At 42.7% G+C, this 138,140-nt stretch overlaps 1 protein-coding gene and 1 pseudogene across 7 annotated transcripts; both read left to right on the top strand.

Annotated features, from left to right (window-relative positions):
- Positions 1 to 44,343: 44,343 nt before the first annotated feature.
- KBTBD12 (kelch repeat and BTB domain containing 12) lies at positions 44,344 to 120,224 on the top strand. Of its 7 annotated transcripts, XM_045992221.1 has the most exons (8): positions 44,344 to 44,624; positions 46,768 to 46,822; positions 52,988 to 54,169; positions 59,073 to 59,343; positions 61,468 to 61,618; positions 93,213 to 93,410; positions 117,534 to 117,716; positions 119,886 to 120,224. In XM_045992221.1, exons 3-7 carry the CDS (start codon positions 53,100 to 53,102, stop codon positions 117,713 to 117,715), a joined length of 1,872 nt encoding a protein of 623 aa, XP_045848177.1. In that variant the 5' UTR covers positions 44,344 to 44,624; positions 46,768 to 46,822; positions 52,988 to 53,099; the 3' UTR covers position 117,716; positions 119,886 to 120,224. The 7 variants fall into 7 exon arrangements, with proteins under 7 accessions (XP_045848177.1, XP_045848178.1, XP_045848176.1 ...); XM_045992222.1 differs by having other exon boundaries at positions 46,774 to 46,822; positions 117,534 to 120,224; XM_045992220.1 differs by having other exon boundaries at positions 117,534 to 120,224.
- LOC123932756 lies at positions 108,020 to 108,693 on the top strand (annotated as a pseudogene).
- Positions 120,225 to 138,140: the final 17,916 nt, after the last annotated feature.

Genomic DNA, 138,140 nt, shown 5'->3' with positions numbered 1-138,140 from the left:
CCCTCTCTGCTGCCAATTCAGGTATAACTGACATGCAACATTATATTAGTTTCAGGCGTACAACGTAACGATTCCTACTTGTTTACATTGTGAACCGGTCACCACAGTAAATCTAGGTAACGTTCATCATCATACGTGGTTACAAAAAAAATTTTTTTTCATATGATGAGAACTTTTGAGATGTACTTCTTCTGCTGCTTTTAAGGGCCCACGTGCTTCCATTGGACCCACCCAGATAATCCATGAAAACTGACAGTTCACCTTAATTACATCTGCAAAACACCTTTCTTTGCCAAGCAAAGTAACATCTATGGGAGTCGTGCCAGGTGGTGAAGGTCACATTGTCAATGTTTGTCTCACCTACTCAATTCCACAGCTCTAGGACAAAAACAGCCCTCAGCAAAATGTAAATGAACATGTTCATAGGTGCACAAATGCTTAGGGAAAGAAACGGAAAGACACATTCCAAATGCTTAACTGTTATCACTCCTAAGGAAGGAAGTGAGGGCGGAGGGTGGGCGTGCCCGTCCACGTCTTATTCCACACGCTCACTGCTCCGATTACTTCACAGTGTACTGATTAAGTAAAACAAATTTTTAAACTGTACCGGTATATAAGTGTATGGATGTTAATATATGTATATTAAATCTCAGCCCATGAAGGTGATTATATCTGAGGAGAGGAAGTATAAGGAATTTACTCTTTCCAAATTACATTTTCCTGTCATCTTTGATGTTTTTTTGTTACAATGAGCTTCTATTGCTGTGGTGAGCAGGAAAAGATATATTTTTTCCCTGTTCTTTTTAGAGAGAGACAGAGAGAGAGAATGTGAGAGAATGAGTTGGGGAGGGGCAGAAGGTGAGAGAATCCCAAGCAGACTCCCTGCTGAGCACTGAGCCTGACCTGGGACTCCATCCCATGACCCCGAGATTGTGACCCGAGCTGAAATCAAGAGCTGGACGCTTAACTGACTGAGCCACCCAGGCTCCCCAAAAGGTAAATATACTTTGAATTTTACTGATGTTTCTGGAGAGTTTGAGCAAAAATCTAAAAAAAGAAAAGAAAGGTAAGAAGTGAGATAGTAAATATCTACAAACAGTCATCCATCACAGACACATGTTCGTGTTATAACTTCAAGTTAAAAGTGCAAGAAAAAGAGTGTCCCGGAAAATAAATCCAACTATATAAATATTCATAGAAAATGACTGGAAGGAAATCCACTAAAATGTTAACCGTGGGTGTTCTAGGCAGTGAAATCATGAATAATTATTTCTTCCTTTCTAGTTTTTAATACTTCCCCATTTTCTATTATAAGCATGTATTATTTTTATAATTGAAAAAATGAGCACTTTTTTTTTTTTTTTTTAACTAAATGTAATTGCCAAGTATACGGCAGTATTCATGTCGGCGGGCTGGCTGGTTTTCCTCCCAGGGCAGAAACTTGCTTGAAAAACAGTAGAAATCAGAGAGGGATCTGGGCGAGTGTGGGAAAAGGAGAAGGAAGAAACTTATCCAAGGAAAAGGAACCCGAGGCTTCAGGGGTGAGAAATCATGTCATTTGACAATTGGGTGGGGCGTCTCCTGCCCGGTGACCCGAGCACTCAGGGGTGTTGAGCAAGCCGCCCCTGGTCCAGGTCCACATCAGACACATGCTGATGAGTGCTTTCCACATAGATCAGATTTCCAATTCTCATATTCTTAACAACACCTGCTCTTTCAACACCCCCATCTGGTGTGATATTCTCAGCAGGTGGCTTTCTGGGTATTCCTGAGGCGGCTGCCTCTGCAGGGCCATGATAGGCTTTGTCTGTGGTTATTTTTACCCCTCAGGGGAGCAGGCAGGTGCCGAAATGCAGCTCTTACCAGCTCCTACCGAACAGACCCATTCCCAGAAACACCGATGGGTGACAGTTCAGTCCCCACCGCACAGATTTTCAGTCCTCGCGAGAGTAACGTGGAGCCCCTGCTTCCCGCCAGGTGCCATGGGAGAACAGAGGACACAAAGGGTAGGACGCCTGCCCTCACAGGAGCTCACAGCCTATGAGACATAAAACGTATCCAGAAAAGGAGCGCATGCATGGAGAATGGTGAGTGCCCTGAGTTAGGTCAAGGGGAGTGCCTCTAGAAGGGAGGGAGAAATTCAATCAGTCTTAATGGACAGGGTGTGCATTGAAGGGTGCCTTAAAATATTTGGAGGATTGTTCCTAGTGGGGTGGAGAGAAAAAGCAAAAGTATTCCAGCCCACTCCCAAAAAGTCAGCACGAACAAAACTGGGATTTCCTGACTCTCCGGGATCCGAAATGTTAAAATACTTATCACTGCACTCTGAACAGCGCAGCCTCCCTACATGCCATTGCGTTGGGCAGAGACGCCCCCAGGTTGGAGCAAATAAAACGGCCAATCTGCCTCCAAAGCACTCTAAAAAGTCCCCAATAAACAGGCTGTGAAAACTCCACTTTGCTCTGATTTAAGCAGTGCAGATAAAAACCACACTTGGGGGGAGAGGGTGCCTGGGTGGCTCAGTGGGCTGGGCCTCTGCCTTCAGCTCAGGTCATGATCTCAGGGTCCTGGGATCGGGCCCTCATCGGGCTCTCTGCTCAGCGGGGAGCCTGCTTCCCCCTCTCTCTCTGCCTGCCTCTCTACCTACTTGTGATCTCTGTCTGTCTGTCAAATACATAAACTTTTTTAAAAGATTAAAAAAAAAAAAAAAAAAACACCGGGAACCCAATGAGCCTTATCAGTGTGTATATATTAAATTTAAAAATGATGGGAACCTTGGAAATCATCTGCTTCAATCTCATGTCAGAAGGGACGACTGGGATTCAATGGCAGGAAAGTCTCAAGGTCACACCCCAAGCTCGTGGCAGAGCAAGGGTGAACTCCATGGTTCCTCGACTCCAGAGGGAGCTGGTCTTCAGCTGGGACGGGACCCACTTCTGACTTAATTAGTAAATAGCTATTTCTCTGAGCCCTCCAAGGGCCATGGCCCTTCCCAGCTGCCCTGTCTTCTACCCTAGAATCTGCCAGACACGTTCACAGTCTGCAACCTACAGGCCTAGCCACCAGAATGGCTGAAAAGTAAAAGACTGATGGCACCTCACGCCAGTCCGGGGATAGCATTCCTGGAAGTCTCACACGTCATTGGTCAGAGTGTAAAATGACATGACTACTTTAGAAAGAAGTCTGAGTTTCTTATAAAACAAAACACACACCTCAGCCATGCCCGGGCAAAATCACGCCTGGTATTTGCCAAAAGAAATGAAAGCATATGTCCACACAAACATTAGTGCAAGAATATTCACAGGAACACTGTTCATAATAGCCCCAGACTGGAAGCAACCCGTGTGTAGTCAACTGATGACTGGGTACATAACCTGTGGGGCATCCTTTAGTGGGTGAACGGCCTTGGACAAAACAGTATGCGTGCAGTGATTCCATTTGTTCTAGAACAGGCAAAACTCATCCATGGTGAAGTCAGATAGTGCTTGCCTCTGGAGGGCGGGGATGGGTAACTTGCAACCAGCAAGAACAAATTCCTGGGGTGATGGTATCTCTCTCTTTTTTTAATTGAATTATAATTGACATGAAACATATTAGTTTCAGATGACAACATAACGATTCAATATTTATATGTATTGCAAAATGATCACGGTGGGCTGAGTTACCATCCATCACCACATATAGTTACAGAATTTTTTTCTTGTGATAAGTTTCAAGAACTACTCTCTTAGCAACTTTCATATATGCAATGCTGTATTATTAACTATAGTCACTATGTAGTACATTACATCCCCATGACCTATTTATTTTGTAAGTGGAAGTTTGTACCTTTGGATCCCTTGGGTGATGGTATCTTGATGAGGATCTAGGTTACATAGGTATGCACATTGGTCAGAACTCATGCTTAAAATTGGGGCATTTCCCTGGATGTTAATTTCTCCTCCAAGGAAAAAAAGGAAACAAACATGGAACCCTGCTTAATGATATTCATGCCCAAGTGTTTCTGGGTAAAGTCCTGATGCCTGCAACCTACTTTGAAATGCACCATGATACGCTGGACATGTTTAGAGGTACAGATGGACAGAGTGGTCATGAGGCAAGTGTATAGTAAATGTTTAAAAATCTAGGTGATAGATATACGGGAGTTCCCTATACAAGTCTTTCAACTGTTCTTTATGTTGAAGCATTTTCATAATAAAATCATGGGGGGAAATTTGTAGGTCAGCTAACAAAGGAGGCATTGGACAGCAGCTTCCAGGATCCTACTCAAGTGCCCTACTCAAGCTTTCCTGCTGTACCAGTTACTGACCAGATATTAAACACTTGTGTAATCAAAACTGTCCCAGTTCAACATGCTTCCCTCTGCCCCCCGGATCATGCTGCCTCCCTCCTCGGTCTACCCCCAGGGCACCTGAGGGATAACAAATATATTATTCACTGAAATAATCTTCTCATTAAGGTTACCTGGCTGCCCTTGGTAATAACACTAGTCTCCCTGAACCCTCTAGTTTGTGAATTCATCTCTACCTCTCTCTCTTTGGAAAGTCTATTTATCTTTTGGATGTAGATCAAAGCAAAATTGAGATGTCCATTTAACTGACATTTGTCGAGTGTCTAGACAGTGGGGCTGCAGGAGACATTAAGAAAGGGCTAGGAGTTGCTTTAGTGGCCAGAACGGGAAGTTTTGGGGGTGGGAAAGGAGTGGGTAAGCAGAAGGAAGGGAGAACCGACACCAGACCATGATCTCATCTTTCATGTCATGCTGAGAGGTTCGACTTCTAGTCGCAAAGTCACAGAGTTCTCCAAGCCCTCCTGAAAAGCTGTGTGTAAATCCTTTTGTGTTTCAAACATTTTATGGAAATGCCCAGGAGATTTTGAAATTTCAAAAACAATATGGGAGATATTTTTGGAAATAAAGAAATTATTTCATATTGAAAATCATTCAGTTTTACTTTTTTTTTAAATCTCAGATTTGAACCTATATCCCTTGCCATAAAGTGAGGTGTCCTAATTATTAGACCCCCTACCCTCACATAGTCTTTATGACATCAGTGGGCAATCTGATTAAACATGCACGAGGCCATAGCTCTTGGTTGACTCGATTCAATCTCAACACATAGTAGTTTAACATAGGATTGCATCCTAACAAGGTTAAGAGGGCTGGAGGAAGCACCTGGTCCAATGCCTCCTCACTCTTTGGAGAAAGAAGATAAAACAAAGCAATATAAATGTGACTCAGAGCTACAGGGCTGGTGAGAGGCAAGACTGAGACTCAGATCCAAATGCCAAATTCCATGTTCACATAGTCAGTCAGCTATCATTAAACCACTATTGTCTGTTCCTTCCCCCTCCCTTAATCCATATTTTTCACATTTCTTGAGGCACAGATATAAGTAAAAATCAATTCTAACTATTTTAAGATTTTCTATTATTTTAAAACTTCTTGTAAGAAAAAAATGCTTGAGGAGGAATAATTACTCAAAATGGTTAAACCTCTTAAATTCCACATATGAGTGAAATCATAAGGGCACTTGACATAATGAGCACTGGGTGTTCTATGCAACTGATGAATCACTAAATTCTACCTCTGAAACTAGTAATACACTGGATGTCAATTAAGTTGAATTTAAATTAAAAATTTTTAAATAAATACCAAAAATTAAAGCTCACGATCCATGATACAATTCAGTCATATACATTTCACATCACATGGCTCTGCTTTCAGAAACTTCCCAGTGATTTATGGATTCTGAAAACACGAACTACCTCACTAAATGTTATTAAAATGGCCTTCCATAAAGTCAAGGTTCCACCAAATGAGAAAAGTTTTTAAAACAGGGTGACTTCCCTGAGTGCCTTATTGCTCCTGAGACACCCAAAAGGATGAATGTTCCAGGCACGACTTTGAGGATCAGGTATGCGTTAATTCACTTATCCTTAAGACAACCCTGTGAGGTGTTGCTCATAGTTTGACTTCAGTGGGGAAACTGAGGCACAGCAATCTCTGCCCTGCTACGAGGCAAAGATTGAACCGGGTGGTCTGACCACTGAGCTATTTCTGAAATTCCCATGCAAGCCACTCAATAAGATCTGATTACCAGTTTCCCTGCAACTTCCTTGCTTCAGGGGAGTTGGTCCTTTGGGATGTTTCAAACTTATCCTTTCTTTTCCCCCCTTATGCCGTAGGGGATGGAAGCAAGAAAGACCTTGCCCAGGTGCCGCTAACAGCTGGCGTCCAGCTGGGCTCTTCCAGTGGGAGGCACTTAGGCCACCCAGATGCCAAAGGCAGATTCCAGCAATTTGCAGCAGCAAAGGGAGCCTCGGCGTCTGCAGCGATAAGCAACAGGCAGGCTCCATAGTGACAGCATGGTGGACACCAACAGGGGCACCGGCACATTCATTTACGCCCTGGTCTCTGGGCGCCAACACCTTCCCCGTTTCATGTACCTCCAACCCTTCCTTAGTAGAAAACCAATTTCCTTCATATAATCCCTCTCTGCTTGAAATATGTAGGTCAATGGTTTTGTGTGTGTGTGTGTGTGTGTGTGTGTGTGTGTGTGTGTGTTCTGGAATACTGATTGATTCTGACACCTTACTTAAATGTATTACAGTTCCCTGTCTTCTGAAATGAATATAATGAACCCGTGCACCCTCGACTTGACAAATCACAATCCGGTACCAGAGAGGTCCCTGGGACCTATTTCAGGAGCATGGTCACCTGCCGCCCCTGCTTCCCAACATCCCGTTGTAATGATGGGAGAAAAAATTATTTTTCCACTTATGAGCTATCACAACATTGGAAGGCAAGAAAGGGTGCCCCCTGCAGACCAGAGCGTTAGAGGAATTTTGGGAAGGGAGAAAGCCACTGGAGCCTGATGGGTGGAGAAATCAGGGCAAAGGGTGAAGCTGTTTTGTTCTTCCCCAGGGAGCCTTGGAAAAGCCCTCTGATGTGCATCCGTAGGTACAGAGAGCAGGAGAGAGCCACTCTTGGGCATCTGAGCCACATCCAGAACCGCCGGGGAAATCTGAGTCCTGTTCTCTCTGCACATACATTTCCTGGCAGTGAAGACGCTCCAGAGAAAGGGCAGGACCCAGCTGAGGTCCTTGATGAGAGAAGCCGAGCAGAGCACAGGCAGACACAGGGAAGATGCAGGAGGGAAAGCAAGTAGCTCAGCCAAGGACTGGGATACAGCAGAACACAGCCCTTCTTGCCGTGGTGCCCGGCCACAGCTCCATGACCTGCACCGTGCAGGGAACCCCCCCCCCCCACATGGGCTTCCACTTCCGGTTCACACAGAAGCTGCCATCAAAAGATCCAGTCCTGGGGGAGAAACGCCCACACCAAGGGGACCAGCACTGCCCAGGATCGTCCTTCCTTAAGAAATACACATGGCGGGGCGCGTGGGTGGCTCAGTGGGTTAAGCCTCTGCCTTCGGCTCAGGTCGTGATCTGGGGTCCTGGGATCGAGCCCCAAGTTGGGCTCTCTGCTCAGCAGGGAGGCTTTTTCCACCTCTCTCTCTCTGCCTGCCTCTCTGCCTACTTGTGGTCTCTGTCTGTTAAATAAATAAATAAAATCTTAAAAAAAAAAAAGAAAGAAATACATGTAGGGGCCTGGTTGGCCAGAGGGAGTCATTCTGTTGTGGGCTTGGGTTGACCCTGCCCTTCCCAGAGGAACTTGCTTGCAGGCCCCAATATAGGGGCGGGCCAGGCCGGATGGAGACATCTAATCAGTGGGGCGCGCCTATATTTACTATGGTAAGTTGAAATTCAACTGGCCACCCATATTGCTGACCGAGCATGACTGCAGTTTTCCCTGTGTGTTGCAGTCTCATTGGCCACCTGTGTGTGGGCCAGGTTCAACCACCTCTATAAAGGTTAGTCTGTGAGGCAGGGGGGTAGTGCAGGAGCTTCGGGATTGTGGGGAGCGGCGTCATAGGGGAAGCGGGATCGGCCTCCCCGGGAGCGTCATGAGCGAGCAGCCTCGCCCGCCCCGGAGCGGCCTCACCAGCCAGGGAGCGGTGCTGCCGGAGCATCATCATCGGGAAGCGGCTTCTTCGGGAGCGGTGGCGCCAGGAGTGTCCTCCGGTAGAGGAGCCATGGGGTAGGGGGAGTCGTTGGGTAGGGGGAGTCGTCAGGTAGGGGGAGTCGTCAGGTAGGGGGAATCGTGGGGGAACCCTCGGGTAAGGGAAGTCGTCGGGGTCGGTGTCCTGGTCGTCGTCGCCTCTTTGTAAGAGACGCCCCGACTGGTTGGTTTGATTTTCGATGCTTGGCGCGAAATAAAACTTTGCTTGACTTTCGCTTTGTGTCGGTCTCGTTCCTTTGATCATGGACCCTAACAATACACACGGCAACAAATAGTCACGAGACGTTTCGAGACGTTTCGTGAGAGCTACCATCAAATGAGAGGAAGATGGACAGAAACTTGAAGGACAACTGATCCTGACAGAATCAGAGATGGTTCAGAACATTCAAGAAAAACAGAATTAATCCTAAATTCATTTTAATGTTTAACTTTAAAAATCTGTGCTATCGTCACATGATTCAAAAACCAAAGAAAAAGAAGAAGGGATACACTGGGAAGTTTCTCTCCCACCCTCACCCTTCAGCCCTACTGTATGTGCAAATGCAAACAAGTATGAAAAACATATACTTCTTTTCCTTCCTGTCTACCTGCATGAACAAAGCGGGTGGCTTCAACAACAGAAATCTACTATCTCTGTTCGAGTCTAGAAGTCCAAAATCAAGGTGGGCCAGAAGGGAAGGGTCTACTCCATCCTTCTCTCCTTGGCTTGTAGATGGCCATTTTCTTGTTCATCTTCTTGTTCTTGTTGTGCTCTTCCTATATGCATGTCTGTCTCCAGATTTCCCCTTTTTATAAAGATACCAGTCATACTGGGTTAGGGCTCATCCTAACGACTATCTGCACTTGGTCACCTCTTTAAAGACCCTATCCCCATATAAGGTGCCATTGTGGTGTACTGAGGGTTAGGACATCAACATACAAATTTTGAAGGGACACAATTCAATCTCCGTTCTTACAATACCATTCTAGTTTTTTTTTTCCACTTACTAATATGCTCCTCCCTAGAGACTTTCCCACATCAATACATACAGAGTTTTTTTCATTTTTTTGTGGCTATACATTACTTCGTTCAGAGGATTACTGTGGTATATCTGATCACTCCTTCATCCATGAATACCTGAGTTGCTTTTTCAGTCTGTCACTATTATAAACCAAGCTTCACTTCCTAAGCGTGTTGGACACATCTGTATGATGTGATCATAGCCATGAGATTGCCTGCCAAAGGATCAAAGCATCTGTAATCCTGATAGATATTGCCAAAAGGCTCTCCTTGGGGGGCTAGGCCATTTTGCACTTCCCCCAACATTGTAGGAGAGGGCTTGTTTCCCTCAGAGCCTCGCCAATAGACTACGTTGGAAATCTTTGGGATTTCAGTCCATCCCATAGTTAAGAGATGCTTTCTTCATATAATTTCATTCTCATTTCTCTTCCGAGTGAGGTTAAGCGTATTTCATATACTTTAGAGCCATTTAGATTTCTTTTTCTGCCAACTGGAATTTTTTTTATTGGGTTACTTCATTTTGCTCAAGATTCCTAACCATTCCGCCCATTAACTAGATTAACCCTGTGTCTGTGATGTATGATGAAAGTATTTCCACAGATTTTTCATTTGTCTTTTCACTTTGCTTTTTAAGCTTTTTATTTGAAAAATTTCAAACACTGGCATAGGTAGAGAGATTATATAGTGAACCCATATACCCATCACACAAATACACCTGTTACTAATGTATGGCCAATTTTCCTCTGTCTGTAATCTCACTGACTCCATCCTAGATTATTTTATTTTCTTTAAAGATTTACTTATTTATTTTAGAGAAACAGAGAAAGCATGAGTGGGAGGGGCAGAGGTAGAGAGAGAATCTCAAGCAGGCTCCCTGCTGAGCACAGAGCTTGGCACAGGGCTTGATCTCACAACCCTGAGATTATGAACTGAGACAAAAATCAAGAGTCAGATGCTTAACCGACTACACAACCCAGGCACCCCCCTTCCAAGATTATTTTAAAGTACATCCCACTCATCATAGCCTTCATTTGTAGATAGCCCAATCTCCAAAAGATTCTGTTTGTATCTCTTTAAAAAAAAAAAAAGCATAATCACAATACCATTATCACATATGCAAATTTAATGTTTCTTTAATATCATTGGATTACCAAATGGTGTTCAAATTTCCCAAATATGCATAATGACAAGTTAATATGTCTCTTAAGTCCCTTTTAATCTATAGCTTCAGCCTCTGTCACTGTTTCTTCTTTCCTTCGAAATAAATTTTTAAAGAATCCATTGGGTTGTCGATCTGGCAGAAACTGCCCCCCACACAGTCTGGATTTTGTGTAATGTGTCTCCATGGTGTCTCTGAATGTGTTCCTCTGTTGCCTGTATCTTCTGTAGACTGGTAGCTAGATCTAGAGGCACTGTTAGATTTTGATTTGATTTTGGCTGGGGGCTGGGGTGAAAAGACAACTTCACAGGAAGTGTCGTGAACTTCCTTCCTTCAAGAGGCACTTCATGTCTGGCTGTCCCTATTTCTGTGACACTGGCAGCTGTTGGCGATCATTGCCAAAATCCACTGGTACTTTTGATGTTGTAAAACAATGCCTTTCAGATCCTAGCATCCCTTCTCCTTTTATTTGCTGGAATACACCTATAATGGGAAACACACCATCTCTTCACTTAACTAGAGGAAGAGTTTATGTTCCTTTAAGTAAAGTAAGTAAGTAAACTAAGTTCCTCTAAGTTCTAGAAGCAAAGTAAGTGTCTGTCTCTTTTCCTCTACTGCCACTTTAAAAAATAATGACTATTTCCCTAGGACACTCCAGAGAAGGCTACTGTATGCTTGCCATTATGAACTCATTTCTTCTAACATATATTATGTTTCCATTCATCACAGTTATTATCCCTCTTGACGCTCCATTTGTCCCATCTCTGGTCAGTGGGAACCTCTCCAGGTTGGCTCCCGGGTGCTCCAGACACAATCTCAGTCCTCATCGTGACTTTCCCTGCTGTTCAGTCTAATGAGTTGCTGTGGTTCATCTTGCATATTTCTTGCTCCAGACCTGTAATCAGCTTTTCCTCCAAGAAACTGGCTTTCTTTTTTGTGAGAATGGTATTGAGAGACCACAGTATGGACGAACTTATGATATCATCCATTCCAAGTACTGCACATGGCATTATTTCCTTCTGTGTAAAAGGAATCATCTGAACCCTAAAGTTCTCAGAAATCAGAACACGCTTCCTGAAATAAGACATTAAGTGGAATAGAGAACATCATGGGCATAGAGAAATACCAACTTAGTGATCTGGAAAATGAAACCAAATAAATCTTAGAGCAAAAAGACAGTGATGAAAAGGATGAGAGAAGAAAATTCAGAGACATAGAAGATAGATACAAGGTTTAGTACTCAATTCTTAGGAATTCTAGACAAAATGGAAAGAAACAATGGCATAAAGATTTTATTTATTAGAGAGAGAGAGAGAGACCATGAGCAAAGGGAGCAGCAGGCAGAGGGAGAACAGACTCCCCACTGAGCAGGGAACCCCATGTGGGGATTGATCCCAGGAATCTGGTATCAAACCTGAGCCTAAGGCAGGTGCTTAACTGACTGAGCCACTCAGGCACACAAGAAAATAATTTTTAAAATGATAATTGTAAATGCTGTTCAGCCTACAGACACCATCTTGGACACGGAACAGTACCCGAATCAGCTTTGTTGTGAAAATGTAAAAAAAAAAAAAAAAGCAAACTGTGGAGATGTGTTTCTGATGTACTAATTTATTACCTGGGATCAGCATTCAGTTACATCTTTCTCTTCTTTTGTTATAATCACTTATATAACTGTAAAATTAGAGAACCCAGGTCTACCTGAGTTGAATCCATCCCATATAAGGTCCTTCACTTGGAGCGACCAAAATATCCCCAACAGCAAGCTGGCTTACCCTTTGAAAGACATCTATTTTTTGGGAATCAAAGAGCTTTCTGTTAGGAAAGGGGATGTTAGTGGCAGAAAAAAAAATCATACAGAGCAAACAAAATAAATACACCGAAGAGTGCCTCTCAAACTGGGAAAAATACCATATCATGCTTTCTCTGTTGGCCTAGAGCAGGGGTGGCCAAAGTCATGTCTGCAAACCAAAACCAAGTCTGCCTGTTTCTGTAAATCCTGCAAGCTCCAAATGCCTCTTCCACAGCTGGGGGAGAAAGTCTAAATGAGAGTAATATTTTGTGACATGTGAAAATATATGCAATTCAAATCTCAGCATGCGTCCATAAAGGTTCACTGGGACACAGCCACAGACGTCGGTTGCCATTTTGTGATGGAGGAGTGGAGTAGTATTGCCAGAGGCCCCCTAGTGGGCAGCATGGCCCTGGGAGCCTCCCATATATCTAAAATTCTCACTTTCCCAGAAAAAGTTTGCCCCCCTCTGGCCTAGATGGTGTGGTAGCTTCCCAACCTCCCCCTTCAGCCCAGTGCTCTATGGAAGACCATCTTCAAGCTAAAAGAGCATTGAAGGCCAAGCAGGATTTCATTTTACATGAAACTCACAGGCAGACACATTCGGGTGAAAATTCAGCGCGAAGGTCAAGAAGCCCTCAGAGATAAAGCAGGCCTTGAGAAAGGTAAGGGAATTAGGCTTTTCCACCATACTTATCACTAGCAATCCTAGCCACAAGATGACTGTGGAGGCACGTTTCAAAATTCTGGGGTGAAGACTTTGGAACCTGGAGTCCTAAACCCACCCAGACCTTAGATCAATGTGAAGGTAAGAGAAAGATGTGTAAAAAGACAAGAACTCATAATTTATTGGCCATAGTCTCCACACTTAAAGAAAATCTATCCCAGGGATGCCTGGGTGGCTCAGTAGAGTTAAGTGTCTGCCTTTGGCTAGGGTCATGGTCCCGGGGTCCTGAGATCAAGTCCCATATCAAGCCCCTTGCTCAGCAGGGAGCCTGATTCTCCCTCTGCCCCTTCCCCTGCTCATGCACTCTCTCTGTCTCTCTGAAATAAACAAATAAAATCTTTAAAAAAATCTATCCTAGGTATTCTAGCAAAACAAACAAGGCTCGAATAAAAAGACCTCATAGGATATAGCAAATTGTGGCATCTGTATGTGGCCCAGAAAGAATGAGCGAGCCAGAATGAAAATAAAAGGATCCAGCAGGGTGAGGAGTGTCCATCTTTACTGCGTGGAGAATCACACTGAGTGCCTATGAGAGATGCAGATTCCCAGCAGCTCTTTCAGAAATCCCGGTGTGGTAGTCTGGGGTAAGACGATGGATTTTAAGCAAGTTCCCCAGTCACTTCCTTAGCTCTCTTGGAGGAACTGCACTGCATTCTGGCCTCTCGCCAGCCACAGTATTAATGGCAAAGAACGACATTTTCTTCTCTATGGGTCCAATCATAGCACTGAGTATTTTCACTTATTCAGCAAATACTTATTCAAATATTTATTCAGTGCTTCCTTCTAGGCTTTTGTGCTATATTCATGTTAAGCAGATGAAAACCCCTGCCTCTGGTGTTTTTTCCAAATTCCAGAAGGAATGTTTACATGATCGTCATGTGGTAAGTGAAGTTTATTGGCTTTCCATTTTTAGAATCAGAGCACAGAAGACTTGTTCACCATGATAAAACAGATGTAAATAATATAAACCATGGCAACCTAAAAATAATAGGACTTACACAAAATTGTCTGATCAGGGATAAGTGGAGGGGGGAAGTGAGCATAAATTTCATCATCTCTCCTGGTGGTAATCAGAAGGGTGAGGATGAGAAAAATGTATGGAACAGCTGGGGAAGAGAAGTTCTCAATTATCATGAACAATGCTGTTAAATTATTTTTTTTTGCACAGTATTCAGCCTATTTCTTTAGAAATAGTGTTGGGTGAAAGGTTTTAATAGAATGAACTGCTACGTGGTCCTAAAAAAGTGTACAATTTCATCCATCCTAGGTACAAACTTCCAGTTATAAAATAAATAAGCCACGGAGTTAAAAACTACAGCATAGGAAATATAGTCAATAATATTAAAATAAGGTTTATGGTGACAGTGACTATATTATCATGATGAATATTTCAAAATGAACAGGATTGTCGAATCATCCTGGTGTACAACTGAAACTGATATAATATTGTATGTCAACTATATTTCAATTAAGAGAAAAGAATAATATGGCCAGATCCACACAAAATATTAAGCTTCAACCATAAAAAATATTGTACTACATTATAGTTCTGCTAAGAGTGCAGGAGAGTACACATTACCTGAAACGTCACCTACCTTGAGTTTTATCCAATTTTAAAAATTTCTTACTTTGTGATATATATAATATATATGATATATATAATACTTACTTTGTTTTATATATGTATCATATATATTATATATCTCAAAGTAAGAAATTTGTATATACATATACAAAAAATTATATATAGTCATATATATTATATATATATCAAAGTAAGAAATTTGTATATTTATATATATACCAAAAAAAATCTTGACATCCCATAGTTTGAGAATTACATTTATTTGTCTACAAGAAAAAGGAAATATTTGCTTCATTTTCACTTTTTTAATGTTTTCTGTCTTTGTGACTAGTCTGTTTATGCCATTCATTTCTTATTCATTTTTGCAAGTGCTTTTATGTTAAAGATATTAATTAGATACATGTTATCTATTAACAGATAATATATATCTATTAGGTAGATACATACATACATAGATTTCCCCAGTTCACATTTGATTTTAATCATTTCTGTGGTGGTTTGTCACAAACAAACATTTAAAATTTCAAGTAGTCAATCTTATCATCATTTTCATTTGTCTTTCTTCTAGAGACATCAGAATGACAAAGTCCTTCCTTACCCGGAAATCACCTACAATTTCCCCATCTTGTGTTGCATCCTCTTATTCTTCCTTTTTTAAAATCTTAGATTCCTAAAGTATTAAAGACCTATTGTGTTACATGTTATGAGATAGTGTTTCAACCTATTCTTCAAATACCTAACATATTTATTAAATAACACCACCAATTTAAGGCATTACATCTAATAGACACCAATTCCTGTAAAAGCATGAGTCAGGATATAGACTCCATTCTGGTCCAGCGAAATAGCTACCTGTTCTTCCCCCCGCCACACCACATTGCTTTATTTCCTGCAATTGCATCATAATATTTCAGTATTTGATAGGGCAAGTCACCTCTCTTTGCTGTTGTCTTCTTCTTTTTTTATTTTTTTAAAGTAAGCCCCATGCCCACCGTGGAGCCCAACACGGGGGCTGGAACTCAAGACCTTGAGATCAAGACCTGAGCTGAGATCAAGAGCCGGATGCTTAACCAACTGAGCCACCCAGTGGCCCCTGGTATTGTCTCTTCTAAATTGTATTGGCCATCCTCATATTTATTTCAAAAACTTACTAAGTTTCAGTTAAATGAAAAATAAAAATCAAAAATTAGATAATTTTTTTAAAAATTAAATAATTTTAAAAGCATAGAAAATATTTTAAAAGGAAACAAAAACACAAAACAAAACAAAAAACTGCCCCAAACTCCACCACCAGAAAAAGAAAACAGCATTAAGCATGGCATAAATATCATTCCAGACCTGCATCAGAAGATATATACAAATCAAAGGATTTTTATTTAATATTTGACTTCACCAAAAGAATAAAAACGTGTGAAATTTAAGAAATTGCTGAACTTCAGAAAGATGTCCCTAAAAGATTTCTCTAAGTTTGTAAAACAACTGAAAAGTTGAATTTATTGTATGTTTTTCTACATGCCTCAATTTTGAATAAAAAGTATTGATTCCTTACTATGATATATGAGATTTTTATTCTTACACCTCCATCACCCACCGACATCTTGTTAGCTCTATTTTCATTTTGTGAAGTGTTCTAACATTTACATTTAGTTCAATAAACATTTCCCCAGTTGCTCAGTTTTAGCTTGTTTTTATATGAATTTAACACATAACATTGACCTTTTTTAAACTGAATAAAAGTAGAAAAAATAAATCTCATCATTGGTTCCATTTATTGTCAAGTCATTTTTTTTTTCTTTACAAGAAGTGCCATATGCAATATTTCTTGGACTCCTTCATGGTTGAGTGTGACTTCCTGTTTCCTTTCTACTAAAAGAACTGTGTGGCTGGTTGTCATCATCTTGGGTCACACCTTCTTCCCCTCAGAATGCTCTCAGTATTACTCCACGGCAAGGTGTACTGGAAATGAATGCTACTGTAGAGAAATCAGAAGTGATGTCTTCCCTCGTAAGTGACATCTTTATCCATCTGGATGTCTGAAAAATTATGTCTTGAGTCTCAAAGTCTAATAACTCCAATGTGATAATTGATTGTTCTGTATAAATTTTCCCCTAGATAATATGTGCCCCTATGAACCAAAGATGTTACTGTTCTTTCATTACATGGGATGGGGATGTTTTCTTCTATCATATTTATGAAAATTCTTTCTGGTCAATATCTTGAGTTCCATATTTTACTAACTCTAGTTATCCTTACTTTGTTCATTTCAAATGAATCAAATCCATTACCTTTTTTTTCAAGATTTACTTACTTATTTTAAGAGGAAGAGAGAGCATGAGAGAAGAGTGAGTGGGGGAGGGGCGAAGGGAGAGAAATCTCAGGCCGTCTCCCAGCCAAGCACAGCACCTGTGACTCTATCCCACAACCCTGAGATCATGACCTGAGCCAAAACCAAGGGTCAGATGCTTAACCGACTAAGCGACCCAGCGGCTTCTCCATCATCTTCTTAATTGCTTTAGTCCTTTCATACTCTTCCTTTGAAGTTACTGTGATTATCTCAAACTTCTTTTTTTCCCTCTGTTAGGAATTTTATTTTTGGCTCTTTCTAAATTATGTATCAGATCTGTAATTGTGTTTGGAGTCTCACTGTTCTTCCACATCTCTTTCCTTTGCATCCCTATTATTTTATTCCCCCAGTATTGAGCTAGTTATATTGAGTTCATACCCTCTTGTAGTTCTTCCATATCATGAAAACACCTGGAGGTTTCCTTCTGTTCCTTAGATTATGTTTGTTTCCAGACTGGTTTCTTTGTTATTTCCGTGCAACATTTTGTGCATTTTTGTTGTTATCAACTTGCATAGCTACATGCCATTTCTTTTCCTCTTGCACATGCTAATGATGGTACCCATCTGTCCAGATCTTCTGTTTGTTCCACTTTCATGTGGATAAGCTCCCCTTGATATTTTTCCACCTGATCTGACACTCCTTTGTCTTCCCCTCTGAGCCACAATCTATAGCCCAAGAATTGTTCTATGTTAAATTATATATGACTGGAAGGCCTGTGCCATGTGGGTGGAGGGCAAGGTTGAGCCAGCTGGAGGTTCCTAAAGCCCTTACCAGGGCACTGACCATCACTCTCTTTTGAACATTCATTTAGTGTCCTGTATGTGGGACCACCATCCTCACAGAGATATGTCCCATTCTCATAGGCACTGAGTCATTTTCTTCATGTTTTGGGCAAAATACCAAAGAATCCTAGAAAATGGCCCTTTCTGGCCTCCTCCATTATCTGTGCCGACGTGGGAGATGTCTCACTTTCAACGATTCTCCTTTTTCTCTTCTCCGGGGTTGCACAGCTACATATTCCATCCACTTTTCTTCCAGTTGGAGGATATTTATATGAACTTTCCGTATTTCTTTGTGTGGAAGGAGGTGAAAAGGAGCATATTCATGGGTTTGAAATCCCTTTCAAGGATCTCTGTAGATTATGTTAGGGGACCATCTAACATGTTGAAAGTTAGACCTCAGAGCCCAGCCTGGATTGGTGAGCAGGGTACTACAAATAACTATAAAGTGAAAAGGAGCTCTGGGGATTGCAGCAAGCCAAGGAGGGGAAGAGGAGAAGCGGAAAGGAGAGAGCTCAGCTATATGACCAGATGCTTGATAGCAAATGTAAAAAATGACCAACGAAAGATCCACAGAAACATATCCATCATTTGATGTGTTATGTTCAATGTTAAACTGTTCTGTGGCTTCAAAAGTTCAGCCAAATGGACTTCATACACAACCTTGAGTGAAAATACTGTGCTAGTTTTGTGGATGTTATCCCAGGAAAAAGAGTATGAAAAGAGCAAAGATAGCAACAATCTAGGACACAAAATCAGTACAAGCAGAGATTTCAAGTCAGCAGTGATCACAAAAATCATAATTCCTCCCCCCTTATTAAGCCCCAGAAATATTGCCAGGGGAAAGTAGGTTTTAAGATCTCTTACCACCCAAAGGGAGAATGGGGTGACACCCAAGGTTTTGACACAGTTACAGAGGTTTAATAATAAGAGTTACAAACTGCTCTTGAAACAGGTGTGATCACATTCATGTTTCCTGAGTTCTGATAACGTGGAATTGTAGTTTCTAGTGCTTCCTGCATTACTAATGTGGGATGACATCAGAAGACTCTGAAGACCTCTCATATGTAAATATTAGATGAAACTACTATTTCTTGGGAATTTGGCACTTTTCTTATTGAAGTAAAATTTACATACAGTGAAATGCACAGATCAAAGTATGCAATTCAATACATTTTGAAAAATATCTACACCCATGAAACTAACAGTCAAGATACAGAACATCTCCATCACCCCCCAAAATTCCCTTGTACCCACTTCTAGTCAACTCTCCCCATTCAAAGCAACCACTATTCTGATTTCTGTCACTGTAGATCATTTTACCTACTCTAGAATTCCATATAAATGGAATCATGCAGATATACTGTTTTGTGCCTAGCTTCTTTTACTCACATTTTGAGATTTTTGCTCATATTATTTTTGAGATTCATTATTTCGAGATTTGGTAGCTTGTTCCCCTCTATTACTGATTTTTTTCCATTCTATGCATATGCTACAAATTGTGTGTCTATTCTCCTACTCTTGGGCATTTGTGTTGTTTTCAGTTTTTACTATTTTTTCTGTGTATCTTCAGGTGAACGTACATTTTTGTTTCACTTTGGTACAACCTGTAAGTTACATTTCCAAAGTTGTCGTACCATTTTATACTCCCACAAGTCATATATGAGACTTTTGTTGTTCCATATCCTTGTCAACACTTGATATCGTCTGTCATTTTATTTTTTTTAAAGATTTTATTTATTTGACAGAAAGAGATCACAAGTAGATAGAGAGGTAGGCAGAGAGATAGAGAGGGAAGCAGGCTCCCCGCTGAGCAGAGAGCCCGATGCGGGACTCGATCCCAGGACCCTGAGATCACGACCTGAGCCGAAGGCAGCAGCTTAACCCACTGAGCCACCCAGGTGCCCCTTGTCTGTCATCTTAATGTTAACCACTTGGTTGGACATACAACAGGACCTCATTTTGGGTTTCAAATTGCATTTCTCTGGTGCCTAAGAGGTGAGCATCTCTTCAGGTGCTCACGGACTATTTCTGTTGTTTTTTGTTTTCTTTTTGAAGGACCTGTTCAGGTCTTTCACCCATTTTGAAAATTTGGGTTCCAGTGCCATTTACTAAAGAATCAATTGACTATGTGTAAGTCTGTTCCTGGAATCTCTTCTCTTCCAGTAATCCATTTGTCCATTGTTATACCAAATACCATGCTGGGTGTTGTTATGTTAGCTTTAAAGTAAGTCCTGAAATTAGACTGTGAGGTCTTTAGCTTTGCTGTAGTTTTTAAAGGTTGTTTTGGTTACTCCATGTTCTTTGCACTTTGGATAAGTTTTAGAATTAACTTGTCAATTTTTTCTGGGCTTTTGATTGAGATCGGATTAAATCTAAAGACCAATTTGGGAAGATTTGACATTTTAACTAAATTGAGCCTTCCAATTTATAAGCATGGTATATTTTTCCCACTTACTTAGATCTTTAATTTCTCTGTTTTATATGCAAGTGACTTTGAGATACACACACACACACACAATTTATATGCAAATAGTCAACAAAACTATGTTTTTTTTTAAATTCTGGAGTTCTATTTTCTTTTTTAAAAAGATTTTATTTATTTACTTGAGAGAGAGAGAGAGAGAAAGCGCACAAGCTAGGGGAGGGGCAGAGAAGCAGACTCCCCACTGAGCAGGGAGCCCGATGCAGGACTCAATGCCAGGACTCTGGGATCATGACCTGAGCCGAAGGCAAACACTTAACTGCCTGAACCACCCAGGTGCCCTAAATTCTGGAGTTCTAAATGAACGGATAAAAGACTCGGCACAGAAGGAGAAAGCAGTCAGTGAACACTACATAGAATTTTTAAGTGCAACTATAATAATGATAATTTGATTTTTAAACATGGTAGAAGATTTTAGTGAAGAAAATGATATTGAAGAGAAGACATTAGTCTCATAGTAGCCTTGTATGAAACATCCTTTCCATCCTTACCTCCCATGACTTGTCACTCCGCTCATCATCTGGTCCTCTCAAAGGTCTCTCCTCATTGCCACCAAGGCTGTCTCCTTGCTTCCAAATGAGCACAACTGCCTGGGGTTGGGTGCTCCTCGCCTCCTTCTCAAACCATTGAAATAATGTCCTACTGGTCTCTGTGCCTGTGGTCTTTAAGCTGCCAATTCACCCCACATGCTGACCTCAACATTACTTTTATAAAAATATACACCTGCACATTTAATGTATGTTTGCTACTTCTGTTAAATAAAGTGGCTCAGACACATTTTGTTGTTGTTGTTATTGTTTTTAATATGGCATGCCAAAAATATTCCCCACATATCTGTGGTTATTTGGTTAAATTGGAAATGATCAAGGCACCTGGGTGGCTCAGTTGGTTAAGTGACCGATTCTTGATGTCAGCTCAGGTCATGATCTCAGGGTTGTGAAGTTGAGCCCTGCATCGGGGACAGGGCGGGTGCATGAAGCTGTCTTGAGATTTTCTCTCTCCCTCTTCCCCATCCCCCCCCCCACCTCTAATTTCTCAATCTCTAAAAATAAGGAAAAGAAAGAAAGAGGAAAGGAAAGGATAGAAATGATTAATCCCCCAGTAAATAAAAGGATATGCTATGAATACTTTGGTGTTTTTTTTTTTTTATTTTATTTATTTGACAGAGAGAAATCACAACTAGGCAGAGAGGCAGGCAGAGAGAGAGAGGAGGAAGCAGGCTCCCTGCAGAGCAGAGAGCCCGATGCGGGGCTCGATGCGGGGCTCGATCCCAGGACCCTGAGATCATGACCTGAGCCGAAGGCAGAGGCTTTAACCCACTGAGCCACCCAGGCGCCCCAATACTTTGGTTTTTAAAATACCTGAATCATCGCTCTGATTTCTTATTTAGTTACAAAAACATGTGAAAATTAAATACTACATTAAAACAGAACGCACCTTCACTCTCTGCAGAACACCTGTTAACTTACCAGCAACCAAACCACTAGAATGCACCCTCTGCGGAAGAACAAATAGGAACCGAGTCTCCCTGATTGATGATTTGAGTCTTCCTGATTGTGACATAAATCATCATTTAAAATGTGATTAGCGCAGATCAGATGTGAATAAAACCCACACTACTCGGAAGCCACGTATTCAAAGATGGACGGTTTGCCATCATGTAAATTACCCTCAGAGAAGACCCCCCGTGGAATTTTCAAAATATAGATAAGGAACAGGAAATGCCTAGTCAATAGAATTACAGCTCTGTGCCTTAAAAGAGTGTATCTGCTTTATTTTCATTATCGATGACTCTACGATCCATTCTACAAAACTTGACATAATCTCGTTGAGAAAAAGAAACACAAAATAAAACGATGTGGTCTGCTGCTTCGTTTCTGCTTGCCAAGTTGGGGAAGAAGAAAACAGAGTTATTATGCCACCCAGCTCTACCGCAACGTTCCAGCAGTTCCGATCGACAAAACAGCATCCGTCATGCTCTGCATCGCAATTTTTCCTTGCCATTTTCTCCCAGCTCATCATGACATAATTACGTTCCATTTCTTTCCAGCCAGGGGCCTGTGTTTTCTTTCACCCAGGACAGCAGCTGGGAGGCTCAACCTTGATGCTTCCTCAAATGGTGACAAGCGCTTGCTTTTTGTTGCAGTCTTGACAATTCCAATTTTTACACTCCTGCTCGACGAATTTTCTTGCTGCCAAAAAAAAAAAAAAAAATGCAATCAGCCCTGAAACTTTCACAGGGCTGTGCAAAGGAGTTTCCAGGGGGACCTTAGTACTTGTCTGTACTGTAATCGATCCTTGAGCCAACTTGTTTGGAAATGCGTTGAGAACACTAGCTGCCCTCATTCTTTTTATAGCTTCGTAATTGCTAAAGGAGAATTGTCTTTGTGTCAAGCCCATCTGAACATTTTTATTCTTCTTTCTATTTATGTCTACTCATGTATACTCACACCAACATTTTCTGAGAGATGGGGGACATCAGGCCAAAGCCTTGTCAATAAAAATCCAATGCTTCATGGCAAAAACTCTAAGACCTTGTGTGAATGGTAAGAAAAGCTAACAGTTTTTTGAGTGTTATTGTGTGATAGACAGATAGATGTTCTAAATGCTTTCGGTAAAACACCTAATCTATGCTTCACAAAAACCATGAGATAGGTGCTTCTAGGATTCTCATTTTCTCAGAGGAGGATGAACAGGCCAAGAGGGACTGGGGAAACCACATCCCCTAAGAGCCCACAGTGGATGTCGTTGTGCTGGGAGTTAAATCCAGGCAGCCAGAGCCCCAATCATGTGCCTTGCCCTCCCACCTTCCGCAGTGCTCATCACCAGCTCCCAAAACACAGGAGGCCCAGACTTACCCCCTCCTGGGCTTGTTCCTCAGGAAGCAGTACAACGATATTGAAAACCTGATAGCCCATCAAAGACTGGTTACCTTTTGTATACTAGATGCCTTCTTGAAATTTCTCTTCCTGATCATATAGAATTTAAATGGCTGTGTCCCGGTTGCACACTATTTATGTGAGTATTAAACAGTTTCCTTTCATCCCCACGTGGTGATACTGAACAGGAAAGGCAGAGATTCACAAGCCACCAGTGAATGGAGGCTTTGGTTGCTGTGTAAGGAAGCTCCATACTGGTGAGACCACTTGTGGGAAAATCAGAGATGCCTGCGGGATGCCCGCCATTCTTCCCAGCCCGGGTGCCAGACATGGGACTCAAGAGGCTTTAGATGATCCAGCCCCAGACACCAACTATCTACAACCTCATAAGAGACCCCACGCAAGGACCACCCAGCTGGCACAGTCAACCCCCCGATTCATGGACTTCTACTCCTTTTAATACCTGTGTTTGGGGATGCTTTGTTACTCAGCCATAAGTAAAACACTGGGTAAAACAGCAGCAGAGAACATGGGGGAGAGAAAAACCCCAGCAGGCTCACATTTTAACCAAATGTTTGGAGAAGGATCCACAACTGTGATGTACTCATAACATCTATTCCATTGGGGCTGGGGTTGGTACGTGGGTAGGCAACGTTACCTGTTGGACTTATATCCCATGGAGTGGGGCAGACTTGAAGAGTGATATAATCTATTATGTCAGTTACCAAAATTCGACCTATCATCCGGGGACCGGGAGGAGTCTATCAATCCAGAGACAAGAACAAAGAGGAAGGGCTTTATAAAGGCAGATAAAGTAGAATCACCCTCTTGACCAGGCAGTGAGAAATTTACTATGTCTGAGAGGCTGAGTCTGTGAGCTGTTGGTGATGCCTTCTGCATTGGACACAGGCAGGAGCAGGGAGTTAAGAGCCCATGTCAAGAGCCTGTCTAGACGTACCAGTCCCTAGGCTGGAGAAGGAAGAAGTGAGTGGCACATGGCCTATGTTCCAATCAAGTCTGTTAAACTAAGATGTTTTGTAAGTTGAACTCTTTTTATGCTTCTTGTGTACTCCCGGTTTTCACTTTTATTCTCCTTGATATTTAACAAGGTCTTTTTGAAAACTCCATCCTGCTTTGGTTATGTTATGGGAAATCACATTTGGGCCACAGTTTTATTGGGCTTCCTCTTAAGATTTTATTCCAAAGTAATCTCTATACCCAATGTGGGGTTCAAACCCATAACCCCAAGATCGAGTGGCATGCTCCACTGACTGAGCCAGCCAGGCGCCACTGGGCAACAGTTTTAAAAAAGGAAGTAATACAATACCAACACAACAACAACAAATAATCCAATTAAAAATAAGCAAAACACCCGGATAAACATTTTTTCAAAGAAGATATACAAAAGGCCAACAAGTACATAAAAGGGATGGTCAACATCAGGGACATATAAATCAAAACCAGAATGAGATAGCACCTCACACTTGTTAGAATCGCCATCATCAGAAAGACAAAAGGTAACACATGCTGGCAAGGATGTGGAGAAAAGAGAACCCTCGTGCACTGTGGGTGGGAATGTAAACAGGTGCACCCACTAGGGAAAACAGTATGGAGGTTCCTTACAAAATTAAAAATAGAACTACCATATGATCCAGCAATCCCACTTCTGGGAATATATCCAAAGGAAATGAAATCACTAACCTGAAAAGATATCACTGTAGCATTATTCACAATAGGCAAGACATGGAAACAACCCAAGTGTCCATTCGTGGTTGAATGGATAAAGAAGTTGTGATATGTGTATACACACACACACACACACACACACACCAAACAATGTATACACACAATATATATGTACACACAATTTTATATAAATGTGTATTATATACATATACACATACAAATGGAATATTATTCAGCCATAGAAAACAAGAAAATCCTGCCATTTGCAACAACATGGTGGAACCTAAGGGTATGATGGTGGATGAAATAAATCAGACAGAGAAAGACAAATACTGTATGATTTCACTTCTATGTCTAAAAAATTCGAATCTAAAAATGTCAGAAACAGAGAGTAGAGTGACAGTCACGGGAGACTGAGGTCCGGGGAAAGTTGGGAGATGTCGGTCGAAGGCTGTAAACTTCCAGCTACGAGACGAACAGCTCCCGGAGTGCTAACGTGCAGCACGGCGACCCCAGCTAGTAACACCGTATTATGTACCTGACGTTTGCTAAGAGAGCAGAGCCTAAGGGTTCTCACCACAAAAAGGGAACGGTAATTATGTGATTAGAGTATTATTTTCCTGCATTGTGGTTTGCAAATCACGCCCAAGTGGAAGGCCAGGGTAAACATAGAAGTCAGCTCAAGTGTTTCCCTTGGCTCAAAGATTATGGCTCTAGGCTACTCACTGTCCAATGCCTGAAAAGTATTGCTTACATTTTGCCCATTTTTAAAATAGTTATTAGGGGTAGAAGGTTACACCTAATACCAGCTACTCCATCATGACCAGACTGGAAGTCTGTTGAGAAGGTAAATACCAAAATAGGGCAGCTCAAAGTCACCTAACATAACTGAACACAGAAAAATAACTTACAGGCTGCCTCCCTTTGGGCCCATCGCATAGCTGACCTGCTATCTTGAGCACAGGTCCCAGTCTCCTCTTTCTCACCAGCATGTCCTACAACTGGTCCCATCCCAGCTGACACTCTATCCTTTTCCCTGTCTCCTTCCCTGAGACACAGGAATTATAAAACGGCCATTGTTTGGAGGAAAGTGAAATTCAAGAAAAAAAGCTCAAGAGGGTCTCAAAATACAAAGAGCATATAACATAATACGAAGCAAGACAATGGCTTCTAAACATAGGAATGTATTCTATTGAAGGCCAAATACAACATGAGAGATGAGAAACCCCTGAGTAGCTGTTGGCGTGTACTGTATTTTAACAAGGCAGAAAATCCTCTGGATGATACGCCCTAATAGAGGAACAGCAAGGACAATTCAAAACTCAAAACAACTCTTCAATGCAAAACAGGAAAACAGATACATAGTATATATATATATACACACACACAAACACACATATATATACACATATACATATATATACACATATATATATATCGATTATAAGTTTATATATAGATCTTACACTTGAAGTGGTACTAAATGACCTCCCATTCCCAATCTCCAGCTGAGGTTAAATAGACCAAAAAAAAACATGTTCAGGGGGTTGCCTGGGGGGTGCACTGAGTTAAACATCTGCCTTCAGCTCAGGTCATGTTCCCAGGGTCCTGGATTGAGCCCCGCATCAAGCTTCCTCCTCAGCACTGAGTCTGCCCCTCCCTTTGCCCTTCCCCTCCACTCCTGCGCAGAATATTCTGGGCACCTGCTGTAGCTGGCCAATACTGGGATTGAAGTTCTGACACAAAGAATCTATAAAATGGAAATAAACATATAGATAATTGACATTAACAACACATTCTATGCAAAACCGGGCACACTACAGGTGCTTTAAAGTATTTCTGAATAAACATCTATATGCCGAATCTTTAAGCATTCATCCCAAAGACTTCCTTCACAGGCCACAGTTAGATTCTTCCCTGGTTCCCTCTGTTGACCCGAGATCTTATCTACTCACCCTGTTTACTGTTTTTGAAAATTTGTTTAACTTGGAAACCACTGTTGCATCTCTCCCCAGCATTCTAGCTTCACATCTGGCATCGGGGACCATCAGCTTTCTGAGTGCATTCACGCCTGCTAATGTTTCTACAAGCTTTATTTTGGGGAAATTTGGTGCACTTTGGCTTTGAAATATGTGTACAGAAGATTTTTAACATAAGAAGCCCCGCATGCATTGTTATTTTTAAATGAATGTATGCAACTGTTAAATTTTGTGCATCTTGGGTTTTGTTTTCCACAGCTGACTGGCACATTCCAAGTCAGGAAATGAGGTCGATGAGACAGCTGCCATGAACAAGGGGACCCATGACCACGAGAGAACCAATGACAAAGTGTGCTACTGTATTGACACCATGCTGTGGGAAGATATGAAATACTAAGGCATGAGACTTCCATACCAGACTTCTTAAAGGTTCAGAAAATCAAAAATGTATGGATTCTAACACATATATAGTCTGACACATGAAATGTAACATTTATCTTAACTATGGTTGGTTCTAAGTCTCATGAATATCCAGGTGGCGGAGCTGGAAGAAATTTAACATTTTTCTCTCTGGAAAGCAGGAATTTTGGTCTAATCTCAATCCTGCTTCTACCTAGCTGAGTGACCACAGGGGAGTCATTTAAACAATCTGAGTTTCCTTGTTTGATACAAATGATTCCTCAGAATTTCCTTATTGTACCCTTCCTTCCTCCCCATCCCCTGTCCCTGGAAATCTGTAATTTTCTGGGAATTTAGTATTATTTGTCTTAGACACTTCCATTCTTTTAGCTAAGTGTTACAGATTGCAGTGAAAGAATAGCTGGTGGGAAATATTTTTCACGTGTCAAGGCTCATGGTTAGAGCACACAAAACAAACAGCAAATGTCCCACTCAGTGTCCTGATTACACTACCTTTGCTAATCTAACCTTTTCAATTCGGTTTTAAGTCAGATGCTCTGGGGTTAGTCCTATGACGGATGAATTCATAAATGACTGTATTTCATGTTTGGACGTCTTTACATGTACCCTCAATGGGCCAGTGTTGCCGTCGGAGTTCTCTACCAGGAATATCCAGATTTATGCTAAATAACTAATTAGCATTTTCCTTAAAATACTGAAATCATCAAAACTATTGGCTAAAATCTACAGACTCTCAATTCTTTTTGCTCAAACAATGAATTACGTTTCCCTGTGGCTCTTCCAATCTTTGTGCACCTCTAATCACCCAATTTGCAGGTTATAATGAGCTAACACAGTTACACGTGTGTGACGTATTTTTTCTCATATGTTGCACACTTTTCCTCCAGAACTGTATAATCTTCATTTGCAATGGCTACAACATATTTAATGAAGTGGACATAACAATGTTTCATCAGCTTTATCTGTCTTCCATTGAAATAAATGAGTAAAGGTCTAGGATTGGTGCATTTTGCCTACTTCTCCTTATGTCTCCTTTGTTTATGCTTAATAAAAGACGCTACCATTTGATGCATAGATTGTGTAACTGCTGTATTTCCATGGTAGTCTGGGGCATGACCAAGTGCCAGCTTTTGTCTTACTTAATACTTTGGGGCCTGAATTTTACCTTGTTTTATACTAGGATTATGACACCCCCCCAACACACATACCCACTTCATTTTTTTGCTGGTGTATCTTTGTGTATGTTTTTTATTTTATTTTTTTAATTGAGACACAATTAACACACAGTGTTATATTAGCTCCAGGTGCACAATATAGTGATTCGACAATTCTGTACATTACTCAGTCTCATCACCATAAGTGTACTCTGGATCCCTCCACCTGCTTCACCTACGTCACCCCTCCCCCCACTCACCTCCCCTCTGGCGGCCATCCGTTTGCTCTCTGTGTTTGAGAGTCTGTTTGTTTTTTTGTTTGCTTGTTTCTTTTTTCTTTTGTTTGTTCGTTTGTTTTGTCTCTTAAATTCCACATGGAGTGAAATCATGGGTCACTTGTCTTTCTCTGTCTGACTTATTTCACTTAGCATAATACCCTCTAGGTCCATGTTGTTACAAATGGCTGTTAGTTTGAGTTTTTTCTATTTTGCTTTGTGATTCAGGCTGAAGATCTTTTTCTTCTAATGGGAGAATTTTATTTACATTTGTTAGTATGACATGTGTTTGGACTCCGTTTTGTCATATTTTATACAATGTTTTCTGTTTTTAAGTGCTGCATTGTAGCAGTTCCTGTTCACTTCCCCACCCCCGCCCCCATGCTAACATCCTTGAAATTGAGATGTGTATGATCTCACAATTGATACAATCTTAAGATCGGGGGTGCCTGGGTGGCTCAGTGGATTAAGCCTCTGCCTTCAGCTCAGGTCATGATCTCAGGGTCCTGGGATTGAGCCCCGCATCGGGCTCTCTGCTCAGCGGGGAGCCTGCTTCCTCCTCTCTCTCTGCCTGCCTCTCTGCCTACTTGTGATCTCTCTCTCTGTCAAATAAATGTATAAAATCTTTTTTAAAAATCTAATGAAATTTGGTATATCTTTTGATATACATGTGATGTCTTTTCTCTACGTTTTATTGCAGTGCTTCATCTCTTAACGAAGATTCGTTTATAGAACACCTGTAATGTCTTCTTCACCTTGTCTAAAGAGCGAACAATAGAATCAGCTTCTGTCTCTTCTTCCTTGACCTCTTCCTATCTTTCCTACCTAATTTATTCAATAATACCATTTTTCTTTAAGTTTATCTTTTTATTCTTAAATATTCTTCAATTTGGACAACACAATGTTTCAGCATTAAAGGCAAGGTGATCCACGAGCTTATTCTATCTTACTTATACATCGCCAGGGCACATGACAATGACATTATGTATCATTTGGCTCTCTCCGGTTAACAAAATACCTCAGAAGGGAGAGGCTTACACAGTGAACATTCACTATTTGTCACAGTCCTGTGGGTTGGCTGAGCAGCTAGCTCCTCGAGGCCGGCTTGGTCACATGGTCTAGTTAAGGGGTTGACAGCAAGAGGGGTCCTGAGAGGCCTCCCTCAGGGGTCTGGCAGTGGCCGGATGTCAACTGAGACAACAGCCATCCACCTCTAATCATCCAGCAGGCTAGCCTGGGCTTGTTCCCATGGCCAGATGGCCGCCGACAGGCTTCCGGCAGCAAGCGAGGCAAGCGTTAACCCCCGAGTGCTTTTCAAGTCTCTGCTTGGACAACACCTACTATGATGCCATTGACCAAACAAGTCATGTGGCCAAGCCCAGAGTCGGTGTGGGAGAAAGGCCATTTTGCGTGGTCTACCCCACACTCCGTTCCATTCATCTCATCCCCTTCCTTGCTTGTGCTTTGTGTCTCTTGTAAAATATTTCCAATGTTCAATCCTTTTGTGAGGTCTCCTCTGCCATCTCTTGGTTGTTGAAGTTCATCTTCCTGTGGTTCCCCGAAAAGGATGGGCTACCTTCCTCTAAGCGGTGTGAAGGCGCTGTATGTGCTGGCTGAAGCCAGGGCCTGAGTCTGAGAAGTGGGTGGATGTGGCTAGAATATACAGGCAGGAGGGCAGCCCACTCATCTGGCCAAACTTCCATTTCCGGGCTGCTTCATGTTACTCAAAGTCAACTGCCAGCCCTCAGGTCTCAACTGGATGCAGAGACTTTTTCATACCCAGGAGCCAGAACTGCGGTCTCGGGCCCTAAGTGGAATCTACATTCCTGCACGGGAGTTGGCATCATCACCCCGGGGTCCTAGAGGGGGCCCTTCCCACGATGTGTCAGACTAGACTATGGTTCTAGCTCTTTACCGGCTCCCCAGTTACAAGAGTAGACAGACACGCCCATTGTTAGGTAACTTCCACCCACAAGGACCCAGGTAGAGTTTCCCATCCTTTGACATGATTTGGCTGAGGGGATGTTAGCAGATGAGACGCAAGCACAGGCTTGCAAGCTGCCATTTTTGCCTCTGTCATATCCATAAGAAGAACATTCTTGGGGAGTCTGCTGGCCCAGAGAAGAGGAGTGACATGTAAGCAGAGATGCTCCAGCTCACAGTTGGGAGGTAGGAGGCAGAGCTGCCCTGGCAGCCATGACCTGAGGCAGGGCCGCCTGCTGAGCCTGGATCAGATCACCCCAGGCCAGCCTGAGGTACAAAATGAATACTGCTTTAAGCAACTGAGTTTTGAGGTGCTTTGTTAGGCAGCAATGTTATTGTTGCGAACTAACTGATACATGTCAGAATTTCGTCTGTGAGTGTCAGCGTCCCAGGCAAAACCCTCAAGGGCCCCACTGAAAAAAGGTGACCTACTTTCCCGCTGGAGCCACCTCCCCTCTCAGGCTCAAGCTGACACTTGTCCCACAGCCACTGACAGCTGATGACAGAATTCTGCCCAAGGATTAGCCAGGAGCCGCCAATGATAAAAGTTTCCTGTCTTCTCCAAATTCTCTTATCCCTTATCACTCCCATTCTGTAGAGTACCTCCGGCTCTTCACGCTCAGCACGGGGCTAACGATTCAGAAGTCCTTTATACCTATTATTTGAATAATCAACAAATACCCTTGAAAGTCGTTTTCTGAAAATGTCACTTAAAAGCTCCACCATTCATTGTATTGTATCTAAGTCACTTATGTATCTAACTACTGATGTTATGAATAAATAAGCCAAGTTATATTTCAACGGAATTTGACTTAGACTGCATTTCATTTAAAATCTAGCTCTAGTATTCAGACCCTGACCACACTTGAGCGGACGGCTGGAACCCTGTGACAAAAGAGGGGGTAAAATTCCATTAAATCTGCTCCAGTCCCTCCAAAGTTGGTGTTAAGAGAAACCTGTTTGGCCTAAAAGGAAACTATCCCCTGCACTAATATACTTGCTTAATCACTCAGCAGAATTAAAACTGGATCCCTTCCTGCTGTACTTCTCAGTACTTTTAATATGCTAATGCACATTGTAGAGCTCTGAGAGGGGAATTAGCAGGCAGCATTTCCTAAGCCAACTTGGCCCCGGAACCCTGAGAACTTTCTGTGCTTAGGGCCTTTGTATGATTAATATCAGCCCATGGAACACAGTTTGAGAAATTCTGCTCTTTTCCAATGACCTACAAAGTAATAAATCATTTTGTCAGCTACACAGTTATATTTAAATCCCACCTTCCTGGACCTAAATTGACTACCCACCCCCACTCCTTGGTAACCTTTCTATGGCTCTAGCACACTTGAAGGGAATAAAGGATCAAGGCAGGGGGCGGGTAGAAAACCACTAAACAGGTCAGAAATAATTACAGTGAAAACACTTTTTTCAGTTGAACAAAGTCTCACAGGTTTATAAAAGAATCCACGGTTATCTCGCTATTCACCCTACAACACTGGGTCTTTGAGGGAAGCTTGTGACTGGATCTGCACTAATAAGGAAAAGGTTTGAAGCGTTCCAAGGAATGCTGGGTTTTCTTGGCACCGGCCAAGGTTACAGGATGCCATTTAACTCTTATTGGTAAAAAGTGGTATATTGCATCCTACAACCTGATCCATTGCCAAAGCTGCATATGGGCCCACTTGGAGTGTAACACATTTGCACAAGTTCAACATTTAACAGACACCTGCCTTCAGAAGTTACAGTACTTCAGCAGCGAGCTCCCGGAAACCAAAGGGGAACCCCTGAGCCGATCATGGCAAATTACATAGCACCAAAAACTACATAAGTGCTTTGGATTAAATGGTATCCTGATAGAGCACTATTTTCCTCAATGGTACTCGGTTTAATTTCGTTATTTCAGTATAAGCAAACACAAAAATAAAGACGAGAATGAAAATACCTCTAGCCCCCTTGGCCCTCCAAAGGTCACTGGAACAGCTCACGTGATTTTGTACCCACATGGGTTAGGTACTAAAGTCTGCATGTATGGAAAAAGTAGTGATAGTCCAAATTGCCCTTAAAAGTCTTAAATTTTTTCTAAGATGCATGATGCATGGTGTGTGTCCCCTCAGTGAGATCTACCCAGGCCAAGAACTAGAGGCACTTTTCATGGGAAGAAAAAAAAAAAAAAAATGATGCTATCAAGGACTATCACGGAAGTCTCCAACAAATGGAGTGGCATGTCTGAATCTTGGACAAAGTACCCAATCTGGTAAAATTATTTTGTTTCCCCAAATAATATATTCCACAAACAATATATAAAGAAATTATTTTGTTTCCCAAAAAATATTTTTTTTTGCAATTCTAAATAAAATTATAAAGTGCTTTTTCTTGGACACTGGACAAAATGATGCTAAAACTGAAGTTGAAAAAGTTATATAAGGAGAGTCAAGAAAATATTGAAAATAAAGAGAAACTTATCCTAGCATGAGTTAAAGAATATTTTAAAGCGAGGGGAGGTAAAGTATTATGTTACTGTGATAGGACAAACAGACAGACCTGTAGGAAAAAAGAGAGTACAGAAATGGACAGGATAAGGAAATCCAATATAGGAGAAAGTTAGAATTTCAAATCAGAACACTCCAGATGGACTGATCAATAAATAGAATTGGAATAACTAACTCAACACTTGGGGAAAAATAATAATAAATCTGGATCCCCATGTCATTCTTGGGGATGACATAAAATAAATCCCAAATTTATTCTTGGAGATGACAAAATAAATCCCAAATGGGTCAAAAATTTAAAGATTTTAAGTAGACAAAGCCACAAACACACTGGAAGAAATAATAATGCATTTTTAAAAAAATAATCTTGGGATTGGGGAAAAACATTTCTAACCATATTGCAAAACCCAGAAAACAACAGAACATTAAAAAATTCCATAAAGTTGATAGACAAAGAGGAGGGGGAGAATATTTGTAATGCATTAGAGGAAAAAAACTTAGTGTTTGACATCATTCTATCTCAAATAAGCCAATAATAAAACAAAGCAAACCCATAAAAGGAAACTAGGCAAAGAAATTGGGCAAGAAAAGTTAGAAAAAGAATAGTCACAAAAGAACACAAATGAACAGTAATCATATGCAAAGATGTTCAACTTTGTTAACAACACAAAGCAAAAATAAAAACAGGATAATAATTCTTGCCTAACAGAACAGTACAGATGAAAGACCACAGAGGCTAGCACTGGCCAAGATGGAGGCCGTCAGTGCTCTGACAGCCTCTGCGCGCAGGCTGCTGGCGGAAACCCTGAAGGTAAAGTATGCACGCTTTAACAATATCCACTGGGAAAAGGACAGTGTCTTCAATAAATGCTGCTGGGAAAATTGGATAACAAGGTGCTAAAGAAACTAGACCAGGTTCTTATACCACATATAAAAATAAATTCAAAATGGATTAAAGATCTAAATGTGAGATCTGAAACCATGAAAATCCTAGAAGAGGGCACAGGCAGTAACTTCTTTGACATTGGCCATAGCACCTTTTTTCTAGATGTATCTCCCTGAGGCAAGAGAAATAAATAAATTTAAAAAATACACTATTGGGACTATCAAAATCAAACGCTTCTGCACAGTGAAGGAAACAATCAACGCATCTAAAAGGAAACTTATAGAATGGGATAAGATATTTGCAAATGACATAAAAGTTTAGTATCCAAAACATATAAAGAAATTCTATAACTCTACACCCCAATCTAAAAATCGTCAGAAGACAGGAGCAGACATTTCTTCAAAGAGGACATGCAGTTGGCCAAGAGACACATGAAGAGGGCTCATCATTACTTATCATCAGGGAAAGTCAGCTCAAAACTACAATGAGATGCCTCATACCTATCCAATGGCTAAAATGGCTAAAATCAGCAACACAAGAAACAACGGGTGTTGGTGAGGATGTGGAGAAAAAGGAACACTCATGCACGGTTGGTGGGAATGCAAACTGGGAAAGCAATATGGAGTTTCCTTAAAAAGTTAAAAATACAACTACCCTACAGTCCAGTAATTGCACTACTGTGTATTTACCCAAAGAATACAAAAACACCAATTCAGAGGGATACATGCACCTCTATGTTTATATATACATATATAGAGAACAGAATATTACTTAGCCATAAAAAAGAACAAAATCTTGCCATTTGCCATGACATGGTTGGACCTAGAGAGTATAATGCTAAGTGAAATCCGTCAGTCAGAGAAAGAAAAATACCGTATGATTTCACTCATATGTGGAATTCAAGAAACAAAGCAAACAAGCAAAGGGGAAAGAAAGAGAAAAAGAAACGAAGAAACAGACTCTTAACTATAGAGAACAAACGGATGGTCAACGGAGGAAAGGTGGGTGGGAGGGATGGGTGAAATAGGTGACGGTAATTGAGGAAGGCACTTGTGATGAGTACCTGGTGTTGTATGGAAGTGATGAATCACTATATTGTATACCTGAAACTGACATTACACTGCATGTGAACTAATTGGAATTAAAATAAAAACTTTAAACAAACTACTAAAAATTATAAAACCAAAAAAAAGAGGTATGTACACCTTTTGCCCAAGAAATCCCACTTCTAAGAATCTATCAGAAGAAGAAAATTATTAGAAGCACAAAAATCTGCATGTACAAGTAAATTCATCACCATATTTACAATTGCTAGGAAAAAAACGAAATTGAATGAGATCAGCGAGAAACAGTTATGGAGATTCTGGTCCGCTCCGTGCACCATAACATGCAGATGCCAGAAACAATGGTCTATGTCACTGACATGTCTATTAACTGTCAAAGCATCAAACCAATTTACAGAAAAGGAAGGGTGATTCCTTTTGTCAAATAGTGTGTACATTTATCAAAACAAGTACACGGCATTGTTGTCTAGAGCAATGCTTGTCAAAAGGCTTTTGTTGTTGTTATTCTTTTGGATACAGTTTCAATTAAGTTACTGTGCTCGCATAACGTTTTCCATAACCAATGTTTTCAAAAGAAAAAAAAGTCATGTCTAGATGGGCAAGGAAAGCCCGTGCTGCAAGTGTGGGTGAAAGTCTGAAATGCAGAAAGCTAATAGAATGTTGAGAAAGTGATCCAGTTACATAGGGGAGTTTATGTACGTAGTTTATGACTAAGGTAGCATTGCAACTTAGTAAGAAAGAGACAAGTTCTGGCATGCCTGGGTGACTCAGTCATTAAGCATCTGCCTTTGGCTCAGGTCAAGATCCCAGGGTTCTACGATGGAGTCCCACATCAGGCTCCCTGCTCTGCGGGAAGCCTATTCTCCCTCTCCCACTCCCCCTGCTTGTGTTTACTCTTTCACTGTCTCTCTCTGCCAAAAAAATAAATAAAATCTTAGAGAGAGAGAGAGAGAGAAGTTCTGAATAAATGGTGGTGGAGAAACTATCACATCATTGAGGGCAAAGAGGAGCACTTTTTTCACCATGACTGATCCCAGATGCATTAAAATTTAAGCGTAAAAAACAAAGACAAAAGACAACTAGAAAACACAAGAGAATGTTTTTACAGTCTTTAGGTGGGCAGGTCAGGAAGGAGTCTTCTACGTATGTGAATCCTAGAGGCCCAAAAGAAAGAAGATGGATAAATTCAATCACATAAATTAATAAATAAAAGAGGAGCACCTGGTGGATCAGTCAGTTAAGCGCCTGACTCTTGTTTTCTGCTCAGGTCATGATCTCGGGGTTGTGGGATCAAGCCCCTCATCAGGCTCCCTGCTCAGCGGGGAGTCTGCGTCTCCCTCTCTCTCTGCCCCCTCCCCACCCCTGTTCATGCTGTCTCTTTCTCACTCAAATAAATAAATAAAATCTTTTAAAATAAATAAATAAATGCAACATGTGTTCTTGCATTGGGGGAAATGGTATAAAGGCTAACATGAGGGCTTAGGCATAAAGTCAGTATGGATTGTAGCTATGGTAACAGTTTTGTTATTGATGCTAAATTTCCTGATTTTAATAGTCACACCATGGACATGTAAAATAATATTCCTGTTCTTAAAATTACATATGTAAGTGTTAAGGGGTGAGTGTCCTGATATCTGGAGTTTATTCTCAAATATTCAGAAAACAATTATATGTAAAATAAAAAATAAAAATATCTATGATATACACATTGAGAGAAAGTAAATACAGCAAAAAGTTAATAACTGGTGAACCTAGGTGGAAAATATATGAGAATTTATTATAATATTCTTGAAACCATTTTGTATGTTTGAAACTCTTTCAAAATGAAAGGAGAAGGAGAAAGACCCCAAAACAGGAGAGCCAATAGCATGAGAGAGTCTCCAGGCATCCTAAAGGAACTCAAATCTAGTAAGTCTCCTGATGGGCAAGTGTTGCAATTGATAAAAAGTAGATTATGATCCTTAGGATTGACAAACTTGAAGTTGATCCTTGGGAAAATTCTGGGATATATTTCAAATGGATAGGCTATGAACGTTTAGAAAAGACTGTGATCTCTAGCAGTCAATATGAACTCTCCCACAAAAACAAATTAATGTATGCAAATTAGGTCAAACTAAACTCATTTTCTTTTGTAAAGTAAATTAAAGACATGCTCATCTGCACAGTGTGTCCTGATTTGGGCCAAGCTATTGACTAAGTTGTCCATAACATGTTCATGGATCAGAAGACAATACAACCCTTGCAGGGATTTTTATAGTAACCTGAACACCAGCACTCACAATGAAGACTGACTCTGCTTGGGGCTAGGGGTGGGGTGGTAGGTTAGTTTCTAGGGCTGCTCTAAGAAAGCATCACACAGTGGTACCACCACAGCATGAAATTTATCTTCTGGCAGAGCTGGAGGCTGGAAGTCTGAAATTAAGATGATGGCAGGGGCAGCAGTTTCCTTCTGAGGACTGGAAAGGGTCTATTTCAGCCCTCTTTCCTTGCCCTGTAGAAGCCAACTTCACTTGTATGGGCGACCACACTGTGTGCCTGTCTGTCTTCAAGTCTCCCCCCTCCTTTTTTTTTTTTTTTTTTTAGATTAGTTATTTGACAGACAGAGAGAGACAGAGAGAGAGAGAGAGTAAGCACAAGCAGGGGGAGGAGCAGAAGGAGAAGCAGCCGCAGGCTCCCCACTGAGCAGGGAGCCCAATGCGGGGCTCGATCCCAGGACCCTGAGATCATGACCTGAGACGAAGGCAGAGGCTTAACTGACTGAGCCACGCAGGCGCCTCCAAGTCTCCCCTTTCAATAAGGACACCAGTCATTTGGATTAAGACCCACACTTAATGACCTCATTTTAACTGAATTACCTCCGTACAGACTCTATGTCAAATAAGGTCACATGCTGAGTTGCCAGGGAGTTAGGACTCCTCCGTATGAATTGCGCAGGACACAGTTCAACCCATAACAGTAGAGGTGGTGGGAGTTATTTAGCAAAGTGCCACAAAGCCTTGCTCTGTTAAGCTCTAGCAAGGAAAGACCACAGGAGACCGTCTCTTCACGCTCGGGGACTATCAAAAAGATGCAAAGGGAAAATAATCAGTAGGATGATGGAGCAGCTGGTATAACAGCTATGGAATGAGAGGGCGGGGTTCCGTGGCCCGATCCCTCTCTGGCCAGTGGCACAGCCCTAGTACTCCCCACACATGCTCTTGGGAGGCACGAGGATTAAATGAGAACTGGGCAGGCAGGAGGCATAAAGCAAACAGCAAGGCTCACATGACCTACTAATGACTGGTACCACCACCTGCTGGAGATGGAGTCCGCCCCAGCAGGAGCGCCAGGCTGAAGACAGCATTGACATGCATGAGTGCAAGCATCCTGTCATTTCCTTTCCAGCTGTCTTTAGTAGGGTTGGGAGATGGGAGGGGCGGGGTGGTGGTTGTGCCACTTTAGCTTCTGGTTCCTTCCCACCTCCCTGCCTTGATCCCACAATCTTCCACCTCTCTGACACTTGGGATCTCCCCCTTTCCTAGGATGTCTCTCGGCTCTTGCCTTTCTAGAGATCTAAGGCTTCTATATGAACATATTCTAAACTTACCCTGAGGTCCCAGGCATGCCCCGGAGGGTCTTAGCGCACATCATACCCAGACCATACTCACATCATTGATCTAGAGTCAAGAATGTTAAGGAAATCCTTTGCATCTTCACTGCAGGATTCATCAGAACCTTTAATTCGGCATTCCGATTCTCCAGTAAGGGATATGGAACACAGCCCCTCTCAAACTGTTCAGACTCCGAATTCCGTTTTCTAAACATCTCAAGGAACTAGTGTCCTCCGCTCTTGCACTCAGTGTCTCTGCTTCCGGTTGGTCCACAGCAGACAGCTACCCACCCAAATCCTTTCTGTCTTTTCTTTCTTTCTTTTTTTGGACATGGATCTAGACTCCACTTCCCACCCTTCCTCAAAGGTAGGCGTGACCATACACCCTCATCCTGTCCAATGGGATGTGAGCAGGTGTGAGATTTGCCCCTTCTGGGCCTGATCCACAAAACTGCTACGCATCTTTTTCTGCATCCTTTTCTTCCTGGCTGGCCAGGAAATGAAGACCTGGGAGCCCCCAGCGGGACCACTGACAGCCAGAGTCCCTGAACCACTAGATGAAGGACAGCTACCTTGATCTGAATACCTATCTCAGGCTTTGCATAAGCAAAAGATCACTTCTATCACGTAAAGTCATGAAACACTGAGGCCTGTTATTATTGTAGCCTAACTCACACTGCCCCATTTGCTTCTTCGATCCCTGTAGTTCTGCATGAAAGAGAAACAAACTTCCTTTTGCACTAGGCAACTATCAGTCAGATTCATTGTTAGAGCAGCAAAACCTATATACCTTAACTTATATTGTATATAAATATTGGTCACTGTATAATAATGCAACAGACAGCAAAATCAGTTATACCTGCTTGCTAAAAAAGCAAGGTTTGATGATTCATATGCTCAGGATCTGAGGATTTCATTGCTAGGAAAATGAAATAATCTTGGGGTATAGAGAGAAATTTGGTTTCCAGAAAGTTCACAATCTTTGAAAACCCCTCAGATCTATTGGATTTAGGGTGCAGCCTTGAAGAGCCACAGGCTGAAGCCTGGAATGTCTGAGCATGGTTTATCATGACAGAAGGGGGAAAGCCCGGCTTAGCAGCTAGATAACTCCCTTCCCCATGCTTCCCTGTGACGGATTCTGGAAGCGGAAGAACCTCCAAAGGAAATATGGTCCATATCTCTGCCTTAAGACAGGATCCGATCAATATCATGGGGAAGAAAATGGCTTTCTGTCCCATTTTCAAGATCTTCGGGGAAAGGAGTTTCCAGTGAATATCACATGCCACATCAGGGAAAATGATGGTGAGTTATTCTATAGTTTATCAAAGCCATTTTCCACATCTGTTTGCTCTCCTCGCTCATATGCTTCTAATAGCTGGCTGTGAGGCAGACACATTATCCCTTTGCCTTCCTCCTCCAGAAGTCTGAGTGTCCAGAGGCCATGAGGCCTTCCAGAACAGTGTCAGGTGAGGACACCGGGTGTCCCATCCCCAGCGCTGCTTTCCTGTCGCTTACCAGCCTTGCCTCTGTCATCCAAATCTGTGAACGTTCCCTGACCCCGTTTTCTGGAGGGCCTGAGGCAGGCGTGTGAATGTGTCACAAAGGCAAACAGGACAGAGCCCTTGGCCTCTGGGAGTTTTCGGGCTTGATGGGAAACTATGACATGTGTGGGTACATGCTGCAGACTGGAGCTCTGGAGGGAGAGTGCCATGTGACAGCCACAGGCCACAATGCTCGGAGCCCTTTGGACCCAAACAGCCGATGAGGATAGCAAAATGAAGGTGTTGCAATTTCTACAACCTCCACCCTCCCACACCCACGGGTGCTGAGCCGAAGTTGCAGGTGTGAATATCACCCCCCACCCCACTTCTCCCCCCACACAACGCCTCTGGCCCCATCAGGTCCTGGTGGCCTCATTCCTCACAGCCCACAAACCTCAGGGGGAGGAGGTGTGGCAACACGCATCCCAAACTTAGAACTATAAGAGCTGGAAAGTACAAAAATACTTGTTTCTCCAGGTTCCATTTCTCAACCTCTCTCAAAGCCAGGGTGTGGAGAGGGAACCTGGCTTCCATGGTCAGAGGCACACCCACAGATCACCTGGCGGTGAGTCAGTGCCTCCGACAAGCTCTGTGGGAGGGTGGGAAGCAGCTGTGGAAGTTTCTGAAGTCCCTGCGCTCTCGGGGCAGAGGAGCAGGCGATGGGGGCCTATCTGCTGACTGTGGCCCCGGGACACATGGTCCCCAGCGCTCTAACATCCAACCCTGCTTCCTGAACTGAATTCCATACCCACACCAAGCAGCTCTGACCCGCTTACTGGTTCATTCCCTAATAATTATTGAGCACGCCTTTGGGCCAAGCACTTTTCCAGGTGCTGAGGATCTAGCAAGGAAGAAGAGAGACAAACTACACTCCCTTCAGGGGGCTAGCATTCAGCATGAAAAAAGAACCAGCTCCAGACAAAAGGCAAAATCAATGGTGTGATAACTTGGGTTCCTGTTTCTTACCTCTCCCTTTCAAGTTGCTCATTGTTGCTTGCTGAAACTAAAGCTGAAAGAAGAATCTCGGGGTTCCCTGCATCCCTTCCCCCCCAGGGTGACAAGCCACTTCAGCTGATGCTCATGCTTCCGCACCAGACTCCACGGTGGGGGAGGGGGTCAAGCCCTCCATTTCCACAGTCCACAAACTACAGTATGGGTGAAATACTACTTTCTTAGTGCCAACACGTTCTAGTGGAAGTTCCCATGCCACCCGGATGGACAAACCTTCCCTTTCCCCAGAGTTGCATCTAAATTTCAGTGGGGGGGGGGGGGACAGGAGTGTCTGACCAACACAATGGGGTCAGGCCAAGGGGCATGCATTTGTATGCTCAAAGTCTGCCATTTGTCTGCACTGACCCACCAGAGGTCCATTGCCCCGAGGTCCTTGGTCTTGCACAAGTTTCAGCCTACCAGTCTGCACCAGCCTCTCTGGTTCCGTGGCTCTTTCCACCACTGGGGCCCCAGCAGGATATGCCAGCCTCTGGAATGGTTACCTGAAGCCCTCTCTGGCCAAGATGCTATGGAGTCTTTTCCTCCCTTTAGGTTCTGGCTGCCAAATTGCCCCACACCTAGTCTGGCTCAACAGGGCGTGATCTTTGTTACTTTTCCTCCAGAGACCTCCCTGTTTCTCATTTGGGGAAAGGAGTACTATGGGAAGAAGATCCATTACTGTAAGTTAGGTTTCCTCCCAAATGTATTACACGTGCCAATAATTCATTTCTTTCTTGAAAGAGGCCAGGCTCCTGGAATCAGAAGAGATCTTTTCTTCCATTCCCCACCTGCCAGGTTTTCTGAGTCCTGATTCCCCCATGCACACCCTCCCCACCACAGATGAAATGAGCCTAGAATACTTCCAACCTTGAAATGGTATAGAGAAGCAAAGCATCATAAGGAAATACATGTTGAAGGAAGGAGGGTGGGAAGAAACAGATAATATTTCAAAAATGTCACTCCACAGACAAGAAGATAGAGCAGAAGAACTACAGCAGGAGCCTGAGAATGAAGACCAAGAAAAGAAAGCTGATACCGCTGGTGTGTATCCATTTGTCATTCTGTGGCCAGCTGGGTTTTTTTTTGTTTTGTTTTGTTTTGTTTTTGGTGGTTGGTGGGGGAGATGAATTAAGTTTAAAATAATCAAGTTGGTTGTTCATTTTTTCACTTCGATGCCTGGTTTTCCCTAGTCAAGGAACTGCTCAACCGAAGTGATAGATAATAGTTCAAGATAAGAACCAGTGTCAGGAATAGTAGTTCAGATGTGTGTACTTTTCCTTTAAAAGGTGGAGGTGTCATGGGACAGGATTGGACATGTGAGGAGAAAAGTGACTTCTCTATCCAGGAATAGCTGCCCAGAGGCAACCACCATCAAAGGGAGCCAGGCAGAGGTAGATTAGCTTCAAGGCGCAAGAAGGAGGAATAAATTAAACTGAAATGGCAAAATATACCCAAAGGAATACAGGAGAAGCAACTCAACATGGGAAGAAAGTAAAGGCTAAAAATGAAGCACTAAGTCACTCCCGAGTAAAGTACATATTCACATATAATCTGTTCAAAAAGCACATTCCCTAAAACGAGTTTTTGGTACATCAGTCTATTTGATAATATTAATCCCTCATTAATCATCTGGCAAATCATCTGAGAATCAGCTAACATCCCAGAGAGCCCAGCAGTTTCCAGCTTAGCCTCTCCACCCACAGGAAGCCCTAGCTCTTAACACCAAGTTTTACTTCCTCTAGAAACAAATGAATGAGGGGAAATAAAGTAGCCACACGGGAAATCAAACAGTCTTCAGAGCAAACTAAGAAGAGTCATTAACTTAGCACAATCATCTGGTAAGCAAAACCAGAAGCAGGAATAGAATCAGGTGTAGAAGGACCTAAACGGGGCTCACAGATCAGGAGTTTGTGGGAAAGGGAGACAAAGGTTTTACCAAACAACTGTAATATGCACGTGGAAATATAAATGCATGCAAGGATTGACATGAGCTTCTAAAATGCTTTAAGGAATTTCACTTACCAACACGAAATGTGTTTTGTTTTAAATATGACATGTGCACACACACAATGGAATATTATTCAACTTTTAAAAGAAATGAAATACCGGAATCTACTATGACATGGATAAATCTTGGGGATGCTATGCTAGCTAAAAGAAGCCAGACACCTATGGACAAATACCGTATGATTCTACTTGTGTGAAGCACCTGAAATAGGCAAATTCATAGAGAAAGAAAGTGGAATAAAGGTCTCCAGGTGTTGGGGTGGGAGGGGAAACACTGGAGCAAAGGTGGGGGGGTGGGGGGACTTAATGGGTATACAGTTGCTATTTGGGAAACTTTTTTTCTTTCTGATGATGAAATTTTGGAAATGGTTAGAGATGGCTGCACAACATTGAGACTGTATTTAATGTCACTGATTGTATACTTAAAAATGGTTAAAATTTTATGTATATGGTAAACGGTCACCTTTATGTATATTTATCCACAATTTAAATAAAAAAAAGAAAGAGGGAAGCAGAAAAATCAGTAGCAAGGGCAGTCTGGGAAAGGCTCAGCTGTGTTTCCAAAGGCTTTGAATATGGAGGAAAGGCCAAGAGCTGCAGAGAGAATGAGGACAGTTAACAGAAGCTGGAAAGGCAAGGAAACAGATTCTCCCCTAGGGCCTCCAAAAAAAAAAAAAAAAAAGCGCAGCCCTGCAGGCACTTTGCTTTTACCCCAGGGAGACCCATTTTGGACATCTGTCAGCATATAAGAAATAAAATTTGTGTTAAAAGAACAATTCTGTATTACCACAAATTTGTTTTATTTTAAACCGGCTGACCTAATACTACTCCCTTATCCACACAGTAGATATTGTTACACTTCCCTCCAGGGAACATTCCTCTTCCCTGCACCACCCCAAACCGGGGCATAACTAATCAGTCGTTTCTCAGGCTCCCAGGGGACCTCCCACTTGAGACCAAAGGTCATGGGGCTGCTGGTTTTTCCAGGTACACTTGCCAGACGTAGCTAATAAAAGTACAGATCCCAAAAGAAGCAACAACAAGCACCAATATTCCGTTAAATGTGAATCGATCATGCAGTATTTAGGATCTATACTTAAAAAACTGTTGGTTGTTTATCTGAAATTTATATTTAATTGGACATTTCATCTGGCAACCCTATTTCCTGGCCACATTCAGTGAGCCCACACGTAGTGGGTTTGGGTCGCTTTGCATTTTTTTAAATGAAGCGTATAGATGTGTTATTAAAAAAAATCTGATTTCCAGGTTCTCTTGAAACCACATCCTCGCCCACTTCCGGCGGACGTTCCGCGGTCCCTGCACGCGGGCCCGAGCGGGAAGAGTGGCGCAGGCGCAGAGCGGTGCGCGGGCCGCTGCTTGTGGATTGCCGTTGCGGACCGCAAGGATGACCCGCGCAGGCGCAGAGTGGCAGGAGCCGGGGCTCCCGGGCGCCGAGGGCGAGCACCTGTCGCTTTGGAGGAGCTGCCAGCGCTCTCCTTCCCCCTCCGCAGGGCGCTGGCCCTCGGTGCCCTGCGCTCCCAGCGCGGTCTATTTATATCGCCGGGCCCTCACAGGCCCATATTGGGCAGTGCCCGCCGGTCCAGCCCGCTAGCTGCCCCGCCCCGGCCAGCCCGGCCCCGTCTGTGCGGCCACAGGGCCAGGTCGCGGCGCCATCGCTGCAGCCTCTGCGGAGCCAGTGGGGCCGTGCCTCAAGCCGGGCGTCAGCAGCTTGTAAGTAATGGTGACAGAGGAGACGCGGGCTCCTGCCGAGGGCCTTATCTTAGCTCTAGGGTCAGGCCAACGGAGAAAGGTCGAGGGCCGGAGTTGGGGGGCAGCCTCCCCGGCCCTTGGCACTTGCGGGGCCCACTGCGCTTCCCTCCCGTCATCATGTGGCTGGCTCCTGCCTTTCCAGATCAGCCCAGCAGTCACTTCCTTCTCCAGACCAGTTTTGCTCAGCCGGGAGTCGCTTCCCTGCCCTCTTTATTATTTTTTTTTTAAGGTTTTATTTATTTATTTGAAAGAGACACAGAGAGGGAGCACAAGCAGGGTGAGTGGGAGAGGGAGAAGCAGGCTCCCCACCCAGCAGGGAGCCCCATGCGGGGCTCAATCCCAGGACCCCAGGATCATGACCTAGGCCTAAGGGAGACGCCCAATGACTGAGCCACCCAGGCGCCCCTCTTCCCTCTTTAAAGTGGCTGCAGTCACTGTCCTAGCATTGTCCACCTTAAGGTTTGCCTCCCTCGCTAGACTGTAAGCTCCATAAAGGTAGGAAGCGCCTTCTGTCTTTCCCTTCCTGGCTGTCTGCCCACGGCCTTCAATAGTGCCTGGCACTTTAAAATGCCTCAATAAGCATCGAAAGTATCCCCAGGCAACTCTCTCAACTTTAAAGCCAGGAATATCATTGCCCTGCATTCCCCCCCCCCCACGTGATTCTTAAGAGGAACTAATGAGCTAATGCATAATGCACAGTAAAGCACTTTGAAAAGTATAAAGCGCCCGAGAATGCAAAACAGTGTGAACTCCTCAAAGGAAAGCAAAAAGGAAACTTGTCTTATTTAGCTTTATCGCTTATAGGCCTGGTGGTTATTAAGCACCTAGTGTGTGGGATGGATTATTGCTATTAAGTGAATAGGTGTTTTTCCGTACCAAGTGGGAGACTCAAAGTGCATTTAGGGTAGTGTGGGTATTCTGAGCCATTTCTTACCAGTGTCTGTGCAAAGTTGTGATACTGAAGCAAAATAAGGTGTGAGGATGGAATGGTGAAAACCAGAGGTCACAAATAAGTGGCTGTTGGTGAACTAAAAGGGCAGGGGTGGGGTGGGGGGGGAGCGGCAGTGTGAGAAGGATTAGAAATGAGGACTAACATTCACGAAAATGGGGGCTGGGGAAAGGAGAGCAGATGTGCCATCTGAGAGGTGGCAACTGTCTGCTCAAGCCCCGCACACCGTCGTCACCAGGGAATTAAGGCTCCACTGTTGCCACACCTTCCATTTTTTTCAGTAGATGTTACAGTGTGGCAGTTTTGTGTGTTAACAACTTTGCCACCCTCCCCACCAAAAAGTCTGTGACCAGCCAATTTGTGATCCCTGGCTTCGGTTCTCTAAAAACTGGGGCCAAATTCCTGAGAGCACGTGGTAACTGGGAATTAATTTTGAAAGTAGACGTGAGAAGTGGATGTCACACTGCATCAAGGAAATCAAGTGAAGGATTCTGGGTGATTAACTTGACTTGGACAAAACATTAGCAGCTTAAAGAATCAAGCACAATTTTTGAGGGTAGAAAAGAATCTTTAAGATAATCATTTACTAGCAGGTCTAAAACACGAATTAAAAAAAGGTTATCATCAACTTGTAATTTAGGACGAAGGAAAACCTTTAATTGACAGACCTTACTGAACAACTGTAATGTAGCAGGCTCCCTCACAGACAGATGTCAAGAGTACGGAAATGACTAAAACATGAGCCCTCTGCTCTCAGTGTGCTCGTCATTGGAAGGGGAGGCAGGGAGATGCAGCAGTCACTATGTTCAAGGTGCAAGCAAGGACGGGCAGAGGAGGCTTCGGGGGGGAGTGATGTCTGAGCTGAATTAGGAAGGGCCACTTGTATATCTTCAGGTGGAAGGGGGAGAAGGATACTCCAGACAGACCAACATGTGTAAAGGTAACGTATGCATTAGAATTGTTAGTGGTTCGGTGCTATTAAAAGACGGAAAAGTATAAGGAAGAGAAGCCGGAGATGAGGCAGGAAAGGTGGGGAGATGCTGGACTGTGAAGGGCCTTGTGATGTTTGAGGGGCGGTGTTGGTGAAAATAGGCTTCAGATATATTTTTTAAATCTTTATTATTGAAGTACGTTTGACATAGCATGTCATGTCAGTTTCAGGTGTACAAAGTAGTGACTGGACAAATTCAGACATGCAGTGCTCACCACGGTAAGTGCAGTTCTCCAACTGTAACCCCTCCTTCCACACTTCCTCAAGGCAACCCTTTCCTGAGTTTGATATTTTTTATAATTAGCCTTCATTTCTTTATATTCCACCACCTTTGCATGTATCCTCAAAAAATATATAATGTTTTTAACTTTTTATTTTTTGGTTTTTGAAAGATTTCTTTATGAGGGGGGAGCTTGAATGGGAGGAAAACAGAGGGAGAGAGAGAGAATCTCAAGCAGACTCCCCACTGAAGGGGAGCCCCACTCAGGGCTCTTACCTCATGACCCTGAGATCATGACCTGAGCCGAAATCAAGAGCCAGACGCTTAACCGACTTGAGCCACCCAGGCGCCCCTCATTTTTTATTTTGATGTAATTCCAAATTCACTGAACAATTCTAAGAATGGTATTTTAAAAAACCTCTCATATACCTTTCCCTGGATTTACCATATACCAATTGTTTATATTTATTTTTTCAGAATATATTGTCTATAGTTACCCTATTTAGAACATAACTATTTTGCATATTTTAAACATGAGATCAGTGGTATGTAGCATCTATTCTTCTAAGTCTATGATGTTTTTGAAATTCCTGTTGATACAAGCTCTACTTCATTCTTTGTTTATGCTGTGCAATATTCTCTTAAGTGAATATCCTCCAGTTTTTCTCCTCTCATGTTAATCAGTATTTAGGTTATTTCCAAATTTCTGCTATTGCAAACAGTGCTACTGTGAATTTAAACTAGTTTCGACTTCCACAAAACATGGAAGCAAGCTCATGCATCAGCCGTTATGTAGAAAAAGTAGCAACTTGAAAGATAATGTAAAGATTATAATATTAAGCATTATAAAAGCAAATCCTTGGCAGCTTATATTAACATTTTTATGCCACATTAAAATTTGTAGCAGTCCGTCTCTGAAAACTAAATATACTGGACATGGGTATAACTGCATTTTGGATTTGCAAAGTAATTAGGCTTTATTCTTGTGATTTGTATTTATCTTTGCTACTCATTTTTTCTCTATTATTATGGGTACTATTAATATGAATGCACCAGTTCAGTCTTCTATAAATTGGAGCAGAGAATAACTTCCCATTGATATCATTGAGAACATTTATACAGTTTTGTTTTGCTGATGAGAGTAGAATGCCCTCCCTGCCCTCATTACAAGAAAAAGTTGCTGTCAGCTCTCTCTTATTTATGAGCTGTGTCTGTACCCATAAGCAATTTGTATATGGACCCAAACATTGTTATTATTAGAAAGGTATTTATACAGGTGTATCCCGCTTCAGCTGTACCAAGCAGATTTTACCAGGCAAATGGTGTATTGTGCATACATGGCCTTATTTCATTCTCCCAACTCTTCTTAAATAATTCTCAAAGCTAATCTCAAGTGAGGAAACTGAACAAGGCTAAGAAACTTGCTCGTGTTACTTGATAGCAGAGCGTGGATTCAAAGCCAGGCCTCAGTAACCAGCTAAAGCCTATGTTTCTAGCGTCTGATCTGCACTCTGTTACACTACTGTAAAATAACAATAACTTCCATTTATGGAGCACTTGGATGCCAAGAACTGACCTAACTGCTTTTATATATACATTCTTCCCATTTTACAGATGAACAAACCAAGGTTTAGAAAGGTGAAATCATTTTAGGATTATAGCAAGTAAATGGCTAAACTGAGATTCAAACCCAGGACTGTCTCCCTTCAAAACCCCCATCTGCAATGCTAGTACCTTCTCTGTACCTTATAGATACAGGACCCAATACTGAGAATGTCTTGGAAATGTGGTGGTGCATTTAAGTGCGTGGGTGTTTTTCAGGGTTTCCACCAGTAAATTCATTTGGTCCATAAATCCAAAGAAATTTTAAGTGGCTTTCAGGAGGTGTATAAAAGGCAAGTAGAAGGAGGAGATACTTAATAAATATATGCGCCCATCTAAAAATGTATAAATGTTCCTTCAGAATGTCGGGAACAATTATTTCTGTTTTAAAAGTGTTGTTTTTGTTGAAGCCAATGTTTGGGGCAGACAGGCTGTGTCTAAATAAAGTATTTATTCAAGAAATTGATTTCTATTTGGGAACCTTGAGAACCAGATGATCTTTTTGAATCAAAACTCTTTAACTGGCCTTAAGCAGAGAAGTGGAGGTTAGGCACCCAGATGAGATATTATCCTACTCAGGATCTAGAGAGTGGATTTATTTGTAACAGTAGAGCAAGAGTCGTTTTCTGTGTGGCCCAAAAGCTAAGAATGGATTTTATCATTCCAAATAGCTTTTAAAAATCAAAAGAATACTGTTTCATGACACATGAAAATATATGAAATTCAAGTTTCAATAGCCCTAAAACATTAGATTGGCACACAGCCATGCTCATTTGTTTATGTATTGTTTATGCCTGCTTTTTCATTACAAAAGCAGAGTTGAGTTGTTAGGACACAGACCCTAGCACCGACAGAGCCTGAAATATTTACTCCCTGGCCCTACTTTGCCCACACTTGCATGAGAGTGAGTGGTTAAGGGTGTAGACTTTGGAGTCAGATAGAACTGGGTTCAAAACTCAGTTCCTGCACCTGTAAGGTGTTGTGGCTATTTCATGAGAAGGGGTAAACCTAGAAGAGTGTCTTAACGTCTACTGTCTTCTATCGAGAAGGAATGAAGGGGCGCCTGGGTGGCTCAGCCGGCTCAGCATCTGACTCTTGGTTTCCGCTCAGGTCGTGATCTCAGGGTTGTGAGATCTGCGCTCTGCGCTCAGTGAAGCGTCTTCCTGAGATTCTTTCCCCCTACTCTTCCCTCCCTCTTCCCTGCCACACACACTCTCTCTTTCAAATAAATAAATAAATAAAATCTTTTTAAAGAATGAAGATAATTAGAAGTTTCTATGTTTGTTTGTTTTTTTACTTGACAGTATACTAATAGAAAACATAAGAATATACCAGAAGTGGGGGTGCCTGGGTGGCTCCGTGGTTAAGCCTCTGCCTTCAGCTCTGGTCATGATCTCAGGGTCCTGGGATCAAGCCCCGCATCAGGCTCTCTGCTCAATGGGGAGCCTGCTTCCCCCTCTCTTGCCTGCTGCTCTGCCTACTTGTGATATCTCTCTCTCTGTCAGATAAATAAATACAGTCTTTAAAAAAATATATATATATATATCAGAAGTGGAATTTTACAAAATATATCATTGCAATTACCGTAAGCAACCTTTTCTCAACCTGTTCTCATATGCCACTCATACCAGTAAGGACTCTTGAGTGTCAGTTACAGCAATCCCAATTCAAGCCAGCTTCAACAATAAAAGAATCAGATCGCTAGATCAGATAAAAGATCAGTTTGTCACTGAAAACTGAAAAATACAGATCTAAAGCATGTTCCAGACACATTGCTCTGGATTCTCTGCCTTCTTCTCTGTATTTGCTTTGTCCTTGTGCTACCTTATGGGGACATGGCTGCAGCAGACCTTTCATCTGCGTAACACCTGGACAGGCCCGCTATTGAACCAGAGACCTGAGCTTCACTCTGATTAAGCCCATCTCCGATCTCACACTCATCCCTGAACCAGTCACAGTGGACCTACCCCATCCATTCCAACAGAAGGCAGATTGGATCCTGGGGGAAATCCAGTATTGTCCACTGTAAAGTAGTTTATAAGGCACTACTGTATTTATAGAGAAGAGAAACACATACTGTACTAGTTATTCCACTTTTAACTTCTCTTTGAAACTAATGCTGCCTGTGTTTTTATTAAGGTAGTCCCGTTCCACAAAGTTCAACAAGGAGGTTTGGTTCTTGTCTTTAAGATACAAAATCTTGAGGCATCTGGGTGGCTGAGTCAGTTAAGCATATGTCTTTGGCTCAGGTCATGGTCCAGGGGTCTGTGATCCAGCCCCGTGTCAGGCTCCTTGCTCAGCAGAGAATCTGCTTCTCCCCACCCCTTCTGCTCCAAAACTCGCTGGTGCTCTCTCTCACACTCTCTCTCAAATAAATAAATAAATCTTAAAAAAAAAAAAAAAAGATACAAAACCCTAGGGTTGCGGTCATAACATTTGAGCCCCCAGCATTTCATTTCTTCCTAGCAACATCAAGGTCAACACTTCAGGAACTAAGGAGTCTGGACCGCCTGCATTGTACCAGATCTAGTGATCCTACCTGGAAACTGCTCTTGGCTTTCTAGCACTGGTATTGGTACCCTCTGAGTGAGTCTTGGGTATCAGTACAAATGGAATAGGAGAAACTTGTTAATATTTATCTCCTTATAAGGAAACTTTTCTGGTTTTCAGCTCAAAGTAACAGCTGCCATCTATAAAGTTGATTGATGTGTTTATGTACAAAGAGGCCCACATAATATGATTTGGGCTACTCATAATGTGTTGTAGGAGAGCTCAGAAATATAATGACCTCTTAATTACCCATAATTGGATTCTCTTGGTAAAAATCTAAACAGATGAAAGTAAAAAACAAGTGTTCACTTCTAACCTACAAGGCCTCACAAAGAAAGTCTTAAGCTTTTACTGAAATCCAGCTGAGGCCTTAATGCTGGAAAATCTAGGAAGGAGGATTTTATTCCTATTTCAGTTATACAGATACTTAGATCAGCTCGTTGTTAGCATTTCACACACTCCCACCCAGTGATTTTTAGGTCTTATAGTTGCCATTGTGTTCTTAAACATTCCTCTCATGCTTAACACTTTGATTCAATGAACTTTAATTCAACACTGAAAAAAGTGTCATTTCTCATTGAGATACAGTGAGAATTGAGATGGAGAAATCTCACTGAGATTTCTAAATTTGATAGGATTATAGAAATGTAGAACTTTGACAGCTGACAAGTTATGCTTTCCAATGATTAAAATCATCACCTCTCTTCCTCTCTTAATTCCTAGGAGTGGCTTTTCTACCATTCTTAACCACATTCTTAACCACATACAACTTCTAGCCAAGTAAGAACTAGAAAGGGTGTCAGGATCTGAAGACCTGCTCCTCAACATGAAGGTTGCTGACTCTCGGAACTCCTTCTTTAAATCCAAACAGCTAATTAGCTTCCTTGAAACACTGCTTCTATTCCCCTGAGCAAGGGGAAGACAGACAACTAGCTTAAAGAGACTTCTGATTAGACCAGGGCTTTTTTTTTTAAATTTTTTAATTTATTTTTAATTTTTTTATAAACATATAATGTATTTTTATCCCCCGGGGTAGGGGTCTGTGAATCGCCAGGTTTACACACTTCACAGCACTCACCATAGCACACACCCTCCCCAATGTCCATAGCCCCCTCCCCCTCTCCCAACCCCCCCTCCCCCAGCAACCCTCAGTTTGTTTTGTGAGATTAAGAGTCACTTATGGTTTGTCTCCCTCCCAATCCCATCTTGTTTCATTTATTCTTCTCCTATCCCCCTAACCGCCCATGTTGCATCTCCACGTCCTCATATCAGGGAGATCATATGATATAGACCAGGGCTTTTTAGGGGGAGAAGTGAGTCCATCTCTGCCACTGTGAAGTAAGGAACAAGGAGAAGCTGAGCAAGGAGTGGGGATAGAGAAATGGGATGGCTTTTGTGCACTCTCTAAGTTTCGGATGATTTAGCTCAAGTTTCAAGTCTTGTGAATTCTCAGATCAGCAGACATTTGGTTATGTTTTCCAAAGCACTGTTTTGAATTATTTGCCCCATAGGAAAAGTTTGAACATAATTTTAACGGACTTTTTTTTCCTCAGCCATCCTGCGTGGTTCTGGGGCCATTATAACATTTGAGGGTGTTTCGGGCTTTTTGTTTGTTTGTTTCGGCAGGTGTACATGACATTTGCAGTGATGCAGCTCCTCCGAGAGCAGGTCACCGGATCTGCCTGCCCCCTCGGCCTGCGGGCAGCTGGTAGCCGCATGTGGAGTCGCAGACAGGCTCTCTTACCACTTCTCTCTTCATTCACCTCGGGAGGGAGGACTTTCCAGCCCTCCTAGGAAGATCTCTGCTGCTGATTAGGTGAAATGTTGTTAGTAGTTGATAATTTACTGTTTATACAATTACTGACATTATTCCTAGACACAAAAGTTGTCTTAAACACTGCATTTGGGGTGAATAACATTTATTTATAAACACTTCTTAGCACGAACACTGCATATTTAAATCACCAAGAATTGTGTTCTTACAGGAAACCCAATTCTTTTCTTTCCCTCAGGAGTGTTCCAGCACATCTCTGTTGCTCTGTGAGTAATCAGACATGCAAATAGCCCCACAAGAATCCAGCTACATTTGAAGAAGACGTACTCAGAAACACTGAAAAGTGTATCATGGAGTGCAAAGCTGAGGGAAAAGAAAAATACCAACATAGTTTGAATTTACTGAATCAAGTTAAGAACATGAAAGAATTAGCAGAAATGATCGATGTCATACTCATAGCAGAAGGGGAGAAATTTCCTTGCCACAGGCTGGTCCTGGCTGCATTTAGTCCTTATTTCAAAGCTATGTTCACCTGTGGACTACTCGAATGTACTCAAAGGGAAGTCATACTTTATGACATCACAGCAGAAAGCGTGTCCGTGATACTGAATTACATGTACAATGCGGCTTTAGAGATCAATAACACCAATGTGCAGACCGTAGCTATGGCTGCCTATTTTATGCAGATGGAAGAAATCTTCAACGTGTGTCAAAAATATATGATGGACCATATGGACGCCTCAAACTGTGTGGGTATCTATTATTTTGCAAAGCAGATTGGAGCTGAAGATTTATCTGATCAGTCGAAGAAATATTTGTATCAGCACTTTGCTGAGGTGAGCTTACATGAAGAAATATTAGAGACCGAAGCACACCAATTTCTGACACTTATTAAATCAGATGACCTTAACATATCCAGGGAGGAGAGCATTCTGGACTTAGTCCTGAGATGGGTAAATCATAACCAAGAATTGCGCACGGAGCATCTGGTTGAACTTTTGAAGCAAGTCCGGTTGGAACTTATAAACCCTTCTTTTTTAAGACAAGCCCTAAAAAGGAACACAATGCTTCTGTGTGACGCGGATTGCATTGACATAATTCAGAATGCATTCAAAGCCATCAAGACACCCCAGCAGCACTCTCTGAATCTTCGTTACGGCATGGAGACTACTAGTCTTTTGCTTTGCATTGGCAACAATTCTTCAGGCATCAGGTCAAGACACAGGAACTATGGGGATGCCAGTTTTTGTTACGATCCCGCTTCACGAAAGACCTATTTTGTCTCGTCTCCCAAGTATGGAGAGGGCTTGGGAACCGTGTGTGCCGGTGTGGTCATGGAAAACAACACCATAATTGTGTCTGGAGAAGCAAGTGCCTCTAAACTCTCTAGACAAAAGAACAAGAATGTTGAAATCTATAGGTTTGTATGTCTCCAATATTTGTAAATTGTTCTGACATTAGCAAGGGTAGAAGAAAGTACTCCTGAAAGAGGATCATCTTTTCAATGACGTGTAGTCAGAATTACCCTGTAATTAACATATTTACATGTATAGAAAATTCATAATGAAATCACCCACATTTTAAAATTATTCTTTCTCCTTTTATTTGTGATGCACATACAGCTGGATTTCCATAAGTTAAATGTATGTATGTTATGATCCCACTGTACAGTTTCACGCTCAGCTTTCATTATTGGTCCATATGAAAGGGTACAATTGCTTAGTTACAAGTTTGGAGAGTGTAAGATGACTTTTAACAAGAAGAAAAGTTGGTTCATATGGATTTCTTTGAAAAGATTTTTCAGTTCATAATTCAGAGTAATAAATAATTACTAATTTTGTTCACCCCAAAATTGCTAATTATCTGTCAGTTTTTCACTCTGTATCCCTAATTTGTAGATCTTTCCTGAACCTCCAAGAGCATAAAATGTTCATGGCCTAAGAATTCTAGGCTTTGAGGCCCAGAACACAGGAGAAAGGAGTGTCTGCTAAGAAGTGGCATGTCCTCTAGGTCTCCTGTGTGAGGACTGTACATTCGTTTACTGTTCTTCAAGTATTCAGTGAGCATTCGGGGCTTCTGTCTAACTGGGTAAATAAGAAATAGGTCCATAGGATAAGCACTAGGTAGTAAAGCTGTCCTTCAGTGTCCTCCCCCTCTCAGTTCCCTCTTACGAGGATTTGTTCAGACGTTTCAGTGAGAAAGGAATTCTTCTTGCTGGCAAAGTTGGGACAAAGAATTAAGAAGTCTACTGTTTTCCTGTCATCTTTTAACATTCCATTATCTGCTTTAAGTGATAGGCCTGTCCCCTTTTCACCTTTGTCTCCCCTGGTAGTGATGGGGGAGGGACGGCAGAGCCCTGGGTGAGTGACCAGGCCCCATGCCCTTAAGGGCCAAGCATGTCCCTGGGCAGTAAGCACAGCCTTCTTCAGAATAACCAGATCCCAATAATCAGAATAATCAGATGTCAGATCCCAGGGGCCCTTCTTTTCATCAGAGAGTCACTTGTACAAGTATCTCAGGTTCTTTGCAAAGCTCTTTTTCTTCCTCATCAAGGCGGTCCACAGTTCTGCCACTGTTTTAATTTTTTATTAAATTCAATTAATTAATATATAGTATATTTCAGAGGTAGAGTTTAGTGATTCATCAGAAGCATATAACACCCAGTGCTCACTATATCATGTGCCTCCTTAATTCTCTTCACCCAGCTACCCTATCCCCTCTCCCACCTCCCCTCCAGCAACCCTCAGTTTGTTTCCTAGACTTAAGAGTCTCTTATGGTTTGTCTCCCTCTCTGATTGTGTCCTATTTTATTTTTCCCTGCCTTCCCCTATGATCCTCTGTTTTGTTTCTTAAATTCTACTGTGAGTGAAATTGTATAATTGTCTTTTCTGATTGACTTATTTCACTTGGCATAATACCCTCTAGTTCCATCCACATTGTTGCAAATGGTAAGATTTCATTTTGGGGTGACTCAGTAATATATAAATATAAATTTTATATATGTAAAATTTTAATATATATATAATTTACATATATATCACATCTTTACCCATTCATCTGTCACACACATACACACACACACACACTCTCACATCTCACATCTTCTTTATCCATTCATCTGTTGATGGACCTCCAAGCTCTTTCCATACTTGTAGAGGTTGCTGCTATAAACATCGGGGTACAGGAGCCCCTTCAAATCACTATGTTTGTATCCTTTGGATACCTAGTAATGCAATTGCTGGGTCATAGAGTAGCTCTATTTTTAACTTTTTGAGGAACTTCCATACTGTTTTCCAGAGTGGCTGTACCAGCTTCCATTCCCACCAACACTGTAAGAGGGTTTCCCTCTCTCTGCATCCTCACCAACATTTGCTGTTTCCTGACTTGTAAATTTTAGCCATTCTAACCGGTGTGAGGTGGTATTTCACTGTGGTTTTGATTTGTATTTCCTTGATGCTGAGTAATGTGGAGCATTTTTTCATGTGTCTGTTGACCATTTATGTGTCTTTGGAGAAATGTCTGTTCCTGTCTTCTGCCAATTTCTTGACTGCCATTATTTTTAATAAACATCCGTCCCTGTCCAAGTGTCTTTTTCTTATGATCCTCAGCATCTTTCCTCTTAACTTTTTTTTAAAAGATTTTATTTATTTATTTGACAGAGAGAGATCACAAGTAGGCAGAGAGGCAGGCAGAGAGAGAGAGAGGGAAGCAGGCTCCCTGCCAAGCAGAGATCCCAATGCGGGGCTCAATCCCAGGACCCTGAGATCATGATCTGAGCCGAAGGCAGCAGCTTAACCCACTGAGCCACCCAGGCTCCCCTCCTCTTGACTTTTTTTGAAAGCCTACTTCCCTTTCTGATGACACGTATCTAACTGCATACTGTGTGTTTTCCTTCTTACCTGTCTTCAACTCAGCCATGTTCCTATCACCTACCAGCTCCTCCTCAGGGCTCAGAGTTAGGGCCAAAGTATCAGTTACCCTGCTCACCTCCTCCAATAATGAAATGGTCAGCATGGCAAATAATGAAATTTTCAGATGCATTGCTTTGGGCTTCAATGAGCCAGACTTCCAGCAGATATCTGGATAATTAAAACCTTAGCGCACTCCTGAAGGTCATGTTAGTGCCAGTTTTGTGATATGTGTGAGAAATGGTCATCTTGTGGTACATTCCTACTCTATCATTTCTGTTCTTATCCCTTTATCTTTGCCTGAATATTCTTCAACTTGCCTGTACTCTATATAGTTCATAGATTACTATGCAGATCTATTTCTTCTTGACTTAGGAAGGATACCTGTACTCTCTAGTAGGCCATTTCTTTTCAGAAAAGATACACCTTTCTGTGTTCTTTAACTCTCTCTCTTACTTAGGTGTACCCACCGTTGAGGATGTAAGTGTTGTCTTAACACTATCAACCTCTGTGAGTGTTGAGCCACTTTTGTCACTATTTCCTTTTCATGTCATACCCATTTTTCTTAATAAGATGTTTTATAGTTTTATCTGGGTGTTTTCTCTCCCCACTTTCAGTTCAAGGTGTTAAAAGTCAGATTAGCAAGCTTGCCCAACAAACACATCTTTCCCAACCTTCACGGGATATATTTCATACTTGGCCTGTTTTCTTTTCTTTTCTTTTTTTTTTTTTTTTTAGATTTTATGTATTTATTTACGGACAGAGATCACAAGTAGGGAGGCAGGCGGGGGGCAGGGGGAGCAGGCTCTGCACTGAGCAGAGAGCCCGATGCGGGCTCGATCCCAGGACCCTGGGATCATGACCTGAGCCGAAGGCAGCGGCTTAATCCACTGAGCCACCCAGGCGCCGCATACTTGGCCTGTTTTCTTAACCCATGTCTCAGAAAGCCAAAATCCCATTTTTTAGTTCTGTTATATATTTATCCACTGGCTTTACTTCAGTATCCCTGCCGCTTGCCACCTAATCCTCCTTCCTCTTCTAAAATCCAGTACAATTCAAAGTTGTGGTAAAAATATCAACTGTGATTCTAGGGACTGGTTTCCTACCTAGATTACGCAGAAGACAATGATGACTGAGTTTGTTGAGTTTCCGCACTTAGACTGTGACAAGCCAGACATGCCCTCCGGGAAGGGAATATCTTCCAGCTTCCCTGTCAAGCCTAAAGTAAGGAGTTCTGTCTAGGGAAGAATGTAGGAGTTGACTCAGAACAACTGAGCAAAATCAATAATCCAATTTACTGTCAAGTGTTTGATAAAAGTAAGTAGCATACTTTAAACTGTACGGTACTCTGTACTTCAAAACTGTACTCTGTAGAGAACATTCATCATTTCTCCATTTATTTCCAAACACAACAGCTTTTTTTTCTTATTTTCCCGGTTTTGTTTTAGTTTTGAATTCCAGAATATATTCTGGATTTTCTGGGACAGATCTAATTTCACATCCCACTGTCCCCATAAGTACTTTCATTCTTCTTAGACTACGCGTCCCAAATCATGATTGGAGAAAACAGACTTACCATTATCAAGAGGTGAGACAAAGGATACCCACAAAATCATACGTTTAATGACTCCATATACCACACACACACACACACACACACACACACACACATCAGTTAATGTGTTGGACTCTCGGAGGTATTGAAAGACCGGATACCCTGATGTCCCTACCTCCCAAAACCCTTTTCAGACTGAGATATTTTTTCATGGAAGAAATTACTGGTAATTTCAGTAATATTATACCCAGACCATGAAAATACATGTTAAATGCAGCAGACACTTACATGTGCTCTTGACTCTGTTCTAAGCCAGTTACAACTACAAGAACAAACCTTCAAATTCTACATCCCCTACCTTGTCCCATCAGAAATCTCTGAATTGAGATATTTTCAGATTCTCTACTGGAAAGCTGATTGCTTTAATGTAGTATTAAAGTGAGACTTCTAGTCCACAGAATAAGACATTTTAGTATTTTTCTTCATTTTTGCTTATTCCTCTTTTTTAGTAAAATTACAAATGACTTGTTGCAAGTGTTCCTATTTGTTCCAGATTTTCTTTCCCAGAATTAGGTAATGAAAGCTAGTCCTGGATAATCTATACTTTGTCAATATATTTTCTAAAATTCTGCAGGGAGATCTGATTAATTATTTCCATGGATATTACAGTTTGTTCTTCAACCTTGCCAAAAAAAAAAAAAAAAGCAGAAACCTACATTACTACCTTATATTAATGTTTCTTCCTCTCCAGTTAGATGAACAAAATCGTGGTGTTTCTAGCTGGAAAAGAAACTTAGGTGTGTTTCTTGGGTAAGTTTTCCAGTTAACACTAATCCTGGGTTCTCTCTCTTAATTTGCAGGTATCACGACAGAGGAAACCAGTTTTGGGAAAAGTTATGCACTGCTGAATTTCGAGAGCTCTATGCTCTGGGCAGTGTCCACAATGACCTCTATGTTATAGGAGGACAGATGAAAGTCAAAAACCAGTATCTCATCACAAACTGTGTGGATAAGTACTCAGTAGAACGGGACAGTTGGAGAAGGGTGTGTCCCCTTCCACTGCAGTTGGCATGCCATGCCGTAGTAACCGTGAATAATAAACTTTACGTGATCGGAGGCTGGACCCCTCAGGTTAAGAAATTTCCTGTATACTTAATTGGCATGGCTGTGCTATGTCTGGCCGCTGGGTTGAAAAATATTGTAGTTGCTGAACACTAAAAGAGCATGACTTACATCTTGGTAAAATGCCTTTTATTTTATAGAGTATTAAACTTAAGATTGTAAAGTGTTAAAGCAGTTTAGGGGAATGAATTTTAAAGTGTGTTATTCATAGACATGACTGCATTCAGTATTCATGCTATGCTCTTTATAATCCTTCCCATTCTTGCTAATTATGAAAGACGCTTATGCTGAGAAATTATCTGTAGGGAGCATCTAAGTAAGAGACGGAGACACCGACTCCTCATCCCACTTCTTTCTGCTTAATGGTTGCGTGAGCTGGGACAAGGAATGCTCAGGTCTTTCCCAAATTTAAGGTTCTTACTCTACATGGGAAACCAGAATATTCAACCCGTGATGGCTCAACCATTTGCACAAAAGTAGATTGTGATTTTAAATGTTTTATAGCTTTGTTGGGCACCAGCAGATAGAGAAACCAGGATACCATTTGCATGGAAGCCCAGCGAAGAGATGGCCAGCCGAGACTGCAAAGTCAGCAGGGGGCAACCACAGTGGCCCTTCCTCTTCTCTCTGGGTGTCCCCCCAGTGCCTTCAGTTCTCACCGTAGTAGGCCAGCTGCCTTCTGCCCTGGCCTGCCAGTCGCTCTCATGAGATGAATCTTACTAGCTCATTGTCCATCCCCATGACAAAAAGCAAACTTACTTTTGCCTTATGCTTTCCTGTTTTGGCAATTTGCTTCATGATAATAACTGATAAAACGGATGCTTTTGGCATTCATTTCATAAGCTTGAATTTTGCCACTTAGAGCATATCGTACCTGTTTTTAAACCTTAAACTTCACATTTAATACATTTTGGAAGGTGTCCTGTGTACCAAAAAGTAGTACAGATTTAATCACAGCAAGTAGCTGAAACCTGACCAATTATTTGTAATTAAGCATTTTCAGAGCTATCTATTACGTAGTTAATTTTGCATGAATAAGCTCCAAAGACAATGTAGAAGCTTTTCTTTGGTTTTTCTTGCCACTAAAATAAAGATCAAATACTTAAAACTTAGAAGGAAAATTAAAACAATAAAGTCAATACATGTTACTGTATAATGTCTTAGAACAAATGACATGTGGGTATTTATTGCATAACCAAAGCTTTTGCTGCTCCCTACCTAATACACTACATTAAGTTGCAAGATAACCTGGGGTTGTGATTGCATCACAGTGATCATAATTCCCGATGTATTTAAAGTAATTAAATTAATTACAACTTTCATAAGTATGGCAATTATTTCTGTGTCAAACACCTGCATCCAAAACAAAAGACACTTGAAAAGCATTCTTAGACTGAAGTCATAGAAGTTCCTGACACATTGAAGACAAAAAAAAAACAGAAACACTACTTCGCCTGAAGTTTATGATAGGGGAAACCATATTCATGTGTGTAAGAATAAGTAGTTCAATTTTTACTGTCTCTAGTCATTAAAAATGTATATAAAAATACATACATAATAATAACAGCAAATAATGTATATTAATCCATCAATCTTGAAGATATGGTTCAGACCATTCCCATATAGGTCATAATTTTGGTATAAAAATACTCTAATTACTAAAACACTAAAATGTTTTCTTAATTTTGTTCCATTTGGATCAGAAAAATATAAAGAAGATGCCTTATGAATTATTAAACTTAGTTTCTCAAAATAATCATCAAACTCCAGCACTATAAAGTTTGTTGAAACAAAATTGCACTTTAAATACTGTTCAAGAAAGTTGGGTTTCATTTTTAAGGCTCTGCAGTTGCTTCATTTTTGTAAAAAGTGCTGTCTTGTCTCCTTGCTCAGATCCCAGGCTGTTTGCTATGAGCCAATCCCCTAGCCGCATTATTACAGGATAAAAATTCCTCTGACATTGGCAGTAGACTTCTCACCCCAAGTCAGGGGATCTGGTGTGTTTGTGAGGATGAGGCTCAGCAGCTAAGTCCCCTTCATCTCCTTCGTGGCCTGCGCGGATCAATTGCACTCACGTACTCACAGACATTCCCCAGTGGTATGTTATTACATCAGCTGTCATATTTCACACAGATGGATCTCCCTGATGAAGAACCAGATCGACTAAGCAACAGACTGTTGCAGTATGACCCCGGCCAAGACCAATGGACAGAGCGGGCGCCCATGAAGTTCTCTAAATACCGATTCAGTACAGCAGTAGTCAACAGTGAGATTTATGTTTTGGGTAAGAAGCAGCAGACCGCTAAAAGAGTATGACTATTATTTTTCTCCGTACTTTGCCTCAGTAAAAATGACCTAGTCTGCCTTCCTCTTGCATCCCAGTTCTGGTGTATCTAACTAGCCAAAAATGTTCCTTTGTTTCTTGTTTTCCTAGAGCACAGTCAGGTAAGATTAAATGACATTCCATTGACTGAAGGAAAGTAAAATTATTTGTATGGAATTTTCAAGTCCCTTGGAATTCAAGATCATTAGTGATACATCTTTATATGTAGTATCAAGTAAAATATTTTGAAATGGGAATAAGTCTTTGGCCACCTTTAGTTGATGAAGTGTGGGTGTTTGCAACGAGCTATGATTTTCTGTGCTCATAAAGTAAGCCATCATAGGTAAGACACACGTTATACCAGCTCTCTTCATTTTGCTTCACCTACCAAACTTCTGTAGAGGTGTTATCAAATCATTCTCATCTGAATGTGTTTTTCTTGTTTCTTAAATACGTGTGGTCTTGTACTAACCAGTAGGAACTGGTGAAAGACTGGTTCATTTCCACTAAAGTGGGTAAAAGTTCTAGAACATCTCCCATGTTTCCCTTATCCTTCTTCACTTCTTATTTTTTCCTCTTTTATTAAGTCCATTGCTCTTCTAAGCACATTTTATTGCCTCTCCTCCCTCTCTGGCTGACCCTGTCCTGTGTGGGAAAGGGTGGGACTGAGACAAGGAGGCTGACCAGCTGGTAAACTGATTAGTATTCTGGTGTTCTTACTTCATCCCATGCACATTGGTGACTAACTGGCAAAAACATGGGGAAGGTGATGGGCACCAAAAAGATGGCAAAGAAAAACATGAGATATGGGCCGAGAACAAACCAAGTGTTTGAATAGCATTTGGAGTTTTTGGGTTTTGTTTTTGGTTTTGTTGGGTTTTTTTTTTTTGGTTTTTGGGGTTTTTTTTTGCTAAAGGGAAGCCATTATCTCTTGGCTGCCTGCACAGCATCAAGCAAAATAATGCACTCAAATATTAATAGTTTTATAATTTTAAGAACATTATGCAACATAATTTATGACTACCTCAGTTATGAGACACATGATTATAATTAAGTTTTCCCTCTGGTAATATATTTGTTACTTGGTTATAACCGTATGCTGTGTCATGGGCCCAGAAGAGACAATACATAAACCAGGATAAATTGCCTAGAATAGATGTATAACTCTGGGGAGACAAGGGCAGATCTCCTAATTATATTAAAGTTGGAGGTAGTCAAAAGTGGGATAAAAGTGATTTATCAACTGAACAAAAATGAGATTTCTGCCTAATGTGGAGCCACAACTAGGCTAGATGTGGGATAAAAATGTAGGGTTTTGTTTGTTCTGATATGTTACATGGGGAAACGCACCTTAGAGACAACCTTTGGCGCTCACCCTTGTTGGCATGAACAAGTGTCCACTACATGAATGAAAGGAGGCAGATGTTGCAGGACCCGTAAGGTCTGGGTAGGTGACAGAGAGAGAAGCGTTCACCCAGGAAGGGAGATGGGGCAGAGCAGTAGGGGAGAAGATGAGAAGGAGAAAGCTCAAACAAAAGCTTGGAGGAACCCCGCAGGCACAGGCAGCTGCAGGAGGGAGTTTACAGGTAAACTGGGAGCCAGGTTACAAAGGACTATAGTAGAGAATCAAGAGAATCATAGTACTGAAAAACTATGCAGAAGCAACATGATGAAAGAATGTTTGGGGAGTGTTGGTGAGGTGAGGGTTAAAGAACAGATCAAATGTGCGGAGAGACTGGAAATGGAGAGACCAGTCAGGAAGGCTTTTGTAGTAGCTTAGAATCTGGTTTCTGGATATTCAGAACTGAGGACCGGATTCACAATCACTCAAATAAATGTCACCATCTTGTAAGATTCGATTCAAAAGAGGCCACATTCCCAACATTTGCTACTTAATTCCCCAATATACTTGGAAGTTTTGAAATGGAATGAAGTTCAGTTGTTCAGGTGTTTCTGTGGCAGCGTCAGTTCAGATTTCATTGTTCATTGTATGTATAATTGGAATTTGGGCAAATACCATATAGAACCCTAAAACCTTATCTGTTTCAATGGTCCGTACAGGCGTGTTACAGTCATTTGTTAGTTAGTTAGTCCTGTCTGCTTTTGGGAACCGATGGATGCCCCACTGTGATGGGGGTCACTGCCAATTATTATTATAGCCCCTCTCCCTCATATTGTAATAGGTTTAATTTCTTACTATCTCCTAATTACTCAAGAGGCTGCCCCAAAATAACAGCCTCTGAAATCTCCTTCCCCATGGAAGCAGTGTGGTAAAGTGGGGAAGGTCCCAGCTTTGGAGTTAAGTGGATTTGGATTGAGATTCTGGCTCCACCATTTACTACCTGCATGTCCTGGGTCTAGTAAATCATTTTTTGGCTCATATTAAAGTTGGGATGCCTACCTATTAGAGCCATGATTAAATAAAAGTTGAAAATCCCTACAATTTAAGTGTTCAGACTTCGTTATAATTACTGTTTTTTTTTTAGCCCCTTTGTGTTCTAGACACTTTGCTGAATTTTTTGCATAAAGAAATTCATTTAATGGTCATAAAAAACTGATAAAGTAGTAACTCTTCGGTATAGCAGACTAGATATCTAGACTAATCCTTCCACTGAAAATACTGAAAAACAAATGTTGGGAAAACATTTTTTTTTAATTTTCTGAAGAGCTTCTAAGACCTGTTATGGCAGTAGGAATTTAGCAGACCAAAAGGCAAGTGAAAAGCAGGAGGCTCCCAGTTATGAAGACGTGAATGAGTCGACATCCTCTCCCCCAAAAGCTACTGTAAAACCAGAGAGATTTTTCAGAAACAACCATTTCAGGTCTCTAGGAACCAGCCAAAAGCAACAAATTGAGGAGAGCTTAGCTTCTCAAAAGAGCTGAACTTGAGGTAAATCTTCAGACAGTCCTTGGCATTCTTTCCTGAGCTTTCCCAGTTCCCTATCTCACTTGGTCCAGCATGGGAATTCCAGCAGAGTGGGCTAGCTGTAAAAACCAGTAACTTTGTTTGCCATAGGGGCTGACGTGTTCGGGAGTGAAGGGTGGGAAACCCACACTCATAGTGACAAATGGGAAAAACCAGCATCTCTCCTAACCTGAGATTTTAGTCCTGCTTGGGACAGCAGTGGACAGGAGAATTGGCCAGAAACTGAATAGCGACTTTCCAGGAAAACCCTGGTTATGAGAGTCCTAGACAGTTTTGATAAATTCTTCACACATCCCTGGAGACTAGGGAAGCTGTGCAGACATGGAACCCATAAGAGGATATAAGCTCTTCACACATCCCTGGGTGACTGGGAGTCTGAGCTCATGTACAGAGATGTGAGAAGGCCAGGCAGAAAGTAAAAGTCATGGTAGACTTGAAAACTACCTGAGCTTTGAATGTGCTCCCAACCTACACACAGATCAACAAGCGAGGTTGGAAGCCTTACTAATGTTGGGAGTATAAACAATTAGTCTTGACTAGACCTGAGCCATGAAGAAATAAGAGTAACCCATATGCTTTTAAAGAGAGAGAGAGAATTTTTTTAAATGGAGAAGAGACCAAAGCAAACCACAGGAGAGGCATATTAAATCTAAGCAAATTAGTTAAAAACAACAGTAACAATAACAAAAGAGAAAAATAACCTAGCAGGAAAAATAAAATTAAAAGTTGCTACAGTATATTATTTTAAATGTCTAGTTACCAACAGAAGTTTACATACAAAGGAAAATAAACAAGGAAGTGGAACCCATTCTGGGAAGGAGGCAGGGAAACATTCAATAAACCTATCTCTGAGGGACCCCCAATGCTGGATTTAGCAGGCATAGACTTCAGAGTAGCTATTAAATATATGTTCATTGAATGAACAAAAACTATTTTTAAAGAATTTTAAAGAATTAAAATAAAATGACATTGGTTCCCCAATGCGATCAATAAAGAAGTAGAAATTATCTAAAAGAACCAAATGGCAATTCTGAAGTTGTAAAGTATAAAAACCAAACGAAAAATGTGTTAAGTGGGCTCAAAAATATATTTGAGCTGACAGAAGAAAGAATCTGTGCATTTTAAATAGATCAATGGAAATTATTAATCTGAAAAGGAGAGGGGGGTAATTGGAGGAAAATTAGGAAAGCCTCAGAGACAATATGAAATATCATCAAGTCTACCAACATAAGTATGATTCCCAAAAGAAGACAGAGGAACACAATTTTTTTTTTCAAATAATAATGGCCAAAAGCTTCTTGGGGCGCCTGGGTGGCTCAGTTGGTTAAGCCTCTGCCTTCGGCTCAGGTCATGATCTCGGGGTCCTGGGATCGAGCCCCGCATCGGGCTCTCTGCTCAGCGGGGAGACTGCTTCCTCCTCTCTCTCTGCCTACCTCTCTGACTACTTGTGATCTCTCTCTCTCTCTCTCTCAAATAAATAAATAAAATATTTTTAAAAAAAGCTTCTTAAACTTAATGGAAAAACTTTATACATATAAGAGGTTCATCAAACTACAAGTAAGATAAATTCACAGAGATCCTTACCTAAACACAATGTAGACTAATCATTAAAACTCATCATAGACAAAAAAATTCTTATAAGCAGTAAGAAAAGAGGGACATAGAGGGGAACAATAATACACTCAACAGGTGACTTATCAGCAGAAATAGTGGAGGCAAGATGGTACTGGAATAATATATTCAAAATACTGCAAAGAAAATAATGAAGAATGTTTCTGTGTCCATCTTTTATGTTCAGCAAAATTATTCTTTAAAATGAAAGTGCAGGGGTGCCTGGGTGGCTCAGAGGGTTGGGCCTCTGCCTTCAGCTCAGGTCATGATCTCAGGGTCCTGGGATCGAGCCCCACATTGGGCTCTCTGCTCAGCGGGGAGCCTGTCCCCCCCACCCCGTCTGCCTCTCTGCCTACTTGGGATCTCTGTCAAATAAATAAAATCTTTAAAAACAAAATAAAATGAAAGTGCAGCAAAGACATTCTCTGATAAATAAAGGCTGAGATAATTTGTGGCTACCAGACTTACAAGAAATACTAAAGGATTACTAAAGAAGTACTGAAATCCTTCACATTTAAAAGAAATACACCAGAATAACTCTAATCCACACACAAAAAAAGAAAAGCACTGGAAATGACAAATATGTAGGTAAATATAGAAGACTTTACACATATTCTATTTTTTCATCTCTTAATTTCTTTAAATGATATAAAAGCAGATAAAAAATAATCATGGAACTATACTGTTGGATTTATTACATATATAGATATAGTACATATAACAATATCAGAATTGGAGAGGAACAGATAAATTGGAACAGTGTTGCTATATTTTAATAAAATTAAAACCATATTAATCTGAAGTAGATTGTGATAAAGTAACACACATATTAGAATTTCTAGAGCAACTAAAAAAATTTCAAAAAGTTTAAAAATCAAAAGATTTACCATGGTACACTTAGAAAATGAAAAACAAAAGAAGGCAGTGAAGAAGGAACAGAGGAACAAAAGCGACATGAGACAGAAAACAAATACCAATATAGCAGTTGTAAATCTAACTGTATAAAAAATTACATTAAATGGGAATGGACCAAATACTTCTATCAAAAGGCAGAGATTTCAGACTGAATAAGAAAATAAGACCAAGTATATACTGTCTATAAGAGACACACTTTATGTTCAAATACATAAGTAAGTTGAAAGTTTTATTATTTTATAGAGAAAGATGTACTATGCGCAGAGTAACTTTCAGAGGATTGAAGATGGTATGTCATTATCATCCAAAATTGACTTTAAGAAAATAACTATTATTACAAAGAGAAATTTTATACTAAAATGATCAATATATCAGGAATATATCACACTGAACAACAGAGTTCTAAAATACATGAGGCAAAATTTAGAACTAGAAAGTCACCATTAGGAGATTTGTATCCCACCTTCAATAACTGATTGAACAACTGGACAGAAAATCAGCAAAATTATAAAGACTTGAACAACACTATCGACCAACTTAAACTACCTGATGTTTATAGTACACATAATAGCAAAATACATGTTCTTTTCAAGTGTATGAGGAACATTCTCCAGGCTTTATCATACACCAGGTCATAAAATAAGTCTCTAGATTTTTAAAAAATTTTTAAAGATTTTATTTGTTTATTGGGGGGGGGGAGCACAAGCAGGGGGAGGGGCAGAGGGAGAGATAGAATCAGAAGCCTGATGTGGGGCTTGATCCCAGGACCTGGGGATCATGACCTGAGCTGAAGGCAGATACCCAAATGACTGAGCCACCCAGGTGCCCCTCAATAGATTTTTTAAAAATTGATGTTATTCAAAGTAAATAACTAACTATAAAATAATTAAGTTATAAATAAAAGACAGAAAAAGGAAATCCTCAAATATATGGAAATTAAACAGCATAATTCTAAAATATTGGGTAAAAAAATCACAGAGGAAATAAAATATTTTAAGTTGAATGAAAACCATAGGTGTACATCCCTTATGACCACAGATTCAAAAATCTTTAAGAAACACTTAGTAAATTGAATCTAACAACATAAAAAATAATTATGTGTCATAAAAAACCCTTAAGAAACAGTAAGCAAACTGAATCCAGCAACATAAAAAATGATTATATGGGGCACCTGGGTGGCTCAGTGGGTTAAGCCGCTGCCTTCGGCTCAGGTCATGATCTCAGGGTCCTGGGATCGAGTCCCGCATCGGGCTCTCTGCTCGGCAGGGAGCCTGCTTCCCTCTCTCTCTCTGCCTGCCTCTCTATCTACTTGTGATCTCTCTCTATCAAATAAATACATAAAATCTTTTAAAAAATGATTATATGCCATGGACAAGTGGGATTTATCCCAGAAATGCAGGAATGCAAGGTTGGTTCAATATCTAAAACTCAATGTAATACACCATATTAATAAAGGATAAAAACCAAATGATCATCTCAATAGATGTAGAAAAAGCATTTGACAAAATTCAACCCCCATTATTGATAAAATTCTCAACAAATTAGGAATAGAAGGGAATTTCCTCAACTTGTTAAAAAGTGTCTGTGAATTTCCTCTACTTGTTAGAAGGTGTCTATGAAAAACCTACAGCTAACATGATACTTAGTGGTGATCTTTCTACCTACAATCAGGAACAGGGAAAGATACCTGCTCTTGCTCCTCCTAGTTAACATTGAACCAGAGGTTCCAACTCATGCAATAAGGCAAGAGAAAGAAGTTAAAGGTATACAAAGTAGAAAGGAAGAATTAAAAAGTCTTTATTCACAGATTATATATTCTTGTGTGTAAAAAAATCCTAATGAAGCTACAAAAAATAAATTAAGAAAAGAAAGACTACTAAAGCTAATAATTAATTTTAGCCAAGGTCATAGGTTAAAGAGATCACAGGATATGAGGTCAGTATACAAAAATTAATTGTATTTCTATGTGCTAGAAATGAACATTCCAAAAACAAAATTGAGAAAATAATTATATTTCCAACAGTATCAAAAAGAAGAAGAGGGGCACCTGGGTAACACAGTTAAGCATCCAACTCTTGATCTTAGCTCAGGTCTTTATCTCAGGGTCATGAGTTCAAGTCCTGCATTGGACTCCACTCTGCATGGAGCCTACTTAAAAGAAGAAGGAGAAATATGAATACATTTAACCCCAAACTGTAAGAATCATATGCAGAGAACTATAAAACACTCCTGAGAGTTTAAGAAGATCCAAATAAATGGAGATATATTCCTTGATTATGTATTCAAAGATTTGATACTGTTAAGATAGGAAATTCCCCCAAATTGAGCTATATGTTCAGTACAACCCCTATAATATCCCAGAACTGTTTTTATTTCTATTTTTGTCTTAAATCTTTTTTAAATTTCTTTAATTCCAGTATAGTTAACATACAATGTTAGTTTCAAGTGTACAAAATAGTGATTCACCAATTCTGTATATTAGTCAGTGCTGAACAAGATGAATGTACTCTTCATCCCCTTCACCTATTTCACCCATCCCCCACCCACCTCCCCTCTGGTAACCATGTTCTTTATTTTTTTTTCTTATTTGTTATTTATAATTAAAAGTCTGGTTTTTTTTGTTTATCTCTTTTTTTTCTTTGCTAATATTCTTAAATTCCATGTATGAGTGAAATCATATGGTATTTGTCTTTCTCTGACTAACTTATTTCACTTAACATTATACTCTGTAGCTTGTTGCCAATGGCAAGATTTCTCTTTTATGGCTGAATAAGATTTAATTGCATTATATATATGTCATACCTTCTTTATCCATTCATCTACCAGTGGACATGGGCTGTTTCCATAATTTGGCTATTGTAAATAACCAACATATTTTTAATTTAATTTTTTTTCAGTGTTATGCACCGCACTCAGGGCTCCATGCAATATGTGCTCCCCACAATACCCACCAACATTTTTTTTAGTTGACAAGCTAATTCTAAAATTATGTGAAAACATAAGGGATGTAGAATAACCAAAATGACTTGAAAAAGAAGAAAGTTTGAGGACATAACTCATTTTAAAAACCTATTACATAGTAATTATAATATAGTGGCATTGGCCTAAAGACAGGAAGCTAAATCAATAGAACATAAAGAGAGTCTAGTAATAAATTTTCATATTTATAATCAATTGGTCTTTGACAAAGTTGTCAAAGCAATTCAGTGGAGAAAGATGAACTTCTCAACAAATATGCCAAGATAATTTGATATCTATATACAAACCAATGAGCTTAACCCAATACCTCACACCACAGGGTGGTGCGGGGGAGAAAAAAAAAACAAAACACAAAACCTCTGTATGGATTCCAGACTTAAGAAAACGTAGGACAAAATGTGGTGACTTTGGATAAGCAAAGATATGAAACTAAAAGCATGATCCATAAGAGGAAGAGTGTTGAGTTGGACTTTCTTAAAATTAAATTTTTTGTTCTTCAAAGGGCAACATTAAAAAAAAGGAAAACACAAGCCAGAGACTGGGGGAAAATAATTATAAATCATATATCTGATAAAGGATTTGTATTCAGGGGGTGCCTGGGTGGCCAGTCAGTTGAGCATCTAACTCTTGGTCTCCCCTCAGATCGTGGCCTCCTGGTTGTGGGATCAAGCCCTGTTTTGGGCTCTGTGCTCAATGCTCAGTGTGGACTCTGCTTCAGATTCTTTCTCCCTCCCCCTCCGCCTCTCCCTGCTTTCTATCTCTCAAAGAAATAAATAAATCTTTTTAAAACATTGTATTCAGAATACAAATAGCTTGTAAATAATCTTGCAACTCAATTATAAGAAAACAATCCAGTTTAAGATGGATAAAAGGTGTGAATAGACATTTCACATAAGAAGATAAATGCCTATCTGGTAAGCACATGAAAAGATGATGATTTCTCATCAAAAACCACAAGAGCAAGTCGGCAGTGGAAAAACACTACATCAAAAACTAATGATGACTAACATAACATAATAAAATTAAATAAATAATAATTAATAATAAAATAATAAAAATAATAAAAATTAAAAAAAGAAAAAACATTTTTAAAGTGCTAGAAAACTGTCAACATAGAATTGTATATTTCATGAACTATCTTTCAGAAGTAGAAATGAAATACTTTTAAGGAAAGAAAACTAAAATGCATGGAAATAGATATACTCTTAAAACAATTTAGCAAGTAGCAAGTAGATTTGCTCCAAAAGAATTGTTTAAGGAAGTTCTTCAGACAGAGGGACATGATGACAAAAGGAAACTGGAAATATCAGGAATGAAAATAGAAGAATAGAAAATTCTCCTCCTTTTGAGTGCTTTAGAATGCCTTTAATGATTGAAAGTTAAAAAATGACATTTTCTGATGGGGTTTTCAATGCATGTAATAGATGAGACATCTATTTATACAGCGTAAAGAGGGAAGGTTAACAGGACTTAGAGGGGGGCAAGTTTTCTAGATTCTAATTACAATGACAAAATACTGATTCGAAGTAGATTATGAAATGTTAAGTAATTTATTAATCCCCAAATCAACGACTGGAAGAACTATAGTTAAAGAACTAGTCAAATCACAATAAATTCATTAAGATCGAAAACTAAAAAATGTTCAAGTAATCTGAGAGTAGAAAAGGAAAAAAAGGGAACAGCAACAACTGAGAGCAGAAGGCATAGACAGAACACAAACAATAAAATGGTAGACCTTATTCCAGCCATAAAAATACTTACCTTAAATGCAAATAGAATAATGATACCCATCAGAAGACAGAAACTGTCAGGATGGATTAAAATTAGAATGATCTAATAATATGCTGTCTACAAGAAATCCACTGCAACTATAATGATGTAGATAACTTCAGAGTGAAAGGATGGAAAAAATAAATGATGCAAAACTAATTAAGTGAAAGCTGGAGTGGCTCTATTAATGTCAAAGTTAACTTCAGTGCAAAGAAAATTACCAGGGATGAAGGAAGACATTACATAATGATAAAATGATTGATTTACCAAGAAGACATAACACCAGTAAAGGTGTATGCACCTAACCAATAGAATTTCCAATTACGTGAAGGAAAAACTGACTGAACCAAAAGGCAAAAGAGACAAATCAACAAAGATTTATTTAACATTCCTCTCTCAGTAATAAACAGACCCTTTACTATAGAGAACAAACTGATGATTAGCAGAAGAGAGGTAGGGGGTGGGTTAAGTAGGTGATGGGGATTAAGGAGTGCACTTGTGATGTGCGCAGGTGTTGTACGGAAGTGTTAAATCACTATTTTATACACCTAAAACTAATGATGTACATTAACTAGAATTTAGATAAATACTTTAAAAAAGAAAAGAAAATATGTTGTGCTGAATGAAAATACACTGTATCTAAAATTACGGAGTGCTGTGAAAGTATTTTGTAGCATTTAGTGCTTACATTAGAAAAAAGGAAAGGTCTTAAATATCTAAGCACTCACCTTAGGAAACTATAAAAAGAAGAGCAACATAAATCCAAATTAAGAAGAAGAAAGGAGAGGCACCTGGGTGGCTCAGTGGGTTAAGCCTCTGCCTTCGGCTCAGATCAGGATCTCAGGGTCCTTGGACCAAGCCCTGCATCTGGCTCTCTGCTCAGTGGGGAGCCTTCTCCCCCCCCCCCCCCCACAGAGACAGTGATCTGTCTCTCAGTCATATAAATAAATAAAATCTTTTTAAAAAAGAAGAAGAAGAAGAAGAAGAAAGGAAAACAATGAAATTGAAAGCTAAAAATAAAAAACAAAAAATTGAGATGATCAATGAAACTAAAGCTGTTTCTTTGAAAAGACTGATACAGTTGATAAACTTCTAGCAAGAGTGACAAATAGAAAGAGAAATAAGGTGCAAACTACCAGTATCAGAAATGAGAAAGGGCATATTATTACAGTCTTCACAGACATTAAAAGGATAATAGAGCAGTGTTACAAACAACTCTAGACATATATTCAACAACTTAAATGAAATGGACCAATTCCTTGAAAACCACAAACTACATAAAGCCACTCAAGATGAAATCAGTAACTCAAAACTATTAAACATGTTGAATTCTTAGTTTATAACATTCCAAAAAATAAATTGGTAGGCTTAGAAGTTTTCACTGATAAATTTAGCCAAACACTTAAGAAAGAAATAACACCAATTCTGTAACCTCTTTCAGAACATACAGGAAGGGGAAACACTCCACAACTCATTTTATGAGGCAGCACTGCCTGTTATGAAACCAAAGATGGCACAGAAAGAGGAAAGTACAGACAAATATCCCTCATGAACATAGACACAAAAATACTCAAGAAAACATTGGGTGGAGATTCCTTAAGAAATTAAAAATAGAGCTTCCCTATGACCCTGCAATTGCACTGCTGGGTATTTACCTCAAAGATACAGATGCAGTGAAAAGAAGGGCCATCTGTACCCCAATGTTTATTGCAGCAATGGCCATGGTCGCCAAACTGTGGAAAGAACCAAGATGCCCTTCAACGGACGAATGGATAAGTAAGATGTGGTACATATACACTATGGAGTATTATGTCTCCATCAGAAAGGATGAATACCCAACGTTTGTAGCAACATGGACGGGACTGGAAGAGATTATGCTGAGTGAAATAAGTCAAGCAGAGAGAGTCAATTATCATATGGTCTCACTGATTTGTGGAGCATAACAAATAACATGGAGAACATAGGGAGATGGAGAGGAGAAGGCAGTTGAGGGAAATTGGAAGGGGAGATGAACCATGAGAGACTATAGACTCTGAAAATCAATCTGAGGTTTTGAAGGGGCAGGAGTGGGAGGTCGGGGGGAGCCAGGTGGTGGATATTATGGAGGGCACATATGGCATGGAGCACTGGGTGTGGTGCATAAACAATGAATTCTGTTATGCTGAAAAGAAATGAATAAAAAAAAAGAAAAAGAAAACATTGGCAAGTTCAACCCCACAATATATAAAAGAATAACGCACCATGACCAAAAATGAGTTTTATCCTGGGAATGCAAGATTGGTTCAATTTTCGGAAATTAATCAATGTACTCTACTATATTAAGTCTATAGAAGAAACACATGATCACGTCAAATTGACACCGAAAAATCCCTTTAACACCCATCCACAATTAGAAATTCTCAGCAAGTGAGGTGTGTAAACCTGGAGATTCACAGACCTGTACCCCTGGGGCTAATAATACATTATGTTTATTTAAAAATTTAAAAATAGGGGCACCTGGGTAGCTCAGTGGGTTAAGCCTCTGCCTTCAGCTCAGGTCATGATCTCAGGGTCCTGGGATTGAGCCCTACATAGGGCTCTCTGCTCAGCGGGGAGCCTGCTTCCCTCCCTCTCTGTCTACTTGTGATCTCTCTCTCTCTCTTTGTCAAATAAAAAAAAAAAGAAAAGAAAGAAAAAGGCTCCTGACTCCTATCCTCCTATCTCAGGGATTTTTCTATTTAAAAAAATTTTAAAATATAAAAAAAAAGAAAGAAACTCTCAGCAAACTTGGAAGAGAAGGGAACTTCCTCAACCTGTTAAAGGGGACCTATGAAAAAGTTACAGTTAACGTTACTCTTAATGGGAAAATTGAATGCTTTCCCTCTAACTTCACGCAGAAGGCAAGAATGTCTACAGTCACTATTCAACATCATACTAGGAATCTTAATGGAATAAGGAAAGAAAAAGAAATAAAAAGCAAAGAAAAAGAAGAACTAAAATTCTGTTTTAAATGACATCTACATAGAATCATCTGTGTAGAAAATCTCAAAGAATCTATTTCTTAAATTCTTAGAATTAACGGATTTAGTGTTGCCAAAGAATACAAAAGATCAATCTTATTTCCATACTTTGGCAAAGTACAAAAAAATTTTTCAAAAAATCAATTTACGATTGGGAGAGGGGGAGCGGGCTATGGACATTGGGGAGGCGAGGCAAACCATAAGAGACTCTGGACTCTGAAAAACAACCTGAGGGTTTTGAAGGTGGGAGGTTGGGGCAACCTGAGGGTTTTGAAGGGTCAGGGGTGGGAGGTTGGGGGAACAGGTGGTGGGTAATGGGGAGGGCACGTTTTGCATGGAGCACTGGGTGTTGTGCAAAAAGAATGAATACTGTTACGCTGAAAAAAATAAATAAAATGGAAAAAAAATCAATTTACAATTGCTCCCCCAAAATGGAATATTTATATATAAATCTAACAAAACACGTATAGGACCTATATGCTAAACTTACAAAATGCTGATGAAATCAAGGAGGATTGGAAGATGCAAGTAAAAATGTCAATTCTCCCCCAAATTGTTCTATAATCTTAATGCCATGTCAATCAAAATGCCAGAAATTCTTTTGCAGCTGTAGACAATGTCATCTAAAATTTATATGGGAAGACAAAGAAACTAGAGTAGTTAAAACAATTTTGAAAAAGAATGAAGTTGGAAGAATCACACTATCTGGTTGTAAGGTCTTTCTATAAAGCTAAAATGAAGACAGTGTGGCATTCGCACAAAGTTAGGTAGATAATCCATGGAACAGAATACAGAGCACAAAAAATAGGTCCACACAAATATGGTCAGTTGGGTTTTGACAAAGATGCAAAAGAAATTCAATGAAGAAAGGATAGTCTTTCAACAGAGAGCATTGGTGTTCTAATGAACTTTCATAGTTTCTGTCATTTAAGATTTGGCTTCCATTGATCACAGGACCAAACCAACTGCCAAACCTAACAACTTCCTGCCCTATAGTAAAAAAAGCTTGTATACATGCTTTCCCTCTGCCCTTTCTGCCTCCTGACTGACCTTGTTTCTTCTCCCTGTGGCCCCTAGTGGCATGGCATGCCCACTTCTCTTAGGAATTGTAACTAATTATTCTTATTTCGATGTCATTGATCTCTCCTCACTCAGCCACCTCTATAAATTAAAATCCTATACAATCAAGATAATTGGAACAATCAGTCATATGTAAGAGAATAAAAGAACTTCAGCCTAAACTTCACACTTACACAAAAATTAACTGAAAATAGATCATGTATATAAATGTAAAACAATGGGGTATCTCAGTGGCTCAGTTGGTTAAGCTCTTGGTTTTGGTTCAGGTCATGAGCTCTTGGTTTTGGTTCAGGTCATGAGCCCCGGGTTGTGAGATCGAGCCCTGCATTGGGCTCTAGGCTGAGCATGGAGCCTGCATAAGATTCTCTCTCTCTCATTTCCTCTACTACACCTCCCAACTTATACATGTTGTCTCTCTCTCAAAAAAAAAAAAAAAATGTACAACACAAGAATTTAAAACTTCCAGAGTAATAAAGAAGAAAATCTTCATGACCTTGAGATATGCAATAAATTATTATATATGGCACTAAAACCTTAATCTAGAAAGAAAATATTGATATATTAGACTTTATCATACTTTAAAACTTTCATTCTCTGAAAGACATTGTTAAGAAATTGAAGATACACTGTAGACTGGGGGAAATATTTCCTTTTTTTAATTAATTAATTAATTTTTTTTTTATTTGACAGAGAGAGAGATCACAAGTAGACAGAGAGGCAGGCAGAGAGAGAGGAGGAAGCAGGCTCCCTGCGGAGCAGAGAGCCCAACGCGGGGCTCGATCCCAGGACCCTGAGATCATGACCTGAGCTGAAGGCAGCGGCTTAATCCACTGAGCCACCCAGGCGCCCCGAAATATTTCCTTTAATACTTTGTCTTTACCTTTGTTTTCTGCAATTTCACTGAGATCTGCCTAAGTGTGATGTCTTTGTTTTCCTTCTGTTTGGGATTCACTGAGCTTTTGGAATTTACAGATTGATGTTTCTATCAGTCTGGGGGTAATCTTCAGCTGTTATCTTGCTGAATATTGCTTCTACTTTATTCTCTCCCTTCTTTCCTTTTGTGAGACTCTAATTAGCTGTATCTTTGACTTTAGATGTGGGCCATGATCTTATCCGGACTCTCCATTCATACTCTTCTCTTCCTATACTTCAGATTGAATATTTTTTATTGAGCTGTCTTCAGATTCACTTATCCCATCTTCCACGGTGTTCAGACTGCTGTTAACTATCTTATGAGTTCTTATTTTCAGATATGATTTTTGTGTTTCCAGAATGTCCACCTTATTCTTTTTCATGGATTCCAACTCTTGCATGAATTTCTTCAATTTTTTCATTCCCCTTTGTCCATTTTTCCTCTATTTTATATTATTAATGAGTAATTTTATTGGTCTACTAATTCAAATATTTGAATAATTCAGGAGTCTGCTCCTATTATTTTTTTTCTTTTTATTGGCCCTTGCCTACTCACATGCCTGATAATTTTTCATTGTATGCTCAATGGGAAGGCACCAAAAAGGTTTCCAGTGCTGTCCTTCCACCAGAGAAGACTCTGCCCTTCACTGGTAAGACAGAGCAAGGAACTAGTCACCTAAATCCAATCAGGGGTTGAGCTGGCCAGGGCTGGGTCAGCTTTAGTAACACTCAGTTCGCCTGTTGTGTGTCCCTGTTCCCTGGTCTTCCAGGCTTTGGACTGAGCACTTCATGGATCTCTGTCCTCTCCCCTAAGACTGTGGGGATTCAGTTCTTCCCTTCAGAGTTTTTTTAGCTTTGCCCTTTAGCTTTCATGAACAGCTTTAAGACCTGACAATATCTCAAGGGGAGACCTCTCCTTTACAGCAGGGCCCCTCACTTTAGTTGGGTTTGGTCTTCTACATACCATGTGATTCTGAGATATTCCTTTGACCATTAAAAGTATTTGGCCCAGAGTCCCAGATTGCCTTTATAACTCAGCATTTTTGAGTAAAAAAAGATTGGCCACATGTGGGAAGCTCCTCTTTGCAGATCCTCTAGTTTTCAATCTGTCACACCAGCCCCACACAACTCCCCCCTGCCCCCCACCCTGGTTTCTCGTCCCCTCACTAGAGTCCCCCTGTCTGTGTCCAATCCAGTTCTTTGCCTTGGTCCAGAATAAGCAAATATCCCAGATGCAAAAAATGGCCCAGAAAGGGCTCTTTCTTCTCTGGAATTTTAGCTCATCCAGTCCTTATTTTTTTCAAGGCCTAACATCTTTAAAAATGTGATTTTTTTCAATTTACCCACTTTCTTTACCCATTTTTTTCTAGTTGTGTTAGGATCGTTAGCCTGTCAATACCTACTACTACAATGTTACCAAGAAATGGAAAAATGATTGCTGTACTTCATTTCTTTAGATGGAATTCTTTTTGTATGATATGTTTGCTTGACGATTTTATAAAGGGAAAAAAGGGAAAGAACTAGATCTCAGGGTAAGTGCCTTATTCAAGCTTACAGGTATTAAATGGCATAGCAGAAACAGCGTTACTTTCTACCCTTCTTACATCAAGGTTACTGATTTTGGTCCTGCAATTCAACTAAGACTGCTTCAGTAGCCATCATCAGGGGTTTACAGAGGCCCTTAGGAAAGTACCTGGTTCTGTCTCTACCTTGAGTCAGCTGAGGGTGGGGGTCAGTAACCCCGCTGAGTTATATATTGGAAGGTGCTGACCCTGCAACTCTCTGCCTTCAAGATTGGGTGTTAGGATTTCACTATTAACTTATCTCTTGCCAAAAATCATAAGCTAGACGCTCTCCATAGGCGCTGACTTAGGAAATCTGGTTTACCACTATGTAAGCATGTAAGTCCTGTGATGTTTTTTCATAACTGGAAGAATGAGATAAAGCAGAAACTCACATACTCTAGGCAAGATCATGACATCTCATCTCTAAGTCCTGGTTAGCAGGCTCTGTAGGGTCTTCTCACAAAATCCAAGTCGAGAGACAGAATGGTTGCATGTTTGAAGTTAAAGTTCTAACTGGGTCTCTTAAGAAATTCTCACTCTTGGGGCGCTGGGGGGCTCAGTGGGTTAAGCCTCTGCCTACGGCTCAGGTCATGATCTCAGGGTCCTGGGATCGAGTACCGCATCAGGCTCTCTGCTCGGCAGGAAGCCTGCTTCCTCCTCTCTCTCTGCCTGCTTCTCTGCTTACTTGTGATCTGTCAGTCAAATAAATGTATAAAGTCTTTTAAAAAAAAGAAAGAAAGAAATCCTTACTGTTTAGAGACTGAAGCAAGTGAGGTCTCTGCTTCTTTCCAGTACCTGCATTTTAGTTGCTATACGATTGATGTGCAAGCTGGATGGTGAGCCAGAGAAAGGAAAGGAGCTAAAAAAATAAAATTTAGCTAATTTTGCCCTCTGACTCTAATAACTTTTGTAATGGTTTGCCAGGGCAGTAGCTAAATTATGGCCTGGGTAAAATGCAAGTTTTATTATCTATGCTTGCTTTCTTCCCAGTTTAAAGATTGGCTTTATAGTTTGACCCATAGGGTTTGGGTAAGAATATAATGTGATTTCTGTTACTTTTGTAGTTTTTAAATTTTGTTTATTGCTATCTGAACTTAAAATAATATTGGCAATATGTATAAAAATTAAAATTACACACCCCTTACCAGATACAGGGTATGCAAGTATTTCCTCCCATTCCAGGATGCCTTTTCACACTGCTAATTATTTCCTTTGTTGTGCAGAAACTCAATAGTTTGATGTAGTCCCATTTGTTTATTTTTGGTTTTGTTGCCTGTGCTTTTTGTGTCATATCCATGAAACCACTGTAAAACCAATGTCTCTAAATTCTTCTCCTAAGTTTTTGTCTAAGAGTTTTATAGTTTCATGTCTTATACTTAAGTCCTTAATCCATTTTAAGTTGTTTTTTGTATATGGTTTGAGATAAGGGTTCAATTTCAATTTTTTTTGCATGCGAATAAGTGTTGGCCAGGATGTGAAGTAATTGGAACCCTTACATGCTGTTAGTAATAATGCAAAATAGTGTAGTCACTATGGAAAATAGTATGGAGATTCCCCCCAAAATTAAAAAGAAATTAAAAGAAATTTAAAAATAAAAAATAAATTAATTTAATTTAAATAAAAAATTTAAAATACCATATGATCCAGCAATCCCAGAACTTATTCTGGGAATTTATCCAAAAATGAATATTCATCCAAATATTTGAAATTAGGATCTCAAAGAGATATTAGCACTCCCATGTTCGTTGAAGCACTATTCACAATAGTCAAGGGATGGAAACAACCTAAGTGTTCATTGACAGATGAACAAATAAAATGTAGCATGTACGTGCAATGGACTATTATTCAGCCTTAAAAAAGAAGGAAATTCTGTAATATGCAAAAATATGGATGAACCTTGAGATATTCTGCTAAGTGAAATAAGTCAGTCAGAGAAAGACAAAAACTGCATGATTTCACATATCTGAGGTATCGATAATAGTAAAATTCACAGAATCAAAGAGTAGAATGGTGTTGCCAGGGTCTGGGGAAGGAGGTAATGGGGGTTATTAATCAATGGGCATAAAGTCGTGGTTAAGCAAGGTGGATACAATACAGAGAGCTACTATACAACACTGTATCTAGAGTCAACAATACTGTATTGTACATTCTTAAATGTGTTAGAATAGATCGCATGTTAAATGTTCTTACTACAATAAAATTTTTAAAAAATTAAAATTATAAAACAAGTCATTGAGCTAAAAACCTGTAAAGGGGAGGGGGTTACACACTTAGTAAGGAAAGAAAATATGGTATAGAAACTCATAATTTGTATAGTGAGGGAAGTGGGAAGAAGGAGGTAGAAAGAGCCTGGGCTAATGGGAAAGAAGCAGCGTCAAGAGACGTAGGAATGAAAACAGTTCTTAGGAACTAGATGAATGAAAACGAGCAAAATTTGGCCTTTCTGAATTAAGGGGAGAAATAATTCAGTGGAAGTTAAGCCTTTTTAAATAATAGGCAAGATTCAATTGCATAACATTGACATCAGATAGACTAATAATTTCCATTGGAGAGATACTGTATTTTCTTATCATATTGTAATTTGAGTTGTTCAACAAATACCTGTTGGGCATATGATATGTCAGACCCTGGGCTGGGTGCTGAGCATCTAGAAATGAAATCACACTATATGCCCAGAAGGACCTGGTGGACCAGAAGAAGATACAGTCAGATCAGTTGTGCATAGAGTTAAGTACACCCGTGGGGACATATGGAGGGTCAAGTCACTCACTCTATAAGTAGGGCTTAGCAGAAGGAAAAGGAGAAAGATGCTTGGCACCAGGGACAACATAAGTCAAAGCTTGGTAGAGGAAGATGAGCTTGAGTTACTTTCATGCTTTAATATCTTCATTTCTGAGTACATTGTAAATTAGTCTGTTTCTCAGTTAAATGTCAATTATTGATCACTGTTCAAGGATAAGACCAGCACTTAGTATCTGGAATTAAAAAAAAGCGGAGCATATTCCTTCCTTATGTGTAGGTATGGCTAACTGGTCAGAGAGACCACGCCTGAACAGAACTGACTACTAATCTCAGGGTTGTGGGCAGGAGTTTATTTTGGATTCTCTTTGTTACACAGGTGGGAGCGGGTTGCTGTCACCGTTAGAAGTATGGTTGGTGTTCATTATACAGACAGGGATGGGTCCAGCCAGTCGTAGCTGAGAAGTCAGTGAGCAGGTCAGCTGACTCAGAGTCTGCGTCTCCCACCTAACTGACTGGTTCTAGAAGCATATTAACTGAAGCATGTCACTGATTGATTAATCAGGCTGAAAATCACTTCTGATGCTGATAGGTTACTCCAGCCACAGAACAGCTAGGCTTTTGCTAGGAGTGTGGAAATTTGATATATTCTCATTCTCCCCCTTTCTAGTCTTTACTAACCTAAGCCACAGGAGACACTATTGGGGCTGTCCAGTGCTCTCCACTATTGTGGATTCTTTTTGAAGACAAGGTTTTACTTGTGGGTCTGATTTCTAATTTGCTGGTCGTTTGGCAATAGTTCATCCTGTTTTTGTCTTCAAATCAGTTGTTGAAACATTTGTCAGGACAGTGCCTACATGGTCTGCATGGCACTGTAGACTTAAGACTCTGGAAAAGGAAATCAAGCTCTGTGATAGGTAAGTATAACAAAGTAATACAAGAAGGGAGTGGAGGGCATTCTCATGGCACGATCTCAACTTTTCCAGGTCGCGTCATCAAAACAAGGCCCAGCAATTCCCTAATCTTCCTTTAGAGTTTGCCTCTTCTTTTTGCATGGATAGAAGTTGTTCCACCACCTCTGAGGTAATGGAGGTACAAAATGTCAGCAATAGCACAGACTCTTCTGGGTTAGCAATAGAAAACCAAAGGTTATGCTAATTTCCATAGCTATTTGGGCAAAGGAATTTTAATAGTAAACAACAGTTTGTTTACTATTTTCTATATCCGCCAAAGCGAGGGAGAAATTTTCAAGGATCGCCTGAGCTGAGCAGCACCTGGGGATGGGATTGTTATCCTTAGGAATCTGTCCCATCAGCATGGGAAGGGTTTTATCCCTTCAGACTCTTTATAAGAAGACACAGCCCGCCAGAGGGTGTTGGAGGGTCGTACACCTGATCTAACTAATAGACTGATAGAACAATTAATTGGTCCCGGTCCTGGGTTGGCAAAGAGCCTGACTCCTACCCAGAAGGAAAGAACCTGAACACTGCAATGGAGATGTGATTGGCTTTACTGGAGCTGGAGGTATTTTGTCTCTAGGGTCATGATAAACAGTCACTATTGCATCCTGTTAAATAACAAAATTCACCCAAGTAAAACTTAAGATGTAATTGACTGTATTCAACGATTCGTGAATCGGGCAGCACCCCATCTAGCAAATGGAGAGGCACTCTGAGGATTGGTACATAATGAAAGGTTGTTACAGACAGAGGGTAGGAACAAGAAAGTTATTAGCAAAAAGGAGAGGCTTATTCTAGGCAAAGCTGCTTTCCAGGGGGAAAAGAAAGGTGTCTGATCATGCAGAGGACCTCATCTTTCCTAGGGGGGCTGGAGAGGACCCAAGTGCAGACTCAGGGCAGAGACTAAAAAATTCCTACCTGACCAGGTAAGCCCACATTTCCAGGGGAGGTTGAAACTGCAATGAGGTTATGGCGTGAGCACCAGTGGGAGAACTTTGTCTAAATGGCACCATTTGGGGGGACCTCTGTATATATTTTGTGGGTTATTCTTTTTTTTCTTTTTAAACAATCTCAAGAAAATTGTTATCCCCCTCTCTGGGCACAAGGACATTTTTTTCATGTTTGTGTTGCATCATTATTGGTAACATCACCTTGACGTATCTCCGTAGCATTCTAGCTGCATAGGCAATCACTTAGGAGAGGCAAATTAAAGAGTTAGGATGGTCATCAGCCCTTAGTACACCAGTAAAGGGAAAAAAATATATGATCAAAGGAGTAAAGACTAAAATTACACAAAGGAGAGCATGACAGTGGTTATAACAGAATCTTGTTCTGATGGTCTCCTCCGTCTAAGGATGCCCCGTGGAGTAAATACTTCTGGGGCAGGGTGGGAGTGGGGGAAGAAGGTGGGGAGAAACTCAGTTTAAGATCCCCAGTGGCTGTGTGTCCAGTTCTACCCTCTTTCTAAAGCTCTTTGAAAATGTTCAGCCGATCCACTGTTTTCATTCCCTCCCATTATAAATATGCACCAAAGACATCCTACCCATCCATACAGACGACTTCTCTGTGTAGAGCAGGTGCACATTTGCACATGAGGGACTCTTGGAAAATATCGTCTGGAATGTATTCTTTCCGTTTGAACCAGCGGACGCCGTGGCCATGGCTGACCTAGAGGTCTAATGGGAGTTCTCGAGGTGTTTGAATATTGGCTTCAGTTAACATGTCTTAAGTTTTGGCAGAAATGTCTTTGAAAAGTGTCTTGTCACAGATGACACCTTGAACTTAGTTGAAAACAGCTCCTGGGATTATGGCAAACTAGCCAAGAGGCCTGTTTGTCAGATATTGGGTAATTCTTTCTGGAAATCTCTCAGTTGCCTTCTTAACATAAAAATACAGATTGTTTGGGTAAGTGACTCCACTGTTCACTGCATTACGTGTGTATTTTATCAGTTTTGCACACTACAGTTGGCCCTCCTGTTGCATAACTTCCTGGAGAGTCTAAAATAATTTCAAGAGTCTATATAAGCCTTATGAGTTAATGACACCCTATTGAAAACCCAGGGATTTAAAACTGGCTGATTTTTCATTTTGGCTTTTTTCCTGAGGACTTTCTCAGGAGTGCAGCCATTTTCACTGGGACGCTCGGAAGGAGTGAGCCATGGGCTCAATAGTGGGACCAACCGAAACTCTCTGGGAAGAGACCAGACGGTGCTGTTGAAAGCCATTCCACTTTTCTTTTTTTTTTTTTTTTAAGATTTTATTTATTTATTTGACAGAGATGACAAGCAGGTAGAGAGGCAGGCGGGGGGGGGGGGGGGGGGGAAGCAGGCTCCCTGCTGAGCGGAGAGCCCGATGCGGGGCTCAATCCCAGGACCCTGGGATCATGACCTGAGCCGAAGGCAGAGGCTTTAACCCACTGAGCCACCCAGGCGCCCCATCCATTCCACTTTTAAATGCTTTATTTTTTAAGAACAACTTTTGTCATGTGTCCTATGAAGGCTCATTATAAGAGACAGTTAAGCTACTTTAACTCAAATATATCCTAGTCTTCCAAAAAATGTCCTTTAAACAGGCAGCCTAAAAAATTTAGCGTAATATATCCTATTACGGAGAGAAAATGTTAACTCCTTGTTTTCAAGGTTTAAAATTATATTTTTAAGCGTAATAATGTAGGAGATGATTAAATGCAGGCTCCTATTAGTAAACTTCTGAGAAATATCAAAACTTCTGGGCTTCACCCCATGAAACCCTAGCTGTGAGCTCTTGTTGAGTGTCTGTATTACAAAAAATTGATTTTAAACATGGTACCAGGGGTTTTCTTTGAAAAAAAAAAAAAAGCCATTGTGAAATAAACTAGCAAGCATTTTAGATCTCCTACTATTAGTTATGCTTTTGAATTAATTACACTTGCTTCTGAAATGACAATGGATACTCATAAATATGGATTTCTGGCAAGTGTTCTTAAAAAGTCAAATTGTGTTCAGAAGTTGCTTCAGCTTGGTGGGTCAGGAAAATCCAGTGCAGAAAGTGAACACCAGCATCTGTTTGAGAAAATGTTCAGACATGCCCCAAACGGGCCGCAACCTGCCTGTGCAGCCTCATCTCCTCCAGCCTCTTCCCTCCCAACCCCACAAGACCTAAATTCCAGCCACGGGAACTGACAGTCATTTCCTGAACACACCTCCACTCTGTGCCCGTGCTATTCTCCCACCTCTGCTTTTAATGCCTCCACCTCCATTTCGCTAACTCCTACACATCCTTCAACGTCTGGCAAAAAATGCCCTTGGGGGTTGTGGGGCCACTAAGTGAGGGTTGGTTGCACTGGTTCCCTGCACAAGCGGCTCTGGGTCAGTCATGGCCCTCCTCACACTACAGTCAGACGGCTTACGAGAAGAGACCTTGCCTCTTTCATGTCCACATCCCTTCCAAGAGCCAGCCCAGGGCCTGGCTTCTGTGATAGGAGCTTGGTCAATACTGGTTTGCCGAACTGACTTCTTTCATCTCTACGGTTTGTCCTGTTCGTCCACCCCCTAAAAAGCCACAAAGATAATCAGAGTCACACACATTGTGGGTAGTTTTTTAAAGTTGAACTTTTCCTTTCCCTGTCTGGGCAGCCAGCCAACAAAAGTCTTCCCGCACAGCTGATGCCCCAAACCACTGGTGTCACATTCTCCAGGAGACCGCTCTGGCCTCACTAGCTTATTGAAAGGGTCACTCTGCGGTCTGCCTCCCAGCTGGAGAGCCACTGCCGGTGGCACAGGGCAAGTCACCCCGAAGGTTCCAGTCACTAGAGTAAATGCACTTCAAAGATCTCTCTAGAGTTGAATGATTGTATGAGATCAAAGAAGTTAAGTTTCATTACGGTAAGCTTTTGCCTTTATCTTTCTTTGGATAAAACTCTCTAAGCACCTTTTTAAAAGTTAACATAAGTGTTTCTCAAATTACCTCAGTTTGTTAAAATGGCAGCTCCCTGACCCTCACGCTTGGCATACTCTGAGCTAGGAGGTCTGGAGTGGGACTTAGGAATCTGAATTGTAGGAAGCATCCAGGCAGCTCTGGCGTGAATAATCACAGGACACTACATTTGGGGAAATACAAATAATGGTGAGAACAGTGAAGAGGTGGAGGGATCACATGCCCAGAATATTTACTAAGCATGTATGACATAAGCCAGCCGCAGGGCCAGATGCAAAGATGAACGAGTCAAACTCCCTTCCCTTTGGCAGAGCGTAGTCAGGTACCCTAGGAGGATGGCAAGCTCATTCGGTCAAAGTATCGTGGCATTGGGTGCCGGATGCCTTCTGCTCGGGTCATGATCTCAGAGTCCTGGGCTCGAGCCCCGCATCAGGTTCTCTGCTCAGCGGGGAATCTGCTTCTGCCTCCCTGCTGCGCATGCTCTCTCTCATGCTCACTCTCTCTGTCAAATAAATAAATAAAATCTTTAAAAAAAAAAAAAAGTATTCCACCATTCATAAGTTATCAGAGCAGGCTGTTGGGTATGGTCTGATCGAATCCCAGAAGTGTTCTGGACTTAGATAGACATTTCTTAAGTTCATGCAGGACAAAAAAAATAGAGAGAGAGAGAGAGAAGGAAATAAAGGTATTCTTTGTGTCATCTTTCTCTGAGAAAAGGCTTGGATTTAGAGATTCATCAGCTGAGGGGATGGAGTGAAGCCTCATCATCTTTTTGTTGTGGATGTCCATGAAATGCATTTCCAATTAATCAATGAAGGATTCTTAAAAAGATTTGTGTATTTGAGAGAGAGGGAGACTCAGCAGGTGGAAAGGCAGCAGGAAGGGAGAGAAGCTCAAACAGACTCCCCGCTGAGCACAGAGCCCAATGTGGGGCTCGATCTCATGACCCTGACATCATGACCTGAGCCGAAATCAAGAGTCGGACACTTAACAACTAAGCCACCCAGTCACCCCATATGAAGGATTTTAACCTTGATTATCTGTCATTCTCAACAGGGAATCCCGAAATAAGTCTCTAAGAGGCCGAAGTTTGCCTGTGGCTCCCAAATTGCAATTCTCTTAGGAATTTTTATCACTGATACCCTAAAAGTTCACGGAGAGTTGACAGTCCCACATTTCATTATGACCGTTAGTTAGAAATTCTGCTTTATTCAATCCATGTATAATTATAGTGCTATACCACTTATGGTTTCATATTTGCCTTTGGTTTCCCAGTAGACTGTGTCTTAAGGACAAAAGAATCTTAAACGTGTTATTTTCTGATATCTAGGACAAACACAAGGGGGATATTCAAAACACACACTGCTTAAAATTAATTAGAAGTTTAAAGTGTTCCTTATCCTGAAGCCAAAGTTGGAAGCTCCTATAACGTGAAAGCCGCTGATGGAACAGTGCTGAAAATGAATGAGAAGTGTCTTTGGAGAGGGTTGTCTTGGCCACTGGTTTAGTTGCATATGTTTGCAGAAAAGCATAGTGTTCCGTAGCCAAAGGATTGTGCAACTATACCGTCTTTGCTTTTTTTCTAAGAAAAGAAATAAATTGCTAAAAGCCACACCAATGGCAAGGATTTGTTCAAGAAAGTAAATCTTAGGTCTGTTCTCATGAAGCCTAAGGTATAGAGTCAACTACTCCATATCTATGGCAGATTAATGACAACAAGTCATATGGTTACTCCCGAATCCTTAAGAAAATCTTTAATTACGTCTGGTATCCTCAACTCACTAAGCCAGAGGTAACATATTTTATGTTTCAAAACATCATAAAGGAGTAGAATGTATTACCTTCAACTAGTTTATCCTAACTCATAGATGTGATCATTTTTTAATCACTCTCTTTCTCTATTAGTTCTTGGGCAAATATGGAAATGAGCACAAAATGATGACTTCCTGCAAATCATTTTGTTTACACATGAGATAAATATGCCAAAGATTCATAGTTAGTCAGTAAATATTATTAAGATCCCTTACAAAGAAGACATTATACTTAGCAGCTCAGAGAAGGGTTCATATCCTGTGTATCCACATTTTTCAGCTGTGCACTGTGTCCGGTGACTAGTTCTCACAAGGCCACTTCAGAGAAGTATTAGCAGAGTGTTGACCTGGGTCCTGTCAGATTAGGTCCAGCCCAGGTTAAGAGAAGTGACTGGTTCTTTAGGCAGGCCAACCTGGGGGAAGAGACAACCCAACAACACACTGGACCTAGATTCCCAGATCCTGAAGAAGATGACCTTCATAAACTGACCAGCAGTGGGTTTTCAGCTCTCTGGACTCAGGGCTTGTCCCGTTCTGGGAAGACAGTCATCGCTTTTTGTTTTGACCAGAAAAAAGTATAAGAAGATAAGATCCCTGGGGTGAGGGTGAGAAGCTGATCCTTTTATACATTCAGTTAAATTTTTATTTCTTAACTATCTATAAAAAGTGTTGAGAATACAGGTATAAATTAGACACTATTCTGCCCTCGTGTGACTTATAATCTAAACTAATAGCAAGACAAACCTAAATAAAGAACAATATATTTTATAAGAATCTGATTTCTGTTCAAAAGACCGTGGGAGCCAAAGAAAGGAATGACCAATTTTGTGTAGAGAGACATGACTTTTTTTTTAATTTTTAATTTTTTTATTTTTAAGTAATCTCTACACCCAACTTGGGGCTCTAACTCACAACCCGGAGATCAAAAGTTACGTGCTGTATGGGCTGAGCCACCCAGGTGCCCCTGGACATGAAGGATTTCTTTTTTTTTTTTTTTAATATTTTATTTATTTTATAAGTAGGCAGAGAGGCAGGCAGAGAGAGAGAGAAAGAGAGAGGAGGAAGCAGGCTCCCTGCTGAGCAGAGAGCCCAATGTGGGACTCAATCCCAGAACCCTGAGATCATGACCTGAGCCGAAGGTAGAGGCTTTAACCCACTGAGCCCCCCAGGTGCCCCACATGAAGGATTTCTTAGTGGTGACTATTGAACTGAGCCTTAAAAGAGAAGTAAGAGGTTATGAAGTGGGGAGGCAGAGAAGAGGTCATTCTAGGCAGAGACCAGCCCAAGCAGAGGCCAAGAGCTATACAGCTGTAACCTGTTTGGGGAACAGCATGCAGCCCAGCGGGCCTGCAGCACAAGGCGGTGGAGTGCGCTGGAGGAAAGGTGAAGCTCCAGACAGTGTCTGGGTCTTGAAAGCTTGCGTATCTTTGAAGGAAGGGACAGACAGGAGGAGCGTTGAGGCGCAACCAACAGAACTGGGCGGTGCCTGAGACACGGAGGTGCTGAACCAAGCTGGGTAGTGGCGCTTCATCTGAGGCTGAGCCTTGTCACCTCTAACCTGTTGTGATATCTCTACGTCACCGGGTACGCTTGCTGCTACCCAGCGTTCCCAGGCTCTCCCTTGTTCTCCCCAGACCTGCTCAGCCTTCAGACCTGCCAGGGCCTACAGGACAAGCTCGTGAAGAGGAACAGGAAAGGAACAAGGGAAAGATAGGTCCAGGGCTTGAAAGAACTGGACAGACTTGACTCACACAGTGAAATCCACTGACGCCCAGCACCGGGTTAAGACACGAAGTCCAGGGGCCATTCAGAATCAGGGAGGCAGCAATTTTGTAACTGCAGCTTATCTGGCACCCACAGGCTCAGTGCCAGAATTTACTACCCTGCTACCCACATTTCCACTTGGAAATGTATTTCTTAGTCGGGTGGAAATGTGAGATCTTTCAAACAGCTGTTTTTCCACCCAAATCAAGCAAAATCAAGCTTTAACAAATGGAACTTGGTCTTCCTTTTCAGCTCTTTTATTTGATTTTCATGGTATTGTGTTTTGAAGAGCAAAGCAAATGCAGACAATTAATTGTTTTCTTAGCCTGGTGAGAAAAAAAAATTGGCAAAGCACGGTAAAGGGTTAGCAGGTAAAGAGGAAGGCCTTATCATAAATGAGGACTATCAGCCCACGATCTGTGAGCCAAGACACACTAAATAAGCAAGGCCAGCATCACCCAGAATTTTGTAAATGGCAGATAAGCGTGCTTTCAACCCAGTCCTCAGAGACTTTTTTTTTTTCAAAAAACACCCGAGACGCCTGTGTTAGACTAAGAAAGGTATAAGATTTTGTCTTCTAGGGTCTTGGGCTCCACATCGGGAACTTTAAAATGAGAGTAGAAAAAGCTCAGAGAGCAGACAACTCCAGTGAGAACAAATGGTCACAGGCATCATATCAGCAGTGAATAGATTGCCTTTGACGTGCGAGTCAGGAAGTAGTCTGTCCTCTCAGATGTGTGGGCCAGCTTCCCTCCTGGAGGCCTCAGATTGCAAAATCCTTGCCTGGCCTTTAGGATGTCACCTGCCAGAGTCTACCTCTCTCAGACGTTCACCAACAAATGAATTCCTCTAAATCTTGTCAGGGAGCTTTCCTTCTCAACCAGTGGTTGAGGTGAACGCTTGGCCTATTTAAATGGTAGTCCTTTGACATTTTGATTGTCTCTATCCAACTATGGAAGAAAGTTTTAAGAGAGATTTGACCATATAGTCAGTAAGCCATCAACTGCAGACCTAGAAAATAGTTAAAGTCAGAGTAAGCAAATGTAAGATTTCAGCCACTTCAGTGAACACTGGCTTATTTACCCAACACTCTAGAACATGCCGGAGAAAGAATTAACATGACCGAGTGCTTGCTAGGTACCAATCACTTTGTTCACAAGCAGTACATGAGAATAAAGAAATTCCCAGAGTAATGCCCTTCTACCCCGTTACAGTTATGTAATCACTTAATCTTTGCCACAACTTAATGAACATAATATTATTATCCTTAATTTACAGATGAGAAGATTGAGGCTTAGAGTGATCAAAGGGACCCATGTTAGGAAATGGACACAAGCATAGGAACCAAGATCTGTCTGTTCCCAAAAGCCTACCTGCTTTTTCTGTGTCACAAGGGAGCCTACGACAGCAAAGATATTTACTAAAGCTTGTTTCAAAAGCTTCTTTGGCAATGCAAGCAACTTTGCGAGCTTGTCTGACCAATCACACAATCTCCTTCCTCTCTTGGATCCGGCCCAGGGAAGAACAGAGTAAGCCTGCCACCTGAAGGCAGCTCAGCAGGCAAGAGCTGGGAGCCAGGGCCACTGTAAGCAGGGTGCTGAGGACAGGGAGTCCTAGGCGGGTGGCTCGCCTCTGCCCTCAGCCAGCTCCCTGACAGGCTTTGCGTGTGAGCCTGCAAAGAAGAGGAAAGAAGGGATGAATCTATAGCAGCCCAACCCTAGAAGAGCAGGTCTTCATCTTTGTAGAAAGAGAAACGAGGAGAGGGAGGCACTGTCCTGTCATTTTCTCCCTCCCCTCCCCCACCACCACTAAAACCCCGAGGTGTAGAGTTGGCATTCGAGGTCCATTTGGGCATGACTCGCAAAGACAGTTTCTATCCATTGGCCTGTTTTGAATACAGAAAAGTCAGGCTGAGAGGTTCTGGTAGCATATAAATTAAAGATATGGAGGTATCTCACTGAAATGCTGAAGATGTACGGATCCTACCGTAGATCTCTCTCATCAAAAGAGTTCTCTTGTAGTGCTGCTGCTGACTTATTAATAAAGATCACGCTTATATTTGATTATTTATCTAATCGGGATTCACCTTCAGTTTAAGCTCATTAGTCTGCTGTTAGAGTGATGCTCTAAGTGTACTTGATGGTGGGATTATGTCCAAGTGAGAAGGAGAAGGCATTCAGGCGTTAATGGTCAGAAGCGGAGACAATACCCCGCCAGCCATGGCACCCTCGAGGGGAGCGTGTGTGCTGTCTGCCAGCCAAACAGAAAGGGCACATGTTTCCACGAGCGGAGGAAGGGCTGAACGTTATAATTAAATACACTCAGTAACAGAGAAACAAAAATGGCAAGCGCTCTAATTATTTCAAAAACCGAAAGAATAATGCCCATTCTTCATATGCACGATGTTGGGGAAGCTTTTCTAATGGACCTTCACTGAAACGTCTAAGTTCTGTTCAGGATGCTGGTGGCTCGGCGTGCCCCAGCCTGGCTCCCAGGGACTTGCACTTACCCTGTTCGCTTCCCCTTGTTCATAGGTCTTCCGAAGTTGTTGTAACATCACGCGGCCTAGCAATATCTTCCTGGGTCTTGGGGAGCAGGTAACTAAAGCACCCCGTTCTTACCTGTTGGGGAGTGGCCAGGTTTAGCTGTTGGGGAGAAGTCCTCTTCTCGAAGCTGTCTTGCCCCACAAACTGGATAGTCCACTTTTTGCTGGACTCCAGCTACCACAACGCCACCCTCGAAGAGGGCCTGGAAGCGCAGAGTCGTGCAGTTAACCAAGGCCAGTGTGTTCCCCTCCTCGGAAACGCTACGGCTCAGACTTGGCGCAATAATGGGCGAAATTATTTATGCAGTCGGATAAGAGAGAAAGCTGCTAAGAGCTTCCTGAGTTGAGAGCCTCACGCCCTGGATCCACACTGAGACAGGGAACAGGCTGGGCTCCGTCAGCAAAGAGGAGGACAATAAATAAATAAAAATTTTAAAAAGAGCCTTCCTCCAAGGTCCTCTGCCATCACCACTCTTACTCACTACCAGTGAGTATCTGTTGAATGAAACGTATCATCTGAAAATGGAAGAGCCATTTGGGCTTGGAGCCTTTCTTTGACCCCCAACCTGGAATTTGTCGAAGAATGGCCCTTCCCTAATGGGGAGAAGTCCCGGCAAGTTAGGAGAGGGACAGACAGGTTTACATCGATGAGGGACGGAAAGGACGCCCCCTACTGGCAGGTCCGTGGAATCGCTGGCAAGGATCCTCTGAAAGACAGACGTCAGAGTCAAGCTGCCCTTGCAAACAAACCTGAAATTCAGACCCTAACGGGGCTCTTCGTGGTGTGAACCAGCGTTGGATGTTGTAGAACATAAAGCCTGCAGTGGAATCCGTTTCATGCATAAGCACAAACAGAACACTCTAAAAAACGGTGATATTAAACTTGGCTATGGAGTACAGAACAGACATGACTATTGCTTAGAAATTACCTGAGAAGGAGCACCAGGCAAGACAGAAGAGTCAAAGGCCTGTAATGTGTGATACAAATTGTAGGTGCAAGGGGGTGTGAGTCACAGGGAAATTGAAGTTCTCAGTCATCTCATTTCCGTGTACTGTTCTCTGTAGGTGGAATTGGCTGTGTAGGTCGAGACAAAGGCCAGGTTCGAAAGTGCCTTGATGTGGTGGAGATCTATAACCCTGATGGGGACTTCTGGAGAGAGGGCCCACCTATGCCAAGTCCCCTGCTCTCCCTCCGAACCAATTCTACCAATGCAGGAGCGGTGGATGGGAAGCTCTATGTCTGCGGGGGATTCCACGGAGCAGGTATTGATGCCATTGACGCCATTGCAAATGCTTGATAACCTGCCTCGGCATTGACTTTAACCTCTCCCCTTAACTGACCTGAGAGCAGGGTGAGCAGGGTGAGCCCTGGCAGAAGCCCGGCTTTCAGAGTTCAGTGACACTGAGCAGCTCACCGAAGCTCTGAACTTGGCTTTTCACATCAGCAAAAGGGTGCTACTACCCTCACAGGCTACCTACCATTCGGGTGAAATGAGATCTAGTTTATAACGCATCTGCCATAGAGCAGACACTCAATAACTCTTAGCTGAATACAAGAAGAGAGTTGGGAGAAGCAAGTCGAATCCTGATTGCGGGGCTAACGCTCGAAGGACACGTGGAAGTGGAGTCATGACTGGAAGTGCTGGGTTTTATCGCTGTCCTTATTGACTAAGAGAGCCCGCCCTCAGAGGCGCGCTTATCCCTTCACTGCTCCCACTGCAAATAAATTGCTTGAAAGCATTTCTAAAATAATGCCTAATGCATGTATTTATTACCGCACTTAGTTCCCACGTATCAAATTGTACCATCTTTGCCATATAGAGTATGGATTTATCATTTTTAATGTAACGGGGACATTTTTAAATATGCACAAAGCTAATAAGCAACTTCCTGCAAAGCTTGATTGGTTGCATCAGTAAATAAGGCAGAGTGCAGTTATATAAAAATGACTAACAGTTCAATTCTAACCTTGCTAATAGAAGCACTAGGCCAGTACATATCCGTGAAAAGCACGCCTCGAGAGCAAACTTTGGAAGGGTGCCAGATTCAAATAAAGCTGACATTGCAACAAGGCCAAGCCTTTAATAAGCCCACCTTCATTTTTAATGCACATCGTTATATGGAAGTTAAAGAATGAAGTTATCGTTACGAACTAAAAGAGACAGGAGATAAATGAACCAAAGACAATGAGTGGGCCTTATTTGGCTCTTGATTTGGACAAATCTTGCATAAAAAGATACTTTCAGATAGTCCGGAAAATTTCCACATGGACTAGAATATTAGAGGATAGTAGGGAATTGTTCATTGTTAGGTTATGACAATAGTGGCATTGTGGTTTTGTATAAAGGAAAAGGAAGAATGTGAACAATTAGAGATCATTTAAAAGTATTTATGGGTGACAAGGATATACTGTCTGAAGTTCACTTTCATCTGCTCCAGCAAATACTTTTTCAAAAAAGTCAATGGAGCGAGGGGGGCAAGAGCAGATTTTATGGCATTGGTAAAATGTTGATAATTGTTAAAGTTGGCTAATGGATGCATCAGCACATTATTTCACTACTTCTGTGTACGCTTGAACATTCCCATAATAAAAAGCGTTCATTTCCCTTTTCCCTCTCTTTCTTCAAAGGACTTTCCAAAGAGGTTTTTTAAAAACTATTTTAATATCTTTTGTATGAAACTTCACATCCTTATGTAAAGGAATCTATCATGTAGCAAGAAACCTGGCTCAGGAAGGAGATCTGATGGATTTCCCCTGGTTCACGCTCTGGGTATAAGCCAGGACATGAGGAGCCAGGAGAGAGATCCCAGCTGCTGGACCCGCACACCCAACTAGGGCTCTCCTGTCCATCCTCTGGCTTTTGGTTTTCTCCTGACCAGAAGAGAAGAACAGAGAATTACAAAAGATAGCCCCACGGCATCCAGAGGGATGGGTGGCAATTAGCGTCTAAGCACCTGAAAGATACTCTGTTTTGTCTTCTGTCTTTACCTTATCTTTCCTGGTATAATATCAAGTTAGAGAATTGATACCCTCCAGCTTTTCAAACCTGTCTACACTCATACCATGAGACAACCTCTTTTCTTGGTACTGTGGTGGACTAATGATGTTTTCAGCCAGAGGGAAATGGATTTACCATATGACTCTCAAAGTCCATTTTAATTATTTGGTTCTAACACAGTGGATTTTCTGGGATTAGCTAAACGAATCATCACTGGGGTTTTATGAAAATGGAGCAATTGTATAATAGCATGCTCGTGATGAACCAGCAACCTCAGCATCAGATCTAAAAACAGGCACTGAATTTTCCCTCCTCGTGTGACACAAACCTAGTTGTCCCATTTATTTAGTCAGAAAACCACAATCAAGAAATTAATCTCTTATAATATTTCAGTGAATTCAGTAAAAGGTGATTGAAATGTAACTTTTGATAAGCATTTGGGATGCCATCAGTATGTCCAATATGTCAAGAAAGACAGATTCATAAACATGTGATAAATTTAATAATTTGGTTTTGGTTAAAATACTAGTTTGAACACCTCTATTTCCTCCCCAAGCCCCACTAAAATGACAGTGAAAGGAATAAACCCAGTCGGACAAAGGAAAGAAGAGGGAGGGCAGCAGCAACCAAATTCTGGAAGCTGGAGGGCCAATGAATGAGTAGTAATTAACCAGACCTGAGAAAGTTCCATCCTGAACTGGCCACAGGAAAAGCAAGCATACAGACAAAACCCCCAGATTTATAGCAAAGAACCCTGGGCAACCTCAGGGACTGGCAACAGCAGGCACCTCTGGAATAGGGAATGAAGGCGATGCTGTCAGAGGAAAGGAAGACCGGACTCTCCTCCTTGCTCTCAGTAGGGACGCAGAGCCCCGCCTCCACCCTAATGGAGACCAGAGCTGAGGCCAGAAGCGGAAGGTGGGTGCTCGGTACTGAAGCAGGCAGAGTAAGTGAACAGCTGCACACAGAATATGGAGATCCCCACCTTCCTTCCTGGCTTCCAGAATATGGACAACCATACCCTCCAGGCAGGGGACTGGAAGACTCCTCTTTGGCTAGCCCCCAAATCACCCCGTGGAGAACCTCACAGAGAAAGCTTCCACAGCATCCCACTCTTAAAGATGAGCAAACAGCTGGAGGCTCTCAGATATTTGAGGAAAGTATGTAAATCGGAGAAAAAGTCAAAACAAATCAAAAAGAGCAACTTGGAGGAAACGGAAATTATAAAAGGAGACGTGTCCTCAGAGACGTAAGAGAAAACACTGCCGTCAATGAACGGGAAAAGCATATTTCAAGGAGTTCTCGGGAATTAAAAGTATGGTAGGCAAAATTAAATATACAATAGGAAATTTGGAGGGTACAGTGGGAGGAACTTCTCAGAAAGCAGAGCGAAAACCAGTTCGATGGAAAGTAAGACAGGAAACAAGTCCAAAGTGTCCAACTTTTGAATAAGAGGAGTTCCAGTAAAAAAGAGCAGAGAACATGGGGAGGAATAAATCATCTGTGAAATAAATTAAGAAATTTTCCCAGAACTGAAGTCACCAGATCGCAAGGATACACCACATGAAATTCACACAGTGAATGAAAATCAACTCAAACTAAAGCACTTGGGGACAAATAAGAGATCCCAAAAACTTCCAGAGAGAGAGCGGAGTAAGTTTCATACAAAGGGTCAAGAATCAGAACAGCATCCAATTCTGAACCATGACCTTGGAAGCCAGAAGAAAATGAAGCAAATGCCTTCAGAGATCCTATGGGGAAATTATTTTCCACCTACACTTCTATACCTGCTGAATTATTCATTGGGCGGGAGGGCACAAATTCAGCCAAGCAATGTCTCAAAACTTGTAACTCCTCTGTGCAGTTTTATTAGGATACAATTCACCAAAAATGGACAGAGAAACCAAAAGAGAATCAACACTGAATCCAGGCAATAGGATCAAACAAGATAGAGAGGAAGAAATTCCCAGGAAGACGTAGAAGGGCGGTCTGAGGGGAGATCAGCACAGAATGGGGCGGCTCGAAAGGCTTAGCAGGAGAAGACTGCTAGCAGAGAAAACAGATGAGATCTTCATGTTTTGGAAGTTCTAGACATTTAGACATTTGGAGAAGAGCAATGAAAACGAACCACACCGAGCGATTGGCCTGGAGAAAACAAGAAGCTGCACAGGAAAGGAGAAACATGGCACGTGGCTCATCTGTGAACAGCTTCTATAATAATAGCGTCTCATAACGTAAGTATTAAGTCTTGCGCTGACCAACATCACACCTTAACTATTCGGGAAAAACAGGAAACCAGGAAGTAGGCAAACACGGGGATGTGAAAGAAAGGTGGACCCGCATTTTCCATTTTCCACGGTGGGTGCCGAGAGTCAACACCTGCATCTGGGAAATCAAGCAGCATCAGTAGTACAAAAAGTGTTATTTACAGAAACAGTGCTCAATGCCAGCAGGCTCAGCCAGAGCTGAAAGAGGAGCAGTAAATGGGGAGGAGGGGAGGAGATGATTTTTAAGAAATGCGCCTTGTAAAGCTGTTCGACTCTTTAACATCATGTGCGTGCACAACTGATAAGTCAAAGACTAAATTTAAAATGTATAAATAATAGCACATATAATGGAGGACTAACGGGGCTTGGGGGGAGGGATATGAAGGAAAATATTACCTAGGACGTCTGTTGGGAGCTGATTCTCCATGAGTCTCAGGCATGTCTTGTGAGCAGAAGCACTGACTGTCTTTGTCCTGGACTATCTTTTTAAGCATGTTTGTGTAGCATACAGCCCAGAAAACAGAAACAGTGTCTCCCTCCGCAGCAAAAGGCAGGTATACTTACTGGCCATTATGAACGATTCAGGGTCCTGGCACCCCTGGGTGGCTATGTCAGTTAGGCACCTGACTCTTGATTTTGGCTTAGGTCATCATCTCGGGGCCGTGGGATCGAGCCCCACATCAGGGTCCATGCTCAGTGGGGAGTCTGCTATGTCCCTCTCTCTGTCCCTCTGCCCCCCCCCAATAAATAAATAAATTAAAAAAAAAGATTCAGGGTCCCTAAGCTCAGGGTTCCTCTCCTAAAATGCAGCCCACCGACTACACAGGTATCACCCATCACTCTTCATGCTGTCCTGTGGGAACCGGGTCTCAAATAACAAATGCTGGTGCATTGGTTCCCTCTTGCTGCGAATGACATTGCCCTTCATCTCAGGCCTTGGGGGTTCACATCATCTCTCAGTGTCCACAAAACTGTAACAAGCTACCCTGTAAAATCTCATTCTCTGCACAGTTCTTGACAGAGTCCTGGGACTCACCAGCACGGAATGGGGTCGGGGGACAAAAACAAACACAAAAGCAAACACAAAACCTCTTTCTCCACCTCCAACAGAGTGAGGAAGCCAGCATTATGTTTCAAAAACATCAGAGCTCATTAACCCCAGTCCTTCACAAACTTACAAAATAGAGAAGAGAGAACACTTTCCAATTCATCCTGATACCAAAACTAGACAAAGACGCTGCAAAGCAACTATAGGCCAATACCCTTAAGAATAAGGATGCGAAAATCCTCAACAAAATACAAGCAAACTGAATCCAGCAACATACCAAAAAAATTATACACTATGCCAAGCAGGATTTATCCCAAGAATGAAAAGTTTGTTCACCATGTGAAAGTTAACCAATTCAAGACATCGTATTTGTAGAATAAAGGGCAAAAAAGAGGTCGATCATTTCAATACATGCAGAAAAAGATCTGTCAGAATCCAACACCCTTCCATGACAGTAACACCTAGCAAACTAGAACAAGAAGGGAATTTCCACAACCTGATAAGGGCCAACCCAGCTAACATCATACTTCGTGGTCAAGGACTGAAAGCTTTCTCCCTAAAATCAGAAATAGGACAAGAATATTTATTTTTGCCACTTCTATTCAACATTATATTAGAGGTTCCAATGAAGGCAATTAGGAAAGAAAAATAAACAAAACGCATTGAGATCAGAAAAGAATAAATAATTGTATACGACATGATCTTTTATTTAGAAAAATCCTAAAGAATCCAAACACCAAAAAAACTTTTAGAGCTAATGAATTCAGCAAGGTTGCAGGATGCAAGACCAATATACAAAAAAAAAAAAAAAAAAAAATTGTATTTTCTATACCCTCACAATGAACAACCTGAAAATGGAATTAAGAAAACAGTGCCAGTGGATTAAGCCGCTGCCTTCGGCTCAGGTCATGATCTCAGGGTCCTGGGATCGAGTCCCGCATCGGGCTCTCTGCTCAGCAGGGAGCCTGCTTCCTCCTCTCTCTCTCTGCCTGCCTCTCTGCCTACTTGTGATCTCTGTCTGTCAAATAAATAAATAAAATCTTTAAAAAAAAAAAAAAAAAAGAATAAAATGCATAGTAATCAAAGTGACCTAAAAAGTGCAGGACTTGCTCACTGAAAAGTGCAAAACATCATGAAAAGAAATTAAAACCTAAATGAAATCCAAGAGATTGCACAGAAAAATTGACAAACCGATCCTAAAATTTATATGGAAATGCAAGAGAACAAGACTATGCAAAAGTCTTGAACAAAATTAGAAGACTCACGCTCCCTAATTTCAAAACTCCCTTCAAAGCGGTAATGATCCAGACTGTGTGGAACCAGCACAAGAGCAGACATACAGATCGGTGGAGTACACTTGACGTTCCAGGGTGGTACAAGGGTGCCAAGACAACTCAATGAAGAAAGGATCCCTTTTCAACAAGTGGTACAGCGATAATTGGATGTCCTCATGCAAGTGAATGAATCTGGACTCCTACCTCACCCATGGACAAAAATGAACTCAAAGTAATCCACAACCCAAACATAAGAGCTAAAGCCGTGAAACTCTTAGAAGAAAACTGCGACATAAATCTTTGTGATCCCAAATGAGGCCATGGTTTCTTAGGTACATCTGAGCACAAACAAAAAAGAGAAAGTGAGGAAATTGTGCATGGGAATTAAAAACTTTTGTGCTTCAAAGGGCACCGCCAAGGAAATGAAAAGACAACCCACAGGAGAAGAGAAAATATTTACAAACCGCATATCTGATAAGAAGACTTGTATCTAGAATATATTAAGAACCTTACAATTCAATCATAAAAAGAAAAAGAACCCATTTTTTTTTAAATTGGCAAAGGACCTGGACAGACGTTTCTCCAATGAATATAAACAAACGGCCCGTACGCAGCCTCGTGAGCCATCAGGGAAATGCAAACCAAAACCATAATGAGGTTAACACTTCACCACCACTGGGAAGTGTATGACAAAGAAAATAAATAACAAATAATGACAAGGGTTGGAGAAACTGGAGCCCTCCTGCAATGCTGATGAAAATGTAAAATAGGGCAGCTGCTCTAGAAAACCCTGGCAGTTCCTCAGAAGATTAAATGCAGAGTTGTCCTAGGACCCATCAGTCCCACTCCTAGGTATGGACCCAAGAGAATTAAAAATAGACGTCCACACAAACACCCGTACACAAATGTTCCCAACAGCAATATTTTTAACAGCCTGAAAGTAGAACCCAAATCGCTATCAACTAATGAATGCACAAACGAAATATGGTGCATTCATACAGTGAAATATTATTTGGCAATAAAAAGGAACAGAATACTAACACAAACTACCACGTAAACGAAACTTGGAACCATGATACGAAGTAAAAGAAGGCTGCCACAAAAGACCTTGTATGATTCCATTCATATGAAATGTGCAAAAAAGGCAAAGGCATAGAGATAGAAAGTAGACTTGTGGTTGTCAGGGGGAATCAGGAACAAGAACTGCCTGCTAACGGGTACAGGGTACAGGGTCGCTTTTTAAGGAGAAATGTTTTGAAATTAGATGCTGGTGATCGTTGCACAGCTCTATGAATATACTAAAACACACTGAATTATACATTTTTTAAAAGATTAATTTTACGGCATGTATATTATACCACAATAAAGCTGGTATTAAGGGAAAAGGATCTCTTCTTCTTTTCCCCCCAAAGTAATTTGGCTTTTGTGTTTGGCACTTATGAGGAGCATTAGCTGAACTGCCCACAGGAAAAGTGCATGGAGGCGAGTTCTTTGCTTGGAAGAGGCAGAAATGGCTCATCTAGGGACAGAAATGTAGGTTTCTAGAGACCGAGAGAGACAGTGGTGGCAGGTGACACCTAGTGGCAGGAAACAATTTGCTGCTCATAAAAGCCTCCAGGAGGAGAGGACAACCTAGTGGCTGTAGGATCTCGCAAAAGACCCCAGCGTCGCAGTTTGACACACAGAAATCTTGGCTTTCAAGGGACCAGGTGACCCTGGGGAGCAGACATCTCGGTGACAGCTGTAATGAACTGAATACCAAAGCCCCACTCCCGTGTTTTCTAGCTCCAGTGAGCCCCCAGGATTCTCGGCTCCCCCGCGAGGAGGGGCTGCTCCCGAGGGCCCCATTGCCTTCCCGCTGGCAAAGCCCCCACTTCGGCTCATTCCAGCTGCTGGTTCTTTGAGACTCGGCTTTCCTCCAGCATCTGGTTTTAGCATGTTTCCCCCTAAATCTCTGGTGCAGGATCCCCTCACCTCCTACCCCCGCCATAGCCGGTTGGCACTTACCGTGTTTGCCATCTGTAGCTACTCTCCCATTCCTTCCAAGGGGACACGGGACCTCCTTGCGCAAGTTGAGGGAGCCCGTGGTTTTCTCCATTTCAGCTCTACCTGGCTACCCTCGTGGGCGAGGCGCTGGCAGAGAGGTTCCCTCAGAGTCCAGCCCTAAGTCCCTTCTGCTTCCAGTCCCCCTTAACCCATCTGACACATTTTCACCATCTTCCTCGGATGATTCTAGGAACCTGTCCTTCCTCCACCCAGGACCTGAGAGCTCTCTGCCTCCCCTAGCTCCAGCAAGAATTCCTCTCAAACCACCCCTCTCATTCTTCTCTCATTCCGAGAGAATGAGTCTTCTCTCATTCAGCCTCTCAGGGCCCAGTCCTAAAGGTAGAAAGGCTGCCGAGGACAAACCTGAGTTATCAAAAAGAGAAAACACATTGGGAAGTACTTCAAAAAATTAATCACCTCGCTAACAAATGTAGAATCCAATGGACAGCTAAGGAGTGCCTGGGTGGCTCAGTCATCGGCATCTGCCTTGGGCTCAGGTCCTGCTCCCCTGCTCCCCTGTTTCCCCTCTCTCTCCCCCTCTCCCTGCTTGTGTTCCCTCTCTCACTGCCTGTCTCTCTCTCTCTGTCAAATAGATAAATAAAATCTGGAAAAAAAAAAAAAAAAAGGACAGCTGACAGTTACCTGCTGTTGACTCTGCCAAGAGCTGCTCGGAGCACTTTGCATATGTTAATTGATTTAATTCTCGCTGGAGCCTGTGAGGTAGATCCTCTAATTGCCCTTACAGACTACAGCAGAAACAGAAGCCACCTGAAGAGGTCACACAGAGGGTAAATGTTGAATCTGGGCTCCAAAATCCAGATCGTCTGGCCCCAAAGTCTGCATTTTTTTAACCAGGTGGCTATATTGTCTCTCTGCGCCAAACAAATTAAATGGGAATATTTGGGTATGTGGCCTGGGCATCCACATGTTCTCAAAGCTCTTCAGATTCTTCTTTTTTTTTTTAATTTTTTTAAAGATTTATTTATTTGACAGAGAGAGATCACAAGTAGGCAGAGAGGCAGGCAGAGAGGGGGGTGGAGAGCAGGGCCCCTGCTGAGCAGAGAGCCTGATGTGGGGCTCGATCCCAGGACCCTGAGATCGTGACCTGAGCCGAAGGCAGAGGCTTTAACCCACTGAGCCACCCAGGCACCCCTCTTCAGATTCTTCTCATACGCAGTCGGAATTGAGAACCACTATGCTGGCTGATGTCTGCTGTTCATTCATTCAGCAAAGCTTTATTGAGTGACTTCTGGGTAATAAGTCTATGTTAAGCCCTGGAGAACAAATGTATGTGGTCCCAGCCCTGAAGGAGCAAAGTGAGAGCGAAATTGGAAGTTGCTACGTTAGTGGAATAACGTTTTCAGCCAGAGGCTTAGAAGGTAGCTGTGCTCCGTAGAGAAACAGCTGATTCCAGGTTTGGAGCACAAAAACTGCAATCTTGTACTGCCAGAAAGCATACCAGAAAACACTTAAGGGAGTCATATCAAAAGACAGAGAAGCCAGCCTAAAAGCGTAGTCAGTGGCCAAATTTGGAATAATCTAAACAGCCAAAGTCGTTACTGATTGTAATTGATTGAATATATAATAAATGTAAAAGGAACAATAGAAGGATACATAGACTTGTCATTTTACAACCCCTAATATAGTAATTGGTTCAGGCAAATCACCAGTGGATATGAAAGCATTGACTGAAAGGTTATGAAGAGCAGGATCTGGACATAGCACCGAAGTACTGCCCAATATTAACCACAATACTAATACTAACTATGAGGAAAAATACATACTTCCACAATGGTGAAATTGGATGGTCACCATTATAACCAAATAATCATCATTAAAAATAGGATAATTGTATGATACAGTCGACCCTTGAACAATGCAGGGGTGGGAGGTGCCGACCCCTTCCCCCATGCAGTCAAAAATCCATGTATAACTTTGGACTCTCCCAAAACTTAACTAATAACCTCCTCTTGACCAGAAGCCTTACCGATAACATAGTCAATTAACACATATTTTGTATGTTATATGCATTATATACTAAAATAGTTATATTAAAGTAAGCTAGAGAAAAGAAAATATGGTTAAAGTCATAAGAAGGAGAAAATATACTTACAGTACTATTTATTGAAGCAAATCTGTATATAAGCAGACTCATGTGATTAAACCCATGTTGTTCAAGGATCGGCTGTCTATTCTTTCTGGGTAATACAGTAGGAAGGTCTTGCCTACCTACCATCACCAAAATTATTAACTTGTGTCTAATCAAGCCTCTAGACTTCCAGTTTATAGGGAATGCAAGGAGAGGAATAAGTTAAATGACCCTCTGCAGGAACAGACAGATTCAGAATGTGGACATTCAAACAACAAAACTGGTCCAAAGACAAAAAAGTTATTTAGTGTCATGGGAAATAAAAAAAAAAATGGTGCCGTCCTAAATGAAAAGCGATCAGAAAGACATAAAAACCAAATATAAAGTGTGAGTGTTTATTGCATCCTGATTGAGACGAACAGTCATATAAGGACAGTTTGGGGACAAGTGCAGAAATCAGAACATGGAAGGATATTATTTAGTATGACGGAATTAATGTTTTTTCTTGGGTCTGATAATGGTATGTAATTATGTGAAGAAATATTTTTATTCTTAGAAGAAGCAAAGCTGAGGATTTAGGGGTGAAGTGTCATGTCTGCTACTAATTTTTAAATGTTTCAGAAAAAGAAAATGTGTGTTCATGTGTACACATGAGGGAAGCAGTAAAAACATGGAGACACGTTAACTATTATTAAATCCAGATGGAAAGTCTGCCGGTCTTCTCTGTGCTCCACTCTCCACTACTTCCGATTTCTCCAAAATAAAAAGTTGAGAAAGGAACAAAAAGATTTGGTGGCGACTACACGATCAGCTTCTGTTTTATCTTAGGACGATGGGCCACAGAGAGAAATACAGTATAACGGCATTTGTCTGTCTTACCATCGCTATTTCAATCTTCCCTGGAGAAAGTGCACTGAAATTGTAATATCCCGAAGGAGATTTGCTACTTTTGTTTTTCGTATGTCGTATCTACCATTTGTACTTGCAAAAAGAATGGAGACCATTTAAAGAATAAGCATCGGAGCAATGAAACCAAAAACATGCCTAGTGTTATGTGGAGAGGATAGTTTTATAGAAAACCTAAGCTAAGGGAAATTTCCAGAATTTAGCTCAGCTTGCTGGCCACCAAGGCAAAAAAGCCAAAATGATGGGTTCTCAAACTCTTTCTGAGGGAGCCATACAAGTGTCCTCTTCTACGGCTTCTCATCCCAAGTCTGTCTTACTCTTTTCTCACTCCTGTCTGTGTTCTTCCCAGAGACCTTCCACGACAGGCCAAGATGGCGCGACAGCCATCAGTTTCACCTTGTCCGGCACTCCAGTCGTCCGGCACTGTTCTCTAGACACCGGAGCGATGGAGTGGGGATCAGTTCGTGTGCAGGGGATCAGGAAGTAGTATCCTCCCACAGAGAGGACCTCCTGTCACTGGACAGTGACAGGCTAACGTGCCATCCCAAAATCCCACGGCCTCACTGCATCGCGCCTGTCCTGACTGCGAAGGGACTAACTCACTGTTCCACACCAGCTTTTCCCTCCACACTGATTGGCCTCATTTTCCAATTAAGTTTCCAATAAATAAAAGTAACCATCTGCTTTAGGCTGAGCTCCTCCAAAAATAAACGCTGAGACGGGATTTGAGTTTACATAGTTCTGGGAGGCATTAAGAGAGGAGATGCGAGCGAGACAGGAAAGGAAAGAGGCCATGAGGAAGAATTAACTGGCAGATTACCACCATGGGCCACTGGGGTTCAATCTTGTTGGAAAACTGAGAGACAGTGTGGATCAGCCTCCGGGTTGTTCCCTGTGGTGGGGAATCTGAGGTACTTACCCTCAGATGGACTCCTCGGCACTTCCAACTTGCCCCGCTCGAGCTGAGAGAAAATGCTCAGGCAAAGAGTAGCAGGAGGAGGTGATCCGCGTGTTCTGGAACAAACATCACCGAGAGGATGTGGCCGACAGCTGATCTGACAGTGATGTCACCGCTGGTGGCTGCTACACCGTCCTAACCATCCACCTTCAAACAAAGACGGTTTAGTCCTTCTCACTAAAACGCTGCCTCTGAACAGATTCGGCTTCTGGTGGTTTTAGCCGACTGTTCACTGTTCTCATCTTGCACAAGTTTCCTCTTACCATGTAATCACTGGTTTCACGTTCTTTTTTCTAGAACGCATCCCAGAATAGGAATGCAGCCTCAGGGTTCTGTGCTGAGTTGGCATACCGATCTATCTATGTTTTTAGAAGTTTTTGCGAACTCGAAAGACTGACATTGATTGGTTCACATGACATACGATTTTCTCTCCAGTCTCCAAGCTGGGAAAGGCTGGGCCAGTCTACCATCAGATGGGACTGCAGGCAGCGTTGACATCACAATGGCCAAGACAAAATAGAATTTAGGGAACTCTGTTCTTTTTAAAACTGACTCAAAAAAAAAAAAAAAACTGACTCAGAATTAGTTTCAAGCTTACAGAAAAGTGGCAAAATAAAAACATAATCAATACAGCATAATCAATACACAGATTCACCTATTGCTAACAGGTTGCCCCTTTTGCTTCATTTAGCATTTGCTTAGTCACAGAATCCATCTGGCTGTAGGTATGTATATATTCATACATGCAGACAGATACAGAATTTTGCTCTGTTCATATTTGAGAAGTTGTACATATCACAGCCCTTACCCCTAGATACTGGAGTGTGCAGAATAAAAAGAATATTCTCTTACGTAACCACAGTGTAACTAACAATTTTAGGAATTTTAACATTGATTCATACTTTAATATATTCTACTCTTAGTATTCTAATTTTGTCAATTGACTTAATGTCCCTCACACCATTTTTTTCCTTTCCATACCCATCTACCATCAAGTATAGCATTTTCTTGATATGTTTCTTCAGTTTGCTTAACTCTGAAATATTTCTACATACAATTTTTTGCTTTTTATACACTGACATCTTAAAATAATACAGTCTTTCCTCCTTTTAAATGAAATATTCCCCTTCTGAGAGCCAGTTGATGACTCCTTGTGATTAAACCCGGGTTATGCATTTCTGGCTTGAATATTACATCCCTGCTATGTTCTTCTCAGGGCATGACATCGAGAGGCAACTCAAGTCCATTGCTCCTCACTGGCAATGTTATTTTTATTTACCTGGTCAAAATATTGCCTAACTTCACTGTAGAGTTACTATTTGTGAGGAGATGCTTTAAAACCATGCATTTTAATTTTTTCACTAAACAACATCTCCCAGAAGTCATTCCGTATCAGGTAACAGAGATCATCCTTGCTCAGTGTTACAGCTGAGTAGTGTCCATTGCATGTATGTGTAATAGGAACTCTGTTCTTTATTTTTTTTGCTAAGGCAACCCCCAACATCCCAAAAGCTAGGGTCATCTCCCCGATTTTCACTAGAGACTGTAAGCTCGGTTCCCAGTCAGGATGGAGTCTCCATTCCCACTAAGTGCAAGCAATGCCCCTGGGAGAATGCATGGAGCAGCTACCTGAGAGCTCTGAAACTAAATGGTCATAGGCAGATTGGGGAAGAAAACCAGAACTTGCAGTACCAGCTAATCAATGATAAGTACCCCCATTTGTTTCCCTTGGCACCCGTTGGTTGAGACTCAAAGGTGACCTGGAACCCAGAACTTTGCACCAAGAGTGGGCAGAAAGAGCTCCAATAGAAGCCCTCTACTTCTGTTTCAAGGAACAAGAAAGAGGACCACATGGGTCAGAGAAAGTGGGGGATATTGTCTTCTCCTTTTTCCATTCTCTCCCACCCCAGTCCTCAGGTAATGCCAGGTGATGACTGACAACAGCAGAGACTGGGCTGGCACCCTTTTCTCTTGAGCAGGGGACCTTTGGTCCCAAGAATGGAAGGAAAGACCCCATTGCCTTTCTCTCTCGAGCTACTGGCCCTTACACTTGGAAGCAAACAAATTCAAGAAAAGTGGGCAGCACCATGGGGAATCTAAAGCCCCAGCTTTTCAGCCAGAAGACTAAGAAGGGGAACAAAGGAATTCCTAGGGGGCAAAGAGGTGTCAGGAAGATTGAAGGTAGGGACGAGCTCGAGAAAATGATCCCATAGTTTTGGCTTCTGGCTCAGAGGAAGTGAAGGTGCGACTGTCTTCATTTGTCCCCCATCCAGGTTCATCTGACACCAGCCACCTCCACCATGACCCCTAAGTTCAACCCCACGGATATCAAAGTCATATACCTGAGGTGCATGGGTGGGGCGGTCCGTGCCACATCAGCCACCTGGGTCTGTCCCCAGAAATGCTGGTGATGGCATCGGCAAGGCAAACCGTCATTGGAAGGGTCTAAGGATTACAGTGAAGCAGATCATTCAGAACAGAGAGACTTAGAATGATGTGGTACCTACTGCCTCTGCCCTGATTGTCAAAGCCCTTAAGGAACTGCCAAGAGACAGAAAGAAGCAGAAAAACATGAAGCACAGTGGAAATAACACTTTTGATGAGATTGTCAACATTGCCTGACAGATGCGGCACCAAGCTTTAGTCACTAAAGCCATTTAGCTTTAGCCAAGTTCCATCTCCGGAACCACTAAGGAGACCCTGGGGACTGCCCACTCTGTGGGCTGCAGTGTTGATGGCCGCCACGTTCATGGCCTCACAGATGACATCAACAGTGATGCAGTGGAATGCTGGTTAGTTAGAACTGCAGAGGAAAATATTTCAATAAAGGATCATTTGACAACAACAACAACAACAAACAATCGATCCCATAAAGTTGGTTATGAGTTCCTGGGCTCATACCTCACCTGCACATGGATGGTTTAGTCCTAAATGGTATACTAAAGTCTTTGAGAACTGATCTGAATAGTAATCACTGCCCAGTTCCTGCCTGGCCACTGCATAACACACACACACACACACACACACACACACACACACACACACAGCCCAGTGACACTGCAAGGGCTTTGAACCGAGCTGACATCAGGAGCACAGCCCACAAAAGGTAGGTGGGAACTGGTGTTGTACCTCACTGGGTCAGTTTTCTGCTTAGAAAAAAAAAAACAAAAACAATATTTTCCATAGGATTTAAACAAGACCCAGAATCATAATACTCACAATGCCTATATATAATTCAAAATCACTTGACATACCAAGAACCAAGAAAATATCAACATCTCACAAGGGAGAAGACAAGACAACATGCCAACTCCAAGATGTCACAAATTTTGAAATAACTAAGCAGATGCTTTAAAGCAGTTATTATAATGGGGCTCCAAGAAGTATCTACTTTTGAAAGGTATGTAAAGATAGAAAGTCTCAGTAGAGAAACAGAAGTCATTAAAAAAGAAGAAGAAAAAGAAGAAGAATGGGCGCCTGGGTGGCTCAGTGGGTTAAAGCCTCTGCCTTTGGCTCAGGTCATGATCCCAGGGTCCTAGGATCAAGCCCCGCATCAGGCTTTCTGCTCAGCAGGGAGCTTGCTTTCCTTCCTCTCTCTGCCTGTCTCTCTGCCTGCTTGTGATATCTTCAAATAAATAAATAAAATCTTTTAAAAAAAAAAGAAGAAGAAGAACCAAATGGAAATTTTAGAACAGAAAATCAAAATAACAGATTACTGTTATTACTGTTATCACAATGGAGAGGACAGGAAAGAATGAAAAGTGAGTGTATTTGAAGATAGATAAATAAAATTATCCCATCAGAAAAACAGAAAAAATTGGGAATAAAAACTGAACAGAGCTTTGAGGACATATGAGGCAATGCTAAGAGGTCTAATACTCATGTCATGATCCCAGAAGGAAAGGAGAAACATGGGTGAAGAAAAGATATTTAAAGAATAATGAAAACTTGCCAAATTTGACTATGAAATTCACTTATAGATTCAAGAAACTCAGGAAACTGAAATAAGTCGATCTTTCTGACAACTATCATATGATCTCATTCATGTGGAATTTAAGAAACAAAACAGAGGATCATAAGGGAAGGGAGGGAAAATAAAACAAGATGAAATCAGTGAGGGAGACAAACCATAAGAGACTTTTAATCATAGGAAACAAATTGAGGTTGCTGGAGGCAGGGTGGGGGATGGGGTAAATGGGTGATGGACATTAAGGAGGGCACGTGATATAATGAGCACTGAGTATTATATAAAACTGATGAATCACTAAACTCTACCTCTTAAACTAATAATACACTATATGTTAATTAATTGAATTTAAATAAAGAAACTCAGCGAACTAAAAACAGGATAGGGTGTCTGGGTGGCTCAGTGGGTTAAGCTTCTCTGCCTGCTCAGGTCATGGTCTCAGAGTCCTGGGATCAAGCCCCACATCGGGCTCTCTGCTCAGCAGGGATCCTGCTTCCCCCTCTCTCTGCCTGCTTCTCTGCCTACTTGTGATCTCTCTCTGTCAAATAAATAAATAAAATCTTAAATAATAATAAATAAAAATAAAAAATAAAAACAGGATAAACTTGAAAAAACCCACACCCAGACACATCATAACCAATCTTCTAAAAACTAAAGATAAGGAAAAGATCTTGAAGAAGCCAGAGAAGAACAACAGATAACATATGAAGGGAAAGTATTAAAATGAGTGTGAATTCCTCAAGCTAGGTCATAAGGCAATGGAACAAAGCTTTTAAGCTCTGAAAAAAAATAATTATCTGGAATTGTATAAGCAACAAAAATATCCTTCAGGAATGAGGGCAAAATTAAAATAAGACATTCTCGGATGGAGAAGAACTAAGAGATTTATGGCCAACAGACCTACCAACAGAAAGTTAAAGAAAATTCCTCAGATCAAAGGCAAATGATACAGAGAAAGTTGGAACCTCAGGAATCAAGGAAGAGAAACAGAACCCCCAACACCTATTTCATCCATCCATCAACCCATTTCCCTTCCGGTAACCATCAGTTTGTTCTCTATAGCTAAGGGTCTGTTTCTTGATATCTTTGCCTGTCTCTCTCTCCGCTTTACTTAAATTCCATACATGAGTGAAATCATGTGGTCTTTGTCTTTCTCTGACTGACCTATTTCACTTAGCATAATACTCTTTAGCTCCATCCACATCATTGCAAATGGCAAGATTTCGTTCTTTTTATGGCTAAGTAATATTCCATTATCTATCAATCAATTGATCAATCGATAGATAAATGTGGCATCCATCATTGATGAACACTTGGGCTGCTTCCGTATCTTGACTATTGTAAATAATGCTGCTATAAACATAAGAGTACATGTATCCCTTTGGATTAGTGTTCTTGTATTCTTTGGGTAAATACCCAATAGTGTGATTACTGGATCACAACCTCCATACTGTTTTCCACAGTGACTGCACCACTTGGTATTCGCACCAACAAAGCACGAGTATTTCTTCTTCTCCACACCCTCTCCAATACCTGTTGTTTCTTGGGTTATTGATTTTAGCCATTCTTACGGGTGTGAGGTGATATTTCATTGAAGTTTTGATTTGCATTTCTCTGGTGAGTGATGTTGAGGATCTTTACATGTGTCTGTTGGACATCGGGGTGTTTTCTTTGGAGAAATGTCTGTTCATGTCTTCTGCCCGTTTTTTAGTTGGATTTTTTGGTTTCGGGGTGCTGAGTCTGATAAGTTTTTATATATATATGTGGATTTTACATATTGTGGACTCTTTATTGGATATGTCATTTGCAAATATCTTCTCTCCTTCTGTAGGTTGTCCTTTAATTCATTGATTGTTTCTTTCACTGTGCAGAAACTTTTTATCTTGATGAAGTCCCAATAATCGATTTTTGCTTTTGTTTCCCCTGCCTCAGGAGACATGCTTAGAAAGAAGTTGCTATGGTGAATGGTCTGACAGTGTTTTCAGTTTATGGGTTTTGGGTTTTGTTTTGTTTTTTTTTAAATTTATTTTAGAGAGAGAGAGGAAGAGAGAGTGAGCACAAGCAGGGAGAGGAGGAGGGGCAGACATAGAGGGAGAAGCAGACTCCCCACTAACCAGGGAGCCCGACTTGGGGCTCAGTCCCAGGACCCTGAGATCATGACCTGAGCCAAAGGCAGACACTTAACCTGAGCTCCCAGGTGCCCCATTTTCAGTGTATATTAATGTTATACAGAGAGGACCATTTCCCCAAAGGTAGACATAGGAACTATATGGTAATAAGCGTCCTGTTTTCCATGGAAATGATAATATATTAATTAATCTGTTATAAATATGTATATTGCAGGATGCCTGGGTGGCTCAGCCATTAGGTGTCCGCCTTCGGCTCGGGTCACGATCCCAGGGTCCTGGGATTGAGCCCCGCATTGGGCACTGTGCTCAGTGAGAAGCCTGCTTCTCCCTTTCCCACTCCCCCTGCTTGTATTCCCTCTCTTGCTGTGTCTCTCTCTGTGTCAAATAAATAAATAAAATCTTTTTTTTAATTATGCATATTGCAATCCTTAGGACAACTACTAAAAAATATATATATAAGCAGGTGTGGCTAAAAACTCAAGATAAATGGGGCGCCTGGGTGGCTCAGTGGGTTAAAGCCTCTGCCTTCAGCTCATGTCATGATCCCAGGGTCCTGGGATCGGGCCCCGCATCAGGCTTTCTGCTCGGCAGAGAGCCTCCTTCCCCCTCTCTCTCTGCCTGCCTCTCTGCCTACTTGTGATCTCTGTCTGTCAAATAAATAAATAAAATCTTTTTTAAAAAAACTCAAGATAAATTAAAATGGGATATTAAGAATATTCAAATAATTCAAAATGAAGGAAAGGAGAAATGAAGGTACAAAAATAAAAGAAATAATAAATAGTGACCTAAATCCAAACATTCCAATATTTACATTAAATAAATGGTCTGTATCGGCTAATTTTGTCTCCTAGAACTTCCACTTGTGCTTAAAGAAAGCATAATCCCATTTTTATTTTTTTAAAGGTTTGAGTAAAACATTTTTTCAATTTTATGTATTTGACACAGAGAGAGAGAGGGAGAGCGCAAGCACAACCACAAGCAGGGACAGCTGGAGGCAGGAAGAAAGGGGGAACCAGGCTCCCTGCTGAGGGAGCCTGATGCGGGGCTCAATCCCAGGACCCTGAGATCATGACCTGAGCTGAAGGCAGACACTTATCTGACTGAGTCACCCAGGTGCCCCATAATCCCATTTTTTAAAATGATGTCTTCCTCTTGGGAAAATGAAAGTCAAAAATTTTCTTGAATCATTTCCTATCTTAACTCCTACATGCAAATTTAGGCATACAGCACATTCTATATTTCTCATAAATAATCCCAGGATACTTAGTAGGAGTTCATTTACAATCCATTACATTGAATAAAAATTATCCCTTGATCAAAAGAGGTTTTACTTATCCATTCCTTCAACTTGATGGAAAATATAAAATCTTTGATCAACTCACTGAATTTGTACACAAAGACTGTAACTATGCAACATGATTTTGTAATTACATTGGAATCTCTAGAGGGCCATAAAGAGCCATTGCTCTCCCTTCCACGTCCTTTGCAGATAGACAACTACATATACTCAGCCATTCGTTTGTTTCCTTTTTGCCCTTTTGAATGAACTCTTGGCCTCCTCCACCAGCTGAGGCCGTCAGCTGCTGGTCACGCCTATTTGTGACACTCATGATCCTCCTCTTCCAGCTTGAGTCAGGGGCATTTAAAGGCCCCTTTCACTGGCCGTCCTGGAGAGGATAGGTAACACTCCTCAGCTGGGGACAGACCAACTTGGCCTGGGGTCCATTATTCATCCTATAATTGATCATTTATTCACATGCCCATTCATTCAAAATGAAATCGAATTTGAGATGGCTTATAGAGAGGCATACTCCACAATAAGATAGAAATTAAAACAAATTGGGGAAATGAATGGAGGGAAAATAAAGATAGAAAAGCAAGATGGGGCGATGTTGGTACATAAAAGTGCGGAAAGGTCTTTTTCACTGGTAATCTATGGGCTGCCATTTTATCTCTGAGGTCACTAGAGGCCAGAGCAGAAAGGAGAGATGTCCTGTTTGCAGTGTCCTCCAGGGAAGAATAAACGACGGTTTAGAAGGTACATATCTTCTGAACATGGGAGAAACTTCTCCCCATAGCTTCATGTAGAGTCGTGGGAAATGCCCTCAATAGTACTCTTATAACGAATAAAATAGCAGTTAACATTTCACAGAAGAGCAAGTCAAAGGGAAACAATTCTACAAAGGACTAAAAATATCCTAAGATTTTGGGTTTTTCACTAGTCTGATTGAATTCAAGGATGACATTTAGACTGAAGTCTACTTCTCCAATTTTTCCACAGAAGGACCTCCAACACGGGAGAGCACCCCCTTAAACACCTGGGGGTTTTAACACGCAGACGGAATTCCTTTGCCATATCATCATTCACTTCAAAAAAAACCCATGTGAATTTTTTATACTTCACGTAAAATGGTGTTTTAAATTGCTTACTACTGGAGGCGTCAGGATGCAGGGAGAGCTTCCTAACTCCTTCAAAAATTAAGATGCGGTTGCATTAAGTGTGTCAATTTTCGGAAAATTAACTGCCTTGAAAAAAGCTGACACTGAGTTCAGCCTCCAGTTTCTTGCCCCTGTTAGTGTCATAATGTTTCCAGAACCCAAACTCACATAATTAGGTAAACACAAATGCCAACCACTGATTCCTCGCTTTATGAGCTCTGTTTGTAGAAATTTAGGACAGCATTCAGGATGGCCCCACATAGGCCTGAGGTGCTGCCACGTGATTCTGGGTGACGGCTGTGGCGGGATCCACGCTCTTCCTGAGAGTTCAAGTCTCCACAGTCAGACCTGTGCTCTAGTACACGATCTCAGAGCTTCCATACTCAAGAAAACTCTCAGGGCCCCTGGGTGGCTCAGTAGGTTGAGCATCTGCCTTCTGCTCGGGTCATGATCCCAGGATACTGGGATCAAGCCCTACCTCGGGCTCTCCGCTCAGTGGAGAGTCTGCTTCTCCCTCTGCCCCTCACCCCACTCATGCTCTATTTCTCTCTCTCTCTCAAATAAATAAATATAATATTTAAAAATTAATAAAACTCACTGGTTGGCCTCTTTGCCACTGAGGCTATAATTTTCATTCCATGTAAATAAAGTAACAAATTTCTAGAAATCTGTTAGATTAATGGATTAGTGGATTAATATGTTAGATTCATGGCTTAATATGTTAGAAAGCATAGATGGCTTTTAAAAAAATGTCTCCCAGGGGCACCTGAGTGGCATAGTTGGTTAAGCACCTGACTCTTGCTTTTGGCTCAGGTCATGATCTCAGGTTCCTGGGATCAAGTCCCACATCGGGCTCTGCGCTGGGCACGGAGTCAGCTTGAGTATTCTCTCTCTCTCCTCCCTCTTCCTCTGCCCCTCCCCCCCAGATGCTCACTCTCTCTCAAATAAATAAATCTTTTAAAAAAATGTCTCCCCAATAAACACTGAAATGAGCAGAAGGAAGCAAAATTAGTGAAGAAAACTGTTTACTCTGAAATCGTAAAAGGGCCCAGCCTGCGTTAATTTGAATAAGGACACCAGAAGCCTTCCCCAGCTAAAACAAAGCAAAACAAAAACAGTTAGCGGGTGTGGCATGTAAAAGATGCATTCCAAGATGAAGGCAGTAACTAAGATGGAAAAGGCTGTTTCATCTACACAGGAGTAACAAGCAAGAAGATAGAACACCTACACTGGACACCTGTCGGGTTTTTCCGCACTGACAGCCTTTCTAGAAGTAGTGTCCACAGCCACAGTAGCCAGCTACGGGAAGGAGCCGTGGTAGTGCTCTGCCCTGTCAGAGCCTCCTGCCAAGCCTCCAGCTCTCCTCAATCTGTTGAGTTCCCTTCCTTCCAATAAATCCCCATTTTGCTAAAGCCAGCCCTAATTAGTTTCTGTTGTTGCTACCAAGAACCTTAACCAATACAACAGGCATGACCCTTTTGCATTTAATGACTTTGAAATAAATAAAACAGAAACTTCTACAAATCATAAGATAAAAGGATAAATCCACAAAAATTGCATGGACTTTAAGATACCATTCTCAGAAATTGATAGATCAAAGAGACACTTTAAAAAACTGAAACAAAAAGAGATTTAGAGCTTTGTGTTAATTCAAGATAATTATAATTAAATACACGTTTTGGAAGCATAAGGGCCGTGGCGTGCCTGCTTTTCCCTCTCCCTCTGCTTGCCTCTCTCCTTGCTTGTGCTCTCTCTCTCTCTGTCAAATAAATAAAATCTTAAAAAGAAAAAAAGAATGCTGATGGAACTTATCCTAGAGTACAAGGATCACTCATAATGATAAATTTATAAATGGTAAAATTTATATGTTCTTAATAATAGGCTCAAAATGTGTAGACTAAAAGTTGATGGTACTAAAAGGAGAAACAGACAAATCCACACTCCAAGTGAGATATTTTAACACAGCTCCCTCAGTAACTGGAAGAATAAGCCCACAAACATCCATAAATACACAGGAGGGTTGGCTAACATGACCCAATGAATGCACATGGAACACTGCACCAACAACTACAAAATAACCATCCTTTGCAAGCAAGCATGGATCATTTTCAAAAATTGACTTTAATATGCCAGGATTGGGCACTTATGCATACATTATCTCTTCTGATCATCATAAAATTGTGAAATAATCATCTAGGCTGGAAATCCTCCAGACTCACTCTGCCCCATTCTCTGTCATGCTCTATGTCCTGTGAAGTTGACAAATACTGGGTGCATTCGCAGATGCCTTTCTCCTCTAGCTTCTGGTTGAGTCCATCCAGTGGGAGCCAAGAACAGAGACTATTGGGTAAAAGGAGGGTAGAGTCAGGGAATTGACTGTCCCTGCCCCCACCCTGTGGGGTTGCTGAGGATGGCTGCTCCATCTTCCCTGCCTACGTCTGCTCCTGCCAGGCTGCACTCTTTAGACAGCTGCCCTCTCCAAACCCAGCACCCATTCCTCCCCTTGCTGCTTCTCAGGTCCAAGGGTGGTAATGGCTGTTCTCAGTGGGTCTTCCTGAGCCCTGCCCGCACCCTTCCAACGGTCCCTTCACTAAATTCTCTTCAAATTACTCAGCTAGAGTGTGCCATTTGTTTCCTACAAGAACCCTGGCTGAGTATTAGCATCCCCATCTGCCTTTAAGGAAACAGAAGCTCAGAGAGGTCAGCAACTCACACAAGGTTACCAGCTGTATCTCCCCCTCTAGGTGTAGAAATAAGGGCAATTTCATCCCTAGCTCCCATAATAAATTATTAAATTTGGACAACCGTATGCCCTGTTAATATGTCGATTATTAAAATAATTTTTGAGGGTGCCTGGATGGCTCAGTGGGTTAAAGCCTCTGCCTTCGGCTCAAGTCATGATCCCGGAGTCCTGGGATCCAGCCCCGCATTAGGCTCTCTGCTCAGCAGGGAGCCTCCTTCCGCACCCCTTCTGTCTGCCTCTCTGCTTGCTTGCAATCTCTGTCAAATAAATAAATAAGATCTTTTTAAAAATAATAATAATAATAATAATAATAATTTTTGAATGTGAGTTATAACATGGTCTTTTTTAGTTTCTTAAACATTAGGGACACTGTGTCTTCCAATGAAAGTATGTTTGTTCAGTTGTTTGTTCATTAATTTTTGGTGCTTGATGCCTTTTAGAGGAAGTTTTCCAATAGAGTAAAGATAACCTCTGAATTTCAGACCCCATGACATTTTGCTTCCTACTTTGCTATTTTTCAGATCGACATGAGGTTATCTCCAAAGAAATACTGGAGCTGGACCCATGGGAGAACCAATGGAATGTTGTAGCCATCAATGTCCTCATGCATGACAGTTATGACGTTTGTCTGGTGGCCAGGATGAACCCCCGAGACCTCATCCCCCCACCTTCAGATCTGGTGGAAGAAGGCCATGAACACTGAGGTCAGTATTTGCTGTAGGACCTTCTGCTGTGTCTGCATGGGAGGCACTAGGAATGGAAAGAGCCCACAGGCATCAGCCAGTCACCCTGAACGTGTGTGTTACATGCATAACGGTCCGTGTGCAAAGCAGTTTGTGCTGGATATTGTGACAGGGAGCTCCAGTTGGCTGGAATGGACAAAACGTTCCAAGGTCAAACGTGGCAACAGCACAGGGAGAACACAGGGTGAGTGCCGTGGGAATCAAAGGATGCAGGGCCTCACACTGCTGGGGACTCAAGGACAGCATTGCCAAGGAGCAGACCTTTTACTGGGGCCTCAGATGGTGAAGAAGCAATCCCATGGGTGCAGCTCATGGGGACATCACAGAAACAGCTGAGCCACAGCCCAGAGCTGGGGCAGATTGCCGGGGCCATGGGCTCTGCTACTAAGACTGGAAAAGGAGATTACAGACAAGTGACCAACACCTGCAAAAGCAAAGACCGTGGACCTGGTCTCTGAGCAGGGGAATCATCTCACCATTTTGCGATGTTGAAGGAAGACCTCCGTCTGTGCTCTCTTCCAGTTTCGATCTACAGAGACTTTCTATTCCCGTGCACAATACTCTTCCCCCACAGCGACGCTGCCCAAAGGGGCTAGCAGTGAACCACAGTTCCTAACGGCCCAGGCACTCAAGCCCAGCCACAGTGAGCAGAGAAACTCTACCCTCAGCCGGGTCTGTGTGGGGGACAGATATGGGAAGCTCCAAGGCCCTGGCAGTGTCCTGGACTAGGCTTATCCAGGCTGCCCTCCAGCACACGTGACCTTGTGCAGGTTGGCCCTGACCAGGCTCTGGAGTGGAGGAGAGAAGCAGCATATCCTTTGGCTGCCGGCTGCCTTCCCTCTTACCTAGCCTGTGCAGGATCTTCCCCAAGACTGCCAATAGGGATGGAGCTACCTGCTCCAGCCCACAGTTGAGCATAATCAGAAAACAGCCAGTCCCAGAATATAATTTAGGGGTGACATTTAAATGACACGTGGGGAATCCATCTTTCTGACTTACCATTCATACTTCTGGAAGTACAATGGATTCAAAGAGTGCATTTTCGTAGCTGTTCCTCGATAACTTCTCCAGAGTTTCCCATTGCACAGAGCTCTTTTTTAAAACAGGAGTGGTCAGTAAATTCCCTAGAACTTTCTCAGAGGGAGACAATGCTAGATTGAGACAGCTCTTGTCTGGTGCCAGGTCGTGTGACCATGGCGACCACGAGCCCATGTTCCCAGGTTCCAGCTACTGAAGCAGGCAGAAGAGGCAGGCCCAGTGGGAAACCTGCTTCTGCCGCCATGACGGGGGTCCACTAAGACCCTACGCAGGTTGTCCCCAAGTAGGCCAGACTCTAGGAGGGCAAGTGTTCGAGCTGTCACTTTGCAATGGCGCCCCTTGGAACCTGCACTCAGTAAAGTGAAGAGAAGCTGATGCTTCTCCCTGGCCAAAGCTCCTAATCTCTGTGTGTGGGGGGAGGGGGAGTCTTGCTACAAAGGCAGAGTAGTTCCTCTGAGTGGGCTGTTCTGGCTGTGGCAGCCGTGGTCGCAGACAGTCCCCCCAGCTCTGTTTCCCCGACTTCCTCTTAGCAGAACCGCAGAGCCTGCCCCACCCCTCGAGCCCACACTAGAAGCTGCTGCACTTCCCTGCATCCAGGAAGCCCTGGTCAGTGTGTCATGATACAACTTATCCATCCATCGGGTTCAAGATCTAGGCTCTCCTGCCAGCCTTGCTGCTTCGCTAGCTGTGTGATCTCTCCAGCAAGATAACCTCTCCAAAGTCTCATTTTCCCCGTATGCAGAAAGGGGAGAAAAAGGCTTTTTAGGGTTGGCATGAGGACTGAGTGAGAAAGTGCTGAGCAAAGTGGGTGTCAGATACTGAAACAACAAACAGCCTTTAGCTGCCATAATTTCTAGAACCGTTATCACTGTCCTCCGCATTTCCCAAAGCACAGCACTCACAACAACCCAGGGCTTGAGTGGGCTCTGGGGGGACCGTAGGGGAGCTGTGCACACGGTGTGAGATGGTTCTTCATTTCCCAGACTCAGCCACTCAGCTCCTCCAGGTGGTGGGCAGAGGAATAAGCAAGGTTTCGCTTTTAGTATCTAATGGATGCCCTGGGTGCTTCTTGTCTGACTTTCATATTCGTAGTTCAACACAAGACACCTCTACCCTCCTGTTGCCCGAGACTGTGAGAGATGCCACTTCGAATTCCTACCGCTCCAGTGTTCACCTCAACTGAAGGCCATCTCCTCATGCCGGGATATGTATGTCATGGAGCACTCTTGACGACTTCAGCTCTGCTAGTTCTGATCTTCGCGAGGCAAGATTTCTGGACACGGAGCGCAGAACCCAGTAGGGAAATGATCTGGGTGCCGGGGCTGGCAAAAGGTGGCGGCGGTCAGCACGTCCCGGTCTGCCTCGCGTGCACCAAGAAAGCGCCACTGTTCCCACTGATTGACTTTATAATGAGCAGATGCTTTCAGTTTGAACTTGCAGAATAAAAACGTACTAATGAAAGGTCGCCTTTGTTTTTCTTCATATTGCAATTCAATGTCCATTTCTCTCATTTCCTGTGGCCAGGAAGTACTGAGCAACCCAGGGCACTTTCTTTGGGTCAGAGGCATGCTCTGAGGCCCAGCACCCCACACCGATGGCCCCTACTCTGCCCTTGCAATGCTGGGGGTCCCCAGAGCCCATTCTAAGGAGAGCGTGCCAACACTGGGTCTGCAGCCTCAGAGAGGTGGGCCCTGGGAGGGTGGACCAGAAGAGGGCAGGGGCCAGGAATGTCCCCACGGCACGGATCCGGCAGCACCCCGCCCTGGTTGAGCCACCCCCCCCCCCCCCGACCTGGCACTACCAGAGTATCCTGGATAAAGCGGAAGGCCCCTGCCACGGAGGCGTTTCTCAGAGGGGTGCTGCATGAAGCAGATCACAAAACACCAGCAGTCAGAGAACCTGGTCTTTCTCATGGTCTGAGCTGTGACACGGGGCTCTGCTCTCGATGAGTTCACGATCTGAAGGAAGGAAGAAAGCAAACACAGGGACTTGACACCTTATGAGGAAGTAGGGTCTACACCCACAACAGGAAAAAGTACAGTGTAGTTCAGGGTATCTCTGCATTTGTTTCTATCGCGTCAGAAAAACAACCACAAATTTAGCAGCTTGTTACCATACAGAGCTGTGATCTCACACTTCAGTAGTCTAAAAGTCTGAAATGGACATCAGTCAGCCGAAATCAGGGCGTCCCAGGACTGTGCTCCTCCGGGAAGTGAGGCTCTAGGGTCAAATCCACGTCCTTGCCTTTTTCAGTCTCCAGAGGCCACTGGCATGTCTTGGCTTGTATTCCCTTATTCCATCTTCCAAGCCAAGGATCGCATCTGTTCTGCCTGCCCGGATTGCCTCCTCTGTCTCCCACTTCTGATCCCTTCCCATTTCTGGTCGTATCCAGGTATCCTGCCAAGTATCCAGGATCATCTTCCCATCTTAAGGTCAACTGGCCGGCAGTTTAATTCCCCTTGGCCACAAAACGTTCGACAGGCAAGGTTTCCAAGGGTTAGGATGTACACAGTTGAGGGACACCATTATTCTGCCTACCATACTAAACAATGCCTGACTTAGCCATAGAGTACGTCTGTGCACAACGCGTACAGGACTTTCCAGGCTCACTGAACGTTGGGGGCCCCAGGGGTAACAAGGCAAGTGTAAATGCGGATGTGTGACCATGAGAGCTGCGGTCTCAGAGACCTCCATGACATCCTTATGGGGGCTGGGAGGTGGGGACCGTGAGAAGGAAAGACCCTCCTTGCCTACAGGATTATTTCCACTCTGCTTTAACATGAAGCCTTTGATACTGGCCATAAGACTCAAAGAAGTATAGTAACAACTAAACACAAGCCATAACCTAACTTAAATGCTTCTCTGGTACAACCAAAGTGACCCAAGGTGCTGGGGGAAGCCCAGGGAAGAGGACCCTTGGTTTTAGAGGGTGCTGCGGGCTCAGAGGGTAGGAGACCCTCAAGCTTGGTTTTGTTGGATAGACAAAAGGGTGTTCTAGGCTCAGGAACACCCTAGGCAAAGGTCCCAGCATAAGAAAGGGCCTGGTGTGTTCTGGATAGAGAGAAGCTCTGTGCCAGCAGTATGTGGATTGGTGGCTGGAGAGGCAGACTGGGCCAGGCTGGGAAGGACTCTGGGTGTGGACGCATGGAAGCCAGTGTGGGATTTTATAAAGATCACAAAGAAGACATCGCAAAGAAGACATCCAGATGGCCAACAGACACATGAAAAAATGCTCAGCATCACTCGGCATCAGGGAAATACAAATCAAAACCACAATGAGTTACCACCTCACACCAGTCAGAATGGCTAAAATTAACAACACAGGAAACAACAAATGTTGGTGAGGACGCAGAGAGAGGGGAACCCTTCTGCACTGTTGGTGGGAATGCAGGCTGGTGCAGCCACTCTGGAAAACAGTATGGAGGTTCCTCAAGAAGTTAAAAATAGAGCTGCCCTATGACCCAGCAATTGTACTACTCAGTTTTTGTCCAAAGGATACAAAATTACTGACCCTAAGGGGCACATGCACCCCAATGTTTGTAACAGCAATGTCCACAATAGCCAATTTATGGAAAGAGCCCAGCTGTCCACTAACGGATGAGTGGATAAAGAAGATGTGGTACATATATACAGTGGAATGTTAGCCATCCAAAAGAATGTAATCTTGTCATTTGCAACAGTGTGGATGGAACTAGAGAGTATTAGGCCAAGCGAAATAAGTCAGTCAGAGAAAGACAACTATTGTATGATCTCACTCCCATGTGGAATTTAAGAAACAAAACAGATGAACACAGGGGAAGGGAAGAAAAATTAAGATGAAATCAGAGAGGGAGACAAATTATAAGAGACCCTTAGCTAGAGGGATCAAACTGAGGGTTGCTGGGGGGGGGTAGGTAGGGGGATGGGATAACTGGGTGATGGGCACTAAGGAGGGCACTCGATGTAGTGAGCACTGGGTGTCATATGGAACTGATGAATCACAAACTCTACCTCTGAAACTAAACAAAATAAAAAATAATAGATAAATCATAAATACAATGAAAGACCATTGACTAAAGTGAAACTGATAACAGTCATTGTGGGATTTATGATATACGCAGAAGTAAATTACGTAAAAACAGCAGAGCGAAGGAAAGGAACTGAGAAGGCACATGCTGTTAGGAGGGCTTTGTGCTGTATCAGAAGAGATATAATATTATCTGAAAGTAGAATGCAGTAATTTGACGGCACTTATTGTAAACCCTAGAGCAACTGCAGCAAAATAAAATTTAAAAGTACAGCTAACAATAGTGATGATTAAAGGGAATACTAAAACAATTGCTAGTGCAAAGGAGGCAGGAAAAGAAGGCAAATGCACAAAGAACAGAAGACAAATAAAAAATGAAGAGCGAGGGGCGCCTGGGTGGCTCAGTGGATTAAGCCGCTGCCTTCGGCTCGGGTCATGATCTCGGGGTCCTGGGATCGAGCCCCGCATCGGGCTCTCTGCTCCGCGGGGAGCCTGCTTCCTCCTCTCTCTCTGCCTGCCTCTCTGCCTACTTGTGATCTCTCTCTCTGTCAAATAAATAAATAAAATCTTAAAAAAAAAAATGAAGAGCGAGATGGGAGATGTAATCACAAACATACAGATACATATACTAGATATAAATAAGCTAGACACTCAAATAAAAATAATTTTTATTATAATTCAGAGATTATCAGACTGGATCTAAAAAAAAAAGCAAGACTTATCTTGAAATAGAAGAAACTGGAAAACTATAAAAAGACGTTAGGAAGATCCTAAATGCTATTTCTGTCTTATTGAGATGTACATAAATCTCCTGTAAAAGTTCAACAAGGGGGCACCTGGCTGGCTCAGTCAGAAGAGCATGTGACTCTTGATCTCAGCGGCATGAGTTCAAGCCCCACACTGGGTATAGAGATTGCTAGAAAAAATAAGTAAATAAACATTTTAAAAAATAAATAAAAGCTAAATAAGTTTCTTGACAGTTTTGCAACCTAGGACTGGCTTTTTCTTAAGCCAAGTCTCTCTCTCTCTAAAATATAAACATCCAGAAGGTCGATGCCTGCCTCCCCTTCTCCCAGGAGTTTAAAGCCAGGCCCCAAGATGCAACTGCCTGCTTGTCAGGGGAGAGGAAGAAGTTCACTTTTCCTTTGGATAAGGACAATGAACTGTGTGTGGTGGTTTGTGCCTGCCGGGCTGTAGGAAAGGGTAAGCTTTGTGATCTCTTTAGTAGATGGCCCGAGGGGCACATCGCAGTCTGGTTCAATGCTTGTGCAATAACAAAACTGTTTTCTTTCTCTTCTCCCTTTGTGGAGAGGTTTTCTGGGTTGACAAGAGATTGTCATTATTTTCCCAATAGTATGTCACTATGTGTGTGTTTATACATGTATAGCACTAGACTGTGCACGTGTGTGTATGTGCGTGTGTGTGAGAGTGTGTGTGTGTATGGGAGGAGGTGGGGAATGGGGACATGTGGCAAGATTCCTAAGAAACTGGTACAGTGCATCCCTCCAGCACTCTGGAACTGGGAGACTGGGATCAGAGACAGAAGGGAGAAACCGTATTTTTTTTTTTTTTAATATACTCTGTGTGGCAACTGAACTAAACACATACTTTGTCTTTCAGAAGGATGCATAACTTCCCATCACTTCGCACTGCCTGCTGGGGGTTTTTCTCTGTATGATTAATGGCAGTTGACCCAACAGCAGCTCCCTACAGCGCCCTACATGATCCAGTCCTTTAACCTCCGAAGAGCCTGCCAGCCCTGTGAGGTAGTTGTTGCTGTTGTGTGCAGCGTTTTACAGTCAGGAAACCTGATGCTTGTCCAAGGTCACAGGGTTGGGGGCACACTGACTTGGGATTCACACCCAGACCGGCCCCTGTGTGCCAGCCACGTGCCCGGTCTCCCTCCAACTCGGGGTCCCGGTGGGAGCACCCATCGGCTGCTTCCTGGGGACCTACAGCCGCCAGCCTGGCAGCCCTGGCTCTGTGCTGGGAGCCACCAGACCAGACTCTCACAGTCCAGGGTTTCAACTCCCCCGGCTCTCCTGCGCCTGGTCCAGCCCAAGTCCTGCCTGCCGCGGTTGTGGGTCAGACAGGAGCCAGCTGCCAGGCGGGATGAGAAACTCAGTGGAGTCAGGACTCCAGAGCCAAGAACACTAATTGCATCAGGCTCCCTGGAGAAGGGTGGTCGAGCTGCCAGGATTGCTCTTTGGTCCATTTAAAACCAGGAAGGAGGAAGGATGGTAGCATACTGAGCAGGAAAACCCAAGGGCCACCTGGCAAACAGACTTGGATCTGGTGGCTCCAGCCCCAGACCCCTGTCTGCTCAAGCGGGTGAGGGATCCCTGTCCCTTGGATAAGGGCTGCTCTGCCCAGGCGTCAGGTGCCAGGTAGCAAGGGCCAGCTCAGCCAGCGCCGCACCTCCCGCGCCACCTTCTGGTGGTCTTACTGCGCTGGGGCTTCAGGCCACGCCCCTCCTGGGGCGCTAGCCCCGCCCCGCCCCGTCCCTCTTCTGGAACCCGCGGCTCCCCCAGCTGCGGCGGCGAGCGAGAGACAGCGGTCAGTGAAGCAGCTCCTCCCCCTGGTGGCCGCACGCGATGCCTTCCTACGCCCGAGCCCCAGACTCCAGAACCAGGCTCGCTTCCCAGGCCCCGGCAGTCACCTTGCAGGTGCAGAGCTCGCTCCCGACACAACCCGGACCGCGGGGATCAGGAGAAGCAAGAACAGGAGTGACGAAGTCCCTTAGACGTCGTCTGGAAACAGGGCACAGAAATAAGTTCTACAAAGTGATAAGCAAAAAAGCTGGGGGGGGGGGGGGGGAAACAAAACCAAAAACGGGCAAGAGGGGTGAGCTGATGTCACAAACGGGAAACCTGAATGGCTCGTAAACAAATGACAAGGCGCTCAGCCTCACTAGAATTCAGAGAAAAGCAATTCCGACCCAGAAGAGATGACTTCGCAACCCCGCATTGGCCAGACGGCAAGCAAGAGAAGGCTGTCCTGACCCCGCCTGGCCCCACCCCCATGCCCCACCCGGCACTTCGGGGAAGCCTCTTTGGAGCACGGCTTGGTGCGCTGGACATCTCCTACGTGCGCACCGGCGAGAAACCCTCGTCCAGCAGGCATTTACAGCAGCACTCTTTGCAGTAACCGGCAGGGTGTCAGAAAATGACCCCTATGTCCCTCAACAGGAGAATGGATGGCTTCTCTAGGTGCCTTCAACCCTCTGTGGAAGTTAGAACAAACCAGAACGCGCACATCTGTGTGGATAAATCTCAGAAACATTGTATTGAATAAAAACAAGCAAACAGAATTATAGATCCCACAGGAAACTACTTCTATAAAGCTTAAAACATGGAAAATGATGCTGTCTATGGCTTAGAGATGTGTACATATGTCATAAAAGTTGGGGTGCCTGGGTGGCTCAGTGGGTTAAAGCCTCTGCTTTCAGCTTTGGTCATGATCCCAGGGTCCTTGGATCAATCCCTGCATCAGGTTCTCTGCTCAACAAGGAGCCTGCTTCCCCCTCCCTCTCTCTGCCTGCCTCTCTGCCTACTTGTGATCTCTGTCTGTCAAATAAATAAATAAAATCTTTAAAAAAAATAAATAGCACGGATGGCAAAGATTCACAATGACCTCAGACAGGGTTATGTGTGGGGAGAGAGAGAAACGTGATGGAGAAGGACCCAAAGCAGACTTCAGTTTCATCAAAATGTTTCCCGGACTTCAAGGATTCCCAACCAAGTACATGCCACAATGTCAGGATTTGTTTAGCCGAGTGATGGTCACACGAGTATCCATCGTATTGTTCCCTATGTTTTCCTATCTATTTAAAATATATCTTATAAGTGTACAATATTTTTTTTAAAACATGCTTTGGAGTGGGACCTACATAGCGTTCCCTGGATCTGACCCCAGCCCCCCACCCCTGGCTGTGTGACGTTGGCCCAGCCTCTTAACCTGTCTGAATCTGAGCTTCCTTTTCTGTATTAAGAAAATAGTAAGACCTACCCTGTCAAGAGAAATGAAAGGGTCAGTCATTGAGCACATTGTATGGCTCACCTGCCACTGGCCAGGCACACTGCAAGGCAGGAGCTGACCACTCCAGGCTGGCTCAGAGGACAGGCCAGCAGGACCCCACAGGAAGCCAAGTGGGTGGCTCAGGAGGCTGACCCGTAGTCTCCCACCTTGGGGGCCCACCAACAGTAGTAGGCGGCACCCCAAGATAAAAGCTCACCAAGTCCTCTGGCAGAATAGTCACTTCTTTTTCAGTTCCCTTACAATCCTTTCACGTGTGTCCAGGAGACGTCTCCGTGGATCTAACATGCTTCCCATTTCTCCAGCACGAGCTCATCTCCCTTTGTACCAGAAAGATCGCAGGCCCCAGCCTTAGAGCCTCGGTAGGCAGACATCTAGGGAAAACATAACGGTCCTACAGGTTTCCCCTCCTCTCCAAAAGTAGGGCATTCCTCTGAAAACTCACACAAGACAGAATGGCTTAAAGCAAGGAGCAATCACCATTCATTTATATGGAAAATTTTTTAGCATATCCAGATTCAAAAAGTAACCTCTCTAAGGCTTTTCTGATACCTCAGGACAGGTCTTGCTAACGGATGCACAGAGTGAGTGGAGATAAGGCGCAGATGCTCAGGGATCCAGGATTGATGCTGAGATGCTGAGCAGAGTTCTGGCAGAGGGCGCTAGGCGGCCCTGTCTTGCTGCTCTGAGCAATTATTCTATCGTTATTCGGGTGGCAGAAATCACAGGAGGGAAACACAAAAGAAGTTCCGGGGAATCCTGAGCTTGCAGAACCTCTCTCCTAAGAGTCGAGGCAAAAGGGCTTCGACAAACAGGAAGTGGGGTGTGCATTTCGGATGAAGAGGACAGGGCATTTGAATTGCATTAAAAATGCAATCCTTGCACTGAAGCCTCTACTGTAGGCTGATGGAAAGCACCTGGGAACACTCTAACAGTGCAGAGTCCCAGTCAGAAAGTCTAGGGAGAAGCCTGAGAATATGCATTTTTCTGTGCATATTTTCCCCAACCCCAACCCTTTCTCTTCTCTCTCTCCCCACCCCATCCAGACTCTCCTGCAGGTACTACACGGTACCTGCTTTGAGAAACACTCCAATAGAAGTCTGTCCCTGTGGCCACTCCCAGTCAGGCCAGTGGGACTTCTGAAAAGTCCACAGTGCCAGAATCTTCTGTGTATGGGCCTGCCATCCCCTCATCCCCTAAGATCATGAGTTCCTTGAGGATGGGGACCAGGGCTGGTCACCTCACACCCCTGGCCTAGCTTGCCCAATTTGTAACCAGACTCCATACATGTTTGTGGCAGAAGGAAGGGGTTTCTTGGAGTGACACACCGCTTTGCCCCTGGCTTCTCGGCTTGCCTTCCTGGTGCGGAGCTCCACCCTGTGAAGGAGCTGGGATAATAGTTATTTTCAGTGTATCATGCCTAAGGGAGAGCCTCTACTCCATGAACTCCCGTTCATGAACTACATGGAAACTACATGGAGCTACATGGAAGAAAGGAGCCTTTACCTCGTGGCCACACTCATCTAGAATTTAGCCTCTGCAACAGGTAGCTGAGAGGCAGGGAGCGGTTCAGGTGCAGAAGAGTTAACACTGAAGTCCTCGCTGCTTTGGAAAGGCCTGCTTACAAAGTTATCCTTGCCCAGCATCTGGCAAGTTGGGTTTGGAAGGTCCCCACTCCTCGGACTGATAAGACTGGCTCATTGTGCCTCATATTTATGCAAAACCACATGCTTTATGCTGAACATGTGATTTCCTTCTCAGAGTCTAGAATTTTGCTATGTGCTAGGCAGAAGCTACCTACGTGACCAATCTCCAGTAAAAATCCTGGTCACTGCATCTCTCCTGAGCGCCCCTGACTGGTGGCATCTCCCACGTGTGGTAGAGGACATTGATTGTGTCCCAAGTGACTCCACTGGGAAGCTGGCGCCTGTTTCCACTGGGATCCCTGCCCCCCCCACCTTCCTGTGTTCTTTGTTGACTTTGCTTTGCCTTCTGTGACCGTAGTAAGTCCCAGCTATGGTAAGTCCCAGCCATGGTATGAGTACTGCTAAGCTGTGTGAGTCCTTTCAGCAAATCACAGCATCTGGGGATGGTCTTGAAGACCTTCTGACACAGGACTGATAAGAAATGCTGGCAGCCAGCCCCTCCCAGGGAGAAACCATAACCTTGAACTGGGAGCTGGGAGGAGCTGGGTCCTGGGTTCTGGCTGCCTCACCTGGAGCAGAGCTTCTGTTGTCAAAGCTAAGAGGGTCAGGGAGGAAAGGAGTCCTGGTTCAAATGTCACAGACTCGTTGTTCTTACCCTGTTTCAGGGGGTTTTCTTGAATAAACGAGTCTCCCTTTGCCGTGTGCCCTGAGGACAATTTCCAGAGCCTTTAAATTGATTTCTTAGAAGATTTGCCCAGTCTTGCTTTTTGAGTGGATCTACGGAACTCCTCATGCTTCCGTTCCAGAAATGGAACTCTGAGCATTTTTAAATAATTTAAAGTTTTTGAAATGGGGCCAGTATCTCTAAAAATGCAGAGAATAATGTAACAAACACTCATCTTTGACAAGGTGAACTGTTGGCCACATCAGCTCCATTTCTCAGCCTCCCCAAACCCATTTTTCTCTCTCCCTTCTCCGAGGTAAGCGCTCCCCTGAAGCTGGCATGAATCCTCCTCCTCCACATTTTTACACATTTACTGCACATATATTATAAATTTACATCCTGTGTGTGTGTATTACCATCAGCAAAACGGAGTATCATCTTGTGTTGGAAACTTCATACACATCTTATCAGGTCCTGCATGTGGATCTGCAACCTGATGCTTTCACTCCCCATTACAAGTATGAGATTTAACCCCGTGAACCCAGGACCCACGTAGGTCTAACTTCTCTTCTAACCACTATAAAGTACCCCCGTCCTACCAAATGTAGTCATCTACTTGGCTACTGATGGTTATTTAATTGATTTCCAATTCTCTGCCAGTCCCAGCCAAGCTTCCTGGTCACCCTCAAGGAGCAGGTGCTTCTCTAGGGCAAATGCCCAGGCGGCCACCACTGAGCTGTGGGCTCTCTGCATCTCAGCCTGCAGCCTGTATTTTCAGATGGAGCCCAGAGTCACTTTATCAAACTTGGACGTGAACGGAGCTCCTTCCGGATGACAGGCGCCTTCTGAGGGCCCATACTAGTAGACACTTTCACCTGTGATTTCTCTAAAGTTCTTGAGCAAAACCAAGACCCCCAAGGCAATCAATCATCCAAAACCATGAAGGGACCCAGACCCTACAAGGGAGTGGCAGCCATTGTTTCCACCACACGTTCAGAACCAGACACCGGCCCTGTTACACCACCTTCCAACAACGACCTGAAGAGCATTTTCCACATTTTGTTGTAGCTGAATCTGAGGACCAGGAGAAGCTGTTGGCTCGACAAGGCCACCGTGAACAGAGCCCAGCCAATAACCAGACACACGCCCCAGGAGCTCTTTAAGCAGCACCCCGGGAAGAAGGAAGGAGAATGTGAACCCAAAGTGGTCAAGCTCACCTGTCTTGTAATAGCTCCCTTTGGAGTACAGCTGATCAAAATAGTTACTTCTGCATCCTGCCAATAGTCCTACTCCCAGGAGGATACATGTTTTGAACAAAATAGTGCATGTGTCTACCAAGAATCATGTACAAAAGAGTTCATGCCACTCTTCATTATAGCCCAAAAATGGCAACTACCAAAATGCCCTTTGATGGTAGAATGGACAAATTTTTTTCTATATACACAACAACATACTACACAGCAAAATTAATTAACAAACTAGGGTCACCTGGCTGGCTCAGTCAATAGAGCACGTGAATCTTGATCTCAGGGTTGTGAGTTCAAGCCCCACATCGAGGGTAGAGATTACTTAAAAAAATAAAATCTTAAAACGGAAGGGGAGGAAGGAAGGGAGGAAGGGAGGGAGGGAGGGAGAAAGGAAAAAATAAATAAAATCTTTTAAAAAATAATTAATAGACTATAACTATAAGAAACAATATGGTTGAATCTCACCAACAAAATGTTGAGGGGAAGAAGACAGACACAAACAAGTGTATGTAGCGATATTTCCTTTCTGTAAAGTCTGACAATAGGCAAAGTCATTGCCCAGAACAGAGATCGGCAGACTACAGCCCACAGACCAAATTCTGCCCAAGACTCTGTTGTAAATAAAGTTTTATTGCCATCCAGCCAAGTCCATTATTTACTGCGGCCCGTGGCTGCTTTCATGCTACAAGGACAGTGTTCAGTAGCTGCAACAGAGACCCTCTGGCCTAAAAGGCTTAAGCTATTTACTGTTTGTTCCTTGCAAAATGTTTTCCAAAAGGCAGGGTAGTAGCTATCCTTAAAGAGGTGGTAGGGACTAGAACGGGTTTCAGGGGCCCTCTGGGGTACTAATCATCCTTCTTTCTCTTGAGCTGTGTGCTGGTCACGTGGTCACATTCAACTTGGAAGACTTCATTTCGCTCTGAGATCATGATTTACACACTTGTCTGTATATCTTTTACCAAAAGTTCACCCCAGAATTCTCTCTGCTCCCTCAGGACACTCCTCAGAAATGAGAATCAAAGATTTAAAAAAAAAAAAAAACAAAAACCCACTAGACCAAAGAGAACAAGAAAGAGATGGTAACAGGGGAAAGATGTGAGTGGAACTTCGGAATCTGGAAAACAGACAAACACGGAGTCATTTCGTCTTCCTCTCTCTGCCCGCTGTGTGGCGGATGGGGCGTGCAGAGGGGGAAGCGTGAGAACGGGAGTGCCACGTTCCTGGGAAGGCAGGGCTGTGCGGGGAGAGGCTGAAGACAGGAGGATCGGGGGCCAAAATGTCCTCCATCTATTGTGACGTTCGCGTGAGCTGGGCTGCTCTGTAGAAATCCGGGTTGGAAATCGAAGTCCGTGCGGGTATGCCTCCCCAGCCCTCTCACCCGGGTGACGGACCTCCCCAGACAGGAGAAAAGAGGTTGCCTCAGGATAGGTTTGCCCTATTTAGCAAATTTAAAAAAACAAGATACACAACTAAATTTGAATTTCCAATAAACACCTAATAATTTTTTTTTAAGTGTAAGTGTGTCCCAAGTGTTGCATAGGACACTATTCACCATGGTTTCTCTGAAATTCAAATTTAACTAGGAATCTTGTGCTTTATCTGTAGGCCACACGACATGTAGGGCCATGAACCAGCGGACCCTGGATGGGGCGCAGAGGCCCAGCAGAAGACAGGGGTTTGCAAGAGAGCCTGAAGTCCCGAGCCTCTTCCCCCACTCACCTCCCAGACCCCCAGCTGCCAGGCCTGCACCCCACCCACCCATTTCCACTAAAGGATTCTGGAGGGAAAGAAGTAGACACACGTGAAGAACCAGCCATCAGGACGACTTCAGACTTCTCAGCAGCAGTGGGGACAGCTTCAAATTTTTGAAGAACAAGTATTTCTTTTTTTTTTAATTTAAATATTTTATTTATTTGACAGAGAGAAACCACAACTAGACAGAGAGGCAGGCAGAGAGAGAGGAGGAAGCAGGCTCCCCGCTGAGCAGAGAGCCCGATGCGGGGCTCGATCCCAGGACCCTGAGATCATGACCCGAGCCGAAGGCAGCGGCTTTAATCCACCAAGCCACCCAGGCGCCCCGAAGAACAAGTATTTCTAACCCAGATTTCTACATAGCAACCAAGCTTCCCCACAAGAGTGAAAGTAAGATACGGGGGCCTGGGTGACTCAGTGGATTAAAGCCTCTGCCTTCGGCTTGGGTCATGATCCCAGGGTCCTGGGATGGAGCCCCACATCGGGCTCTCTGCTCCGTGGGGAGCCTGCTTCCTCCTCTCTCTCTGCCTGCCTCTCTGCCTACTTGTGATCTCTCTGTCAAATAAATAAATAAAAATAATTTTAAAAAAAAGAAAAAAGTAAGATAAAGACATTTCAGCCCCCCAAGGACCCACACAGCATGTCTTTAAGATGTGAGAGAGGAAGTAGTCTACCTAAACCAGGAAGTTCACTGGGAAAGAGGAAGGCTTAAAGTCCAAGAAATGAGACTCAGCCCTGAGGAGGCATAAAGGGACATTCTGTGAGGAGAGGTCCTAGGACAGCAGTGGGCTGCAGGCCGGGAGGGCACTAGTCCAAATAGGAACCCAACGAGCAAGAGGACATCTAAGCAAAGACACTTACAGAGTACCTGATTCTTCCCTCTCCATGGAGCGTTGTCACTGAGCTTGTCCAAGAATGTGAGGGTAAGTGAGAGACTGGCACTTACAAAGTCAAACAAATGAAAAAAGTAGTTAACTCGCAGAGGAAAACGTGTGTGAGGAAGGAAATGGAATCATAAGACCCTATTTTGCTGGGAACAATGGGTACATGGTTGTGACGACAGTAGCAGCAAGTTGACCAACATGGGGACACAGCTATGTGGGGAACAAACATGGTGGAGTTGGTGGGGGATGTGGAGGAAAACAAACCTAATCTTCAGTGCGAGCAAGTCAGTAGAAAGTGTCTAAAGTTGGGGCACTGTGGTGGCTCAGTCGGTTAAGCCTCTGCCTTCAGCTCAAGTCATGATCTCAGGGTCCTGGGATTGCCCGCATCAGGCTCTCTGCTTGGCAGGGAGCCTGCTTCTCTCTCTCTGCCTGCTTGCGTTTTCTCTCTCTCTCTTGCTCTCTCTCTCTCTCTTTCTATGTGTCAAATGGATAAATAAAAAATCTTAAACAAACAAACAAACAAAAAACTTTTTAAAAAAAGTCTCCCAGGAAGGAGAAGCACGATCTGAGGAGAAAACACCGGTGGAGAGGCGCCTGGGTGTCTCAGTGGGTTAAGCCTCTGCCTTCGGCTCAGGTCATGATCCCGGGGTCTTGGGATTGAGTCCTGCATTGGGCTCTCTGCTCAGCAGGGAGCCTGTTCCCCTCCTCTCTCTCTGCCTACTTGTGACCTTTGTCAAATAAATAAATAAATAAATAAATAAAATCTTTAAAAAAAAGAAAAAAGAAAACACCAGTGGAGTTCACATACTGGGCAGGACTGGGGCCATCCAGGTCAGGTGGATTCACAGTCAATCCAGTCTGCCCAGTCCATTCAGCCGTGGGCCAGCGCAGGGAAAGCACAGCTGAGATTTTACCAGACATATGCTTTGAAAGACAGAGGTGCGAGGGCATGGGTTCTTTCTTGTGCTTTTGTTTTTGTTTTTTTTGTTTTGTATGCATTGTGAAATGATCACCACAGTAAGTCTGGAGATTTGCAGAAAGGGTCTTTAAGGGAGGAAGGGTGGCCTTTCTTCTTCTCCCTTCCTGCTGGCTATGCTGCGGGAGTAGGGCTGGCCCTTGAGTAGCCACATTGGGCCACGAGGCACCACACGTGGCAGAGCCCTAAGATAGAAGGAGCCTGGGTCTCTGAAACCATGCAGCCTGGCAGGGACCCCAGAAAGGCTACTTCCAGACTTCTCAAAAATGAAAGAAATTAATCTTATCATGGATATGCTGCTGCTATTGGAGGTTTTCAGTAATAAGCAGCCAAACCTAACCATAACTGAACACAAACACCATCGAGGACCATTGAGCAATAGACAGGAGAGCTTTAGAAGCCTGTGGAAGGTAAGCTGGACATGCCACTAGGAGGGAGAAGGAGAGTTAGAGATGCATGTGTCCTGGCAGACACATGGGCAGACAGCCCAAACAAAGGCGGGATGGGGAGAGGGGTGCAGAAAACATTGGGAGGTGGGTATTGGGGTGGAGGGGATGACGACAAGGGGACGGGTTCAAGTTTCCAAACTTGGGCATTGTCAAAGTGATGGTTGGGTTAAGCACAGTAAGGAAACAGGACAAGGAAATTTATGAAGCAAGATAATGACCTTGATTTTCCTTTCTTACTCACGTCCTAATTTTCTTTCTTTTTCGACCCATGCTAATTTTCACTGGGCTCATGTTAATAAAGAGCCGCTTTTAACAAAACTCCAGGGACAGGGGGGTAATTTGGGGGGCACAGAGAGGAGCTATTAATTATGAACTGCTTTAGAAAGTGCCCAGTGTGCTACGGGCTTTACACACTTAGGCTCACCGAGCTCTCGCAGGCCCGCGGTGAGGGAGTCCTATTCCATTTTTCCTCTGTACTGGTTCAGGAGATTATGATTCACAGGTTGAGTTGCTGGCCTACCGTGTCAAAGTTCATCAGAGACCTGGGTTTGAGGCTGGGCCTTCCGACTGCAACACCTGAGCCCCTAATTCCAACAGCATAAGACTCTCCCTTAGATTTATCTCTCTGGGACTCTGTCCCAAGCCTCTTCTTTAAGGGGACAGTTATGGAGGCGTGACCTCAGATCCAGCAGGCCTGGGTCCCAGCTGTGCTGCAAAGGTAGCTAATTCTTCCTACGATCCTATCAGCTGGGTTCCCCCAGGATTCCAGGAAGCAGATGCTGAAATAGAATTAGGAGCGCACTATCAAGGGTAACTTCTGGGATGGGGTGGGAAGGACCCTTGGCCCTGCAGAGGTAGAAATAGAAGGCCCTCGAATCACAATATCCCTAGGAATGGACCTGAGCCACGCCAGGAGACTACTGCTTGACTCAGAGGCCCGGGCATCCCTGCAGGAACTCACCGCAGGAGGCTGGTGGTCACCTGCTGCTCAGGGGGCTCTGAGCACCCATCTCTGCCCTCTGTACTCCTCAGCATGGCCTGGACCAGCAGGGAATCTTGGTCCTTCTCCTACCATGAGGGAGCCGAGAACTACTGACTCCAGTCTGCCCCCCTGAATGCTGTGTCTCATCCCAAAGCTATAGGCTTAGAAACGATTTGAGTAGCCAAAAGCTGGGAGCACTCCAAATGCCCATTGACAGGTGATAGATAAACAAAGTGTGGTTTATACACACAATGGAGCAGTGTTCACCCTTGAAAAGGGCGACATTCTAACACAGGCTACAACACGGGTGAATCTTGGACATTATGCCGAGTGAAAGAAGCCCACCCCAAGAGGACACACACTGTCTGATCCCACTTACATGAGGTCCCTGGAGCAGTCACAGTCCTGGAGACAGTAGCGGGGTGGCTGCCAGGGCCAGGGGCGAGGAGGGATTGGGAATTACTGTGTAATGGGGTCCGAGTGTCAGTTTGGCAGGGCAAGAAAGTTCTGGAAACGGGTGGTGGGCATGGTTGCACAACAGTGTGAATGTGCTTAACGCCAGTGAACTAGACGCTAAGAAATACATTCCATTCATGCATCCGGTTAAAACGGTTAAGTTTAATGTTATGTGGGTTTTACCATAATTTAAAATAAACTAAGAAATAATGTTGCCTCCTCTCAGGGTTATTGTGCAGGCCACATTAAAGGAGGTAATAGACATTAAGTTGCTGGGTCAGGCGTCCTGGCTCAGAGCAGGTGTCTGTGGGTGTAGACCGCCCCTCCTGTCCACTGGCTCCATTGTCCAGCCCGGCACACTGAGGGGAGAGGGAAGAAGCAGGCCTTTGATAAGAGGTTGCACCAGGACCCCTTGACCCACAGGGGTCCCGTCCACCAGCCCACAACAGACCAGCTTTTCCATGGGGCACCTCAGGGCTGGCTTGGGGCCTGCAGCGGAGCCTCCAGAAACGTTCCAGTGAACGTTTCCACTAGCGCTCCCTGCTGCCTGCCTCTCCTTGCCAAGTCAGCGCAGGGCAGGGCCTGGGAGCCATGTGGGAACACCTGGTTTGCTCCACCCACGTCCTGGGTGCTGGTTAGGCCCACCCACCTAAGGTCCTCCTGAACATGCAACCCTCTACAACCTGTGCAGAGTAACTTCCTATGGTTTGCCTTAATACCGATTCTCCCTAAAGGCAGAACGTGTCAGCACCAGCCATGTGTCCCCAGTGTGGGCAAGCCAAGGCGGCAGACAGGGGCATGTGAGCAGGGCCTGCTCAGGAGGTCCACACAACAGGGGGCCGAGTGACCATCCCTTTATCCTGGGGGTCTCATCCTCACGTGGGGTGGGGGTATCCCATGCTTTCCCTCTCGCCCTGGGGGGGTGCCCCAACCAGGGTATCAGGGTGGGAGGGCAGGTGCAGTGGGAAAGAAGGGGCAGGAGACCAGAGCAGGAAGTAGACAAGCCTGTCATGGAATCACACAGATTCTCCCACTTCCCCCAAACCCAGGAGAAACTACTCTTTATCTTCCTCTCTAGAACTGACCCAGGCTCCTGCACAAGCCCCAGCTCATGGAGAGGAGGGGGGCAGGGAGAGGGACGGGGCTGGGGAAGGGGGAGCCATTCAGATAGTGGAATGGTTTTCCTCTGAACTGGAAGTTTAAACAAGTCCTCTCTGCTCCATCTCTAGGTAGAATCACTCCGGCACCAGGTTCTTGTCCTCCCTTCCCGGCTCTGGCCGGGTATAAGGGTGGTTGGTTCAGGCTGCCCCAGGGGGCAGGCAGCCTCGGACCTGCCTGTGGCCTCTAGCGCCCCTGCTGTAGGTGGGGGATGCCCCTGGCTGTCCCATTCCCAGCTGGAGTGGAAGGCCAGATAGTTCCTGTTTTCCTCTCCTCCCTCATCCTTTCTCTCTCCCCTTCCTGTCTGCCCTCCCTCTCCCTCCCTTCTCCCCCCTACCTCTGCCCACCTTCTTTGCTCAGGGCCCAGTATGTCCCAAACAGTCCATCCAGCCCCCCTCTGATGTGGGGTCAGCCGGACACTGCCGGGTCAGGCTTACTGTCCTTCAATGCAGGGCCTGCTCCGCCATAAGACTGGAGGAAAGCTCAGGGGTGCTAAGGAGCCCCTCACACTGCCCAAGGTATGCTCCACCTTGTCAGCATCCTACCCCCCACCCCCGAGCAGGACCCCTCAAGGTACCCCCCTGCGGGAGAACGGAGACCTGGTTCTTTCCCCACCCCTCCCTCCATGCCTCTCCTCTCCACCATCCCACCGGCCTTGCAAAGCAAGAGGGCCTCTTTTTCATAAAATTAGACTGAACACATAGACTCTGGGCCAGCCTCCCTGGTAGAAGGGGTCCCCCCACCACGGAGCAGGTTCTGAGCTACCCGCCAGTCTGGATCGGGGACGCGGGAGCTAAAGGATCTAGAAAACCCTTTCTCGCTCCGAAATGCTGGCTTTCAAGCCTATTGTCTCCCTGCAAACATCTATTTTTCATATCAGAACATGAATGTAACCATCTTTTTCCTTCGGATACTTTCTGTAGAAATCCTAATCTCATCCCAGACAGACCTCCCCAGAAAAAGCTGTGGGCTCAGTAGGCAAAAGGGAAAGACAAAGACGTCAACATTGTTCCAAGTATGACCTCCGTGCCTGGTTTCCCATTGTTCCCCAGCCCTTGTGGCTTTTGGGAGGGCAAGTGGCAATGGATATTG

Source organism: Meles meles, chromosome 20, assembly GCF_922984935.1.
Source record: "Meles meles chromosome 20, mMelMel3.1 paternal haplotype, whole genome shotgun sequence".
In the NCBI taxonomy this organism is placed as follows: domain Eukaryota; kingdom Metazoa; phylum Chordata; class Mammalia; order Carnivora; family Mustelidae; genus Meles; species Meles meles.
Note: the sequence above shows the minus strand (reverse complement) of the source record. Positions and strands in the feature narration are given on the sequence as shown.

What these genes read in the sequence shown, in the direction of transcription:
- KBTBD12 (XM_045992222.1), top strand. Translation starts at nt 53,100, where the DNA reads ATGGAGTGCAAAGCTGAGGGAAAAGAAAAATACCAACATAGTTTGAAT. An exon ending in AAGAATGTTGAAATCTATAG is followed by an intron (nt 54,170 to 59,072) that starts GTTTGTATGTCT and finishes CTTAATTTGCAG; the next exon opens with GTATCACGACAGAGGAAACC. An exon ending in CAGTGAGATTTATGTTTTGG is followed by an intron (nt 61,619 to 93,212) that starts GTAAGAAGCAGC and finishes TGTTCTCTGTAG; the next exon opens with GTGGAATTGGCTGTGTAGGT.